Source organism: Crocuta crocuta, unplaced genomic scaffold (genome assembly GCF_008692635.1).
Source record: "Crocuta crocuta isolate KB4526 unplaced genomic scaffold, BGI_CrCroc_1.0 scaffold3, whole genome shotgun sequence".
Classification (NCBI taxonomy): domain Eukaryota; kingdom Metazoa; phylum Chordata; class Mammalia; order Carnivora; family Hyaenidae; genus Crocuta; species Crocuta crocuta.
Genome location: NW_027529934.1, coordinates 502,129 through 644,309, shown reverse-complemented (window position 1 = coordinate 644,309; position 142,181 = coordinate 502,129). Strand labels below are relative to the sequence as shown.

The window sequence follows — 142,181 nt, the reverse complement described above, 5'->3', positions numbered from 1 at the left end:
TGATATTTGAAACTTTTTCCATAAATCAGGAATGTTCCTAGTGGCATTTTAGAACGTTTTAATTCTAGGTTTTCAATTTACTTTGCCCAGATTCATCAGAAGAATCACTGTCTATGGCAGCTATAGCTTTATGAAATGTATTTCTTAAAAGCTTTTTAGAAAAAAGTGTATTTATTTGAGAGAGAGAGAGAGAAAGCATGTGTGTGTGAGTGTAGGGGAGTGGCAGAGAGAGAGGAAGACAGAATTCTAAGCAGACTCTGCACTGTCAGTACAGAACCCTACACAGGGCTCAAACTCACTATCTTTGAGATCATAAACTAACCTGAAATCAAGAGTCAGACACTTAACTGATGAAGCTACCTAGGCATCCCTGACATGTATTTCTTAAGTAATAGAAGTCAAAATTACTCCTTGATCCATGGGCTGCAGAATGGATGCTGTGTTAGAAGGCATGAAAACAACATTAATCTCATTGGATATCTCCAAAAGAGTCCTTGGGTGACTAGGTGCATTGTCAATGAACTGTAATACTTTGAAAAGTTTTTTTTTTCTCTGAACAGAAAATTTCATCAGTGGGCTTAAAATATTCTGTAAATGGATGTGCTGTCAGTCTTTTTTGTTCCATTGGTAGAGCACACGCAGAGTAGATTTAGCATTAATTCTCTAGGATTTTTGGAATGGTAAATGAGCATTGGCTTCAACTTAAAGTCACCAACTGCCTTAACCCCTTAACAAGAGTCAGTTTGTCCTTCGAAACTTTGAATCCATGCATTGACTTCTCCTCTTTAACAATGAAAGTCCTAGATGGCATCTTCTTCCAATAGGAGGCTGTTTAGTCTACATAGAAAATCTGTTGTTTNGCTGTCTCTCTCTCTCTCTCTCTCCTAGAAATAAATAAAACATTAAAAAAAAACATTTTTAAAAAAGAAAATCTGTTGTTTAATGTAGCCACCCTCATTAATTACCTTAGCTAGACCTTCTGGAGAACTTGCTGCAGCTTCTATATCAGTCCTGGCTGCTTCACCTTGCCATTTATGTTCTGGAGATGGCTTCTTTCCTTAAACTTTATGAACTAACCTCTACTCCTGCAGCTTCCTCATCTCTCAGCCTTCATACAATTGAAGAGAGTTAGGGCCTTGCTCTGGATTGGACTTTGGCTTAAGGGAAGGTTATGGCTATTCGATTTTCTATCCAGACCACTCAGACTTTTTTCATAACAGGAATAAGGCTGTTTTCCTTTCTTATCATTTGTGTGTTCACTGGAGCAGGATTTTTAATTTCCTACAAGAACTTTTCCCTTGTATTTACAACTGGGCTAACTGGCACAACAGTACTAGCTTCAAGCCTATCTTGGCTTTTGATGTGCCTTCTTCACTGAGGTTAATAATTTGTAGCTTTTGATTTAAAGTGAGAGATGTGTGCCTCTTCCTTTCCCTTGAACACCTAGAGGCCATTTTTGGGAGATTATTTGGCCTAAATTCAGTACTGTTGTGTCTGAGGGAATAGAGAGGCCTGACAGGAGGGAGGGAGATGAAGGAACAGCCAATTGGTGAGCTGTCAGAACACTATTTGTTGATTAAGTTTGGTGTCTAACATGGGTGCAATTTGTGGAGCCCCAAAACAATGACAATACTAACATCAAAGATCACTGATCACAGATCACCATAACAAATATAATAATGAAAAGGTTTGAAATATTGTGAGAATTATCAAAGTGTAACACAGAGACACAAAGTGAACAATGTCGCTGGTAGACTTGCTTGATCCTGGGTTGCTGCAAAACTTCAGTGAATAAAAAACTCAATATCTGCAAAATACAATAAAGCAAAATGCAATAAAATGACGTATGCCTACATGTGTTTTTTACTGCTGATATTGTTGTATTAGAAACTTAGACTGAGGAATGCCTGGCTGGCTCAGTCGATAAAAGCATGCAGTTGTTGATCTTGGGATTGTGAGTTCAAGCCCCTTGTTGGATATAGAGACTACTTAAAAAATTAAAAAATAAAAGAATAGAGGATTCTTTAAAAGAAATTGAGACTGAGAATTTTTAAAAATTTTTTATGTTTTATTTTATATTTGAGAGAGAGAGAGAGAGCATGTGCAGGGGAGAGGCAGAGAGGCGGAGACAGAGAGGCGGAGAGCTCAGTCTCTAGTCTCTGAGCTGTCAGCACAGAGCCTGATGCGGAGCTTGAACTCCTGAGCAGTGAGATTTTGACCTGAGGCAAAATCAGATACTTAACTGACTGAGGCACCCAGGCACCCCCAAGAATTTTTTTAAAAGTAAACTCTATGCCTAACATGGGGCTTGAGGTCACACCCTGAGATCAAGTGTTCCCCAAGACCAAGTGTTGCATACTGTACCCACCGAGGCAGCCAGGCACCCCAAGACTGAGAATTGTTTTTAAACTCAAGAATACATAAGCATACATTGTATTATCACACATCCTGTAGCCTCTAGAAAACTTGTGAAAGAATGAGAAAGAAAAAAGGCAAATAATGTCTTAATGTGATTATAACAATAGTAGACCTTTCAAACCCCCAAGAGGGTCTCAGGAATGCATTGATGCCACACTTTAACCACATTATATAATAAACATTGATCCACAGTATGTCAATATTTTCATGCCTGGTTCTCTCATCAGCTTTTAAGCTCCTGGAGGATGTGGAGTGTGCCTTTTTATCTTTGTCTCTCTCCATCTCCCCCTAGCCTGGCTCCAAAATAGGCATTCAGTAAACTTTGCTGTTTTAGTGTTTCTGACATGCTGCAACAATGAGAAAATTGATATCTCTCTGCAGCCTGATTTAATCTAGAGAAATCACTGATTCAGCATTCTGGTTAGAGCCTACCAGCCCCATTCCCTACTCCTCTTCTAATGTTTCTCAACAAAGTAAAAAAAGAAAAAAAAGGAAATATGACTGTTTCACCTAGCATTCATTTTGAGTCAAATTTTCACCAATCAAGTAAAGTTCTTTTCCCTGCCATGGCAACAAAGCTAGCTATCCACTCCAGTCCTTCAGCTGGCCCTCTTTTGTAATGCATCGACTAGGTACCGTTTAGAGCAGGCTTTCAGTGAAATATGTAAACACAACCTGGCAATTTTCAAAAACTCAGAGTGGGTCTGCTCAGCTGGAGGTGCATGTCCCAGCCCAGCCAGGAATTCTGATTTGATCATTCTCACCTGAATCAATGGGTCAACAATTAACGAGGAGAGAAGATCAGGGCATTGAATGGGAAAGGGACCAGGAGTGGTGGGCCAGATCTGGTAGAACTCAGAAGGGGGTGGCAAAAATTCCAAAGAGGAATTTCCATGCATTTGGTATCAAATGTGGATCATGAAAGGTACACCTGTCATTTCTGAGGCGGCAGCAGCAGCTGTGGGACTTTTCAGGCCTGTTTAGTAGTTTTGTTAAGTGGCCTCTTCTTTTTGAAAATGAATCCTACTGGGGGTAGAGTGGGAGGATCTTAGAGTAAATGGTGATTGAACCCTCTCATTTTGGAGATTCTCCCTTTTCTGGGAAAATACTGTTAACACATTGAGACAGGAAAGGACCTTAGCATAATATTAGAATATATAAGAGCCTCCCTTTCCCTTTATCCTCACCACCTGCCCCATTCCAGTTTCTCAGTTCTGATTTTTTAGAAACTCCTAAGTCTATCCCATGGCTGCCAAAATCTGTTCCTAGCTATGGAAACAACTATCATTTTATATCATTTTATCTAATAACATGGGTTCCTCCCCCCACTCCCTCCTTTCTTTTACCTCTCCTGTATATCTAATTAGGTGTGGGGGAGGAGTTCTTTGTCAACCTTCTGCATGGCCCCACTCCTAATGGACAGATTTTCTCTTTTTCTAACTAATGGAATCTCAAGATAGGGGAAAATAAACTAGAGATGGGATAAAGTGCCCTGTGTGTGCTGTCCCATCCTTACCTGTCACATGTAATCTGTGGCAGGGGGACTCTTGGGGCAGACTATCTGGAATCCATTTGTGTGGGAAAGTCAAGAGCCTCTTGGGAAAGAATAGGTACCTGATGAGACCCAGAGCGTGGTCTGATCCCTGCCCCTCAGTGGGGGTGGGGTGGAGACAATTCTAAACATGCTGCAGTTGCAGTTTTTCAGGTTTTTCTCTGGCCTAGCTCCCATGGATTTGCATCTGAGCATGGAATAGAGATAGGGCCCATCTACAATAACTGAAAAAGTTACTCCCTGGAAACTTTGGTAAAACACCCGTAGCATGAGGAGCAGTGGAAGAGTTCCACACAGCTGAAATGTCTGACTCCAGCAAAGCCACCACACAGCTCACACAGTTTTGGCCCATGTAGCAGTTTTTTTCTTGGTTGTTCAGCCCAGCTTTCAGGAAGCAATCAAGGTGGTATGGCAGCTTCACCTGGGTGAGTTTTTAGGGTGCCAGTGCCTTCAGCATTACACAGAAGCCACTTCCCTTTGGTGGGAAGGAGGGTTGCCAGATTAGCAAAGAGAAATACAGGGCACCAAGTTTAATTTGAATTGCAGAATACATTTTTTAGGCTATATGCAGTTAACAAATATATATGAACTATGGATATGTGTAAACAACAGATACATTTTTGGGCTATGAATAATCTCACCTATTGTGTTAGGAGGAAAAAATTTCCCTATACCCTTTAAGGTTCTTCTAGCTGGCCTAAGAATCAAATTGACATTAAGACCGGTTAGGTTAACAGGAGAAAGTCAAACAAAAGTTTAATAACATGTATGCCTCCTGTATACATGGGGAAAATCCAGGAAAACTAACTCCCTAAAGAGGAGAAGCTACACCTGAAATACTATTTCCAGCTAAAGACAAAATATGGGTGGGGAGTCAGCTATGGGAAGTTACTGGGAAAAGCACCATACTCAAGGGTAAGGTTGTTCTGCAGGTTTATATCCAAGCTTTCTCCATTGATAACCATTTCTAGAGAATTAGCATCACCCCCTTCTTCCTAGTACTGAGGCAGATACCCTTATAAATGGAGATTTCCCTTACACATGTAAATGTCTCTTACAAAAAGGTAACTTCTACTTGGTTTTTGGAGCTTCTCTTATGTCTGCAGTTTATTAAAAATAATCAACTTAGAATAATCAATGTGCCAAAAAGGCATATCTTGGGGTGGTAAAATTTGCTTCCTTACAATTGAATGGGATATACTAAAACTGTATTCATTGTTTATCTGAAATTCAGGTTTAACTGGGCATCTTGGGACTGAGAAACTGGGCCTTAAGTGTGGACAAAACATTCTTTTTTTTTTTAATGTTTTATTTATTTTTGAGAGAGAGATAGAGACAGCGTGAACAGGGGGGCATCAGAGAGAGAGGAAGATACAGAATCTGAAGACAGGCTCCAGGCTCTGAGCTGTCAGCACAGAGCCCGACGCAGGGCTTGAACCCACAAACTGTGAGATCATTACCTGGGCCGAAGTCGGACGCTTAACTGGCTAAGCCACCCAGGCGCCCCAACAAAACATTCTTGATCATTGCTACTGATAGCAGAGGTCAGACTACCTCACTGACCCTCACACAATGAAACCCAGCAGTCTGGCCACAAACAGCCTCCCAAAGAGCCCTAAGTAGGAAGGAGGAAAAGGGACATACATGCCACATGACAGCTGAGGGAGATTTTATCTACTAACATGTAATACTTACTATGGGTCAGGTCCTATGAATGAAAAGCAAATAAAATGCTTTCTAACTCCCAAAAGAAGACAGACATGGAAGTAAATGAAATGTATAAAGAGTTACCAATGATATGATAGAAATCTATGGTGGTGGTATGGAGGGTAGGAAGAACTTCTTCTGCTCTTCAAGGTTCTTCTAGCTGGACTAATCATCAAGTTAAGATGAGATGCATCAATGGGAGAAAATCAAGTTTAGTTTTGTATGTATGGGGAAACCACACAGACCTGGAATTCCAAAGATAGGGAACATGAGGCTTTATATGAGCTAAGGAGAGAGGTAGGGGTCTGAGGATACAAAGGGAAGGAAAAGCATTAGCAGGAGAGTGAACGATGTTTGGAAAACAAAGGTTGCCCTGTTATGCAATTAAGTTTCTTAGGTAAAGAGGAATCTAATTTATAGCTCTCTTCCTGATACAAGCAGGCAGTTGAGGGGGAGATAAAGAACTTTTCCTGGATTTTGAAATTTTTGACTGCTTTGAACTCAAAATAATGTTCATGCTAAAGTGGTCCATCTTGGGGCATTCTGCTCTTGGCCACTATAGTACCCTCCTCTGAAACTTCTCTGACATTTCACACATTAAAAGTTGAGCTGGTAGATTATCCTGGCTCACTGAACCAATGCTGGTAATAAGTCAGTTTAGTTAAACTTATTTCAGGAGGTGGTGATTCAGGTGTGTCCTCGAAGTTAGGCCTATGGTTCAAGCAATCAGGCATTAAATAAGAGGCATTTCTATGGAAACAAAAGAAAAACAATGGCTAATGTTTGGACCAAGTTATAAACCAGTTCCTGAGGGTGATTTTTTTTGTTTGTTTGTTTTTTGTTTTTTTTAGGGTAGAGAGTAGATTTCTAGATGTCAAGCTTGAAGCATCTTTAGATAGTGTGAGAGTATGATACCAGTGACAGATTTTCCTGGTTTGTACTTTGAATGTCTTTGGCGATATTTTTGCCCACAGAGCATGAAGATTGCCTATATATGAGCTGTTGTGATTTCCCTGACGTTTACATGAAATTATTCGTACTTAGTATGCAGGGCTTCAGGAAAAAGCCCTGAAATAAATGTATTTATTTTATTATTGTTTTTAAATGTTTTTTCATTTTTGAGAGACAGAGAGAGACAGAGCGCAAGTGGCAGAAAGGCAGAGAAGAGAGGCAGACGTAGAATCTAAAACAGGCTCCAGGCTCTGAGCTGTCAACACAGAATCCCATGTGGGGCTCAAACTCATGAACTGTGAGATCATGACCTGAGCCAAAGTCGGACGCCCAACTGACTGAGCCGCGTAGGTGCCCCCGAAAAGGACATTTTAGATCTCAAATGAATCCAACTCAGGAAGTGGGAGAAAAATTGAAAGCACTAATTTGGAAGTTGTAGCCAGGTACAGGAGGATGCTAGAAAAAATCAGGATCTCATCTAGTTTATAATGAACAGTTTTAGAACCTAATATTTACTCAGGTCTGTTATTGAAACCTATTTTCTCTCTATAATCACTCTCATTTCCATCAAAGATAGCCAAATTAGTAATTCTCAAAATAAGTCTAGTTTCAAAAACAAGCAAGTAAACAAACAAACAAAAAACCACTTGGCCTGATTATTTATGTAAGTGCAGCAAGAATAACAGTCGACCACATAGGCTTTTTAAAAACCTGCTTAGGGGCCCTTGGCTGGCTTGGCTGGAAGAGTATGTAACCCTTGATCTTGGAGTTGTGGATTTAAGCACCACATGGACTGTAGAGATTACTTAAATAAATACAACTTTAAAAAAATAAATAAAAATCTACTTTGCTTAAAGTTTTTGTAACAAGTATCTAGATCGAATGTTTAATAGTCTTTTGAGGTCAGAAGCCAAGCTAAATACTTGCCATCAGACTTTGCCTGCAATACCTGTGGATTTGGGTTAATTCTTCTCTTTTTGAGGTCCCCAAGTATCCTGAGTTTCCTGCATCTGCCAGAAAGTGAGTTTATTCACCTTGTAAGCTTCTGGGAACTCTGAGAAAGCAAGGTACCAAGCCGATATTTCCAAGGGGCTTTATTGACTCCGTAATGTCAACCACGGTTCCTTAAAGCTGTCTGGTCATAGATATCTGAGTCTATGCGTGTCTCTCTGAAATATGACTTTCCAGTCAAAGCCGTGGTATTATAACCAATGTTTCCAATTATATCTCATTATAAGGAGAACAGTTTCTTATTGAACTTATGCAAATAAATATATTGCCATGAAAATATAAGACTACTCACTGATAGGTTTTAAATTCTGGAGGGACTGGGTAGGGAGGAAAAGAGAAATGGTTCAATTCTGCTTACAAAGGTATAATTTATCAGATTGCTATAGGTCAGTTAGCTTAAGAGAAAAGGTTTCCTTAAACCTGGAAAAGCAAAATATTGAAAGTGTCAGCAATGTCTTAAACAAAAAGTGGTAAAAATTACAAGTATCTTCTTTATTCAGTCCAAAGTTATTCTTATTCTGTTTTAATCCGGTTTTTCTACTAGTTCTGGAAATTCTTACCTAGTTCAATTTTATGATCTTAAGGTTATCAGAAACGTGTACTCAAGATTTCTTTCTATGAGTCTCACAAAAGATGAAACATGTTTGCAATAGCATCGCAGTAAAACAGTAACTATAAATGACAAGACTTAAAAATAGTTAAAGATCTGATTAGACTTATCTACAACACAATTTGGTTATTTCTGTGACACAGAGCACTCCCAGATAATAACACACCAGGACATCAGATTTCTAGGGGTTTCATACAACTTTTTAGAACACTTAGTTTAACAAAAAATCTACAAAAAATCTATAAAAATATTACTTACTTGAACATTAATTCCCATGTAATTTAACATGCTAAATAAGCCTACTTAATTTAATTTCTCACAAAATCTCTGAAATGTTTCAGAAGTGCTCTGGAGCTCCTCAGTTAGATTGTGGTCAGAAGATTTCATTTTAGAATTTCATTTTGGGACATATGTCAAAAAGTATGAAAAGATTTGAACATTTGATTAGATAGGATTATAAATTATTATGGAACAATATTTAATTATCTATTTTTTATGTTTTATTTATTTCTGAGAGATAGAGAGAGATAGCATGAGCAGGGGAGGGTCAGAGAGAGAGGGAGATACAGAATCTGAAACATGCTCCAGACTCTGAGCTGGAAGTCAGCACAGAGCCCGATGCGGGGCTCGAACCTGTGAACTGTGAGATCATGACCTGAGCCGAAGTCGTACACTCAAACGACTGAGCCACCCAAGTGCCCCTTAATTATCTATTTAACTAAATTAACAATAAAAGACTTCAAAGGCAAATACAGAAGGTAAAATAGTTGTGAGCAAAATTTAGCTTTTTTTAACAGTAAGACTCAGTTTTCTTAAGTTATCAAAGTTGATAAATGTGAGAACTTATTTTGGCAAAACAGAGTGCTTGTTTTCCAGGCGGATAACTTTAAAGCTGAAGAAAAAATTCTGTTTACAACTTTTTATTAAGAGCAGACCAGGAGGGATGGGCATGGAGGAGGGCACCTGTGGGGATGAGCACTGAGTGTTATGTGGAAACTAATTTGACAATAAACTATTTGTAAAAAAAAAAAAAAAAAAGCAGACCAACAGCTCAAGAAAACTTTGTCCTTTTACCAAAGAGAAAGACAAAATTTTAATTGTGCTTCAGTGTATTTTTAATATTAAGACTCACTTACTTACTTAAATTGATTCTAACAGCCAGTACTAACCACACATGAAATTCCTTTCCAGATTTCTTTTTATAAACCCTACGCAACATTTAACATTTTAACAAAATGTTTATTTATTTTGGGAAAGAGAGAGACAGTGTGAGCAAGGGAGGGGCAGAGAGTGAGGAGACACAGAATCCTAAGCAGGTTCTAGACACTAAGCTGTCAGCAAAGAGCCTGATGTGGGGCTCGAACTCATGAGCTGTGAGATCATGACCTGAGACGGATGCTTAACTGACTGAGCCACCCAGGTGCCCTTGCAACATTTTATATTCAGATTTTGCCCTAAGTTCTCCCTCTTTAAATAACCAGTTTCACTTTAGGACAAAATTATTTTCTTTTCTGTTAACAAAAATGTATTCCCCTTTCTCATCCTTCTTTTTTTAGCCCTCAAACATACATTCTTACTTCCATGCCTACAAAGTTATTTCCTTTATTATTTTCAGTAGTCTTAATTATACATATTAAAAATTTTCTCTTGGAAACCTTTTTTTAAAATTTTTATTTATTTCTGAAAGAGAGAGACAGAGTGAGCAGGGGAGGGTCAGAGAATGAGGGAGACACAGAATCCGAAATAGGCTCCAGGCTCTGAGCTAGCTGTCAGCACAGAGCCTGACATGGAGCTTGAACCCACGCACGAACCATGAGATCATGACCTGAGCTGAAGTCAGACGCTTAACTGACTGAGCCACCCAGATGCCCCAGAAATCTTAACTTCTAATGAAAACTAGGTAGTAAGCAATGTGCAAACTGTTATATCAATATTCTTTAGATTGGCAAATTTATGAATACATTTTATAATTCCTAGAAATGTGTGGTTTTTCATAGTATGGTCTTTCAATAATGCACAAACTATGTTTACTAAACAGACCTGAATTTATTTTTAGTTTCTCTGTAATAGGACAAAAGTAGATAATTGTATGTTCAGTACTTAATGTTTTATTATTTTATCTTATTTGGAAATGATGTAGATATTTAACAAATTTAACAACTTATCATTTAATTTAGCAAAACTTTATAGTTTCAGGTTACAAAAGACTATGGAAGCTACTTAAAAGTTTACCTACAGACCTTCTTATCTGATTTACATCTATTCATTTATTTGTTCTTAACAATTTTGTTTAGATTACCCACAAAATGTTATGAGGCAATGATTATTTGAAGATTTTTTTCTTTTGACAAATTTTGCAACAGAGATACAACATGAACTTATTTGACTTTCAGTAAATATAGGTAGAATAAAGGTTTTACATGTAATGCTGATAACTTTAAAAACATGTCTATTTTAATTAAGCCAACAACTTTAAATAGCTTTTTAATACTGAATGTTTTCTCAGACCATATGAAGTTGAAAAACATTTGGGTTGGTTTCTCTTTAGGAGTTTTGGATTGTCCAGTTTTTATAAATGCTTGCCTTCAAACCAACTAAAAGAACTCTTTTGCAAATTAATTTTAGCAATACCACCTAGAGATAGAGAAAATATCTCATATTTACAACATATATGGACACATACTCAGATGTAAATAAAATCTTATAGCTTTTGTTTATGCTAAATTTGTGGAGAGGACATAAAGACCCATTTTTTAAAAATAGGTTTATTTATTTTGATAGAGAGAGCAAGCATGGGAGGGACAGAGAGAGAATGAGAGAGAGAGAGAGAGCAAGCATGGGAGGGACAGAGAGAGGAAGAGAGAGAGAGACAGAGAGAGAGAGAGAGAGAGAGAGAGAATCCCAAGCAGGCTCCAAGCTGTCAGCCTGGAGCCTGATGTGGGGGGTCAATCTCATAAACTGTGTGATCATGACCTGAGCAAAGTTAAGAGTCAGAGGTTTAACTGACTGAGCCACCCAGGTACCCCAAGACTCACTTTTCAAAATTGAACTCCCTCTTTCTTTCTTTTTTTTTTTTTTCTGATAAAAAATTCTCTGAAGTTTGATTTCAAAGAATGGCCCTTTCTTCCTAGGGAACTGAGGGTGAGGAAGGTTGGGGGTGGGGGTCGAAAATCTGCATCACAAAGGCGCAGAGTAAGTAGCCAAGTTTTCTCCAAGGTGGAGATCAGAGTCTAAGCGTCTATTATCAGAAGTGCTGGAGTCTGGGCCCAAGAGCCATTTTAGCAATTTTTATTTTGAAAAGGCCTCCCCCACCTTCCCTTTTTTCCTTCAGTCTCACGTGTTGATGGGCTGTATTTACCAAAGACATGGTAACATTTATAATTTTTAGGAAGAGAGAAAGAATGCAAAATGTTTTTCTTCCTCAAATTTCAGGGTAATTGTTATCAAAAATTTACTTTTTTTTTTTAAGTACAGGAGAATTTTGTTCCAATATTCTGTTTATAATATCTACAAACATTTTGAGAGGAACAGGCAAGGTTTGTAAAGATTCAAGAAGATGAGTGGGCTTTGACTTGTTTTGAGAGTTGCATTTCTGGTTTTGTAGAGATTTGTAAAACAAAGGCCGTTGTTTCTAATTCCCCAAAGAACTGGATTACAGCCTGAATATCAAGGGACTGGCCTGCCTTTTTAACTAAATTTGCTTCTTTATATCAGGGGGATTTTTAACTAAAACTGGGAATCAAAAGATTTGTGCCCTCGTAATGCTGTATAAAGTATTTTGGCTTCTATTAGTCCCTGATATTAGCCTTTTGAGATCATTTGTAGGAGGGTGTGGCGTAGGAGAAGTTTCTGGTCCTGTTTCCTCTGCGAAAGGGAGGTTGTGAATACTCATGAACCAATTTCTCTCTAAAGTTAGTAGGATTTTCTGGGGAAGAAAAAAAGCTTTATAATGTAAAAGATCTGTTGCTCTCCAGGGGCAAGAATTCTTCTGCAGTGGGGGACCTAGGGTGCCCCTGTAAAGGACAATGCCTAAAGCTGGTAGATCCTGATTATAGAGCCCTGGGAAGGAAGATCAAAGCTAGCCTTACTGCCAGTCTTGGGTGCTTTTGTTAAATTCATTTCCTGGCATTCAGGATTTACATGAGGAACCTGTATACTTTGAACCTAGAGAATAGGCTGGTGTGCTCTCTGTACATCTTGTAAGGAGAGAGAAGTTAAAACAGGGAGATTTTAGGGAAGTGCTCATTGGATGTGGACATTTATTTTTGTCTTAAAGTCTCATCTCTCCTTTCATCTTGTCAAAGGAGTCCTTAGGCCAGTTATTATACCAATAAGACAATTGAGAGCTCTCTATTAAGAATATTTTTCTTTTAAATATAGCCAATTTAGGGGTGCCTGGGTGGCTCAGTTGGTTAAGCACCTGACTCTTGATTTCACCTCAGGTCATGATCTCATGGTTTGTGAGTTTGAGCCCTGCATTGGGCTCTTTGTTGACAGCATGCAGCCTACTTAGGATTCTTTCTCTCTCTCTCTCTCTCTCTCTCNCCTCCACCCTCTCTCTCTCTCTCTCTCTCTCTCTCTCTCTCTCTCTCAAAATAAATACATAAACTTGAAAAAGTAAATATAGCCAATTTAAAGGATCCATCATTTGGCCATTGAGGAGTAAGATCCATGAATACAACTCAAACCAATAAGCCTTTTAAAGATACAAAGGCATTCAAAGAGGACATAGATGATGCAGTCCCCATGATCCAAAAATTCACTCCCAAGATTAGACTAAGAAAGCAAAGGTCTTCATTGCACAGGCAGTAAGGATAGTGTGCTGAAAATGGTGTCTCTGGTCTCCCACAAAATCACAGACCACTGATCTGTGATACCAGGGAGGTGCTACTGGAATGAGACTTTCCAGCATTAATAAGCAATGATGGTTAAGAGGACAGAGGTTCCTATGGGTTGGAACCTCTCATGACCAACACCACTGACAAGGCCTGGTGTGAAAGGTGGGGGAGAGAGAGAGAGAGAGAGAGTGTGTCAGAGTTAGATCCCCAGTCATTTCAACTGGCCACCAAGGTACACCCTGGTAAACGCACCCGCTGGATGATAGAGATCAAAGAGAATATTCTCACTTGTCACAAAGCCCAGCTGTTAGACACAGAACAAGACAAAAGGAAACATCTCATATGTACCTCAACAGTTTTAGCTGAAGCCTTGAGTCTGGAGCCACACTAATACCTAGGAGAGATATGCCATAGGGTTGGGGACTATGTGCTGTTTTACAGCGTACCTCATTGCAAGGAAGTTGCTGGGTGACCTAGTGTCAATCTTACTCATTCCATGATCAATCTGGGAATCTTCTTGAGGCAGCAAGCACTGTAACAACTTTTAGGTGTTCACCTGTGCCCACCAATTTTGTGGCTTTGGCTTCTAAGATGTCTCACATCAATAGCCATTAACTCACGTGCACATTAACCTATGATAAAATTTGTCTAAACAGTTGCTGATCTGGTGAGAACTGTGAACTCACCAGTCTATGAGGCTGGCTCCAACAGCAGACTCATAGGGCCCATGCCTACGTTCTGCCCTATGATAATTCCTTTTTATGACAAAGGACACAAAGGACACAGACAAAGAAAAACAAAGACCATCTCTGGAAGGAAATGGATAACTAACCAAAGCGTAGTCTACCAAATTTAACCAGAGTTGCTAGACCCAAGGAAAAGGGCTCACCACTCTCACTCCATCAGACTCTGCAGATAGAGGTTCTGGGGGACTGACATGGTAAGAAATCTTACCTCTGCCAGCTATATGTCAGATGTCCCAGGATCTCTGAGCAGCAGGAGTGTCTGGAGTGAGCAGTGTCCGAGGAATGAAAGTATCCTGCTGACTATGGCAGCTGTTGGGAAGGGAGAATTTTCTCTGCCCTTCAAGGTCCTTCTGATGGACTAAGAATCAAATTGACAGGATACAAAGTAACAGGAAAAAATAAAACTTAGTTTCAGGCATACGATGAATCTACACAGATACGGAATTCCAAAGACAGTCAGGCTTATATGAGCTAAGGAGAGGGGTAGGGGCCTGAGGGTACCAAAGGGAAAAAGACCAGGAAGGTAAAAGGAGATGTTTAGAAAACAAAGGTTGCCCTGTTATACAGATAAATTTCTTAGGTAAAAAGGAGTCTCATGTATATATAGCTCTCTTCCTGGTACAAGCAGGCAGTGGAAGGGGAGATAAAGAGCTTTTCCTGAATCTGCTGGGTTTTGATTGCTTGCATCTCAAAATAATGCTCATGCCAAAGTGGCCCATCTTGGGGTGGCCTATCCTTGGAGTCCCAAGGGCGTAAAGAAGGAAATATGCTGTTCCATGTGGGGGATGGGTAAGTAAGCGAGGCTTTAGAAGCAAGGTTAACCTTGATCCATACTGAAACAAGAGGAGGAATGCTCCAGGCAAATGAGGAAGGGTAAGCATGAACACTGAGTTGGGTTCCTGGAGTGTGTGTGGGAGAGGGGAGGGATGGTTTGCAGAACATTCCATCCAGAGGAAGCTGCGTGAGAAAATAGAAAGAGGTGTGAAAGAGAACGGCATGTTTGGGAAACTGCAAAGGAAAGGATTCCATATGGCAGGATCACTGAATTTAAGAGTTGTGGGGTTATGTGGTTAGAGATCTGCCTGGAGAAGTAAGCAGGGATCACATCTTTGAGGGCCTTGAATATCTACTACCGGAATCTGTAGTTGTGGCCATTTACTTCCTGACTTGGAACCTCTGTACCCTGGGGTCTCTTTGTCTCTATTCCAGAGCTCTGACTATTTACTGGCCTTTTGTATTCCCTCATTGCCTTATGTCAAAAATTCTGGGTCCCCTGTACTCTTCAGGCTCATCAATCTGGCCTCACTCCCTTCATCAACACATCACTCCTTCTGGATGTTATGCCTGATCCTCTGGAGGCTTTTGGCCTCTTGCACCTATGGCCAACAATGTTCTTGGGCTCCCCAACCCTGCTAGATTTTTCTACCATGACTTCTACTGGTTGGTTCTGTTAATATTTACCTGAGTTCTCAGTATCCTTCCTTCTCTGCCCCAAAACATCTTCCCTTGGATTCTATTCATTTATAATTCTCTGGGCTTCCTTCCTGCTTCTTTGACTCCTTCTTCTCAGTGTTCTCTATAAGCTTCCCTTCCCTTTTGGATTCCTTGAATGTTCAAGTTGGCCTTGATTCTTTTCTCACTCTTCCCTTTCCTAGGGGATTTCCCTCACTCCATTGGCTCCAATTACTAGCTTTATGTTGATGAATCTTAAAATTCTCTATTTCCTGTGCAGCACTGCCACCTAAGCTTCAGGTGGTATAACCAACTGTTTACTCAGCCTTGCCTTTTTATTTTTTATTTTTTTAATGTTTTACTTTATTTCTGAGAGAGAGAGAGAGACAGCGTGAGCAGGGGAGCGTCAGAAAGAGAGGGAGACACGGAATCTGAAACAGGCTCCAGGCTCTGAGCTGTCAGCACAGAGCCCAACGCGAGGCTCGAACCCACGAACCGTGAGATCATGACCTGAGCAGAAGTAGGCCACCCAGCTGACTGAACCAGCCAGGTGCCCCAAACTTGTCTTTTTAATTCCTCTTAAACACCTCAAACTCAATGTTACACATGAATTTAGCTTCAGTCCTTCNTGGCAGGTGGGGCTACATGACATTCCCCAGGTGCAAGAAAAGAAGAACAAACAAGTAAGAAGACAAGGGTTAATGGTCCCTGTTAATGGTTATTTACCACATGGCTGGCATACTCTGTCCTTGAGGTAATAACTATTTTATTGAAACCCCCCCATGCCCCTAAACCTTGCCTTCAGAATGACAAATGTTTCCTGCATACCAGGACAAAGGCCCTCTCCTTATCTCTTTGTAGCCCCCCTGCAATAATGCTCAATTCTGTTTCTGTACCTCTTGCTTGCTTCTGACTTGCTTGTTATAAAAAGCCCTAAATCCCTGGACTCGGGCCGCACATTTAGAGTTCTGTGTTAACTCTGTGCAGTCCTGGCCAGTAATAAAGACTCCCTTAATTCGACCTCAGTGGTCTCGGTTGTTCTCTGTGTCTCTCAGTATAACACTCAACATGCCAAAACTGATCTGAATTTTTTTAAACATCTTTTTTGAAGTATAATTTATATGCCAAATATTATCTTGTGGTAAATGTACAACTCAATAGTTTTTAATAAATTTTCCAAGTTGGGAAACCATCACCACAATAGAAATTCTAGGACATTTCCATTATCCCAGAAAGATCCCTCTTACCCATCTGCAATTACTCTCTGTTCCTATCCCCAGCCTCATGCAGCCAGTAATCCTTTCTGTCCTTCATATTGGCAGAATCACATGCTCTATGACAGACACAATGTCTGACTTCTTTGACTTTAGCATAATGTTTTTGTGTTTCACCCATATTGTAGCATGTATCATTACTGTGTTTCCTTTCATTGCCAAATCATATTTCATTATATGGGTATGCCACATTTTGTTCATCCATCCACATATACACAGATGTTTGGAATTTCCCACTTTTTGGCTATTATGAATAAGTGCTTCTGTAAACATTGGTGTGGAAATCTTTGTCTAGACATGTTTGTATTTTTCTTGGGTATATACCCTGAAAGGAGTGCATTGCTGGGTTATACGGAAGATTTATGTTTAACTTTAAGAAATCACTAAACTATTCTCCAATGACTTTGCTATTTTTATTTATCATATCCTAGGGATCTCTATTTCAGTGAATGACTGTACCATTCATCCAATGAATACTCCAGAACCTTGGAACTCCTTCTTTACTCCTCCTTCTCCATACCCCTAAATTCCATTTCTCATCAAGTCTACTCAATTCTACTTCCTAAGTATCTCTAGACTTATCTCCCAATCTTCACCCCCACTATGACCATCCTAACTCAGGCCACTGTGATTTTCTGCTTTAGGAATCTCCTCATTCTTCTATCTCACCTTCTCTAATCCATTTATTTAAAAAGAAAGGCTGTGAAACATTTGATATGCACAAAAAACACATGAACCATAAATAATTTATAAAGCATAATAATAGGGTGAAAGCCTTATGGGCCTACCATCCAACATAACCATTGCTAACACCGGACCATTGCCAACACTGTGGATGTTCCCTGTGGGCTCTGCTCCATCCAGTTCTTCTTCAGTGGCTCCCTATTGTTCTCGGGATAAAGTCCAAACTCACTATTTGATCTTTGTAAGTTCTTCATAAGTTTTGAAATCCTTTCCCAGGGGCCCCTTATGCCCCCCCCCCCCCAGTTCTTTTCCTTAAGATTCTACCCTTCAAAATCAGTGACTCCGTGCCCTCCCTTAGACCAGGTAAGGGGCTCCCCAAACACTGGGCATTTCTCTTACCATGGCTGCCATCACTTGGTATTCACAGGTGCTCATTTGCCTGTTTTGCCCAGCGCTTAGCTCTGGGACAGCAGAGGCCTGGTCTCTCTTGCCAGTGTAGCTCTAGTGTTTAGCATGGTGTTTGGCACACAGTAGCTACTCAGCATTTTTTAATGTTTAAAGGAAAGTGATTTCTATACATCCAGATAAAGATGGCTGGTAGGTATTTGGAGTTCAAGAGAAAGGTTTAGGCCAGAGATGTAGATTTGGGAGAATTAAATCTTTTAAGTTAAAACTGAAACCATAGGAGTAAATGAGACCATGAGGGAGAGGATAGGGAATACAAAGGGGGGGATAGTATATTTATGGGTTATGTAGAAGAGGAGAGCCAGTGAAGGAGGCGAGAAGAAGCAGAGGACAGGAGGACCTGAGAGAACAGGGACACAGGGCTTCAATGAGATGGAGAGGTCACAGCCTTGAAGCTTAAGGAGATCAAGGAAGATGAGAAGTGACAAGAATACCCTGGGTCTTACATATAAGAATCCCTGGAGACTGTGTCAGAGGGTTCTGAGGCGCTAAAGCCAGAATGCTATGGGTTGGAGAGCACAAAACATGACGAAACACCGTGTTTCTTGTGAACCTGGGGGTACTTTTGAGGAGCTTGAGAAGTATGCGGAGCTGAAGGAAGATTCTGATTGTTAGGATGGCAATGAGTTAAGCTGCCATTCCATTGCTTTCGAGCATTTTCCCTGTGCCAGACACTGTGTTAGGCTGAGCATATGTTCATCAGCTTAGGGGAAAGATACAGGAGTCCACAGACAGGTATGATTTACATAGCTCTGAAAAAAGGGGACTCAGGAAGTACAGTGAGGGTGGATGCTGAACCCCTGTCTTCCGCTTCCAAATTCAGTGAGCCCTTCGCCTAAGGTGTTCCTTCCTTTTGAATTTTGGGAGGCAGATGGATGTGGCATTCCCATTCGCCTATACCTCTTGGGGGAGGGGGAGGAAGAAGGTGGGAAGAAAAACTCCTTAAGGTCTCCGTTTCCTCAGGCTTAACCACAAATGCACCTCTCCCTCGCATTTCTTCCTCGTCCTGCTCTCTCCCGATCTTTATATATTCACACAAGTAAGACAAGAAAGTCTTTCCCAGGTTGGTTGAAATTTCCATTTTCTGTCTGACGGGAGGGTTCGTGAAGTATGAGGGCTTGGAAACCACCCCGGGGAAAATGACCTCATAAGAATGGAAGGGGTTTCTAGGTTGAGACTACTAAGCGTTTTAACAGGCTTCTGCCAGCAGAGGGAGCCCCAGGGTTGGGAGAGGAAGATCCGACAGCAGTGTTTAAAATGGGATGGGGCACTCCTTTCTGGCAATATTTTTTTAGCGGTTTGGAGGTATTTATGCATTAAAGTCACATAAAAGAGAATGAAAGCGGGAAGGAGCGAGGGAGAAAGACAGACTCATAACACACTGGCATATACACAGAAACAGTCACACAGACACACAATCACCATATAACCCCCACCCTCTTACCCTTCCCTATACGCACTCACAATTTGGGCTCCACTCCAGTGTAGTTCCTGAACCCTGCCACGCAACTGGATCAACTGGGGGAACTAAGGGCAGATTTCCAGGCCGCCTCAAGGCCGCTTCAATCAGAACTTGCAAGGGTGTGACCTAGGAATCTGTATTTTTACAAAGCTCCCCAGGCGATACTGAAGCAAATGTGGACAGACTGGTGAGCTGCTCATAGCAATTAGGTAAATACTTTAACTATAGCTTGTTCAGAGACTTTATTTAATGGCTCCAGGCATCAACATGTTGACTGCTAGATAGAATGTAATCCAGGGGAGAGGGCTGTTATGGCTGAGCCATTGTCTTTTTGAATAATTTTTATATTTATTAATATAATACATGAGTTGGGGGGGTTAAAAAGTCACATGGTATCAAATGGGTTATAATGAATAACAGAAGTCCTTGTTCTTTCCTTCCCTGTGCCCTAGTCTCATTCTAAGGCAATTACTGGTCTAAATCTCATTTTTTTCCCCCTCTGGGAATCAATTCCATATTTTTAAACAATATGCTTTTATTGTTATTTCTTGATTTTGCAATATTAGAAATTATTTATTTGATTTCCTACTAAAGGAATATTAGGATTTTGTTTTTCTTTTACAACATATGCAGACAGATACTCATTTCCTTCCTTCTAGATTCCTAACACCATTATATCACAATTTTTAAGTAAATCAATAGTGTTTATATTGTTATGACCAATTGTTTACAACACAGAAAAATAATGTACTGTAATTTCATCTCTTTGTTCTGATGAAGAGTTAATAATCACCTTCTCTCCTAAGAGTTAATAATCACCTCATTTTTGTTTGCTTACTTAGCTGCCCATGTTCTTGAAATCCTCCGACAAGAGCTGTAAAACTCAAATAAGTTGGTGAAATTCATTGGATAATTTATTTTTTTTCTTTGGAGACATCCCTCTTGGAGCCACAACTCATTCTATTCCAATCTGGACTAGGAGCTTGATAGACTGTTGTCTGGGACATTCCCTTTGCCATCCACCAGGAAACTCAGACTTTTTTTTCTCTTGGCTCACTTCCTTATGAATGGTAGGGAAATGTTCTTGAGACCTTGGATACAGGAGTGATATTTCACATTAAACATCTTTTTGTGGCATTCATCCATCAGACGTTGGCCACATAAACCCCAGTGTGACAGTTCTGTCTGCCTGTCTTTACATTCCCTTGATTCATTGTTTGTCTGGGTAAGAATTTCTAGATGGAAAGTTATTTTCTCTTGGAATGGGAAGACATTGCGGTATTGCCTTTTAGTTTCTAGCTTCCAGTGTTGATACTGAGAAGGCCGTAGCTCTCTGGATTCCTAATCCTTGGACTACAAACTAATTTTTCTTCTCTCTAGAATTTTTGGGATCCCTTTATTCCTGGGGCTCTAACATTTCTAAAAATCTACTTTGGGGAGAGGGTTTTCTTTTTTCTGTTCATTGTTTTGGGTACCCAATGGGATCCTTTCAATGTGGAAATCCAAATCTTTCATCACAGGAAATTTTGGAGAAATTATCCTCTTAAAATTTTTTTAATTAATTGATGTTTAAAGAAATTTTTATTTCTTTGAGAGAGAGAGTACATGAGGGAGGGGCAGAGAGAAAGAGGGAGACAGAAAGAATCCCAAGCAGGCTCCGAGCTGCCAGTACAGAACCCTTTATGGGGCTCAATCTCATGAACGGCAAGATCATGACCTGAGTCAATATCAAGAGTTGGATGCTTAACTGACTGAGCCACCCAGGCGCCCCTGGGGAAGTTATCTTTTTGATTAATGTATTCCCCTCCATTTTCTCCTGCTCTCTTTTTGGAATTCTTATTGGAAGATGTCAGAGCTCCTGGACTGAGCCTGTAGGCTTCTTATTGTTTTTGTCTTGTTTTTAATCTCTTTCCCTTTTTATCCTATTTCTGGGATTCTGTCAATTTTATCTTCCGGTGCTTTGTTTTAATTTTTCAATTTCTAGTTGTATTTTTATTTTAAAAATCTCTTTCTTGTTCTGTAGTATTTTTAAAAAACAGTGGCTTCCTGATCTTTATTCATGGATGCACTGTCTTCCCTTATCCCTGGGGAGATTTTAATGTTGCCATGGCTGTTGTTAACAATTTCTTCGGCTCTCTGGATTAGCTATGTTGGGGTCTCCATCTTCAATGCCAGAGGCTTTCATTCCAGGCTTGGTGATCCTTGGAGTCCATTCCTTGGCTGTTGGAAGTTTTGCGTGCAAAGGCAGGATTTGCCAAGCTGGATTCTATTATAAAATAATCCAGAGAGTGCTTGGCAGTTTCGTTGGTGGACCCCATTGTCAGTGTCTATAGTCTTCTCTCTTTGGCCAGGCACTTTGTACAAGGAGGAATCATGAATTCTTCTGCCTAGTGCGGGCTGGAGTAGGGTGAATGGAGACAGGGGTAAACTGCGCAGTTTGTGTTCTGGGAGCTGGGCCAGGATAAGGGGCTGGGGAATCTCATCTTTCAGTATTGAATCTTTCTGTAATCCTTCTGTTTCTAGCTCTGTGCCTAACCCCCTCCCTTTGCTCTGCCTGGTGTCCCTGAGCCTGGTGCCTCTTGGGCTACTTTCTCCAGGAAATAAGCTTTCTTTTTTCATTGGAGAGCAAGAGAGGGAATCTGGAGTGTCTCGATCCTTCCCCTCATCTCTCTGGTTGTGTACTGAGGTTCCCAGCGCCCTGATCCCTGAGACACTCATGTAGTCGGGGCCTCTTGTGGGCTTCCCATCATGGATACTTGGGCTTCAGCAATCACCACTTTGCTAAGTCACTTATCACTCATCCATCCACTTTTCATCTTCCAAAGTGTGTTGACATCTCTCATCTGCTGTTTCTATTCCAGTTCTCTTTGTCCTTGTGGTTGATAGGATGCAAATTCTTCTACCATGATCCGTGCATTTTGTCAGGAAGCAGAAATTAATGTTTGTTCAACTGCACATTTAACCCTAAACAGCTCTTTTGAGTAGCCTGTCAGGCTTGATGTGATGAGAAGCTTATAGCAGTGACATCTTCTATTTCCCCCTGAGTTACTCAAGAGTCAAAAGCATGTAAATGAGACTTTTATGAAATAATTTTAATGGAAGAAAATGGGGGGAAATATTTCATTTGTTCATTCATCCACTCGCCTCCCACCACAAAACATTTATTGAGCACTAATATATGCCCAGACTGTGCTAGGTGCCAGGGATATAAAAGCTGAGCAATGTTTGCTATCTTCCTTTGAGGAAATTATAGTTAAGTATAAGAAAGGTAGGCAAGTAAGTCAAAGTTCATAATAGCATAATAATATTCTATAATAGAGGTGTGCAAAGGGTCCTATGGGAATATAGAGGTAGGGTGTCCAGACCAGTCCAGGACAGTGAGAAAGTCTTCTGGCAGGAGGTGGCCCTGGAGCTAAGTGTTGAAGGATAAATACAAGTGACGGAGATGAAGAAGATGGGGGAAGGACATTCCAAGTAGAGGGAACTGTGTGTGTTCAGGCAAGGAGTCTAGAAATAGCATGACATGTCAGAGGAACCTCAAGTAGATTGAAATGGCCAGAGCAAGGGTCTACGTTGGGGAGTGGCTCAAGTAAGAGTCTAACGGTCACTGAACTATAAATATCTATGTTAGTCTGGAGCATGACCCTGGGCCTACCAATGAGAGATGCAGAAATAATAATATCCCATTCCCTCTGTGAATCTGAGCAAATTTTGAAAATGTCACTTGTAAAATGAGGCCACTATGAGATTATATAAAGATATAAAGCATGCAAAATGCTGGGTCATTGGTAGGAATTTAAAATATTCTGGTTGTCTTCTGACAAACCTGCCTTAAATCTTTCTACTCTCTCTCTAGTCCCCTAACAGTTATAAAACAGATTCTGGAAAAGCTTAACTGTTAGGAAAATCTTTTCCTTCTTTCCATTTCTGCCAGGCAAGGATTACATGAGCATCTTTTAACTGAATATTTTTTTAATCAGCAGATGCAGTGTTTATTAATTCTTGGGTGTCTGGGGACACCTTCCTGTAAAGTCTGGGTGGATTTTTTACAGGGCCCTGGGGCAGGACCAGGAGAAATGAGTTCTAGTCTCCTTTCCACCATGAACATATACGTGACCTTGGGCAAGGTCCTTTCCCCGTCTTGGCTTCAATTCCCTCACCTGGCAAACAAGAGGAATTAAATTAGATTACCTTTAAGATTTATTCCAGCTTAGAAATTGGATGCAGGGAGGTTTTAGCTGTACTGATACTACAAGGGAGGGAGGAGTTTTGGATTTTACTTTCGTATCATTTATTTTCATATCATATAATATTTTAATATATCATGAAGAGGGAAAGGCAATTCCTGTACAATCTTGGCAAGCAGCAGAAGTAAGATTCTTTCATCTCTCCTTACCTCTTCCATTCTTCTTTCAGCTTTGGGCTGATTTACTCACACAAACCCCAAAGAAAAATGCTGACACAAAAAACAAAACAAAACAAAACGAACCCCCCATCAAAAACTTCCAAATGTGTCCTTTGAACTGTTACGCACTGTTGGAAAGATTGGGGGAGTGTGGACTCTTAAAAGCCAACTGTTGTGAAAACACATCATCATTACCTATAGATGCTTTCCAAAACATGAGACCGTGAGTCCAGCTACATTAATCCCTCCAAGTGACTGGATTGGTCAACTACAACCTTTTGGATGGTACTGTCTGTTGATGGCAAGTGAGGGTTTGGGTAAACAGTGGGGGGTAGGGAATGGCATTTCCTGTTCCTGTCGGGTTTCTCTAACGACCTAAAAGAAGTGCCTTTGCCTTTGAATTCTCCCTGAACAGGCCTTTTTAAGGCTCGGAGTGTCAGGATCCTGAGCAGTCAGGCTGGACTGGGACTAAGGCATAGGTGAACAGCACGTGGAGAATTCTGATTGACAACTTTAGGCCTCCTTAGGTGCATTGAACAAGACTTCTTGTGACAAAATGAGCCTTCCTCAAGGCTCCCAGTTTCAATATTAATAATATTGAAAGAGCTGATGATCGGATGCAGAATGCAGATATCAGCTTTCTCAGCAACTCCCAAGATACAGCCTGGTGTTTGTGCTCTGTCATCGGTTGAAAGCCAGTTTTTTTTTTTTTTTGAATGCTTACGACCTGCAATTTTTGTATGATTTCAAAAGAACAGGCAGAGTTTTTAAAACTATTTTTGCAACTTTTTGTTCCAACTTAACTTTCTGTCCCAAAATGATCAGAATGCTCTCCGTGCCAGTAACAGACGCCTGATTCCATCTGCATCTTATCATATCTTCCCTCCTACACATTTCAAATCGCATCGGGCATTTTTTTTTTTTTTTTCACCAGCATTTGACATTGAAATCTCTCTTCAGCCTAGCCTCCAGTTTATTCTAATAGATGAATTACTTCAACAGCGTTTTTTCGAGGACCTAGTACGGACGAGGCCCTGATACAAATAGTGATGCTATTATATATAATGTGATTTTAAAAAGTCTTACCTTGAGGTTTCAACCAAGTTTGACTTCTTTTTATTGATCTCCTTTTTCCTTTTGCTTCTTTTCTCCCTTTCCCTCCTCCTCTGCTTTCCCTTCTGTTTCATCTCTCTCTTTCTCTGCGGTTTCCCACTCTTTGGGGAGGGGCAGGATTTCCTGCTCTGAAGTTGGTTGGTTTCTGGGAGGAGTCAGAAGACCTGATTCGGGACTGGAACCAGCTGGTCTGCCACCTGATACAAGAAGGTGAAACCCAGGCCAAGGAAGAAGGCTCTTATGCTGGGACAGAGCTTGTAGCCAGGAGGCGCTGGGAGTGGAGCCCCAAAGGGAAGCCAGAGCGGGTCAGTCCTTGCCAGGGCTCCCCAACAGACAGAGCAGCCCGGGGTGGGAAGGATTGAAAGTGGTCCTGGTTGCCCTGGAGACTTATCCATTACTATTGTTAGCTTTCCACATGCCAGAGGCACACTAGGCAGAACCCCTGTCCCACCCTTAGCAAAAGCTCACTCTCACATTCCTGGCTTTGCCTCAGAGGAAAGTACTGAAACAAGAACTGGGTTTGGGCCGATTTCCTTTCCCACCGGGAGAGCCTCTAAAATCAGTGTATTCTGTGAGACCTGTGTGTCTACACATTTCTCAATTATAAACTCCTTAGGAAGTCCTCTAAGTGACATAAACGGCTATGGTGATCACATCAGCAGGAGCAGAGTGTAGACAGTGGAGGGGAAGAGAGGAACCTGCAACAAGATCTCGATGGGGTCGAGATCCCACATATTTTTCCACATATCCCCATATTATTCCACAATAATTTCAGCCTGATTCATACCAATTAATGTTGAAGGATCATGCCCCAGTTTAGAAGTCTTGTTCTTTTGGAATAAACATGAACAACAGTGTGCTAATTAAAAACTTCACTTTCTTGGGGTGCCTGGGTGGCTCAGCTGGTTAAGCGTTGACTCCAGCTCAGGACATGGTCTCAAAGTTCATGGGTTCCAGCTCTGCATTGGGCTCTGTGCTGACAGCTCAGAGCCTGGAGCCTGCTTCTGATTCTGTTTCTCCCTCTTTCTCTGCCCCTCCCCACAATGCTCTGTCTCTGTCTCTGTCTCTCTTAAAAATAAATAAACATTAAAGTTTTTTTTTAAAGTTCACTTTCTTTATCCATTTATTTATTCACTATTCAACATATATTTAATGAGCACCTACCCTATGCCGGGCACTAGTGTAGGAGCTGGAACAGAGGGCTAGCCAAGCTAGACTCGCCCTGATGGAGAGTATTATTGGCACAGTCAAACAGTGGTGTCTCTGAGATTTGGGGGTATATACATTTAAAGGAATTTTGGATGCTAATAAAATTTGTTGGGTGCTAATGCCTCTCTTGGAGCAGCATCACTGTACAGATTTTGGATAGTCATCTTTCTGTTTCTTAGTCAAAATGGAACATTGGTTCTTTCAGCAATGGTTTTGCTTGCACTAACTTTAAGTATCCTTATCTATAGGCTCCTAGTTCTTTTTTTTTTTAATGCTTATTCATTTTGAGAGAGAGAGAGAGAGAGAAAGAATGTGAGCTTGAGCAGGGGGAGGGGCAGAGAAAGGGAGAGAGAGAATCCCAAACTGTCAGCTCAGGGTAAGGTCATGACCTGAGCCAAAATCAAGAGTCAGACGCTTAACCAACTGGGCCACCCAGGCACCCCTAGGTTCTCAATTCTTAAAAGATAGAAGGGTTCTTTGACTTGTTTTTTTTTCAGGAAACAGTGTTTTGTTTTTTAATCTAGCAAACCATACATTCTATTGATTTCTAGCTTATTTGCCCTCTAAGGCTCTCTGAAAATGTTTAGCCATATATTGGACATTTGGGATTATTTTCTATCTCTCATTAAATCCCCTAATTTATATTTGAGCCCTAAGAGAAAGAAAAAAGAACTGAAAAAGACATGTCTTCTTTACTTCCATTGTTGGGTCTACTCCAGAATACTCTGAAAATTTCTTGAAGTCTGTTTTCATTTTTATTTAACTTATAATTTTAAACTTTACTTTGCCCAATGTACCTTTAAAAGAAAGGCTTCTGGAATTGTCTTTTGTACTGTATTTTCTATTTTTTCTTGCTTTCTTAAGGCACTTTTTTCTTTCATTTTACATGGCTGAGTTATTTAAATTTTTCCTTTCTTTCCTACTGCTTTTAAATATTTTTCTACAGTTGAAGGACTAACAATTGATTGAACTACTTGGTACAGATCTGTAATCCAGAGCAATAAGTACCCAATAAGATCTTGAATTATTTAACAAATTTCTCCCTGACTAGGTTTAGGAAATTTTTAAATTATATCTCTTAATATGGTTCCAGATCAGGTTTTAAATTTAGCTCCTTTACAAAAAAAAATCAATGGGGTGCCTGGGTGGCTCAGTCAGTTAAGCATCAGACTTCGGCTCAGGTCATGATCTCATGGTTCGTGGGTTCGAGCCCCACGTCAGGCTCTGTGCCGACAGCTAGCTCAGAGCCTAGAGCCTGTTTCAGATTCTGTGTCTCCCTCTCTCTGGCCCTCCCCTGCTCATGCTATCTCTCTCTCTCAGAAATAAATAAAACATTAAAAAAATAATTTAAAAAATTTAAAAAATCAATTCATTTATTTTTTATTAAATTTTTATTTATTTATTTTTGAGAGAGAGAGGGCAGAGGCAGGCCAGAAACAGAGGCAGAGAGAGCATTCCAAGCAGGATCCACACTGTCAGCACAAAGCCAGATGTGGAGCTTGATCTTACAAACCATGAGACCAGGACCTGAGCCATAATCAAGATTCAAATGCTTAACGAACTGAGGGACCAGACACTTAATGAACTGAGGTACCCAGGTGTCCCCAAAATTCGATTTTTTAAATCAAAAAACAAAAGAAACAAATAACACAGCCCTTAAAACGGTTCACCCAACTTCTTTAGGACTGCCTAAAATTTAGCGATTTTACACATGATGGCTTTTTTTTCCCCCAGAGAAAAGCCTGATAAAAGGATGATTTATATAGAAGGTCAGATAAAGATGAGTAGAGAGAGAAATGAAATGAGAGTGGGTTTCAGAAGGTATCAGAGTCTTTGAGAGAGACCATGCTGGAGTTAGAATTTTGCTTTTTAGGCCTCAGCATACCAATTAAAAAGAAGTAAACTACTGACTCTTTAGATTTCTGGAGATCATCTTAAGTGTATTAATTTATTCTGGGATTCCTCTTAAATGAATTAATTTACTAATTTTGACATGTCAAAAGTTCCTTCATGATGGCCATTGTTATTCTAACTCAAAGTTTTTGTCCTTTATCAAAGGAAGCAGGAGAGTTAAGATCACAGTGTAGTTTTATATGCGAAGCAGGAGTTCTTTTAAGAGGAGGTTGCAATTTTGATGTAAAACAACCCAGGAAAGACAAAAGAGGCTGTTTAGTAACAGTGTGTGCCCCTAAATGATACCTTGGGTGCCCTTTCTAAGCAAAGGTTAGGAAAGGGCCAAGCAGTCAATGACCTGACAGTGTTTGACTCTGGAATACGGACTAAAAGTGACCTTCTTTCACTTGTTGACAGGACAGAGAGTGCCCTCGTGAAAGTTTTGTAGGGGACCCAAAGCTAAGTTTGGCCAATTGCCTTTTCCTGAATTAGGCATCCATCTAATGGGTCTCCAGCTGTTATCCCTTAGGCCAACTTGGACTGGATTGATGGCTTATTGAGCCATTCCCTATGAAACACTCCCTTATACGTATATCAGAAATAAGGTGTTCCAGAACAAAACAAAAACACCTAAGATGAGACTTTATGCCAGAGACAAACAAAAACAAAGGGAAAAGGAGCAGCAGGGGAATAAGCAGTTTAATGATAAAAATTGTTATCCAGTGGAATATCTCCCAAACCAAAGGTCTAATGACCTTATACAAAGGCCTAGATATAATTATTAACTAGCATGTATACCTGTAAACTAAAATATCAAATTATACAGACACTGTGGTCTAATGATTTTATATGAAGATCTACTTGGTTATAAACCATATAAGTGGTGAGAAGTCAGTGAAACCACTGGAGTTCAGATTATTTTTGGAACTGACTCAGCTGGCAGCAGACAGGAAGGACAGATAGAGTTTGGGTACAATGAACCCAGTAAGCCCATGTGTTGTCTTTTGGGAAACAAGAAATTCAGAGATTGGCTCACTTCCCCACATTTAAGTAGGCTGACATCATATATAGAAGTATATTTACTTGTTGACTGACCAGCACTCTGAAATGTATTTATGAGGTGAGTCAGTTACTGGTTGGTTGACCCTCAGAAGTTAGGGACTATCACTGACTGACTGGCTTTGTAAAAGAATGTTAACTGAGGTGGGTTGTCATTGATTGAGCCAATAGATTTAAAGATTCTGGATACCATGATTATAGGAACAATCAAACTTGTCCTAAGAATGTGGCAACATAAAATTTTTTTTAATGTTTATTTATTTTTGAGAGAGAGACAATGTGTGTGGTAGAGGGGTAGAGGGAGAGGGAGACACAGAATCTGAAGCAGGCTCCATCCAGGCTCAGAGCTGTCAGCAGAGAACCTAATGTGGGGCTTGAGCTCATGAACTGCGAGATCATGACCTAGCTGAAGTCAGAAGTTTAACCGACAGAGTCATCTAGGTGCCCTGCAACTTTTTTTTTTTAAGCTTATTCATTTATTTTGAGAGAGAGCCAGGGAGGCGCAGAGATAGGGGAGAGAATCCCAAGCAAGCCCCATGCTGTCAGCGCAGAGCCTGATGCAGTGTTTGGACTCACTAACCCACTAACTATGGGATCATGACCTGAGCCCCAAACCAAGAGTCAGATGCTTAACCGACTGAGCCACCCAGGTGCCCCTGTGGCAACTTTTTAATGTTCTCACAGTTGATACCAACTATTTGTTTTCACTAGAACATAATGTAAGTTGAAATTTGATGCGACATAAAATTACATATTTACTTATATTAATAGATCAGAGTTTTGTGGTGTTTTGTAAAGAGCAACATGACTAATAAGTGTTTCACTATGATGAAGTTTGAGAACCATGAGATTCAACCACTGGTTACGGTGTTTCCTAAGAAGCAAAAGCATTAGTTGGATAACTTAATCAAGAAATAGTTTATTTTTGGAATTAAATTCATTATTTTTAATAGTCACCCAGCAAGAAGGAAAATATTTGGCGACATGCTGAGAAAAAGGACACAGAGACACTGGAAACATAGAGACAGTGTGTGTGGTGTGGGGGAGGGATGGGTTCAGAGAAGCAGGCTGGAACAGGAAATACATCCTCTATTTTGTGATTGTACTAAACAGAATCCCAGGATCTTATAATTGGTTGGGACCTCAAAGGTCATAAGACTAATCTCCCTCCAAGTTCAGAAATCTCCTTTCCAGTTTATACCATCCCTCGCAGATGATTTCCAATCTCTGCTTGCATGCTTTAAGTAATGAGGTACATCACAAAGAAATTCATATTTTGGACAATTCTGATTTCTTAATGACCTAAGATCTGCTTCCTTGTACTTCTATTTGCTACTTTTAGCATTTTCAAGCCACATCAAATAAATCTATTTTACTGACTTTATTGGATAAATATGGCAGCCCTTTAAATATTTGGAGGCAATTGTTATGTGACACTATTGTATTGTAACTTCTCTAGTGGTCTATCCAATTGTTCTGTAGGTGACAAGGTTTCTGGATTTTTTATCCATAAGTCACTCTGGTCTAAGGTTTTTGTTTATCAAGGTGTCTCTTGAAATATAATAATAACTCTCATTGGCTGTAAGCTTACTGTAAGCCAGGTAGTGCTGTAAGCACTTTACATGCATTATCTCATTTAATTTGTGAAATTATCCCACAAGGAAGACACAATTGCATAGATGGGGAAGGAACTTAACTACCTTGAAGCAGAGAATTTTTAAGTAATTTGTTCAAGGTCTTAAAGCTAGCAAATGGAGGAGTCAGAATGCAAACCTAAGCAAATCCAGGCAATCTTATTTAAGTTCTTTGGTTTCCTGCCTGCCAGATTATAAAGTAAAACAAAACCTCTGTGTTCCCTTTTCATGACATTTCTCTGCTACTAATAAGATGGTAGGTTTTCCAGCAGGCCCTTGTTGGCTTATATTGAGCTCATATTGAGCTGGTAATTAGTGAAAACACCTAGGTCTTTTTCACATGATCTGCTGCTAGAATAAACCTTTACAATTCTGTGGCCATGCAACTGGATTTTTGGAATTAATTCTGTACTCTCTCTTCTTCCCTGTTCAGTTTCAATTGGTTAGCTTCAGTGCATGGTTCTAACTTTGTTGAGTCGTTTTGAATCCCGACTCCACTGTCTCAGCTCTGCATCAGCAACAGAATTGGTAAGTATACGTTCTGTCACTTCTCCTAGGTTGATGATAAAGTTGCCAATCAGGATAGGGCCAAGGACCATTTTTGTCCCTGTGTTGGGAGAGAGACTTATATTTGGTCACAACCATAGTTTTTTCGAGACCACCTCAAAATCTGGATTCTGGAACTATTAAGCAAACCATTTTTTCTTCCTTGCCTTTAACCAGGGGTTTCTCAACCTCAGCCCTATTGACATTTTGGACTGGAGAATTCTTTGTAGTGGGCAAGGGGGCCTGTGCATTATAAGATGTTTAGCAGCCCTAAACCATTAGATGCTAGTAGTCATGTCCTTCCTTCCCTACCAGACAACCATAAATGTCTCCTGGGCGGGGGAGGGGGGAGACAGGACAAAATTGCTTCTTGTTCCATTGAGTATCAGTGCTCTAACTTCATAAATAGATTACTTGAACAATCAAGTATTTATTAAGAACCTATGATTTGCTCAGGACTTGATAATTTCAACCAACACTAAAGAGGAAGAGGAAGATAAGGATCTTGATCACAAGATTATATTTTTTCCCTGGAGGAAGAGGACTCAGATAGGTGTTAACCAGTCTTTTCTCTTTCTAACCCAGAGCTTCTTACTATGATGTGAGTTGATAAGGAGGAAGGTTGGCTAATGTTAGAGACCCAGTTAGCCATTCTTGGGAACTTACTTTCCCTATCCCTACCAGCTAGGAAGCTGGGGCTTCATTCCCTTCCCTTTTATTATGATACAGTTAGAAGACGGGTGCCTGAGTGGCTCCATGGGCTAAGTGTCCAACTTCAGCTCAGGTCATGATCTTGGGGTTCCTGAGTTTGAGCCCTGCTTTGGGCTCTGTACTGATGGCTCAGAGCCTGGAGTCTGCTTCGGATTCTGTGTTTCCCTCTCTCGGAAACAAAACAAAACAAAACAAAAAAAACAAAAGACAAAACAAAACATTTTAAAAAATAGAAGAAAGTTATCAGTCATAGGAGCCTCTGGTCAGGTGTGAGGTGGCAAATAGCCTTTCTACCCTAGAGCTAATCTGTATCTATTAGTGTACTGTAGCTCAGAAGTTGATTTGTCTTCTGATCTTAAAATGCTAAGTCTGCTGCGAGGTACAAAAGTTTCTCTCCTGCCACCCCTAACGTGAAACTTAAATCCTCAGCACACCTACAAGCATGTAATATGAATATCAGGGTCCCTAACAGTGAAGGAAATGCTGCCTCACCTTCAAGGAGCTGCTGTCCCCACAGAGCTAACGCCCCTTCACCAGCTTGCTCACCCTCCTTGCTACCTGTGCACACAGGGAAACATGCTCAAGGAATCATATACTGAGATACAGTATAAAAAAGATTTTTATTTCAAAATGCAAAATGATGGTCACTGTAGTAGTAGTAGTAGTAATAATAATAATAATAATAATAATAATGGTATAAAAATCATTTCCCCTCCTTCCACCCTAGTGCAAATGGTGGGTGCACTCAGATAGCTCAAAGACACATAGTTTTCCACGTGTCCTCCTGCAATGCTGCACAGCAGCAAAACTCAATCCCAAACTCCTTTCGGTGGATCCGTGTGGTAGTTCAGTTCTAGAAGTCAGTGGCTTCTGAGATGCAAGTCCAAACAGCACAGGACTCCTGCTCTCTCGCACTTGGGCCTGACCCCACGCGCGCGCGCTCTTCTCACGCTCAGGCTATCTGTCCCCTCCCTCCGCCAGCTCCCAAGGGTCCTAGGAGGCGTGCAGCCGGTTGGAGAGCGCCCGGCTGCGGAGGGCGGCCTCTTGCTGCCTGCCTTTCTCTAGCAGGGCCCGGGTCTCCAGGACCTTCCGCTCCCGGGCGGCCTGCAGCTCGGCCACCGCGGCCTCCTCATCCCGCAGGCGGCTGGCGGCCGTGAAGGGGCTGCACACCGTCTCCACTAGGCCGATCACCACGCCGAAGAAGGCCAGCACGCTGCCCAGCACGTACAGCTTCACCAGCTTCCGATTGGGCCTCTGGGCCATCATCCCCCTGGCCAGCGGGATCAGCTCCTGCACGGTTTCCATCTCGGGCGCGGGGGTGACCTGCGGGAGGAGCGGCGCAGGGAAGGGGGCCGGTCAGCCACGTTAGGACGGCTCCAGCCTTCCCGAGCACCCCTCTCTCGCGTGTCCCGCAGCACGGGGGACCCGCCCGGGGCCCTGCCCAACCCCGCTCTGCCCCGCGGGGCTCACCTGGCAGGCGCGGCGAGAGCCGGAGGCANCCTGCCTCTGAGGCTCCGGGGGCCAGGGGCGGGGAGGGGGAGGGGCCGGGAAGGCCCGAGGGGAGGCGACCGCGAGCAGTGCAAGCCCGGGCGGTGTGAGTCGTGGGCGGGGGAGACCTTGGTGGGCGTGCGGGGTGGGGGACGGTCGGGAGGCAGGAGGTCTCACTCCGGGTACGCACAAGGGTGAGGACCCGGAACCCTGGGTATCGCGTCCATTTCCGACGTGACTCTTCCTTAAGTAGTGTGAGTGGGTGCACAGCTTCCCTTGTCTGGGGCGGCCCGAGAGGAACCCCTCGGAGGACATGGGTTGAGGTGGGGTGGGGTTTCTACCCAACCGGAAAATCTTTAGTTTTTATTCCTAAGGGTTATGTCTTCCCACAGGTGTGGGGATCGGAGGGGAGAAGGCTTGGGGAGGGATCCTGGTAAGGAACAGAACGGGTCTCCAAGTTCTGCGTGTGCTTGTGTTTCTTTCCGGCCTGACTGGTTTTATTCACGGGTGCTTGCATTGCTAAGTCGCTTGATAGATTAACTATGTATCGAGGGTGTCCTTTATTGCAGTTGATGTGTGATGCGTCTCTGTTTGTGTCAGAGAACTGCCATGGAACCCAGTGATCCCCACTCCTTCTCGAGAAGTGCAGTTTGGGGGCCAGGGGACGTCAAGGTGGAAGGGGCTGTTGGTAAATTTCCTCTGCTGGTCTGGAATGCACATAATAGTTTATGCTCTCAATAATTATTTGCCACTTCCCTGGGTCTGGGGGTGAAATACCACTGTGCCAGTTCAGCTTATGGAAATAGGGGCAGAAGGGTTAGAATAGATGGTTTGGGTAAGAGCTAAAGAGAGAATTCTTGCAGAGGGGGGGGCTGTCTAACTCAGTCAGAAGAGGGCGCAACTCTTACTCTCAGGGTCGTGAGTTTGAGCCAGACTTTAGGAGTAGAGATTACTTAAGTAAGACTTAGAGTGAGAGAGAGAGCACGCACTCTTGGAAGCAAGCGTGAGGAAATTAAGATACATTTTGGCTGCGGTGAAAACATCATCACCTTGGGGTAGAGGGTGTAAGGATAAAGCTTTGGTTATCCATTTACCAGAGTTAGCTAGCAAGAGGGGAAAAGCAGAGGCAAGTGGGCCAAAGGGCTGCAAGCAGTGAAGGGAGAGGTTAGGAGGAGGAGGGGGAAATCAGACTGGCCAGAAAACTGTAAAGGTCAGTGATGCAATCTTGCAACAGCCTGTCATAGGCGGAGTCCTGTGAGGAGGGACTGGGTAAAGGGAGGCTTCAGAGATCAAGTGTTTGAGGTCTTGCAAATTTTAACAGTAATCTTTTTTTTGGGCCAGGGGGAAGGACTGAGGCAATCTCCCAATTTGGTTAAAAAAGGCAACAATAACTACCCTTTGCCTTGGCTATTAGTATTTCAGGTAATAAGCTCTGCATGCAGATTGGACAAGGTTACTTAAATAGCTTTTGTAAAATTCTACGTTTTAGTCTGCACACAAGCAGTCAAGGTGACATGGGGCCAAATAGGGGTGTGTCCTGTGCTTATTGTTCTTTTAATGTTGCCAGTCAGGAAATTTCTGCAACAAGGGACCAATTTGAGATTAATATCAATCTTGGCATTTTCTATGAATCTTCCTTATAATTTTGGAGAAGTCTCTAATAATCTGGCAGAAATGATACATGAGCTTTCTTAAGATTTGTGAGTGTTCCAAACATTGTGGCCTCTGGAAGAGTGTATGATATGTACCTTAATATCAGAGCTTTCACCTGGTTTCTTCTCTGAAGGTGACTCAGCCCAGCTTTCGACCCAAAACTCCGAAATTGACTCAGTGGTAAGCAGTTCCGGTATTTCCGTAACTCAAAGACGAAAACCGCATGTCTTCCAAGGTCAGCAGACAATAATTTACCTACAGTTCCCCATTCTTGTGATTTGCTGTGGTAGAACACGTCACCATCTCAGATGAGTTCCTCTCTTCCCCTCTTTGATAATCTGACTTTAACCTCCAGACCCCACCTTTGATAATCTGAGTTTAACCCCCAGACTCCACCAGCTTGGCGGCCAGGTGGGGACAGACACAGCCGCAGGTGATATGGATTGGGGTTGCCAGTGCATTTGGTGCTTCTGGTTTAGGTGGTAGGTGGGCCTGAGTAGGAGACGGTGGGAACCAAAGGCTGAGGAATCCAGGGCCACCTCATGTTTAGGAATTTCTGACAGCTTCTCTGTCTAGTGGAGCAAGAGAACCCAACTTCTAGGGTATCGGGTTGGGTAGGGCTTGGGAAACTAAGCATGTGCTTTAACTGTGCTGATGTCACTTTAGAGATGTAAAGTCTGTGTTGCATCACGCAGGTCAGACACAGGTTATAGCTCCAAGAGCCAGACCAGCTACAGGGTGATCAATCATTTCAGTGTGCCTAGGGCTGGAGACTTTCCCTGAGTGCACGACTTAACAGGGTAGAAAGTGGGCAAGTACTGGGTAGACTGGAATAGCTGGTCACCCTACCCTTGAGACTATCCTCACATTTAATTCTGCCATTTCTAGGAAGGTTGGAAAAGCTAGTTTAAAATGTGTTTATTTTGGGGGTGCCTGGGTGGCTCAGTCAGTTAAGCATCTGACTCCTGATCTCAGCTCTAGTCATGATCTCATTGTTCTTGAGTTTGAGCCCCACGTAGCACTCTGTGTGGATGGCCTGGAACCTGCTTGGGATTCTGTCTTTCCTTCTCTCTGCCCCTCCCCACTCATTCTCTAAATGAATGAATGAATGAATGAATGAATGAATAAACTTAAACAATTTTTGTTTACAGGGGCGCCTGGGTGGGTCAGTCGGTTAAGCGTCCGACTTCAGCTCAGATTATGATGTCATGGTTCATAGGTTCAAGCCCCATGTCAGGCTCTGTGCTGATAGCTCAGAGCCTGGAGCCTGCTTTGGATTCTGTGTCTCTCTCTCTTCTCTGTCCCTCCCCCTCTTGCACCCCATCTCTCTCAAAAAATAAATAAACATTTAAAAAAAAGTTAAAAAATTTTTTTGTTTATTTTGCTTTCCAAATCCCATTCTCCCAAACATTAAAACACCCAGAGCCGGGACGCCTGGGTGGCTCAGTCGGTTAAGCATCTGACTTCAGCTCAGGTTGTGATCTCATGGTTTGTGAGTTCGAGCCCTGCATCGGGCTCTCTGCTGTCAGTGCAGAGCCTGGAGCCTGCTTTGGATTCTGTATCTCCCTCTTACTCTCTGCACCTTCCCCACTCATGCTTTGTCTCTCTTCCTCTCTCAAAAATAAATAAACATTAAAAAAAACAAAACACCCACAACCATCTGCAGAGGTAACAATCACAAAGGGACAACAGAGAGTCCTAGGGATAAGTGCAGAGGAGGGATAGAGCTGTACCAACAACTGTGCCTTGGACATTGAAGGAACCGTAGACCAAGGCTTTTGGATGATTGGTTGTATATGAGTCTCAATGATTAGTAGTATTATTTTGTTACCAGCTCCTTGCTGCCTACCAAAGTCACCGCCCACCCCTGGTATTCCAGAGGCAGGAGGGAGAGGATCATCCATTATAGAAGACAGAATAAAATCATTTGTAAATCTTACACTCAGTTGTTAGAGTTACTTTCATCTCAGGTACTCTGGTTTTAGAGAGGTTTCTCATCTCTCAAATACCAATGTATGATTTTTATTTTATTTTTTATTTATTATCTTATTTTTATATGTTTTTAGAATAACATATTTTATTTTATTTATTTATTTTTAAAAGTTTATTTATTTATTTTGAGAGACAGTGAGTGGGGCAGGGGCAGAATGAGAGAGGAAGAGACAGAAAACCCCAAGCAGGCTCTGCACCGGCCCTAATGCGGGGCTTGAACTCACAAACCTTGAGATCGTAACCTGAGTTGAAGTCAGACACTTAACCAGTGGATCCACCCAGGAGGCCCTTAATGGATGATTTTTAAATCTACATTCTAAACTTTATCTTTCTCTGTTTTTGTAGATTAGAGTTCTAGAGGCTAGACATTTCTGTGTGGATCTCCTGCTTTTATCACACTTTAAACAAGACTCCTGATAGTCTCTGCACTTTTACAAACGAAGTCACCTCGGTATCCTTGTGGCTAGCAGCGACATCTCCATTTTACCCATTTACATTCTCTGGGCCTGAAATCCTGTGCTGTTTTCTTAGAGAGGCCTTTCCTGACGGCTCTATCCCAGCATTTCCTACTTATTTTCTTCATACACTTAGTACCTGACTTTATATTGATGTAACTGTTGGTTTGCTTTTGTGTTGTCTTTCATGCTAAGCTTCAATGAGGGCTGGGACTTTGTTTTGCCTTTCACTGTGTCCCTAGAGCCTTGTATGATCCTTGACATAGAGCAGGACCTTAATAGGTAACTATGGGATTAATTAATGTCTTCTCCATTGACCTGGCAGGCAAGGGGCTATGTCTGTTAAGTTTGTATGCAGTCAGATGTTTAGTGGATGCTCAAAGAAGCATGGATGCTTGCTTGCTTGCTTGCTTGCTTGCTTGCTTTCTTCCTTTCTTCCTTTCTTCTTTCTTTCTTTGTTTCTTTCTTTGTTTCTTTCTTCCTTCCTTCCTTCCTTCCTTCCTTCCTTCCTTCCTTCCTTCCTTTCTTGTAGGCTCAATGCCCATCATGGGGCTTGAACTCACAGCCTTGAGATCAAGAGTTGCATGCTCTACCTACTGAACCAGCCAGGCACCCCATTGTTTTTGGGTTTTGACAGTTTTCTTTTCTCCTTCTTCTTCTCCTCCTCCTTCTCCTTTTTCTTCTTTGCCCTTAGTCTTCTCCTTGGTAATCCATTTCAAACACTACCACCAAATAAATCTTCCTAAAATTAGACTTTTATTCTTAATTGCCTGTTTCAATCCCAGATCATTTCTCATTGCCTACATGAACCTGGATTCTGCATATTGGATTTACTTGATTGGTATTCCTGGAATATGAGACTTCTATGATCCATCCTTCCCTATTCATCTAACTTTATATCCTATTCTTCTCCAACAAGGACCCTTTGCTCCACAGATGAGTTTCTCATAGCCCAGTCCATTCTCACTGCGGCTGCCTCACCTTTGCTCATAATCTTCTTCCTACCTGAAATGCTCTTCTTATTCTCTTCTGCCTTCCTTCCTTCAGTTCATGTGCTCCAAGAAGCCACCAGCACACCCTGATCTCTCCTTTCTGTGAATTTCAGCTGCCTTTGTGGCTCATTCTGCATGGGTTGGCACTGCATTGTGTACTGTTTTATACAGCTCTCTCATTGTTCCCTATGGGCTTGCTCTTTCTCTGTGGAAGACCAGATCTTTGTACCTTTCATGGTGCTAACATATAATAGGGGCTTAATCAATACTATTTAGGTTGTCCTGAAAGTCAGTATTGACACAGAGATTACAAAATTATTAAACTCTCTTGGGAAGTTATTTTAGGCACAGTGGCATGTCCTTGGCTCAGAGCCTTGGGGTTAAAATTGCCCAAGACCTGGCAACTTGGCTTGGTTCCTTCCACTCTGGCTTCCTCACCTTTCCCTTCTACTCCCAACATAGTGTCTGACATTGCAGCGACTGGTTTACTGTAGGGCACTCCTCCAGCCTGTTCCTGGGATCCCAGGATCTGGACAAATCAACACTGATGAACAGACCCTTGGTAGACATTTTGCTTTAGTCCCTCATGGCTTGTTGCCAAGCAAAGCCCCTATCTACTGGACCATGTAGGATGTGCTGGGAGCAGCAGCACCCTACTGCCCGAATACTGTGTCTGAATTACATTGTTCTACTTTGTAAAGTTGAATCAGCACAGAATTTTTCTCAAGCTCAAATCCCAGCTAGACTTAAGAGAATAGGGCTCTGGAGTCAAACAAACTTGGGTTCACTTAAGACCCGTCTCCTCTTACCAGGGTCTGACCTTGGACAAGTGACTTAACTTCTCTAGCCTCCATTTCCTCATCTGTAAAGTGGGGGTGATGATAACACCTATGAAATGAGGTGTGATGAAGACTGAATGAGCTAGAGCACTGGAAAGGGCTTAGCAGCCTGGCATAAATGAAGCAATCAATACATGTCATTGATTCAGTCATTATTCCGTTGTCTTTGCCCCCTGCTCATGTCAGCAATTCCTGTGGTCCTTTATCCCAGCCCAGGTCATTCACATTCCCTAGGTAACATATGGGCAGCAATAAGATCCAAAACCATTTCTTGAAGGGGCACCTCGGTGGCTCATTTGGCTAAGCATCTGACTGGTTTGGGGTNGAGATCATGACCTAAGCGAAAGTCGGACGCTTAACCGACTAAGCCACCCAGGCGCCCCCAACATTTTTTTTTAATATTTGAGAGAGAGAGAGCAAAGGAGAGGGGCAGGCAGAGAGAGGGGGAGAGAGTGTGTGGATCTCACCATCATGACCTGAGCTGAAATTAAGAATCAAACACTTAACCAACTGGGCCACCCAGGTGCCCCAGAATACAACATTGCTTTTGCCCTCATGAAGCTCATAGTAAAGCAGAAGACTCAGATATTAAATAAGTTACTATAATATCCTAGGATAAGCACAATAATAGAAATATATACCAGGTAAACAAATAGAGTAGAATGGGAAGTAAGTATATTGATTCAGTTTGGGGACGGAATGGTCCAAGAAGGCCCAAGAATGGATGATGCCTGAGCACTTGAGGGTATTAAAGGATGGATGACGTTCACCCGTGACTCTGGGAGTGGGGGTTCAGGGTTGGGGGAGGCCTGGAATGAGAGAGGACTGTAAATAGAAAGGGTAGAATGCATGAAAATGCATTTCATGGTCCAAGAGAAGTTAAGCAAAATTGGTGTCAGAGCATAAAGGATGGGTTTTGGAAAATGGCAGGAAATAAGGAGGAAGTAGTAGGCAGGAGCCATAATGGACAATTATACAAATTATCACCTACATATGTGATGTCTAGTAACTATGACCCCTCTTCTAGAAACACATTCTCCTTGGCTTCCATGTCATATTCTTCTAATTTTCCTCCTATTGACTCTGGACGCTCCTTTGTTCTTTTTCTCACTTTTGCCTTTTATACAACCTCTATATGACCTCTTTTTCTCACCTTTGCGTTTCTCAGGACTCAGTCTTGGAGCCTCTTTTTAAACTCTACACATTCTCTTTAGGAGATTTAGTTTACTTGCAAGGCTTCCATTATGCCTCTGTACAGATGATGTATACATCTGAGCCATAGACCTCTGTGTCTTTCTGCTTAGTCTACATCTTGACTTGGATGTCTTGCAGGTATCAAACTTTTCATATCTGAAGCCAAATTCAATATTTCCATCCCTGAAACTTGCACTGCCATCTTTCCCAGTCTATCTGGTAGCCCAGGTCCTAAGCCTGGGAGTTATCCTTTTCTCTTCTCTCTCTGTCACCTCTCATACACAATCTTATAGACTTGTCATTCTGGGGAGCCTGGGTGGCTCAGTTATTAAGCATCTGACTTCGACTCAGGTGATGACCTCACAGTTGGTGTGTTCAAGTCCTACATCAGGTGAGCAGGAGCCCTGCTTTGGGTGAGCACGCGCCTGGCTTTGGGTGAGCTACAGTCCCTCTTTGGGTAAAAATATGAGCCCCAAGCCCTCAGTCAGCCCCATTTCCCTCCCTTTCTCTCTCTCCCTCCTCTTCACCTTGCCCACTTGTCCTCCCCTCTTCCCCCTCCCTCTCTCTCTCTCTGTGTCCCTTGCTCACTTGAGCCCTCTCTCTCTCTAAAAAAATAAAAAAGAGTTGTCATTCTACCTCTTATATATCTCCTGACTTTGTTTTCTATCCCCCTTGCCACCTTCCTACTCTAAACCCTCATCATCTTACTTGCACTATTGCTATGGTCTCCTAACTGGTCTCTCTGCCTTGGCTAGGTCTTGACCTAGCCAATCCAGTCTAATTCAATCCAATCCAATCCAATCAAGTGTAATCTTAAAAAAAAAAAAAAAAAAAATGCAAACCCTATCATGTCATTCTTCTCTTTAGAACCTTTCAATGGCTCCCCGTCTTGCCCTTTGGATAATGCCCTGGATTCTTGGCATGGTGTATAAATTCACTTATGACTTTGTCCTTGTCTGTTTTTCCAGTTTCATTGTATATCCCTCAACCCTTGCTTTCTAGGTGCCAGCCCCACTGTTCTGTTCCTTCATAACTTCAGATCCTTCCTCATGTTGTTCTCTCCACTTGGAACACTCTCCTCATTTCCCTTGATCTGGTGAACCTTTACTCATCCTTCAAGTGTCACTATCCTCTCACTGTCTCAGAGAAGCCTTCCCCGCTGCTTAGATGAGGGAAGCTCCCTGTGCTGCATGGTTCCCACAGCCATTTCACTTTCCCCTTCACAACTCTGTTGTGTGTTTCTATTGCAGGACTGTCAGCTCTGTGAGGGCAGGGACTATCTCTTTCTTGTTCAGTACAATGTTCGCAGTGCAAGCACAATGCGAAGCACATTGAGTTATTTAATCATAGCTATCAATTTATCTTATATTGAATTGGTTATCCTATAGGCAGTCTGAGAAATTGATGGATTTCAGGCAGCAGAACAGCTCAACAAGGTTGGAATTTTAAGTAGCTCACTATTGGCAGAGTGAAGAATATATGAGTGGAGAAAGATGAGAGGCAGTGAGTGGGATGCTTTTAGAGTAATTCAGGTGGTGAGGGACTAGGCTGACATAAAGGTAATGGGGATAGAGGAAGACAGATTTGAGTGATGAAATAGGGAAAATAAGTTTTATAGGTAAAACGGGAAGACTTAGTGCTATAGAAGAGAAAAGGATTTAGAGGTAACTCCCAGGTTTGGAGAAGAAAGGAAGAACACATTTGAGGAGGAAGAGAATGAGTTCTATTTTGGTTATATTGAGTTTGGGCAGTTTATGAGACATGAAGGCAAAGATGATCATTAAGCGGCTGTACATGAATCATGAATCTGGAGCTCTAGATAGAGATTGGGTTGGGAGTTGATTTGAGAGGTTTCAGAGGGTTGGAGGTGGCTTAGATCTTGGGAATGGGGGGAAATCACCCCATGGGAGAACTGAGAGAAGAGAGAAAGGATGGGAATATGGGGACTGTGGAAATATTGATGCTTGCCTAAGGCTAGTGGTGAAGCAGAGCAATAAGTCTTATTTCCTAAGACTTATTTCCTCAGCTTGAGGAGTAGTTGTTCTAAGAGTATGTATCACCAAATCTTATTTTCTCCCTTCACATCTAGACTCTAGGCCAGGAGCCCTCTTGAAATAAAGGACTCATTTCTCTATTTCTTTATTTTTTTTTTAAATTAAAATTCAAGTTAGTTAACATATAGTGTAGTCTTGGTTTCAGGAGTAGAACCCAGTGATTCATCTCTTACATATGACATCTAGTGCTCATCCCAACAAGTGCCCTCCTTAATACCAATCACCCATTTAACCCATCCCACCCCCAACCCTTCAGCAACCCTCAGTTTATTCTCTATATTATAGAGTCTCTTATGGTTTGCCTCCCTCATTGTTTTTTGTCTTATTTTTCCTTCCCTTCCCATGTGTTCATCTGTTGATTTTCTCAAATTCCACATATGAATGAAATCATAATGATATCTGTCTTTCTCTGACTGACTTATTTTGCTTAGCATAATACCCTCCAGTTCCATCTACATTGTTGCAAATGGCAAGATTTCCTTCTTTTTCATCACTGAGTAGTACCTGTAGTATCACGCCTTCTTTATCCACTCATCAGTCAATGGACAGGCCTGTTAGAGTGACTAAAATGAACAATTCAGGAAACAACAGATGTTGGTGAGGATGTGGAGAAAGGGAAACACTTTTGCACTGTTGGTGGGAATGCACACTGGTACAGACACTCTGGAAAACAGTACAGTATGGAGGTTCCTCAAAAAATTAAAACTAGAACTACCCTATGACCCAGAAAAGGACTCATTTCTAATGAAGTAGGCAGAATTTTAAGATGGCCTCTGATGTATAAGCCCTATTAACCCCCCAGCACTTAATAATAGGATGGGATAGTACCCACACACACACCCCCTTGTGATTAGGTTATATTGTGTGGATGGCTGATTTAATAAAATTAAAAATTCAGGCTCACCTGGATGGCTCAGTTGGTTAAGTGTCCAAATCTTGATCTCAGCTTGGGTCTTAATCTTGGGGTTGTGAGTTCAAGCCCATGTTGGGCTCCATGCTGGGTGTGGAGCCTACTAAAAAAAAAAAAAATCAGTTCATCATTCACCTGAACTGCATTTCAAGCACTCAACAACCACAAGTAGCTAGTGGCTACCATATTGGACAGCACAAGTATAGAACATTTCCATCACTGCAGAAAGTTCTATAGACCCAGAGCACTGGGTCTTAATCCATGGAGCTGCAGGAAATCATCTGGGAAGTGGTTCTCAATTCTTTCTACAGATGCTGCCTGTATTCTTTGTTCCTCTTTATAACTAAAACTGTTTATTAACAGTTATCTACAATCACTGTATCTATTTCTTCATCAACTACTCTCTTTTTTGCCCACATCCATCTGGCTTCCATTACCACCACCCCACCAAAATCTAATGGGATATTTATTGAATGAACTGGATTTTATCATTCAACAGATAATAACTGTTTCTTCCTTCTAGAAATGCCTTTTCTCTTTGCTTCAGGGACACTGCACTCTCCTTTTCTTCATTGTTTCACCTTGGTTTCTTCTTCCCCGATTTCCTTCGTTACATCTTTCTCTTCTGTCAGTGGTTCTTAACTTTGAACATACTTTAGAATCACTGGGGAGCTTTTAAAGTTTCTGAAGATAAGGCTAGATCAATTAAATCAGAAGTCTTGCCAAGTAGGACCCAAAGATCAGTAAAGTTTAAAGCTCTAAAGGTGATTCCAGTGTGCAGCCAAATATGTACATTACTGCTCTTAATGCTGGGGATATTCCGGAGTCCTACCATGATTCTTCTTCTCTACCTATAATATTTCTCTAAGTCAGTGGTTTTCAGCCCTGGCTCCACTTTAGAATCATCCTGGGAGGTTTTATTTCTTTATTTTTAATTTTTTTAAACGTTTATTTTTATTTTGAGAGAGAAACAGAGCATGAGCAGGGTAGGGGCAGACAGAGAGGGAGACACAGAATCTGAAGCAGGCTCCAGGCTTTGAGCAGTCAGCACAGAGCCTGATGTGGGGCTTGAACCCGTGAGCGAGACCATGACCTAAGCTGAAGTCAGACACTCAACTGACTGAGCCACCCAGGTGCCCCATCTTGGGAGGCTTTAAAAGCCATCATTGCCTGGGAGTTCTCCAAGGTGGATCTACCTTAAATTCCTGCAGGCGATTCTAGTCTCTCCTGTGGCTAGAACAAGACTTTAGAGGTCCTAAGCCCTGAAAAGATTGAGTTTCCCACCTGCCCATGTAAATAAAAATAACATTAAATTTTAAAATATATATTGGGGATTTATAGCCTTCTAATTTTGCCCAAGGTGTTTACTTCCATATTTTTTAAAAATATTAGATACAAAAATTTTCAAAAGAAATGGTACCTCTACTTTGCTGGCACCTTAAATACATATTTAACCTCCCTTTGGGAGTCCAGTCCTAACTCTCATCCCAAAGATCGCCTCCTTGGAGAGACTAGTCTTATTTATTCTTTCTAAAGTGGCACTGCCAATATCCTGAGATCCTCATCTATTATATCATGCCATTAAAAATATTTCATAAAAAATGTTGAACTTTGTAATGGTCAGATTTAGCCTTTGGTTTACTTGTTTATTGTTTGCCTCTTGTCTGTCTTTTTTGCTGCTGTCTTGTTTGTCCTTATCTAGCATAATGCCTGGTATAAAATAAGTGTTCAAAAAATATGAACAGAATGAACGAATGAATGTGCGCTGATGTATGGCAAGGAACAGTGGGTAGATTAATACCAAGGCAGATGGGCCACCTTGGGTTGCTACCCTGCAAAAGGCTGGCTTTATGGGGTGGGATGGGAGAAGTGAGTTTCTGGAAAGGGAGGACTCTGACTGGTTACGAGGAGGGAGGAGCTTGGCTCCAGCAACATGGCCAAGGCTTAGAGCAGCAGGAGCATGCCATGATGTTTGGTGGATTCTGGGGGCGATGAAAACTAGTATTTATTTTTAGGTTGTAGTTTCCCTGTGTCACCTCCAAATTTTCATTACAATTTCTTAAACTCAACAGCTATGTTTTGTACTTTGGGGAATGGAAGAAAGACTGTGTTTGTGTTTGGGGGTCAAAATAGGTTGGAGAGATGGTTAAAAGAAAGCTAGGGGTATTTGAGGACAAACAGCAACTAGAATGAACTTGTATTATCTGCTAGCATCTCCCTAGAATTGTCAGCATTATGGTTATTTGGATAGTAGAGGAAAGGGTGATTTGGATGGCTAAGGAAGTTGAGATCACTCTGGTTACATAATTAATAAATTACTTGGTAATTATGTATTTAGCATCTGTGTCCCATGAGACAGTAGTTTCCCTCTGGATAGTGATTCTGTCTGACTTGTTTACTACCGATCACTGGGTGCCTGGCTCAGTGGATGCTCAGTAAATATTTGTTTTGTGAATGAACATTTCTAGATGTTTTTGTGTTTCTGGGTCAAAAGTCAGAAGCGTCTGATGACATGTGATGAGGAGAACTGGAAGAAAAGCCCAGGCTCTGAGGATGAGGAGCTGATAGAAGCTGGGGGTGGAGGGGTGTTATATACACAGACTGATTTGCTGGGAGCGTTCTGATCCAAGCCCAGGCCCCCAGGACAGCTGGAGAGACAACAGGACACTGTTGGTGCCTAGTCAATGGACTTCAAGAGACCCCATTGCATTGTGGGAAGGGGTTTCTTAGTGTCTTAGGCTTGGCACTCATTGGCTCAGGTTTGGAATAGGTCTACAGATACCAGTGGGATACATTATCTTTGGCAGAACAAAGACAAACAGGGACTGACAGACCTTAGGCTACATGTGTTCTCTGATTCTCTGAGAGTGACAAAGAATCCTTAAAACATATTGAGGAGTTCTTGCATGCTAACAACCTCTCTCCATTTATGCCCTCCTCTCCCCTGGACCCACATTTATTCCTTTCGTTGCCTCTGACTGTTCTAAAAGCTGGGTCTAATACGCCTTGAGTGGCCTGGTTCCATAGCCTGACCACAGATGTCTTTCAGTTTTCCAAACCAAAAATACTGCCATTTTGATTCCTGGCCTTTCTCTCCCCAAGTACCAGTCTTGGTGGATGGAATAGGAAGCCTGACCTTGGAGCTTGTTCATCAGCAGATCAGCTCATCATGAATTTTCCCAGATTCTAGTACTCAGGAGAAAAAAATTTTTTTTTCCCAGGATTATTTTCTCTCTATGTTGTCTTAAAAGGGAGTTATGTTGCAATGTTCACGGCAACATATTTTCCAACACTTTTGGTTAGGTTTTCCCTTGTCCTATGGATCCATACTAATAAATCAATGTCTGTTTTTGAGCACCTACTATGTGCAAACACTGGGCTATGCACTAATTAGGGGATAAAAAGAATGGTTAAGGGTCATTCATTCCTGTCCTCAAAGAGTTTAAAATTGAATTTTGGGGACAAATCACAAAATAACTAATAGTTGAATAACTGTAAATATATAAATTTGACATAGAAGGGATTTACAAACAGAACAGTTCTGATTGTTGCTTGAATTGTGTAAGTAAGGTCTGGTGCTGGAACTTGGGAGGGATTTATGAAGAATAGCAGAGAAGTCATCACTGATCTAGGAACCTGATCTGAGTTTTGGATTTAGAATTTATCCAAGAACACAAGAGGTGGAGATGGCCGTGCACACAGGCAGGGCTAGATGACTTGAGCATAAATATGGTCAAGGGAATGGAATGGCGTGGATCAGAGCACTTGCAGGAAGCTTGGCTGTGTGAGATAAGGTCAAATGTGCAGCTTTTTCAGCAGGACCCTGAAAGCCTGGCTGTGGACTTGGTATTTTGATCTAGAGATGATGGAAAGCGTACAGGTCAAAGTGCATACCAAATCCAGCTCAGCAAAGGGAGCACTATGTCAGTGCTAATGAGATGAAATGTACACTGGAAAAAGTGCAAAGGCATGTGTGTGTATCTACATCTGTGCATGTGTATGTATGTGCATGCTCCTCTTAAGAAGGGCACACATTCAAGATGCAGACCATGATCTTAACAGTCTTTGACTTGGCAAGATAGAGATGTTAATGTGTCTATAAGCTCTATATTGGTCCTTGGTGTGATTTGGCTGGGAAAAGCCTCCTGTACTTCAGGCTCCGGCAACAGGAGTAGAGTCTCCAGAATGAAAGTTGAACTGGCATACTATTCCTTCCCCAGGTCTTCGAAGAGGACTGCTTTGATAAGATGGCCAATATTCACACAGAAGCTTCATGAGTTCTTTCCTGTGGGAGGGTCTTATTCTAATGTGCTATTCCGATTAAGATTTTTCTATAATTCAGAGCCAACCTCACTTTCTCAGACCATTGCACATCTTCATGCAGAGTTTACTGAGCCTCCTGATGTGACACATTCAAAACTTGTCTGGGAGAAAAAGTATTGATGTACAACCAGATGAGCAAGCATTTGTCTGAAGCAAAAGAGTATTCTGAGACATAGAATTTCTAGGGCAAAAACAAGGAGAATCCTGGAAAACTACAATGGTTGATCACCCTACAACATATCAGAACTTTCCCTTGAAGATTCACCCCCACCCCCAGTGATTTTTCTCCTAGAACCTGCCTTAGAGCAACCTGCCTGTCCCATAGATATTTATCCTCTATCTCACTGGCTGTTTCTCAGGTTTTTGAAGGGGGTACTATTGTGATGCTTTAGGGTTTGCAAATCTAAAATATTCACCAAGGTCATTTTTTTCCCTATCAGTTTCCTTGTGGCGTTGTATTGCACAAACTATCCCATGTGACTTTTCCTTTTTGTCAAAAACAGATTCCCTTAATCTTGGGAGGACCAATATAGCAGTGGAAAGAATATGGATTTTTGGATGCTTAAAGATATGCTGATGGATTCTGGTTTCAACATATACTAGTTGTGGTAGACAGTGCTATGTATTCACCAGATCCTACTGCATTTTCCTTTCCTGGGCACAGAGGAAGATCACTTAGGTGCCCTCTGAGCACTTCTGGCCAATAAGTTGTAAGCCAACTGACTGTGTCACTTTAGAGCTGAAGCATGGAATACGGGAGAGCTTCTCCACGGTCCTCTATCCTTGCTGTCATGATTATTAAGGTCATGTGTCCAAGATGGCAGAAGTCCTTGAGTGGCTAAGAGGACTGAGGACCTCTCCTCTCACCATTGTCTCCTATTTTACTTTGTACCAGCAACAAATAAATGTTTGAGGTTTTGTGGTTAGTTTATTACTGCAGCATAACCTGATTAAAATGCTAGTTCTGTGTCTTCATCGCCTTGGGCTACTCAAAAAAATACCATGGATTGGGTGGCTGAAGCAACGGACTTTTATTTCTCTTAGTTCTAGGATGCCAGAAGGCCAAGGTGAAGGTGCCAGTAATTGGGCTCCTGGTGAGAGCTGGCTCCCTGGCTTCAGACAGGTGTCTCCTTACTGTGTTCTCACACAGTGGAGGCAGACCTCTGGTGTCTGTTCCTCTTCTTATAAGGTCTCTGATCTCATTATAGGGACTGTACCCACATGACCTCATCTAAACCTAATTACCTCCCAAAGGCCCCATCTCCTAATACCATCACATTGGGGTTAGTGTTTCAACATATGAATCTGGAGGGGCAGACATATTCAGTCTCTAACACCTCGTAAACTTGTCAAGTTACCTAATAATGCTGAGGCTATGAAAAAGGGAAATAATATCTCCTTTAAAGAGCCACCTTATAGGGCTTCTGGGATATGTAAATGAGATACTGTAGATGTGGTGTTTAGAATGGTTCCTTATACATAGCAAGAGTAGAAAAAATATTTTGTTCCCTTCTCTTTCAGGGAAATACAAAGCTGTTTCTTTCTGGAGTATTCTGTATTAACCAAAGGAATAAATGCAACCTCTAATGTCCAGGGAAGCATCCACAGAGTCTCCAGATGATGCAGATGTTTTAGTTCTCTATACTGTTGTTAATTCTTGGTCTTTGACCCAGAGAGGTCTTTGATCAAGGGACTCGTGCCCAGAGCATGCTGCCATGATGTCAGACATTGGACACCAGGACACCCATGTTCACTTCTAAGCATCGTCTCTTAAGATGATTGCCAACAAATGGAGGAACTTCCAGAGGAAGGTGAGCAGGTTAGGAAAAGTCTGGAAGCCATGAGTGAACAATCTACTCTGAGTAAGTTTGCTAGATTTAGCAAATAAAAATATGAGAAGCCCAGTAAAATGAGAATTTCAGATACATAATGGATCCTATTTTAGTATAAGTATGTCTCATGGAATCTTTGGGGTTCTACTTATAGTGACAAAGTGTCCCTTATTTATCTAAGATACAAATTTACCTGGGATCCCTGTATTTTATCTGGCAGTGCTAGCTACAAGGATCATTGGGGACGGTGCACACACATCAGATAAAGAGACGCAACATCACAGTTAGGAATACAAATGTGTATTTATGCTTGAGCACTGGGAGCTGCTGGGTATGCAAATTTTTGAGTGAGCAGTGGGGAAGTTCAGAATTAGGTATGTTATTCTGGGAGAATTGCATGGGAAAGGCAAATTTGGGTGAGGGTGGGAATTTTAGTTATCTTCACTTCCTCTTTTCCCTCAAAATATAGATAAACCAGAACTGACTCTTTCTTTCTTTTGACTTGTCCTAAGACATACAAGCAGGAAGATAATGTTCTGGAACTTGTCTGTTACTTGTTACATTGTCTGCCCTCCCTCTCTTTTTGTCGGTCCTTCCTTACACGTTTATTGGTACATACATTTATTGAGCAACTGTGCTAAGGGCTTTCTTGACATAAGAACTCTAACAGCCCCAAGAAACAATCTTTCCTAAGAAGGGGAAGCCATATCTTACAAAATCTACAATGATTTAGAAAATTTGTAGTGGCATGCTGTGGGTATAGTGGTTCAGGGCAGAGGAGAGAGCAAAGAGAGGGTGGATTAATAACTTGTAGATGAACAAAAATTACTGTCCTCACCCTGACACTTTTTACTTTATGTTTACTGATTATTCTAGTAAAATATGCTCATTATGGAAGACAAGGGCATGTAGAGAAGTAGAAAGAGACAGGAAGGGGAGCCTGGGTGGCTCAGTTGGTTAGGTGTCCCAATCTTGATTTCTGCTCAGATTGTGATCTCACAGTTGTGAGATTAAGCCCCGCACCTGGTTCTGCACTGGGTGTGGAGTCTGCTTGAGGTTCTCTCTCTCCCTCTCTCTGCCCCTCCCCTGATGGTCCCTCCCCTGCTCACACTCATTCTCTGAAAGAAAGAAAGAAAAAGAAAGAAAGAAAGAAAGAAAGAAAGAAAGAAAGAAAGAAAGAAAGAAAGCAAGCAAGCAAGCAAGCAAGCAAGCAAGCAAGCAAGCAAGCTTGTGTGGCTCAGTTAAGCGTTCGACTTTGGCTTAGGTCATGATCTCATGGTCTATGAGTTGGAGCCCTGAGTTGGGCTCTGTGATGACAGCTCAGACCCTGGAGCCTGCTTCAGATTCTGAATCTCTCTCTCCCTGCTCCTCCCCTGCTCACACTCTGTACCTCTCTCTCTCAAAAATAAATAAACAATAAATTTTTTTTTAAAAGAAAGGAAGAGAGAGACAGGAAATGTTGTAACATGGATAGTTTCTCCTTGTCTTCTCTCTGAATATTAGTTTTCTTTTTTTTTTAATGTTTTATTTATTTCTGAGAGAGACAGACAGTGTGAGCAGGGTGGGTCAGAGAGAGAGGGAGATACAGAATCTGAAACAGGCTCCAGGCTCTGAGCTGGCAGTCAGCCCAGAACCTGATGCAGGGCTCGAACCCACAAACTGTGAGATCATAACCTGAGCCGAAGTCGGACGCTTAACCAACTGAGCCACCCAGGTGCCCCTGAATATTAGTTTTCTTTAGAGTTAAGTAGATTTTATGTACGTTTATTTTCTAAGTTCTTCCTCCCCCACTTAACAGTATCCCATCAACTTTTCCCTCTTTATCAGTCTTAAATCTCTTATCAATATTTTAGATCAGAAGGGGGTCAGTTTTGACTCACATTTTCAGGGGAAGGAATGAGATTGGATAAAGAAAGACTCATCACCCTTGTCTGCTGGGATATTGCCCTGGCTTTGATCTGTGTAAAACAAAGTCCCCAGGAAAAGAAAGTGCCTTTTATCTATCACCCTCAGACTTGCTAGGCAGCAGCCCTGAGTTAAGAACAAAACATCTACCCAGACCAACTTTGACTCCTATCTTTATCAGGTGTTGGACTCTGGTTTTACTAAATCTTGATGGCCATAAAACAGTATGTCTGTTATCGTTACACTTGCTCCTCTGCCCTCTGCCCTCTGTTTGTAAACACCCCCACCCCTTCCCTCCCTTCTTCCCTGTGCAGGAATGCTAGGAGCATGGCCCTGGTCTTGGGAGCTTAGCTCTGTTGACCCCCAGAGTGTCTCCTCCTCCCTTCTGGTGCAGGTCATGGCTCCCGAGGAATTTGCAGCCCCTAAGGAACAGAGTGGAATGCACAAAGCACAGATTTTTGGGTTGGGCCCTGGGGCCTCCATGGATGGCCTGCTGCCCAGTAAGTGAGCTACGAAATATCTGGATGGGAGTGATATTTGCATTTTGATAAGAACAACTGCAGATTCTGCTGATCATCGTCCTTGACATCTGCATGTGATACACACATGGGTACAGACGTCTTTTATAGAGGACACACCTAGCTGGGGCACAAGTTTGCATTGTTTCCTTTAAACTTTAAGAGGATCCACCAGGCGGATGGCTAATATTCCCATTGCAGGCAAACTGTTTTGGTTGTGCAAACACACACAGCGAGGGGGTGGAGTGGGGTGCAGAGTCAAGACCTTCACCTTCACCTCGCTTACCCTGAGGTCCAGGCTTTAACTGCTGTCCACCCGAGAGCAGAACATTCTGGAGCTGGAGACAGCATCAGAGGAGATGCAGAAACATTGAATGCCCCAGCCACTCTGCAAGCCAATTACATTTTGGGGTGGGGCCTAGCTTAAGTCCTACAAGGAGTTCTGAGGGGTAGCCTGGATTGAGAACCAGTAAAATCCAACACCTTTATTCTCAAATGATGAATAGTTTACGCTTTAGCTGAGTAGCAGAGCTGGAGCTGGGTCCAGGATTTCCAATATGCTCCAGTCCCTACGTGGACCCTATGTGGCCACACACACCGCAGGGAGGTGCTGATTAAAAGCCTTTAATTGGGGCAGATTCCAGACGTGAAGTCATATACACCCATGCTCCCCTCCCCCTCAAACCGCAAAGTACTCATTTCTCCATACTCAGTCGACGAACGCCAATTTGAACATTTGGATGTTTAGTTTGTTGGCCTACTGGCCCTCTTGGGGGTCGTTTTTAGAATTTTAAAGCCCTGTTCTGCAGCCCTCTGCTAGCTCAGGGAGAAGATCTCCTGAGGCAAATGCCCACGTCTCTCTCAGCCATTCCTCTGTGGCTTCCTCAAATGCTTCTGACCTGGCACGTGGCTGTATGTTGCCCCCTTCAGGTGTCTGTCTCTCTCCTCTCAGGCTGGGCCATGGCCACATGGGCAGCTCCACGTGGGTGTCTCTGTAGCCAAAGGTCACAGTGATTGAATTTAGGTCTCAAAAACCTAATACCCCGAGGACAGTGACTGGACAGCAGAGGTAGAGTCGGTTGGGGTGAAGAATGCTTAGTCATGAGCTGGCTTGTCTGCTAGAGGAAGGTCAGGAACCTGGGAGGGCAGTACAGGTGGTAGAAATGCCAACATACTCTTCCCTCTTCTCTGGTAAGCCAGCCAACAATGGGTCAGCCATGGGCCAGCGTTCTATTCCAGCAAGCTACAGGCTACACTGGGCTGTACCCTTCAGTAGGGAAGGGTGGAGCATTTAGGGGTGTGCCCTGGGAGACAGAACAGAAGGAGCTGAGGTGACCCAGGGGCCTGACTCCAGGGGAGGGGATTCCCCCTTCCTGTGGTGAGGCGGAAGTTGTGTCATACTGTCATATACACTATGTTTAGGTCACTGTGATGTGTTTCCAGCTACCTTCTCTCTCTTTCCATTCCTTATAGGGTATTCACGTCCTCAGTCAGAGCAGCTCCCTGTCAGCATGGCGGGGAAACCCTGCCGGTATGTGCCTGAGCCTCTGAGATGGGGGATTTGGATGCCAGCCCCTTCCTCATCTCTGCCCACGCAAGAGAGGCTGTCACCGTGGAAAACAAATAGGAAGGCATTAATGGTGTCTGTTCTGGATGTTCCTATAGCATCAATGTCTTCTTAGGAGTCCCCAGCTAACACCAGTCCTCCGAGACTTGGAGCAATAGCTCAAAGAGGCATTTTCAGAGATGTTGGGTCTTGATTAGGTTTGGGAAACATGAAGTTCAAAGTCTGGTGAATTCTGGTCAATGATTAAGCAAAGGGAAAGACAGGGAATTTAGGTGGTGTTAGGCTGTAAGTGATGGTTAAGAATGTGAGTGTTGGAGCAAACTGGTCAGGGTTCAAATGATCACTTACTAGCTGGAACCAGGTTCCTGAAAAAGTGCCTCATTTTCTTCATCTGCAAAGTAAGAATGATGAAGTGTCTTACTCTATAGAAATGTAGTGAGTATTAAGTGACTTAATACATGTAAAGGGTTTAGAACAATGCTTGGGACACCCTGAGCACTAGGTAAAATGTTAGTGGTAGTTATTTTAATTTGACTGCCTCATTTCTCCCCAATGTCAGGCCCATACTAATGTGTGCCACTGTCCTTTGGGCAGACATTCAGTCTGAGGAGACGAGGGTGGGGGAGAAAGAAGGGCATGGAATAGAGTCAGCCCCTGACACACAGCCCAGGCTCCTGTTCCGTCCTCTGCCTGAGGCTGGTTCTTTTGTCTGTGCTCAGTAACATAACAGACTCTCTCTCTGGTTCTTGGAGAGACACACGGAAGAGTGACTGACGTCTGGGCCGCTGAGCTATTGTGCAGGTGTGGAGGGCCACGCCAGCTTGAGTCACGTGGCAAATCCCCAGGGCTGTTCCTGGAGCCCACCCTGTCCCACAGACGAAGACTCAGCTGTGACTCACTATATTCAGGTGGTGCCTGGGCCTTAGTCACCTGGTGCCTCTTCCTACCAGTACCTGAGTTCAGCACTCACAGCCCGCACCAGGCTCTTTTATCCACCGTAAACTCCTCTCCTTCCCTCTCTCCTTCCCTCCTCTCCTTCCCTCCTCTCCTTCCCTCCTCTCCTTCCCTCCTCTCCTTGCTCTCTACCCCTTGATCTCTCAGTGATAAGATCTTGGCTGATCTCCCTGACAATTTGGACGGGTTGAGCCTGACAGATGGATAATGGAGACTGGAGCTTCTAATGCCACCCCCACACCCTGTCAGAGACATTGCCAGGAATGACTGATAAGCACACAGGATGCTGCCTACATCAACATGGTGACATTTCTGTAGTCTGGGGGTAGGTGCCTCCAAAAAGATTCCCCTGTCTGCAGCTGACTGCCACAGGAATTTCCACTATAAGCCATCCATTCTGGTGACAAGAGGCCCAGACTGTCCCCTCTGAGAATGCAAATAGACCCACAGTGCATGGGGACTCCTTCAGCTGTATCACCTGCTTACACTTCGGTGTGAACCTGCTTGTTACACAAAGAGTGAGCGCCTGCTATGTGCAAAGCACTATTTCAAGGCACTTGGAAACAGTAGTGAACAAAAGGGACAAAAATCTCTGCCTTCTTCGACGTGTCATTCCGATGGAAGGAGTCAGAAAATGAACATGATTAACAGGTAAGTTATATAGTTGGTGGAAAGGTGGTAAGTGTTGCACACAACAACCAGAAAGGCCCAGCCCACCATTAATGTAGGGTAGGTGGGCTTGGGAGGGCTAGGGGCTCGGGCTGGGGCTGAGGCAGGGAGCTCGCTTGCATTTTAAATAGGGTGGTCAAAGTCATTGAGAAAGTAGCATTTGAACAAAGACTTGAGAGAGGTAGACCAGTTAGCCTTGCAGACACCCAGGGGAACAGTGTTCAGGGGGAGGGAGCACCCAGGGCAAGGCAGCAGAGCCCTAGGACGGAAGCAGCCCAGTGTTTTGGAGGCACAGCTAGGAGGCCATGCCCCTGGCGTGAAAGGAGTGAGGGGCAGCAGTAGCAGAGACAGAAGAGTTATGGGGGTGTTTTGATCACGTAGGGCCTCATAGACTCTCTCTAAGGGCTTTGGCTTTGACCTTGACCATAATGGGGAGCTAGTGCAGGGTTCTGAACAAAGGAGGGTCTACTACAGACCAGTTAGGAGGAAGAAGCGGAACGTTCTAGGATTTGCAGAAGTCTGAGGAAGAGAGGCTCGGGCCAAGAGGGTGGATGTGATTGGTTCTAGTTGCCTTTGGAAGGGGAGCTAACAGCATTTCCTGATAGGATGATGTGGGTGCAAGAGAAACAGGAGTCAAGGTTAACCTGAGTGGCCATTTTCCTGAGCTCAAGTTCTAATGAGCCAGGGCTGGTGGGAGGGGTGGTGGTGGTGAGGGCTCCAGAACAGGATGAAAGGAAGCAGGGAGAGAGGGAAGAGTACAGAGGAGGGAGGCTGGGGCATGGTAGTGATGCCCCCACCTGCTTTTAGCCCTGGCCAGGNCTCTCCTTCCCTCCTCTCCTTCCCTCCTCTCCTTCCCTCCTCTCCTTCCCTCCTCTCCTTGCTCTCTACCCCTTGATCTCTCAGTGATAAGATCTTGGCTGATCTCCCTGACAATTTGGACGGGTTGAGCCTGACAGATGGATAATGGAGACTGGAGCTTCTAATGCCACCCCCACACCCTGTCAGAGACATTGCCAGGAATGACTGATAAGCACACAGGATGCTGCCTACATCAACATGGTGACATTTCTGTAGTCTGGGGGTAGGTGCCTCCAAAAAGATTCCCCTGTCTGCAGCTGACTGCCACAGGAATTTCCACTATAAGCCATCCATTCTGGTGACAAGAGGCCCAGACTGTCCCCTCTGAGAATGCAAATAGACCCACAGTGCATGGGGACTCCTTCAGCTGTATCACCTGCTTACACTTCGGTGTGAACCTGCTTGTTACACAAAGAGTGAGCGCCTGCTATGTGCAAAGCACTATTTCAAGGCACTTGGAAACAGTAGTGAACAAAAGGGACAAAAATCTCTGCCTTCTTCGACGTGTCATTCCGATGGAAGGAGTCAGAAAATGAACATGATTAACAGGTAAGTTATATAGTTGGTGGAAAGGTGGTAAGTGTTGCACACAACAACCAGAAAGGCCCAGCCCACCATTAATGTAGGGTAGGTGGGCTTGGGAGGGCTAGGGGCTCGGGCTGGGGCTGAGGCAGGGAGCTCGCTTGCATTTTAAATAGGGTGGTCAAAGTCATTGAGAAAGTAGCATTTGAACAAAGACTTGAGAGAGGTAGACCAGTTAGCCTTGCAGACACCCAGGGGAACAGTGTTCAGGGGGAGGGAGCACCCAGGGCAAGGCAGCAGAGCCCTAGGACGGAAGCAGCCCAGTGTTTTGGAGGCACAGCTAGGAGGCCATGCCCCTGGCGTGAAAGGAGTGAGGGGCAGCAGTAGCAGAGACAGAAGAGTTATGGGGGTGTTTTGATCACGTAGGGCCTCATAGACTCTCTCTAAGGGCTTTGGCTTTGACCTTGACCATAATGGGGAGCTAGTGCAGGGTTCTGAACAAAGGAGGGTCTACTACAGACCAGTTAGGAGGAAGAAGCGGAACGTTCTAGGATTTGCAGAAGTCTGAGGAAGAGAGGCTCGGGCCAAGAGGGTGGATGTGATTGGTTCTAGTTGCCTTTGGAAGGGGAGCTAACAGCATTTCCTGATAGGATGATGTGGGTGCAAGAGAAACAGGAGTCAAGGTTAACCTGAGTGGCCATTTTCCTGAGCTCAAGTTCTAATGAGCCAGGGCTGGTGGGAGGGGTGGTGGTGGTGAGGGCTCCAGAACAGGATGAAAGGAAGCAGGGAGAGAGGGAAGAGTACAGAGGAGGGAGGCTGGGGCATGGTAGTGATGCCCCCACCTGCTTTTAGCCCTGGCCAGGTCCTAACCCAGCTTCTGGCTCTAGTTTAGACTTCTTGTCTCTGAACAAATCGAGTTCTAAAAGTTCAAAGCCTGTGCCCAGGGGTCTGCCATCCTGAGGGTTCTAGATCCCTACTGAGGAGTGCTCAGTATCCCTGAGGAGTGAGGCTGATGGGGCTACTCTGGGCATCTGCAGAAACACTGTCCTGGATTTGGCCCAGAGTGTGTGGGGGGTCCAAAGAGAGCAATTGCCATTTCCCTCTGTGAAGCCAAACCACTGCTGGGGCCTGCCCCAGCCTGTGAAGTCTGAAATGCTAAAGGCTTATTTATCCAGGCTCCTGGCCTCATAAGGGAGGAGAAGGAGGGGGATTTGAAGGGCCCCAGCCACTCAGTGTGCGGCCCACCACACACCTGCCCCGCCTCGTCTGGGAGTCTGGAATTGCCACACCTGCTCCTTCTGCTGGTTAACTATTAATGAGTTCTTTGTCACATCCTCTTTCCTGGTGGTGGGCAGGGGATGGGGCAGTTCCAGGAGTGGGGAGGCTTCCTGGAAGCCTGGAGTTCAGGGAGCTGGAGCAGCAGGGAGATACAGATCAGGCCAGTGGACTCAAAGCCTCAGGGGGTGGGGTGGGCATCAGCAGGGATCTTTCTCTGGAGGGTGTGATGGGGATCTCTCTGTGTTCTTATTGCAGAGGCTGACCCAAGAAGGGACTTGTACAGTACAGCCAGCTTGTGCTGACTCTGGCTTGTTGATTAAGCCAGATTTCACTGGCAGGGATCAAGACACTAACATTTATTGGAGTGTCTGTTATGTGAATAAATAACTTAATGTGCATTTGCTAATTACAGTACTTCCCCTGCCACCTAAGCTTATTGGACCAAATTAGAACCTAAGGGGTAGAAATGCCAAGTTTAATCCACAAAATCCTACATTTTCCCCTTAAGGGTTCTCAAACCAATTTCTTGGAATTAACCCTCAAACTATAGAGAACTTCTTGCTTAGGAGACACTGACAGACTGGACTGGATAGTTAAGAGTCTTCTTTAAATAGAAACTTTGAGGCAACAGTGTTCCAAGACAATGCCAGAGCAGCAGTGCCAAGATATGGACTGGGTGACCTTCCAGATCTCTCTAAAAGCCCTCTCTGACCCTAACCCAGGGGATGAGTATCCTCTGAGACCAACCTCTCTGTCTAGGCCTATTACTGCCATTTACAGTGGCCCTCAGCCCAGGGGCCCTAAGGCAGGGGTACACCCAGAATCCCACAAAGGAAGCTGTGTTCTCAGGCCTGGTGCGGGGAGCGGGGGCAGGGGAAGTGGGTCTAGCTGTGCTTAGCCTTTCCTTTTACCACTTGTGGTCAGGTGTGTTTCCTGGCCCTGCAGGCTGGCATTCCTGCCCTCGGAGGGTGGAGCCAGGAGACCTGCCGTTGCTGAGCTGGGGGCAGTGACTCACAGGTAGTTACTTGTCCTGGGGCTCCCTGCCAGCCTGCAGAGGGAGCCAGAGGGGAGGCATTTAGAGTTTATTCCTGTTTATTCCCCTTAATCTTTCCGTGGGCTTTGACCCCTTGCTGATGAACCTAAAGGGCCTGTAAATTCCCCAAGAAGCAGGGATTTTCCACTTTTTTTTTCCCCCTTGGGAGGGGGTCTGGTGCTTTCCAGGGTCCTGGATGTTTAGTTCTTCTCCCCTTGTAGCCCAGTGACAGGTCTGGGCAATTATACCCTATATACCGGCCCTGACCTTTGTGTCCTCTGCTTGGTCTTCTGTCAGGGTGGTCCAGGACACAAGAGGAAGCTGACCCCTATAGCCTTGGGGGCCAAGTGCACTGTGAGGGCCATTCCCTGCCTCCCTGGAGTCACTGACATTTGCCTGGTGCTTTCTGTTTGCAGTGGCTCCCTTCACCCACCCCCCACCCCCACCTCGGACACCCATGGGCAGCCAGGGACTGATGAGCTCGCTGTGAGGCCTCTGAGACCAACCCACTTGCCCAGTCCTGTCCTAGGGGGTGGGGGTGCCGTGACGGCGATGGGCGTGCCAGCCGCCAGATTCCTGAGGCCCGCCCTGCAGTGGGCTACGCCCAGCCAGGGAGTCTCCAGAGGTGAGGCTGTTCTTTAAAAACTGGGAGCCAGGAGACGAGACCCCCACATTCAAGGGGTGCTTTTAGAGGCCATCTGGAGAAAGAAGAGCAGCAGCACGGAGCCAGGTATGTTACCTGCCTTCACCTGCCCAGTGGGAACCAGACGTGGGGGAAGGGCTGTCTGTGTCACAGGGTGTCTGGGGCCTGGCTGCAGGGCCTGATTCAGTCCTTCCTGGGAGCTCACCCAAGCAAGCAAGCTCACCTCTAAAGGCTAGGTTAAATGTCTGCCATTGTTTGGGCTGCTTTTTCACATCTGATAGGTATCTCCGTGACACCTTAAAAAGCAGCTTCAGATCGGGGCTGAGCACAAAGAGTAGTGCAAAGTGCGGGCTGGCCCAGCTAGAGCTCTTCCAAGGGCCACACCGATGCCTAGTTGTGGGGGATTCCAGCGGGGGGTGGAAGGGCAGAGATAGCACTGGATGAAAACCGAAAAACAGGTCTCCCTTCTAGGCCATGATTAGCTATGCAACCTCAGGCCACCCATCTCCTCCTGGGGCCCCTGAATCTTCTAGCAGAGGATTGGAAAGCATGATTTTGAGTCATTAGGATGTGTGATTTAAAGATCACAGGAGGGTCCCCAGGTCCCTCTGTGGCCATACCTTGCCCCGCACCCCCTCCTTCTTCCACCCCAGCCAAAGGAGTTTGTGGCTGTCATTGGAGCAGGGCATGCATCCAAACCAGGGCAGAGTTGAGCACTGCCTGAGCCGAGGTGGGACTTGCCTCGGCAAGGTAGGCCTGCCTGTCCCCCGGAGGGACCCTTTGAGTCCAGCCTCAGCCTCCAGAATCCTCACTCTGGGGCCTCTCTCCTGCACAGCCTCCTGGGGGCCAAAATGGGAGACATTTTGAGTTGCTTCCAGTTTATATGAAATCATCACTCACTTTTAAAATTCTGCCAGGCTCCCCTTTCTCCCCATCACATCCTGGCTACCTGCTTAGCCCAGAATTGTGACCATCACAGTCCCAACCTTAGGGTGGCCTGGGTGGTATTGGAGACCATAGCAGTGGCAGAGAGAACTTGCTTCCAGGCCCTCAGCCACTTTGACCCACTCACTTTTGGACCTGGATGTTGGGCCAAGCCCTGAGAAAGGCCAATTCTGTTTCTTGGGGTAGAAACAAGGCCTCTATAGCTCCTCTTCTGCAAAGGGCCCAGCCCTTTTCTGCTCTGCACATTGTCCTTATGATTGTGCAGGCAGGGAAGAGCCAACCCTCTTTCCCTTCTGTCTCAGAGAGGGAAGATGAAGTCTGGAATGCGACAGCATTTTCCCAGAGTGTGCTGTGAGACACATACCAGCTCGGACATGGGTCCAGGGCTCTGACATTTTCCAAGCTTTTGGCTACAAATATACCTGCTGCTCAGAAGTATCCTAGGTCAAGACCCTAGGTAAAGGGAGCTAGTGTGCCTCAGGGATTTTATTGTTTTATCCAAGCTGCTTTGCTCTGTCCCAGGTGAGGTCCTCTGTGGGGATTCCCCCCATTGGCTGAAAATGAGGCCACTCCTACTCCTGTGTTTTGGTAAGTATCCATTCCCATCCTTCTAGGCCCTGTTATATCGCGGGAGGTGACAGCCATGGCCTGTCTACTGGGGCACCCATGAGGTTTCCCTGCTCGTTTGGGCCTTTGGGGAAGATGAGAGGTCCCTAAGTGTCTTCTTATTCCTACCTGAGGGTGGCTCATGGTTCCCCAAGCACAGCTAATTTCCCAGCCTTTCACTCTCTAGCTGGTTCTAGAGCCATCATGGCTTGATTTTACAGTGGATTGTAGCTGGACACTCACTAAGTGTGGCTGGGTCAACTTTGCAGATAAAGGAGCAGAAAGAATGTGGGCATCTCCTGGTGTTGCACAAATGGCCAGCAGCCAGCACTGCCCTGGTTGCTGACAGAGGCCAGGCTCCAAGTGAAGAGATTGAGGAGTGTGTCCCGGTGGCTGAGTATGTGCCTACAATTTGATTCTAAAAGCCACATATGGATGCCATATTTCAGGATCATCCAGGGTGTTGGTTGCCAGTGTTTTCCCTCCTTTCCTTTTTAAGTTATGGGTTATAGAACATGAACTCAGAGGTGTTTTTTTTCCCCTCACTGCCACCACTGAGTGGGAGCATGCATGAGGAAAAAGGTCTAGTCTTGCAGATTTATGCTTCCCTGGGGGATACTGGGTGGCCTGGCAGACCCTCCTCTCTCTATGCTACATCCCAAAACCGTTGTGATTTCAGTCTTGCCCAACCTCCTGTGTGCCCAGCAAGTCTGTTCCCGCGGGGCCTGCTATCCACCTGTTGGGGACCTGCTCATTGGGAGGACCCGGTTTCTCCGTGCTTCATCCACCTGTGGACTGACCAAGCCTGAGACCTACTGTACCCACTATGGCGAGGTAGGCCCTACCACCATGGCCTCCAGGGCTGGAAAAGGCCAGATGGGGGTGTGTGTATGAGTCTTCCATTTGTTCACAGACTGCCTGGAGTGTACTTGAGATAGCCCCAGCCCCATGCCCTGTGGAGAGTGTAAGAAACATATAAGGCCAGATCGCTGCCTCTAAAGAATTTTCTCCTTCATTGGGCAAGAGAAAATGTACTCAAAATTAGCGGAATGGTTCTTTTCTCTCTTCTGCTTGATAAAGTTGAAGTCTCTCCCCAGTCCTTGGGCATGGGCAGGACAGGTTTTCAGGTCTTGGGACCAGATAATTGGATGAGTATTGATCCTGTAGTATGTAGAGTTTAACCTGTTGTCTGTGGTGGATGAAGTCAAGGCTGATGGAGCATAGGTGGTGGGATGTGTGCACTGGGTTGTGTTCTTGCCAAGGGATGAAATAAGTTGTTCCATGGTCACTCGTTTGCCACCATCTCTTTGGCCAGCATTGGGATATGAGTGTGAACAGAGCTAGCAGGACAATATATGATTGTAAACTGGAGTTTACCTTCTGTGTTTTGCAACTGTCATGTATGAAGAGCCAACTTACCTCTCAGCCTTGTTGCTGCAGTCAGGCAAAATGAGAAATATCCCAGCTGCTCTTGGAGGACATAAGTCAGCAGGATAGACCAAGGAGTGATAAGGCTGGAAAGGAGGCTTGGAGGCTCAGCTGATAAGTCAGAATACAAGCTGAACAAATCCAAAGCTCAAACTATAGGACCTATATGTCAATTAACATCGCCTGATTAGGCAACTGAGTTTTCCAAAGAGTTGTGATTTTTTCCTTCTACGTGCCTGTGGACCTTTTTTGTAGAAACTTTGGCTTTCTTTTCTTTTTATTTTTTTTTAAATGTTTATTTTTGAGAGACAGAGCATGAGCATGAGCAGGGGAGGGGCAGACAGAGAGGGAGACACAGAATCTGAAGAAGGCTCTAGGTTCTGAGCTGTTAGCACAGAGCCCAATGCAGGGCTTGAACTCATGAACAGTGAGATCATAACCTGAGCTGAAGTCAGACGCTTAACTGACTCAGCCACGCAGGTGCCCCTCTTTTCTTTTATCTTTAATAAAGTGGGGAACATTCTTGATGCCTCATCACTTAACATTTTCTTGTTTCCCAGCTGCATGTCTCATTTGGCCATTTTTCTGCCCCAAAGACAAAGGTTTGGACAAAGGAGTGGGTGAGAAAGTGGTTTTCCCTGAGTCTCTAGTCTTTTCAGAAAAGGAGAGAAAGAGAGAAACACACAGAGAAGGGGAGTTAGAGAGATTGATTGCCATGAAGGAGACTTGGGTTCACAAAGAACCTGTGGTTTCCTCTTTCCAAACTGTCCTCGTCCTTGGGATGATGGAGGTGGCATCTGATACCACCTGTGAGCCTCACCGGCCTTCTTGTCTCCAGTGTTCTCTTTTAATGACAGATGGTACTGGGTAGTGGCTTTGGAGGTGCTGAGCAGAGATGACTGTGGTTTCTGCTGCTCACCCAGTTGGATATAGGAACAGTGTTTGACAGTGTTGGGTAAGATGGCCGGCATAAGACAAGTACTCCCTGTGGGCCCAGATTACTCCACAGGCATCAGGAGGTCTGGCAACATTGAGCTTTCTAGGCAACAGAATGGTTTTAGCCACCCCATTCCTACACACCCTCAAAATCTTGTGCCACTAGGGCATGTCCAAAAATTTCAGGGAGACTTCTGCTGACCTCCTTCCTCGAGCTGGCCTGCCTTCTGTAAGGGGAAGCAAGGAGAAATCAGAGCCCCCGTCCTGGCACGTCCCCTCAACCCCAGTCCTGTCTGGACAGCCTATGTCCCCAAAGCCTTGGGCTTTTGGCTTCACCTTGGCCTGACCTCTGCCTCTCTCAGATGCCCCCCAGGAGCCAACTCCCTTCCCCGCTCTTAAGCATTCCCCCGAGAGCAAAGTGGTGCTTGCAAAAGAGAAGTCTAGACTTTTGCAACCCTGGGGATGGATAAATCTCAGCTATTTTGCTGCTGTGAAAGTTGAGAAGCATTGGCTTTCCCCCCTCCTTTTCTATAAGGGGGGATAAAGCCATGCAACCTCTTTTCAAGACTAGAGGATAGGGCATCTTGAATGCAGTGGGTAGTCCCAGGTCTGCTACTAACTTGTGGTGTGATCTTGGTTGAGATATTACCCCTTTCTAAGACTTACTTCCTCTTCCAGGATTGAGTGTTAGATGAAAGGGTCTTCAGGTTTGCTCCTGGCCCCAATTTTGTCTGGGAATGAGTTGACTGCTGAAAACCAGCTTCTCATCCCCCTACCTTCCACTCCTCTCTTGTTTCATTTCACATTTCATCTCTCTAACCTATCTCACCTCCTAGAGGCTCTTGGGTGACAACTGTGAAGATGCACACTAAAAACACACACTGGGGGGTGCCTGGGTGTCTCAGTTGGTTGAGCATCCGACTTCAGCTCAGGTCATGATCTCACTATTCATGGGTTCAAGCCCCGTGTCACTCTATGCTGGCAGCTCAGAGCCTGGAGCCTGCTTCGGATTCTGTGTCTCCCTCTCTCTCTGACCTTCCCCTGCTCACCCTGTCTCTCTCTCTCTCAAAAATAAAAATAAAACATTAAAAAAATAATTTAAAAAACCACACTGGGTGCAGTGGTGGCTATGTGATTACAATTAAGAATCAGTATTTTAACTGCTGAGTTCCAATTCTAGTTTTTAAGTTTAATTTATTCTATTATCAAATGGTATATTTAGCAGCTGTAATTTATTAGGCACATATTATGTGGCCCAGAAATCATACTAAGAGTTTTATATAATCTATCTCAATTCATTTTCATGATACTTCATGTGGTGGTGCTTGTTATCTCTGTGAGCTATTGGGAGGGTTTGGGTGTGTGCTGAGATCCCAAATTTATGATGGAAATACACAGGTGCCAAGTTTTCTGAGTAGTTAGAGATGGGGGTGTACTGGCCAGCCCTGGCTGGAGACGAGACATGATGTAGAGCTGCATTCCTAGTGCCTGCCCCCTCCCTTTCCCCCCTCACCCATTTCTGCCAGCTCCTGCCCTGATATACACACCTGCCTTAAGTCGAAGCTTCTGGTTAGTGCCTCTGTTCTATTTCTGTGACATGGCAAGCCCTGAGCCAATTACAGCCTCACCCAGCACCTGCTGCCTGCCCATTGATGTGGCATGAATGCAAGCGCATTGGAGATTTATGCCTCTTGGACATTCTGCGCTGCTCATTCCCCTGCTGTCCACCCTGGGGTGGGGATTGCTCAGTGGAATAGGAGCCGCAGGAGGAGTGGGGATTCCTTCCAGTTCCAAAATTGTCTCTCCCAGCTCCCGGTCTCAGAGTCTAGTTCTTTTTTTGTGGGCCAGTCTTTGCCTGTTGGCATCCTACCTCCTCTGGCCTGATTTGGTCTCAGTGGTTAAATCCCATCAGCCTCAAGAGCTTGCTTCTGAGATGTTGGGGTCCATATGACATCCCTTTCAATGGACATAGGAATTGGCCAGCTTTGCCTTATGACACCCCACACCCAACTTTGCCCCTCTGGGCCTGCCTTCCTTAACTGCCCTTTAACTATCCAGGCTTGGGCCCAGGCTGTTCCTTACCAGAATGGCCCTGTCTCCTTTCTCTCCTTCTTCTAGCTCCTAGCTAACCTCTGGGTAAACTCACTGTTCCCTAAAGCTCAGCATACGTCCGTGTTGCCCCCTTATCCTTGTTTGCTTCTGTGCTTTACGTGAGCACAGTTCCTTGTTGGAAAAATGAGAGTAATGACAGCACCAATTCCAATAAGTTGTTGTGAGGATTGTATAAAGGAGTGAGCAAAGTGACTGTGGCTGGTGTCTGCAAGATGCTAAATGTTCCATCCCCTCTCCCCTTACACACCTGCCTCCTGGCACCTGTGTCTGTGTGCAAAGGCTGTCTCATCTGTGAATCATACTCTTGAGCATTTCTTCCCTGATTAGGACACACACTCACATATTTATCAAAATCAAGCCATCCTTGGGCTGGCCCACTCAGTTTTCAAGGTGGCCACTGCCAATCTGATTTGCAGGGGACTGTTGGAGAATCTGGAGACAATTATGGTCAGTGAAGTCACCCTGACTGGTAGTGAGGACTCTCTGGTTCTTATCCTGGCTGTGACACTTAGATTAGGGTTGGAACCTTGTTAACCCATGGGTTCCCTCTAGACCACCATTCCTCCATTTATGAGATAAAGGAGTTGGGTTAATTGGCCTTTATGTTTTTTTAGCTTTAGCATCTCTGCCTTCTCAGAGATGGCTGGGCTGTGTGTGACCCTTTGGGTTCATCATGGTCTCTCTCAGGCAAGTACTTGCAGGGGCTGAGTCATACCCTGTGGTCATCTCTGAGCTGGTGCAGGCTCCCCAGAAACCAGTGGGTTTTGTCTGGAAGCTTCCCAGCCCTGATTTCTGCTTCTGACAATGTTTCCTCCAATGTTGTGTCTGCTCCCCTAAATGCTTTATTTATCTCCCACTCCCTCTCTTCCTGGGGAAAACTTAATTACTCAGCTGCCTTAATAACAGTTTTACACAGTCCATGCCTCAGGTTAATTAGCTGTGTAAACCAAACAGCTGTCATTTTTATCTCTCGGAAACAAGCTGAAGAGCAGTAGCCAGTTCACATCCCCTCCTCCCCAACACACACACACATACAGGCACACACTTGCACATATGCATGAAAGTGCACCCACACCCACATGCACACACCCCAACAAACACTGCCTTTCTTTGACAATTGTCTGTTTCCTTGACCTTTGGCATAGCTAATGTGTAGGTAAAGGATGTCTTCATATATATTCTGAGATCCTTATCCTCTTCCCATAGAAGACTTTGAGACTGTCTCTAACCAAAATGTCTGCCTTCCTGTTTCCCAGAAGCTCTCAGACATTCTGAAACTTCCAAAGCTCCTGCCATTGGGGAATCACTCTTTTGGTTGAAGCATTGTTGAATTCCTTGTTTAAAAGATAAACACTCTTGGGAAAGGCACCATATCATCAACCATTTGTATCTCAGGAAGGCCTTGCCTATCAGAAAATTGGCTGTGGCTAACCCTTGAAAAGGGTTCCAAGAACGTAAAACCCAGGATGGGTAAGTTTTGAGCGCTAGAAGGAAATGAATAGGGACACTGGGGGACAGTGCTGCTAACAGAAGGGAGAAAAACTTGGGTTGGTAGAATGTGAGATTCTGGGTTCCAGGTTGTTATGGGCTGGGAAGTAAATCTTGCAGGCTAAACAGACAGAAGAGGAGGGAAAGATATGATGGGAAGGCGTGGACAAACCAGGGTGGCCTCAGACTTTGCTGACCTGGCCTCTCACCCAATTGCTTTTGGGGTTCCAGTTGCTAGAAATCTCTGGGCCACATTTTGCAGGCCTACTTTGTTTCTTTGTCCTTGGGGAATATAGGAACCATTGTTATTGGCAGAGCCTGCAGAGGTCCAGGCAGGCAAAGGAATTCTCTGAACGCAGGCCTAGGGAAATATCTCTTTTTCTGGAAAGATCCAGGCTGGGCTGAGGCTGTCCTTCCCAGGGAAGAAAGGAGAGAGCATCCTGACAACCAACTCTGGTTCCAGGCAGTGGTTGCCAAGTCATGACTATGCCCCTTGAATCAGAACAGAGATAGAAAGTTTAAAGGCAGATACTCTGGGACAGAAATCCCTGCTTCATCTCTTCCCAGTTTTATGGACTTGGACACATTTCCTAACTCTAAGATTTGCTTCCCTATCTGTCAAATGAGTATACCTATCATTTAATGTAAAATGCCTACCTCAGAGATTTTGGAAGGATGAAAGGGGATAATGTATGCACAGTGCTCAGGAGAGAGCCTGGTGCAGTGTAATTTCTGGGTGTATGGTACACATCATCTTTAATCAGCTCTAGAAAGTCAGCCTACTGAACTTACTTTGGATGGTGATAAGGGCAATGCTTAAGGCTTTGGTGAAGATGTTATTTCATGATAAGAGAAGATGAAGTTGAAAGTGCCTTATAGAACTAGAGCTTTCCTCCCACTCAGCACCACAGGGGAATTCAAGTTTTGACCTTTACCAGCAATATCCATTAACATAGAAAGGCTGAGGCTTGTGGATCCCAGTGGGGTCTAATGGAGGCCTTGCTGACCAAGGGGCTTAAGGGCTTCTTCTGCGCACTTAGCTGAGAAGAGTAGTGCTCCAGTACGGCATCTGGTCAGTACCTTTTTTTTTTCTTCTTCTTATTCCTTCCTTTGCATTCTTGGTTGGAGTGTTTTAAACTTCTGAGCAGATAAGCTGGAGTAGAGAAGAATTCTAATAGCATGTTAGAGCAAGAAGGAACTTCATTATCTCATTCCACCCCTGCATATTAACAATGAGGAAGCTGAAGTGGAGAGAATGTCTTTTCTTTCAGGCAGCTGGATTTTTTTTTTTTTTTTTTTTGGTCTCAGCTTCCTTTCTTTAGGCCCTGGCTGGCAGCCATGACCCTGATGATATCTCCTTAGATAGACACAGGCAGCCCCTGGCCTGCCCATGGGAGGGAGCTGGGCCATGAAAACCAGAGGCTGTTTTCCTATTTCCCCCTAGAGTTAGCTCTGTGTTCTACAAAGGCACAGAGCTTCGCTGTGCATTTACCTTCCTTTTCCCACCCATTTCCACTGTGATCCAGGTTCCTGCTAGCTCTTGCTCTCTCCTTTGCCCTCCCCCTAGCTCTCTGGGAGGGTTTGTCTTCCCGTCAGACTGCTGAGCTTCTAGAAAGCTCTAGGATGAGGGAAGAGGCCCAGCCTTTCCAGATGGAGAGTAAGTAGGAGCCAAACTGGCTGGAAGCCTGACAGGCTGAACTGATAATAATGTTGCGTCTCTAAGAGAGTGCAGCCAGGAGAACGCTGGCTAGTTGACCCCGGAGGGAGGCTGCCGCAGCTGAGAGCTTCCACCTCTGGGAGAGATGGAAGCGCCCAACACACATGAAGGGAAGAACCTCGCATTGATCATCACACACACAGATGTTTATACACATACTCGTATAGGCATGCAAGAATAGATAGAAATGGAAACTGAGGCACAGAGGAAAGGAGAAAGCAGCTCATCTTCACGTGGGCTTCTGCCATAAGCTGCTCTATTTCAGGTCTCCATCCAGCTCCATCCAACTCGCTAGTTGACAAGCAGAGCTACTTAAAATACCTGGCCCAAGCCTGTTGGCTTAGCCTGTCTCTAAGGATTGTAATAAATCCCTCCTTTAGCTATGTTCCTATGAGAAGCAGCACGTAGGTTTTAAGTCCACGAGGGTATCTGATCTTCCATCAGTTTCTGCACACGTGGAAGGGAAGTGGAGCGGGCACCGGCTACCCCCAGCTGACTCTGAAGACTGGGCCAGGAGGCAGAGTAAAATGCCCATACTGAACACCCTGGAGATTTTATAATAATTAATAATTTATTTAATTTTATAATAATGTCTATTTTCCTGGGCATACAAGTGAATATATATCCAACGTGCTAAAGTTTAAAATTATTAAAGAATAACATATAAGGAAAAGAGTTCCCTGTTATCCTATTACGCAGATATATTACGTAAGCTGCATGTGGTTGCCATTTTTGTAGGTCAGATTGGCTGAAGTCATTTCATCTGGTTCAACCTAATCTGTTGGTATATGTCCTCCCAAACACTTTCTATTCCTTTAAATATAGATATTTATTCCTTTTATATTATATGTATTTATATTTATATTATATTCCTTTAAATATCTGTATATATTTCATATATATTTGATCATGACCTATACACATTTATGCCCAACTGTCTTTCTTCACAAAACATTATAAGGCAAGCATTTTACCCATGTCATTGAAAACTTCCTGTGACCACTCTTTTTAATAGTTACATAATATTTCATCCTTTGGGACCATGAAGGTCATTTCCGCAGTTCCAGGTTGAGCTGTTCTAGCCCCTGTGCCCCGGGCCCGAGGAAAGAAAGAGCCTTGTTTCTGGTGCTCATTTGGCCAGGGAACAGCCTGGGATCGGGTCCCAGCAGAGCTGAGGAGAGAGCTCTGGTGACAGGCAGCGGAAGGCAGCTGGCCCTTGTCTCTCTGCGGGACATGTGCTGAGTGCAGACGGAGGATGGGGAGTGGAAAAGTTTGCCCCTGAGAGGCTGTGCAGAGTGGGGAGAAGGGCATGCTCACTGCCAGGGACCAAAATAGGATTCTGGAGGAGAGTCAGATTCCAGCAAGAGGCTTCTCTTGCCCAGAAAGGATTATTTTAAGTGCTCAGGTATTTATTTCAGCCACTGACACATCTACAGTTTCTGTGTTAACTGAGCTGGGTCAGCCTGAGAAACCAGCTTTCTTCCCAAAGCGCTTTCTCCACCTTACGCTCCCCCATGGTCAGCTGCAGGGTCAGGCCAAGCCCTTTGAGTGAGACAGAGATTGTCACCTTTTACCATGCTTCCATGATGTCTGTGGACCCACCTGGTTTCCTAGCAGAAGCGAGACGGTAACATTGATGGAGGAAGGGAGAGAGAAAGGGGGAGAGAGGGAAAGAGGGAGAGGAGGGGGAGTTGGTAAGGGACCCTCTCTGGTGTTGGTGCTGGGTCCCACATTGGCCATCAGTCAAGCAGAAAACTCAGTAGCCTTTTTGAGCCTCATCTTTCACATATGTAAAATGGGAATAATACTCCTTATTGCCTGGGTACAGTGCCTAGCCCATGGCGGGCTCTCTGTCACATAATATTGATGTTCTATTACCTCCTCTCTTCCCCACCCTCCTTTTAAACTCCCTGACTGCAGGAAGGGAATGTTTAGTAATAATTAAAATGTTAGCAGTCATTGAATATTTGCTATTCATTAAGTATTAAAGGCCTACTATGTGCTGGGCACTTTTCTAAGTACTGGGGATACAGGAAAGGAAGCCCTCAGGAGTATACATGTTTCGCAGAAGGAGGCAGATGGTACACAAACAATATAAGCAAATAAATAGACAATAAAAACCCAACATTTCAAGTGGAGATATGTACCCTGAAGAAAAATGTAGCTGGGCAAGGAATGGATGGGGCACTGAGTGTTCCATATGGGGCACACGGCCAGCCATTATTTAAACATTAAATACCAAAAAATTATAGTTTAATAAAACACATTTGATCATGATGAGGAAACCTCCGAGCATCAGGATGGGTGACGATTCTCTCATATGGAGGTGAGAGTTGGAAAGTGGGGTGGGAAGTAGAGTTTTCAAGAGCCAGGACTCCTGGCTCCCTTTCTCCTTCTGCACTGTCCCAAACTTTGTCAGCCATGGGGAGGGAATATGGGTGTTGGGCAAAGAGTTCCCATAATCCCAGGCACAGGCTCAGCATACTAACTCAATCCCTTTGGGACTAACCTGTCAGGTTAATCAGTCCAAGTAGACACTACCCGTTCTAAGACATCACATCAGCCTTATTGGCTTATCACCTTCCCTGGGCAGGGCATAAGTTCAGGAGCGGGAAGACCTTGGATAAGCCAGAGCTTCCCCCTGGTTCTGGTGAGTGGAGGCCTTAGGGGAAAGCAGAGGCATGGGTGTTTGGAGATACGGTTGTCCCCACCCAGAAGGAGGCTCTTGTCCAAGCCTTGCTTCTACTTGTGGATGAATATGGAGCCCTTTGAATAGTGTTCTCTACTCTGAGCACAAGATTTGGTACCATGGTTACTCAGAGAAAAAAAAGTTGATTTGTGTTCCATCAGGGAGCTGGGACAAGGTTGTGCTGTCTCTGGGGGGGTATGTGTGCATGCACACAGGCACACACGTGCGCGTGCACACACACACACACAAACTTAAAGAACAAGGGCCATGTTCTATGGCTCTCTTCTTTTGCTTGGTGATCCCCACCTGCTATGGAACCCACGGGGTTCAGTTCTGTCTCTTGTATTACTCCAGAGCATGGGCGGGCCAAAGAAGGTGTGATTTTGGGGGGAAGCTCCCCAGTGAGGCTGTTTCCTTTTTGGCTGCCTTGATCTTCATGCGAGAACTCTTGCCCTCAGCCCCAAGGCCGCAACATTCCTGGCCTTGGGACCCTACCTACAAAGCTCCATTGAGTTGGGTGCCCTTGGATTCTCTCCTATGGGTAGGGAATGCCAAATCTGTGAAGCGTCCTCAAGTCTCAGATGTCAGTGCTGGAAGGCCTTTGAGATCATCCAAATGTTATTAGAATGTTGGCTCTCTGAGGGCAGAGTCTTCATTTTGTTCACTAAACAGGGCCCAGAGCAGGGTCTAGCACATAGTACACACTCAACAAGTATTGTCTGAATGATTGAATGACTCTATTCCAACCTCCGCTCAATCTGCAGAGGAGAAAACCGAGCCTAGAAAATGGGGTAACAGAGCTAGGGCTGAAACTCCAAATTCCCTTGTCCTTTTTTGCTGTGTCCCCTCTCCCTGATGCTTAGAAACCCAGTTTTCTCTAGTCTTCCAGGATTAGGTCAGATGAGATCTAAAACTCTCTAGCCTGTACCTAGCACACAGAAGATGCTAAATTAAAATGAGTCTCTCATCTTTTCTTCTTTCGCTCCTGGTACTCTTTTCAAATTTTTCTTTGAGGCAATGTTCTGTACCAGAGTTTGCTGCCACCTCGCATCTCTTTCCTGGCAGAAATGCCTATTTAGTATTCACTTCTCTATGTGTTAGAAGGGAGATGAAAGAATTAAGTTCAAAGATGACCAATAGCCTTGTTTTAAGAGGCTAATCCTTCCAAAGGTATAAATGAAATCAGTGAATCCCTGGAGGTGGGGTTTCACAGAGGAAATGTTCTAGGCTCTCAGGACATAGGGAAGAGTCTTCCCTGGACCCCACCCACAAGGCTCTGTTGTCTCCCTATCCCTCAGTGGCGGATGAAATGCTGCAAATGTGACTCCAGGTTGCCTCACAATTACAATGGTCACCGAGTGGAGAATGTGGTTTCATCCTCGGGCCCCATGCGCTGGTGGCAATCCCAGAATGGTAAGCACTAGCCACCTATAGGGGCCTAAACTGGTGGAGGCTCCCACAGCATGGGGGTGGCTGGAGGGTGTCTGGGAACCCTTGGGGGTGTCCCAGGCATTTCTTATGGAGGTGGGACATGTGTGGTGGACAGGCAGCACCCACTCCCTCTGTATTTGAGATCTTTTGAATGCTGTAGATAGAAGAATTTACTGGAAGTCAAGAAATGGATAAGAAGAGTGAGAGAGAAATGCCTTTATTTCACCCCACTTAGTTACAATGAGCTCATTGAAGGAATGGGGCTTGTAGAACAGACAAGTTGAAATCCTTTAGTGTATTAGGGTCATCAAGAGATGATGGGAAGGAAATTTGGCCAAGGATAGATAGGATCTTGAATAGGAAATATAAGTTAAAGTAAGCTGGTACCATTCCTCTCCAAGAGGAGAATTGAAGGATTGAGGTTTCTGACTTCCTAGAGCTAGTAGAGTCCAGGGCCTTCTTCAGAGCTGGGAAGATAGAATCTCTCTGGTCTAAACTTTCTGCTTTTTGTCCTTCCAGACGTGAACCCTGTCTCTCTGCAGTTGGATCTGGACAGGAGGTTCCAGCTTCAAGACATCATGATGGATTTTAAGGTGTGCTTCCTAAGCATGGCGGTGGATGGGAGAGGGGGACCATGGGCCTTGTGGGCTTGGGCATATGGGAAGCACAGTGTCCTTGTCTCCCTTGGCTTAGTGTGATGGCATCATATGGTGGGTAGGCTCCACTTCCATAGGCTGAGGTGACACTTACCCTGAGTCTGTACCATGGTGACAGCAGAAGTCCACTCCTGGGAGCAGAGTGGCACCTCCAGGCCCTCCTGTCCTGGCCCTGCAGTGGTTATATATCCACTTCCTTTTCTGCGTCCCTCATCCTCATCCCGTCTAATTAATTTGGCTCTGCCAAGTCCCAATTCCATTTGGCCTGGTCAGTTATTATACAGTTGTGTATTCTTGGTGTGTTTAATAATTTTGCTGATGAGATTGAGTTTAACAAATAGCCAATAAGTGGCCCATCCTCATGAAACATGTGCTCTTGAAACAGGCCTCTTGCTGGACAATCTACTCATTCACTATTACTTCCCAGAATACTTTGGATTCTGCTTGTAGACTAGCATCCTGAGATACTCCTTTTGGAGGGAACATTTTTGTTCATTTGTCACAGGGCATTTTTTTTTCCCAGTGAAGATTCAGTTTTATCCTTTCTATAGAAATAGTCAAAAATTTAAAGATCAGGCTTGGTTAATAAGATTAGATCAGGAAGGGTGAAATCATTTTCAGAAGTTAAAATGAGCTGCGAATAAGAAGCAATAGGATCTAATTTCTAACTTGACTCAGAAGGTTAACTCTGAGATCCTCTCCTCAAGAAAAGGTCAAAAGTATTTTGAGAAATGGCAGTATCACTTGAATAAATGCCCAGTCTCTAAAGGTGACAGCGTTGAAGGGCAACATTCATTTGGATGGATATAGTTAGTCACATTGCTTTTACATTGCTCTCTCATTCATTTGTCCATTCTTGCTACGCACATATTGAACACTGGTTGGTTATACGTAAGGTCTGCTGCCAGATGTTAGGGATAAAAAGATGAATAAAGCTAAATCATGGTTGTTACATTGCTTTAGTGTATGTTGGGGAGACAAAAGACCAACAATGAGAAGACATGATATGTACTGTGATTAGGAAGAGGTGCTGGGGAGCACAGAGTGAGGCATCCAATTTGGTCTGTCTTTGGAGGGGTGAGTCACAGAATGTACCCAGGAAAGATGAACCTTTGTAAGCCACTGATAACCAGGTAAAGGACATAGTTCCTTCTGGAAAAGAAAACCATAAAGTGCAAAGACCTGGAGGCAAGAGGCAAGAAGGTATGTAATTGGGGAGGGGGCAAGGGAATGCACATAGAGTCTAGAGGAGAAAATATGTATAAGGTGATAAGAAGGAAGGATGTGGAAGGCTACAAGCTGGTGAGAGATGAGTTTACAGACATAAATGGGAGGGGGTAAGTAGATTAAAGATTCATCCATTCATTCAACAAATGACTAAATGCCTCCTGTGTGCTAGATATTAAGGGTACAACTGTGCATGAGACAGACAGTGAGGCCTATGGTTTATTGTAGTGGTTCTCAACTGGGGGGGTATTTGGCAATTTCTGGAGACGTTTTTTGTTGTTACAGCTATGGGTGTGACTTACACATCAATTGACATCTCGTGAGTAGAGGTCAGGGATGCTACTAACCATCCAACAGTGATCAGGATAGCCCACGCAAGGATTTATCACACTCCAAATACGAACAGTGTCAAGGCTGGGAAACCTGGGCCCCTGGAGTGGAAGAAAATGCAGGAAGCTAACAAATAAATTATTGGAAATTGTGGTGATATTTATGAAGGAAACAAAGAAAATGCTGGAATGAGGCAGAGTGGGCAGAGTGTGGGCAGAAGAATGCATGCTAGATAGGTATAAAAAAATCTTGTGGGGAAGTGACATTTAAGCTGAGAACAAAAAGTGAGAAGGAACCCACTGGGGAAAAAACATTCCAGGCAGAAGAAACAACCTGAACAAAGGCCTCTGAGGAGGAAATGAATGTGGTATGACCCACGGCTTGAAGAGATGGAGGTGCACAGGACATGAGATGAGGTGAGGAGACAGGACCTCTTCACCCTTGGTCAGGGGTTTGGAATTATTCAGGAAGAGCAGGCAAAGGACTTGAGTAGACATTTATCCCAAGAAGACATACAGATGGCCAGCAGGCAAATGAAAGGATGCTCGACATCATTAATCTTCAGAAAAATGCAAATCAAAACCACACTGATATATCACCTCATGCTTGTTAGAACGGCTAGTATCAAAAAGACAAGATGTACATGTTGGCGAAGATGTGGAGAAAAAGGAACCCTTATGCACCATTGGTGGGAATGCGAATTAGTGCAGCCGCTAATGAAAATAATATGGAGGGTCCTCGAAAGACTAAAAATAGAACTACCATATGATCCAGCAATTCCACCCGGGTCTATATCGGAAGGAAATGAAGTCACTCTCTCGAGGAGATATCTGTATCCGTATGTTCACTGTAGCATTATTCACAATAGCCGAGACATGGAAACAAGCCAAGTGTCCATCAGTAGATGAATGGACAAGGAAAATGTAATCTCTAGCTATATATCTATACACAAGGGGATATTCAGCTATAAAAACAGAAGGAAATCTTGCCTTTTGTGATAACATAGGTGGACTTTGAGGGCATTCTGCTAAGTGAAATAAGTCAGACAAAGAGACAAACACTGTGTGTTTTCACTGACATGTGGAATCTAAAGGGGCCCGGGGGTGGGGGAAATGGGGAGGGGTTGGTCAAAGGTTACAAACTTCCAACTACAAGATGAGTAAGTTCTGGAAAACTAATATACAGCATGGTGACTGTACTTAACAACACTATTGTATACCTGAAAGTGGTTAAGAGTATAAAGCTTAACTGTTATCACCACACACACAAAATGGTAATTATGTGAGGGGATGGGCGCATTAGTTATTGCAGTCATCATTTTGCAGTTTGTACATTTGTCAAAAACCACCCCATTGGACATCTTAAACTTACATATATTATGTGTCAATAAGATCTCAGTAAGCTGGAAAAAAAGAATAGTGGGAAGCTATTCTAGGCTTTTTAGCAGAGGAGTGACACAGTCCATTTTATGCTTTAAAAAGGACATTCTGTCTGTATGGCGGGGCGGGGAGTGGAGGTGAAAGTGAACAGGGAAATCAGGTGGCACCGACTTGGGACATCAGAGGGCTGTGTGCCAAAGCTGGAGACAGGGCCTGATGTGGGTCCGTTTGGAGGAAATGGTCCAGGCTGGGAGCCGTCAGCATGAAGGCAGCATTGAAAGTCACGAGAAATGGGGAGGAAGATCACAATGTGTTATACTGAGAAGCTCGCATTTCTCTCTAGCTCTTGCACATCCATTGAGGGGCCTCGAGCAGGAGTGACAGGGTCAGGGAGTCATCTAGGAAGACGTCTCCAGTGACGTGGGGAGAGAGGTTTGGAGGGCCCAGAAAGCTGGCTGTGGGAAGCACAGTGGGAGGATTTTCTGGCCCCACCACCTGCATGGTGGGCTGAGCTAGGGATCATGGGTCACCTTTCTCCCGCTTTCCACGGTTCCCCTGGAGAAAATCCGATGGGGCTTTCCAGTGTTGGCCAGGATGTCTGCCATTGGACCTGGATGCCTGAAGCCCACTTGCTCCTTCTCGCCCCGTTCTCCCTCCCTCGCTGTGATTCTCAGGGACCGCCAGTGCATCTTTAGGAGCCGTTTTCCGCGATGGTGTCTCTCCAGTGGTCCTGTCTCTTCACTAAGGCCCCCACTGTGACTGTGTCTCTGCAGGGGCCCTTGCCGGCCGGGATGCTGATTGAGCGCTCCGCGGACTTTGGTAACACCTGGCAGGTGTATCAGTACCTGGCTGCCGACTGTGCCTCCGTCTTCCCCCGGGTCCGCCAGGGCCAGCCTCAGAGCTGGCAGGATGTTCGGTGTCAGTCCCTGCCCCAGAGGCCTAACGGGCACCTGGATGGGGGGAAGGTAGGTAGAGGGGACTCAGAAAAATAGGCACAGGTTGTTGGGGAAGGGGAGGTCCCTGATCTCACATTTGCTCACACGGTCACCCAGCCCCTGGAGAAGAGGTCAGGGCACCTTGCTGTCTTTTCTGCTCCCTCCAATAATGACCTCTCTGGCCACTGTCAGAATATCTGCTGTTTGTCCCCTTTGCTACTCAGGAGGAATATTTCAAAACCACATCGAGGGCCCTGCATAGTCCAACCCTGCACTCTTGCCCTCTTCCGTAGCCACCGCTCCCAGCTCGTTGGCACATCCCCACGGTGGAGAGGGCAAAATGCACTCTGCTTCAGTGCAAGGACTTTGAGATGGTTGTTAGATTCAAGTGTGCAAAGTACACACATTTAATTTGACCCTTGGGAAAATTCAGGTAAAAGCCATAGCTCTGGGTCACTGGAACTTAAACCCGGAGATAGAACGGAGAAACTGCTTCTAGAAACAGCTCAGAACTTTCTCCCCAACTCTACGCCTCTCACTTGGGGTCAGATTCTTGGATTTCTTTTCTGCCTTTCCCCTCACCGCCCAGCAGCTGCCGCTGGAGGGCGTCTGTGTTCTCCATCCTTCCTTCTCTGGTTCAGGCTGCAGCAGCCTTCAGAGCTGTTTTCCAGGGCACCCAGTGCTCAGAGCGCTGCCCTCCCTGTGGGTGATGCCTCTTTCCTTCCCCAGAGCAAGTCCTCCTGGGTCACAGCGGAACCTGCATGCGTGTTAACCACACTCCCTAGACTCCAGATCTGAACACAGGACTTTTTCCTGATCCATGGAAGGTTGACATGAAAACTCTGGAATATGCAGATGAAGTCCCATACAATGAATGGGATTTTTTGTTTTTGTTTTTTTCGTGTTTTTTTTTTTTTAGACACACACACACACACACACACACACACACGTGGGGGGGGTGCAGAGGGAGGGAAAGAACCTTAAGCAGGCTCAATGATCAGCGTGGAGCCTGACCCAGGGCTTGATCTCAGGAACCTCAACATCATAACCTGAGCTGAAATTGAGTCTGACGCTCAACTGCCTGAGACACCCAGGTGCCCCTGAATGGTTTTTATTAAAAAGGAAAAGCATAGTTGAAAATGGGGTTGTCTAGAGGGTAGTCACCACATCCATGAATCTTTGGGCCCTNTTTTTGTTTTTTTTTTTTTTGTGTTTTTTTTTTTTTAGACACACACACACACACACACGTGGGGGGGGGTGCAGAGGGAGGGAAAGAACCTTAAGCAGGCTCAGTGATCAGCGTGGAGCCTGACCCAGGGCTTGATCTCAGGAACCTCAACATCATAACCTGAGCTGAAATTGAGTCTGACGCTCAACTGCCTGAGACACCCAGGTGCCCCTGAATGGTTTTTATTAAAAAGGAAAAGCGTAGTTGAAAATGGGGTTGTCTAGAGGGTAGTCACCACATCCATGAATCTTTGGGCCCTGGACCTTCTTGTTCATTCTAGGTGTTTGGAAAATTAGCATTACCTAAACCCTCATGTGTACATTGTATATCTTACCATTATTTTTGACCCAAGGAAATCAGGAAATTCTTGGGATATCTGTATTTTTAAATGGAGAAGCTCGGTTGTCTACACACACACAAACGCGCACCCGCACGCATACACACACACCCACACACACACACACACACACACACAGGGCCCAGTGATCACCTCACTCCCTCAGTGCTGTTGGCAGGCCTCACATCCATGGTCTACTCAGGTTCAAGGTGAGAAGGGCCTCAGAGCAGTCTGACAGGGATGGAGTATTGGTGGAAAGGGGCGCTGGGCATCCCATTTACCTCTTCTGCAGGCCTTCCCTTTCCTTGTCTCTGTAGGTTCAACTTAACATTATGGATTTAGCATCTGGGATTCCAGCAACTCAAAGTAAAAAAATTCAAGGTCAGTGTGGTAACTTCCCTTGTTTGTGGCAGAACTGTGGGTGGGGAACAAAACTTGGATCTTGGGACTTGCCATGGTTGGTTGGTTGGAACTTGGGGCATAGATATTGCCTGGTCCTTCCTATTTCTGTCAATATGGTTGGATTTAATACTCACCCTGCTTATTCCATCAGTCTGTGTGGTAGACTCAGGAGGCCTGGGTTGAATTCAGGGGTCTTTCCTGCTGGGTTGAGGGCTGAGGAGGATGGCCCCTGATATAACCAACCTTATGGAGGCTGGGAAGACTAGATGGTGAGATCAGAATTCCTTTCCTTATCCGTCCTGCCCTCGGAGACTCTATTTGCCTCTAACTTCCTTTCTTCCTTTTCCCTTCCCCAACCCCATCCCTCCTTGTTGTTTGCCCCCTCTCAGAGCTGGGAGAAATCACAAACTTGAGGATCAACTTCACCAGGCTGGCCCCCGTGTCCCAGAGAGGTTATCACGCCCCCAGTGCCTACTACGCAGTGTCCCAGCTGCGTCTACAAGGGAGCTGCTTCTGTCACGGCCACGCTGACCGCTGTGCCCCTAAGCCTGGAGCCTCTGCTGGACCTTCCACCACCGTGCAGGTGACAGCCCCGGGTGGGAAGGGCTGAGGGGAGAGAGCAAGACCAAAGCACACTAAGGATGTTCTTGGGGTTCTTATAAAACAACGAGGGCACTAAATTTAAGATCTGGGGTATTTAACATTTTAGGAACAGTTGAAAAATAGTCTAATTATTATTTCAAAGATCAGAATTTTGTAGCACTTCTTTACGCCTGCCTTATGGTTTTTTAGTAATGGTTTGTAATGGTTTGATTTTCAGTTACACGTAAGCAAATCTGTGGGTCTTGCCTGGCGCTTATGGAGATGCTGCTTAGTGCTGGCTACATAGAATTTCCTGGGGAGCTAAAACAAAAAAAAAAAAAAGAATGTGTCCAGATGTCCATCCTCAAATACTCCAAGTTTATTATTGGTTTTTAAAGCTCCCAGGTGGTTCTCAGCACCGCCAGGGTGGAGAGCCACTGGTTTGGGGACTCTAGAGTCCCATCTAGTGGTGAACATGGGGCAAGGTGAGAGAGAACAGATAAGGTGGATGCTGAGTGTACCCCAGATCATCTGACTACTGAGTCAGATGCATCAGGGATGGGAGAGGGAAGCTCCAGCTTCACCAGCAACCCTGGGGGTTTTTCTGTGAAACCAAACACAGGAAATGTCAGCAGAGGAGAGAAAACTTTGCCCCAGAAGCAGAAAAAGCTGTCATTTCTGTTCTTTGGAGCTTCAGTTCTTGTATTAACACATGGGAGCTCATTCACCCTAGTGATGGAGAGTCATGAGGAAATCATGTAAAAGGGCCTAGAGGGAAATACAGGTGAAGTGAACTCTGGTCAGCCACATCCTTCCCACTTCTGGGCCAGCCCCTACCCAGGGCTGCAGCGTCGGCCAGAGGGAGACCAGCTCTGGGAATGTGTCATCTATTAGGGCCTGGAGACAAATGAGTAGAACCGAGGCAGAACCTGATTGCTGATGGATGACCAGTACAGTGTGCTGTGGGATGTAGGGGAGGGGCGGGGCACACCAGGGGCTCCCAAATCTGGCTGCACAGTGGAATCACCACTTTGAAAAGCACCCATGCTTGGGCCTTGTCCCAAAGATTTGGATCGAGTTGGACCTGGCAGTGGTAGTTGTAAAAAAGCTCCCCACATGATTCTGGAGTTGCGCCCAGGGCTGAGATCCACAGAATTAGTGGAACCAGGGAGGCCTGGTGAAGAAGGCGCCATTCTAGTGGGCCGGGTTGTACTGGTGACTAGAGAAAGAAGGGAATTCCAAGCAGGAAGAAAATCCTCAGTAACAGCTGAGAGGTGGGGGAAAGCAGGGCTTATACAGGATGCGGCTGGAGGTGCCGCTTGGCCGTGCTGTCCGAGTGGGAAATGAAGATGAGGCAAACATGATACGAGTCTTTAACACCAGGCTGAGGGTGTGGGGCTCCATTTGGAAGACAATGAGCACACAATTGCTATTCTAGTTTTATATCTTAATAAGTCTGGTAACAATTCATCACAGCAGTCCCATTAGCCAAACAGCCGTAGTCAAAGATTGCTGCAATATAAATCTCCAGAGGGCCCACAAGCTTCTAGAAACTTAGTTTACCAGTAAGGGTGTCTGGGCACCTCCCAGGTGCGGACTTGGACGGGGCATCATGGAGATGTCCAAGGGCAAAGAATGAGCTTTTTAAAAACCTAGTTAGAACAGGAGGGCAGGTACACGTATCTGAGCCTGTGTGTGCGCGCGCACACACACACAAGCAGGCAGCTGAAAGGGTCCCTGGAGTCAAGTGAAGTCTGGAAGAGGTGGGGTCTGAACTGGATCCTGAGTTGTGGGTAGGAGGATTAGAGGGGAGAGGGCAGGTCCATCACTGGCACATTCCTCTGATGATTATTCCTGATGGCTGGTGGCTCCTTTTCCAGGTCCACGATATCTGCGTCTGCCAACACAACACCGCCGGCCCCAACTGTGAACGCTGTGCGCCCTTCTACAACAATCGGCCCTGGAGACCTGCAGATGACCAGGACCCCCATGAATGCCAGCGTATGGTCCCAAACTCATCTCCTCCCCTGTGGTGACTGGGTGGGGTGCTGGCCCCTCTGGGCCTCAATGGTCTCACCTGGGATATTATTTAAATCTAATCTTAATCGCACCCCTACAGTGTAAGCTCTCCCTGCTCTGTGGAGATGGAGAGAGTTTAGGTTGCAACTGCCCTCTGCCTAACCAGGCTTTCTCTTCAGCCAGGCCTGAAGGGACCAAGGCTGGTCCTTCCTTCTCATGCCATATGGCTTCCTGGTAACCTCAGGTCCTCTATCTTCTGTCCCCTCCACTGGTCTTGTCCTGTGTAGGACTTAATCTGGTTCCCTGCTTCACAGGACCCCCTATAGTCAGGGCCTTTCTCCGCGGAAGGGAGGGAGACAAGGGTCCCCAGCCCAGAGAGAGGCAGCAGCCCAGGAGGAGATCCATGGTGGCAGTCAGGGAGGGTTGGGGTGAACTATTCAATGGGCTCTCTCTTTGGCCCAACACAGACATGATTTTTGGGTGGGTCTCCACATTGAGAGTTAGGAGGCCTGCGTTCTTACGCTATTCTGCCTTCTTACTGGCCATATAACCTTAAATAAGTCACACAAGCCTCTCCGGGCCTCAGTTTCCTCGTTTCCTAGACCTGAACATGCTGCAGAGTTGCAAGAGATGCTAGTGCGATAGCGTGGAGTGCACTTTGTGGATGGCGGTGGTGCTGGTCCACAGTCAGCCCTGGAAATGTCCTTTTTCAGCGTGCGACTGCAATGGGCACTCTGAGACCTGTCACTTCGACCCAGCTGTGTTTGCCGCTAGCCAGGGGGCACACGGAGGTGTGTGTGACGACTGCCGGGACCACACCGAGGGCAAGAACTGTGAGCGGTGTCAGCTGCATTATTTCCGCAACCGGCGTCCTGGCGCTCCTATTCAAGAGACCTGTATCCGTAAGTAGGGGCTCTGGGGACCCAGGGTATCGTCCGCCCATTACTCCCCATCCTCTCTGGGCATGACAGAGCATGTGGCCCTGGGGACACACAGCCCTCAGGAAGCACGAAGACTTGGTTGTTTGCCAGGGCTTGTGGGCAATTGTTTTTTTTTTTGTTTTTTTTTTTTAATTTTTAATGTTTTATTTATTTCTGAGAGAGAGAGAGAGAGAGTAAGAGCAGGGGAGGGTCAGAGAAAGAGGGAGACACAGAATCTGAAGCAGGCTCCAGGCTCTGAGCTGTCAGCACAGAGACCAACGGGGCTGGAACCCACGAACCATGAGATTGTGACCTGAGCCCAAGTTGGACACTTAACCGACTGAGCCACCCAGGTGCCCCACAATTATATTAACTTAGCTGGGCATTTCTAAGTAAATCACTTCACTTCTCTGGATCATCAATCAGTCAGTTAATCATTATGTAGCACTTGTTTTGTGTGCTTTTTTTAAGTAAAATAATTTTTTATGTTCATTTTTGAGAGAGAGAGGGACAGAGCGTGAGCAGGGCAGGGGCAGAGAGAGAGAGGGAGACAGAATCTGAGGCAGGTTCCAGTCTCTGAGCTGTCAGCACAGAGACCGACGTGGGGCTCAAACCCACGAACTCTGACATCATGACCTGAGCCAAAGGCAGATGTTTACCCAACTGAGCCACCCACATGCCCCTGTGTAGCCCTTATTCTAGACACAGGAGGGACAAAAGTAAATATAAGACATAATTCCTGCTGTCAAGAAACATACACACTGTTTCAATCACTGGAAAAGGCAGACTAAGTACTTGGTCCATATATATATGTTATTGTCTTTACCATGTTATATTGTGGCCTGCTCCGTAGTTTTCTATTTCCCCCAATATTGAGAACTATTCCACAGCGGAGATCATGTCTCATACGTGCAACGGCAGGCACGTGGCTCAGGAGATGTTTAGTGAACGAACACATGCACCGAACACCCGGGAGTGACTTAGCATGTCCTCTGGGGCCAGTGAGTTTGTACATGAGAGAGCAAAATGGACTAAAGCAATCTGAATCAGGCAGGGTTAATCATGATAGACTTCAGAGGCAGGAAGAATCTGCATTCTGAAAAGCTTGCCAGAGGTCTAGGTGTGGGAGTTGGAGAAGCTGGCTTACTTCCTGTTGATATTATTTGTTTATGGGAAGAGTTGACTTCTGTTTCCCACAGTGACTTGCTGTGTGACCTTCAGTGTGCTCCCATCTCTCAGGGTTATTCTGAGGACTCCATAGGGCAACATGCATGGGTACACAGTCAGCACTTGGCATATAGCAGTCATTCGGTAAATAATGACAACAGAAACTTCTATAGTACTTAACATGCGCCAAGCGCTGTTCCACCTGCATCTCATTCACTCATTTGTTTCTCACAGGAAACCTGTGCGAGTTGTATAATGATCCTTATTTTACAGATGAGGAAACTGAGGCACAGAGGGCTCAAGTTACTTGACTAAGGTTGTAAGGTTGTAAGCCAGTACGTGGTGGGATAAAGATGTGAACCAGGCAGTCTAGCTTCTACAGCCTGCTCTTAACGTTATGCCTTTTTCTTTCTTCTTCTTGTGGTGGCTGCTCTGTGTGTCAGCCTGCGAGTGTGATCCTGATGGGGCAGTGCCGGGGGTTCCCTGCGACCCAGTGACTGGGCAGTGCGTGTGCAAGGAGCACGTGCAGGGGGAGCGCTGTGACCTGTGCAAGCCGGGATTCACAGGACTCACCTATGCCAACCCGCAGGGCTGCCACCGTGAGTAGGGGGACCCAGTCAGGGATTTCACCGGGAAGATTGCACCCGCCACCACAGTGCTGACAGGCCTCACCGCGGTGTGAGCCAGATGCTGTGCCACGGGCCTCCAGCAGGTGGCAGCACAGGCCCGGGGTTAGAAGGTGGGACTGAGTCGGCCAGTGGGCGGGGGGTGGAGGGTGGGTGGCCAAGCTGCCAGGTGCCAGGGAGGAAAGCGCAGTGACCTCGTGAGTCAGGCAGGTTATCTGGAAAGAATGACCGTGCCTGGTTCTTTACTCGGGCTGGGTCCTCTTCCTGATGGGTGTCCCCTAGGGGCGCGTTTCGGTTGCCTTGTGAGCTCAGAACCCTCCCTCCTGCAGGCTGTGACTGCAACATCCTGGGGTCTCGTCGGGACATGCCGTGTGATGAGGAGAGTGGGCGCTGCCTGTGTCTGCCGCACGTGGTGGGCCCCAAATGTGACCAGTGCGCTCCCTACCACTGGAAGCTGGCCAGCGGCCGGGGCTGTGAGCCATGTGCCTGTGACCCTCACAACTCCCTCAGCCCCCAGTGCAACCAGGTACAAGGAGGAAAGGGGCCCTGCCCACCAGCCTCTGTCTCCCCCCAGCACTGCCCTTCTGGGTCTTTCCGAAGTCGCACTTGTCTGATCTCCCTCCCTCTGTGGCTCTGAGCCTTCTGCAACGCCCCATTCGTCGTACCTGCGGGGCCATTCGGGGTTTTGCCTTCAGAGCTTGTCTTTGAATGGGAGCCATTGTTTTGGGGGCACACTCGATCAGTGTGCTGACCCGGGATCTGGGACACAGTCGCCAATACCAGGGCAAGGCCAGGCCTGCCTGGGAGGCTCCCTCACGGTGCTCTCCCTCACAGTTCACAGGCCAGTGCCCCTGTCGAGAAGGGTTTGGCGGCCTGACCTGCGGCGCTGCAGCCCTCCGCCAGTGTCCCGACCGGACCTATGGAGACACAGGCACGGGATGCCGAGGTGGGTGCTTCCTGAGTGGGGCGGTGCTGAGGCANCAGGTACTGGGACAGGTGGTGTAGGTCCCGGCAGCTCCGTGAGAGCGCAAGTTCCCCACAGCTGCTCCAGCCAGCCAGCCCGCTTAGCCTCCCAACCCCAGAGCCTGCTGGCGTCAGGCCACCCCCCTGTCCCCATGACAGGAGGGTTGCTTTTCTCCCCACTTGCCCGAGACAGCATTTCCCAGAAGCCCTCTCCAGGGCAGNCAAGCAGCCACACGAGCGAGCGAGCGTGGAACTTAGAGCCTGCAGACCCAGCTCTGCTCTCAGCGTGGCCTCTGTCCTACGGAGCCACTTGGAGCGGGTGGTTTCTGCCAAGACCTCGGTTTCCTGACAGCACAGTGCACTTAATAGCTCTGTGCCTGTTGCTTCATCTATACAAGCGGGAAAATAAGGGAGGTTAACTCTGTCACAGAGTGGCTGCGAAGTTAAAGCGAGTTCAAGGGTGAGTCAGTGAGTGTCTGACTTAGAGCAGTGCCGGGCGCGTAGTAGTTGCTAAGTGAGGGCTTGCTTTCTTGGCTGGCATTGCCCTGACTTTATTCTGGCCTTGACGGTCTATTATTCTAAGCCACATAGACTGAGCCTGAAGCTAGGCCTCTGCTTCAGGCTCTCCCCACAAGGTGCCTTTATTTTCTTGACACCCAACCCTGACCGTCATTTTTTCCCCGCCTTAGCCTGTGACTGTGACTTCCGGGGAACAGAGGGCCCAGGCTGTGACAAGGCCACAGGCCGCTGCCTCTGCCGTCCCGGTTTGACCGGACCCCGCTGTGACCAATGCCAACGAGGTTACTGTGACCGCTTCCCTGTGTGTGTGGCCTGCCACCCTTGCTTCCAGAGCTATGAGGCTGACCTCCGGGGGCAGGCCGTGCGCCTCGGCGGCTTGCGCAATACCACTGCCAGCCTGCGGCCCGGGCTGCGTCTGGAGGATCCTGGCATGACTGCTCGGATCATGGATGCAAAGAGGAAGATGGAACAGATCCACGCAATTCTCGGCAGTGCCTCAGTCACCGAGCGGGAGGTGTCCCAGGTGGCCAATGCCATCTTCTCCATCAGGTGATTTCCCTTCCCCTGCCAAGCACTTTGAATTACATCACATGGGTTCACCTAAGTGGCCCACACTGGTCCTTCTTTCCACTGGTACAGTCCTGTACAACTGACAGTGCATTTCCACATATGCTCTTTCTTTGAACGATCCCAACAGTCCTATGAGGCTGGTGTGGTGAGTGTTATTACTTGCATTTTGTGGATGGGGAGACAGGCACAGATAGGTGATGTGACAGAGTCATGCAGCCACTGAGGGGCGGAGCTGAGAGTGCAGGCAGGAGCCCCAGTGTTCTTTCAAGTGCCCGGTGCTGCCTGTGGGAGAGTCAGCTCTGGATTAGTCACCCTGGTGCAGGGCATTGGAGAGGCAGGGGCTCTAAAAATAACTTGTATTTGCCTTTGGAATGGGAGCGGTCCCACCCACACCTCCTTCCTACCAGCAGGGGTGCCTTCTTATAAGGTTTGGTTCTGGAAGTTTCTATAATTAGTTTGCATTCCCCGAGCACTAGTTGACTTTCTCAGTGCCCAGAGCCATCCAGGAGTGCAGTTGACCTAAGTATCAAAATTGAGTAGTGAGTCCATACATATTTGGTAGACTGGAAAGGCAGGCATGGAAGGGTGTTCCGTGGAAAGATGTTCTATGCCAGAGCAAAGCCTATAGGGAAAGAATGCAAAGCTTGTGGGAGTTAGTGGCTGGTAGACCAGCAAAGGGGTTTGGGAGAGAGGAATCTCTGAAAGCTCAATGGTTGTGGGCCAGGGCTGGTGGATCCTGACCCCTTTTCGGTGGAGATGACCAGTGGGTCGCAACTATGGCTGCTCGTGGGGAGGGTGGGCTGCAGAGGAGAGACTTGGGAGCCCCGCAAGCAGGTAATGCAGGTGGCCGAGCTGGGGAGGAACAGGTTGAGGTGATGCTCCTCAGGGGGGAAGCCAACTGTGGGAGGTGGAGCAGGCCGGGGAATGTAAAGGCACACGAGTCAAGGAAGGAGAGGTTCTTGTGATCTGCTGCTGCGGGATGAGGGGTTGGGGGGTTGTGCTTCTCTCCTGCAGAATCCTCCTCAGCCTGTAGGGTCTGCATTCTGTTGCCTTCTTCCTGACTCAGAGAGGTTTCTCCGAGGGGCTGGCCTGGCTCTGGGGAGGTAGCCCCTCTCCCATATCTTAGCGAAAGCTCTTCTCCCGTCCCAGGCGGACTCTCCAGGGCCTGAAGCCTGATCTGGCCTTACCGGACGAGACCTTGACCCTCTTGGGAGACCTGGAGAATCTGGACAGAAGCCTCAATCGCCTCCTCATTATGTATCAGAGCAAGAAGGAACAGTTTGAAAGGATAAGCAGTGCAGATCCTTCAGGTGAGGAGGGCGCCGCCGCCACACCACACCACCCCGGGCTCTGCTCTGGATCGCCCTCTGCGTCTAGGCCTCCAGGACGAGCCAGCGGCTCCTCAGTTCTCCCCTGGCCTTCCCACAGGGGCCTTCCGGGTGCTGACCGCTGCCTACCAGCGCTCCTCCCAGGCCGCGCAGCGGGTCTCTGAGGGCTCCCACCTGCTCCACCAGCTCCAGGACATCCGGAGAGAGGCGGAGAGGCTGGAGCGGCAGGTGGGAGGAGGAGCGGGAGCCAGAGATCCCCAGCTCACCGCCTTGAGCCGGAGGATGGCTTCCTTGCCTGATCTGATGCCCACCATCAACAAGGTGACTCGTGGCAATGGAGCCCCACTTCCCAGGTCCCTCTGCTCCAGCTTGTCATGCCCCAGCTGCTGCCATACATTTCCTACAAGGGCAGTGTGCCCCTGCCCTACTCCCCCGACCCACCCTGATCTTTGGCCCCTCACGGTGTGCTCCGCGGTTGCCAAGGAAACAAGTTTCTGGTGCCTGGTTGCCATGGAGATGTCTGGCAGTTTGTTCCTTGGGTGTGGGACAGGAGTGGTTGCTGAAGAGCCTTGGGTACCCTCTTTGACGTCTCCTTCTCTCCACAGCTCTGTGGGGGCGCCAGGCAGACGGCCTGTACCCCAGGAGCATGCCCTGGAGAGCTGTGTCCCCGAGACAACGGCACGGCATGTGGCTCTCACTGCAGAGGGGCCCTCCCCAGAGCTGGGGGGGCCTTCCGGACGGCGGGCCAGGTGGCCAGGCAGCTGCAGGGTTTCAACACCCAGCTCCAGCAGACCAGGCAGATGGTGGGTGCAGCCAAGGTGGGGTGGGCACACGTGGGGAAAGGCTAAGGAGATAGAGTCCCTAGGGCAAGGCAGTTTTTATTTTGCAGCCAGGAGACAAAAGCCCAGAGATGTTAGGTGACCTGAGGCCCCACAGCAAGGGAGAGGTAGAGTTTGGGGCCAATGTTTTGTATCGTTTTGTTTTTTTACCTGACCTGACATCATTCTTTCCAGAGCCAAACCAGGTTAGCGACAGATGTTTCCCTGGTGGATCTTGGGTAGTGGGTGTCCACAGAATCCCTGAGGGCTGCTGAGAGGCTCTCGTTGGGCCTTGATAGCTGCTGACCCATAGTGTGTGTTGGCAGATCAGGGCTGCCGAGGAGGCCGCCTCGAAGGTGCAGTCAGACGCTCAGCGCCTGGAGACCCAGGTGAGCACCAGCCGCTCCCAGATGGAGGAAGATGTCAGGCGCATGAGGCTCCTCATCCAGCAAGTCCGGGACTTCCTGTCAGGTGAGCCTGGCTCTTCCTCTTCTGTGGCCTGATATGGCCTCCATTCCCTGTGCCCGATGCAGTGTATCAGCTGGCCGCCTCCTTCCCTGGCCTCCAGGCCACCTGGGCCAGGTGCCCACCGCTCACCTGGATGGCCGCCACAGCCCTTCCGTTGTTCTCCCTCCCCCACCCCTGCTCCCTTACAGTTCACGCTCAACAGAACAACCTAAAACATCTTTGAAAAATGCTTCAAATCCCTCACTGGCTTCCCCTCATTCTCAGAGTTACTGTGGCCTCTGCTCACCTCCTGGGTGTGGCCTTGCATGTGCCCTGCTTTGCTCACTGCCTGTCCTTGAACAGGCTGACTCTTATCCACCTCAGAGACTTGAACTTGCTCGTTCTCTGCCCAGAATGCTCTTTCTGAGGCTGCCAATTCTATCCCTCATGGTCTCAATTTAAATATCAGAGGCACCTTTTCTGACCACCCCATCTGGTCCCCACCCCACTTGCTGCCCGCTGCATCTGACCTTCATCACTCTGCTCCGAGCCTGTGGTTGCTGAATTCATTTGTCTAGGGGCACAAGGTCTGTCTCTCCACTGGACTCTAAACTACAGGAGGGCAGGGACAGCTGCTGGCCTTATTCAGTGTCACTGCACAGAAAGGCCAGACACAGAAAAAGACCCCCTGTTGGTTGAATGAATAAATGAACCAGATCCCCTCTTTGGCGCCCCGGGAGTGGAGAGATTCCTGGATAGGACCCAGGAAACCTGTGACTTTGAGCAGGTCGCTTTTCTCTTTGCCTCACCTTTCACTTCTGCAAACTGGGATCGTAGATGCACTACTGGGGATCTAGTCACTGATGTAAAATGTGTTTTGAAAAATTAAAGTTGCCTCAGGAATACGAGTTGATATTGTTAGCTTTCTGGTCCCTGCCAGGGAATTTGCTTGGCTGGGAGCCCAGCTAATAGGAGCTGAGGGCTTGGTGTTACAACAGGCCACTTCTTGCTACTATTGCAGTGCCTTTCCTCCAGACAGGCAGGTGGGAGAGAGACAGGGAGGATGTGTTGGGAGCCATGGTGCCTGAGGCCAGGCTGAGGTCAGACTCCCAGGGAACCTCAGAATGGGGAGGGATGGATGTAGGGAAATGGTGCTCAAGAAACATGGACAGGGGCGCTGGGTGGCTCAGTAGGTTAAGCCTCTGACTTCAGCTCAGGTCATGATCTCATGGTTCATGAGTTTTGAGCCCTGCATCTGGCTCTCTGCTCTCAGCACAGAACCTGCTTCAGATCCTCTGTCTTCCTTTCTTTCTGCCCCTCCCCTGCTCACACACACACACACACTCTCTCTCTCTCTCTCAAATAAAATTAAGAAAGAAAAGAGAGAGAGAGAGAGAGAGAGAGATGAACATGCATAAAGGGGCAGGCCAAAGTTTGGAGCTCAGACTCACAGATAAGGAAATCTTCCCCCCAGCAGATCCCACTGAGGCTGAATGATGTCAGCCCCGGCTAGGGGGTAGGGAGGCGAGTACGACTTTTCTCTTTGGGGTGCATCCCAGGCTCCCATGAACAGGCAGGGAGTCACTGGGCCGCGGCGACCCTTTTGTTTTCTATGTTATACGTGTGCTTCAGGTCAAGTGTTTTGACTTTGACAGGACCAGGGGCAAGCAGAAGGCACAGGGCGTGGGAGAGGCCTGCCCCTGCAAAGGGCCCCGGATGGTTCCCACAGTGCCTGCAGGAATGGGTTTGGTCTCTAGAGCACTGTGTGGGAGGCTCAGGTACCAGTGTTGTGCACAGGGTCGGTGCGTGGGATGCGTGGAAGGTCTGTGGAGGAAGGGGGACACGTGGTCTTTCCCAGGTTTTCAAATGGAATTAACAAAAATAGCTCTGGCTTATTGAGTTCTTACTAAGTGCCTGGCACTGGTCTAAGTGCCTCACAGGTATTAGGTTATTTAATCATGACTGCCTACCACTTTGCAGCAGAGGACTCCAAGTACAGGGTGGTTAAGTAACCTGCCTAAGGGCGTCCAGCTTGGAGGGGATGCAGGTGGGATTCTTCTCACTGTTGTCCACACTGTAGATTATTGAACTGCTAAACACACGCACACATGCACGCACATGCACATGCACACACACACTGTTTTCTTAATGTTTTACTTCTTCCTGGATTGCTCACCTGCCCCACCTCTCCTGACCTGGCTCATCTCTACTCCCCCTATGAGAATCCTCTAGATGGCCCACTCTCCAGGAACCCCCCTGATCCCCCCTCTCCTCGGGCCCATCAGACAGGGTTAGGTGCTCCTCCAGGGGCTGTCTGAGCACCCTATGCTCACCCTCATCTCTCAGGCTGGCCCTCCTTGTTATGTGTTTGTCTGTCCCACTAGGTTTTGAGCTCTGTAAGGACAGGGACTGAGTCTGATTTGATTTGCAGTCTCAGTTCCGCACATGCTGGCCCCAGGTCCCAGGACAAAGTGTCTGCGTGGGCAGGTGCTCCCTCTCCTCCCACGTCAATACCTGGAATCTGTAAAACTGAATGGGACCGATAGGGAGGAGATGGTACCTCTACTTCTGACCTTATTCCCTGACCCAGAGTTGGTTTGTAAGACCCTTGCTGATTGTTTCGTTTCATACCTTCAGGTTGGGGATCATTATTTCTATTTCACAGATCTAGAAACTGAGCTTAGAGAAGCCATTTGACTTGTCCCAGTTTGCTTGAATAGTATAGGGGAGGCCTGGGTCCGGAGGTCTTTCAGCAATTCATTCACTCTGTAAACACCAAGTGCGTCCAGGGGCCAGGTGCCGTGGCGGGGGCGGGGATACAGACAACACCCAGCCCCCGCCATCATGGAGCTTCGAGCAGGGTAACACATAGAAAACCAGAGACATGAGTTAAGGGTTCGGCACGTCGGAAATGATAGATGCTAAGGAGAAAGATAAGGCAGAGAAGGAGGATAAGGGGCGTCGGCATAGGGTGAAGGTGGTGACACTAGATTGGATGGCCAGGGTTGGCCTCTCCAAGAAGGTGACGTTTGAGCAAGGACCTGGCAATATTTCTCTGCCTTTGTGAAAATGAGCGCTTTGGCCCGAGGAGGGGCCCGTGGAAGGGGCCTTACTGCCAAGGAAGCAGTTCTGGCTGCTGGATGCTCTCCCCAGTTCGGGGCTGATGATATCTGTGCTCCAGGCATTGTGCAGCACCAGCTGGCCAGCACCGCCTCCTTCCCGCCAGTCTGCAGTTTCCTGTGGCACCAGACACGTAGCTGCCACAGCTGTGTCCACAGTCATCCGCCCACAGCGTTTCCCGAAACTCTGAGAACGGCCACCTGAGTGTGCCTGAGAGGGCACGGCGGCTGGGTGGGCAGCCAGGGCCCAGAGGTCACCGTGGTGCTTCCCAAGGCACTGCTCGGCCTGGAGAAACCCCTGATCGTTGGGAGGCTAGGCCCCCACCAGTCTGATGGACGGCTTGTCTTCCAGACCCCGACACCGATGCAGCCACCATCCAGGAGGTCAGCGAGGCCGTGCTGGCCCTGTGGCTGCCCACAGACTCCGCCACAGTCCTGCGGAAGATGAATGAGATCCAGGCCATCGCGGCCAGGCTACCCAATGTGGACCTGGTGCTGTCTCAGACCAAGCAGGACATTGCTCGTGCTCGCAGGCTCCAGGCTGAGGCTGAGCAGGCCAGGTACGGCCCTGGGCCCCGAGCTTCTCCCTGCTCAGGGTTGGCCTGGTAATGTGCTCCCCAGCTCCTTTGTTTGCTGGTAGAGGGAAGAGAATCTGTACATGTTGAGGGGTGCAGAGGGCTGGGGGACAGGTGGGGTGCTTGCTGTGGTGGGGGGGGGATGGTGAGGTGATAAACAGCATCCACAGTAAACATTACTCACATGACGCTGTCTTCCATACTGGAAGCTGCCCGAAGGGTATCTCAGACATAACACTCACGTTCATGCTATGTCTGCTCAGTGGGGCCCTGGGATGGACAAGCTACTGGGTCAATCTTCCCTCATTCCTCTTGGCTGGGAAGGATGTTCTCTTGAACCGCTGCAAGTTGAGCCACACACCTGTTCATTTGCTGGAGCTCACTCATTCTCTCTCCTCCACTCCTCGGTCCCCAGGAGCCGAGCCCACGTGGTGGAGGGCCAGGTGGAGGACGTGGTGGGGAACTTGCGCCAGGGCACGCTGGCACTGCAGGAGGCTCAGGACACCATGCAGGGCACCAGCCGCTCCCTTCGGCTTATCCAGGAAAGAGTTGCTGAGGTGAGGGGGTGTGGCTTTCTTCCCCAGTATTTGGGAATGAAGAGACATAAGGCATAAGGCATACAAAGTGCCAGAAAGTGACATGGATGGGGAGCTAGAGAGGGAGGACTATGGGCTCTGGGCTTTGAGCCCTTGGTTTCCTGGTCCTATGGCTGGGTGCAGATGGCCAGGGGTGGGCTCTGGGCTGCAGTGACGGCAGGGGGCAGCTGAGCTGGAGGGGGGGGGCCCCAGGGGGCAGATAGGGAATCAGCAGGGGGACAGTACAGCATCCTGGTTGGAGAGAGTTATCCCTGCCTGACGAGCTGGGCAGGGGGAGCACGAGGCCCCGGCTTGTGAGACCCACCACAACCCTTTCCCCACAAAGGTTCAGCAGGTGCTGGGGCCAGCGGAAAGACTGGTGGCCGGCATGACGGCGCAGCTGGGTGACTTCCGAGCACGGCTGGAGGGGCTCCGCCTCCAGGCCAGGCAGCAGCGGGCACAGGCCGCTCAGGCCCAGCAGCTCGCAGAAGGCGCGGAACAGCAGGCGCTGAGCGCCCAGGAGGTATGAGCAGACACACTTCATCCCAGGCAGCCCAGCCAGGGTGAGGGTCCAGAGCAGGAGAGGACTCTGTACGCTTTGTGAGACCCTGTGCTCGAAAGCAATTCCAACATGTCATTCTAGAATCATCAGGAAGGGCTTCAGGACTTTACCTCCGGCCACCTTTCAGAAGCTGGTTTGGGGGTGTTGCGAATGATCTATCCAGTCCCTCCCCATTTACAGATGGAGGGGTAACTTTGTCCAGGCCCACAGCTCACCCACAAAGCAGGTCCATTGATACCCATTCCAGAACTTGTCCCCCTGTCGTGGCTACCCAGCCCAGAGAGGCAGTCTTGACTTAACCTAAGCCGGGCCCCATCATTGTCGGGATTATGTCAGAGAGGTGATCAGAGAGCCCCTGGTCTGGATCTCCAGTGTACCAGGAACTTTGGTTCTCATGGTCCCAGGACCAAGTATACTGCTACGTGGCGCCTAAGTGCCCGGCACCGTGTGGGAAGTTAGGCAGGAAGTGACAGGAGCTGCAGCTGGAGGGAGGGAAATACAGAAGAAATTTAAGACATGGTTCATGGCCTAGGGGTTTTCCTGGTCAAAAGTAACCCTCTGGGGAGTATCAGGAGGTGCCTCGTGCCTGTGTGTTGATCTGGATGGTATCAAGTGCGTTAGCCAAAGATCTTTAGGACTTTGGATGATGGTGATGGTGACACTGAGACTGTTTGACTTTTTTCAGGGATTTGAGAGAATAAAGCAAAAATACGCTGAGTTGAAGGACCAGTTGGGTCGGAGCCCCACGCTGGGGGAGCAGGGCAGCCGGATCCTGAGTGTCAAGATGGAGGCAGAGGAGCTGTTTGGGGAGACCATGGAGATGATGGACAGGATGAAAGGTGAGGGGTTGGTCCTGGGGCTCCGACTCCTGGGCATCCCAGGTGGCTGGTCCCAACCCCTGGCTTCTGAGGCCCACCCTTGTCAGAGTGAGCAGTGATGAGAGGGCGAGACCAGAAGGCACTTCCTGAGCACCTAGGACTATGAGGACTATGAGGCACGGTGATGGGGCCTGGGGAATGCAGATGCTCACAAGACGTGTCCTGCCCTGTAGAGGTGGGTCACGCATCTACCAACCAGGAAAGGTTGTAGTGATGGAGCAAGCATTTACCTGTCTGCAGGAATTCACTTTTTTTTTTTTTTTAACATTTATTCATTTTTGAGAGACAGAGAGAGACAGAGTGAGTGGGGAAGGGGCAGAGAGAGGGAGACACAGAATCCCAAGCAGGCTCCAGGCTCTAGCTGTCAGCACAGAGCCCGACATGGGGCTCAAACCTACAAACCATGAGATCATGACCTGAGCTGAAGTCAGTTGTTGAGTGACTGAACCACCCAGGCACCCCAGGAATTTACTTTTAATTGTAGGATTTGGGGGAAGATCATGCATAGTGGCCTCCACTGGGGGAGAAGACCAGGGAACACAATTCCTACGGGAATATTTGATCAATCCATAGGTCCATATGGGTGCCCACTGACTGAATGTCAGCCCAGTAATGGCCCTGTTTCACTCTGCTGGTGCAATCTCACCTGGTGGATGGTGTTCAGTGGTGGCTTCTATAGCCTCAGAAAAGATATTGACAAGCCTGCACATATCAGAGGAAGAGTGACCAGAGTTGGGGGTTACAGAAGGCTCCATAATCATATCAGATGAAGAATGGGTGAAGGAACTAGGGAGATTTAATCTGAGAAGATGTGGCCTCACACATTTGAAGGACTTCCATGTGGGAGACAGAGCAGATACATTCCCATAGCCCTAGGAGACAGACCTGAGACTACTGGGTGGGAGCAAGAAGTGGTCAGATTCCAGCTTCATGAGAAGACTATTTTAACAGCTAGAGCTGCCTGAGGTTGGAGCCCTGTGAGGCAATGTGCTCCCTCCCTATTCCTAGAGAAGTTCAGGTTGAGGCTGGGTGCCAGCTCTCAGGAGTGTGGTAGAGGGGCCTCTTGCCTGGGGTGACAGGAGGGACAGGCTGTCTTCCACATCCTCTGCATGATCCGGTGGCAGTGTGCAGAACAGACCTGGGTGGGGAGCAGGACAAGGTTTATTGGGGGTGGTATGTCGGGGAGGGAAGGTGTGGAGAAATTCTGGTCCCCCAGCCGGGTGTCCACTTGAGGACCATCGGTGGGATGGTAGTGTCTGAGTCCAGTAGTAGTAGGTTGGTAATCTTCATGCCAGTGAGGTCATGCCAGTGACCTCCCTCATGAGTCTGGGACAACTGCTCTGCCGAGAGCAGAGGGGGAGGCTAGGGGCTTCCTGGGTCTGGTTTCTCTAAAGTGGGATGGGGGCGTGGGGGCGGGGAGAGCCAGGAGGCTGGAGATAACTTGCCTTAGTGATGAGGCTCCCCCACAGGTGACTTCTCCTGTGGGCTCTGCCTCCAAGTGGGTGGGAGAAGGGCTGGGCGTCTTTTGGCATCTCACCAGTGCCTCCTCTCCCCTTGCTGTCCCGTCTGCCCTCAGACATGGAGCTGGAGCTGCTTCGGGGGAGCCAGGCCATTGAGCTCCGCTCGGCAGACCTGACGGGGCTGGAGAAGCACGTGGAACAGATCCGAGACCACATCAATGGGCGTGTGCTCTATTATGCCACCTGTAAGTGACGTGCCAGCTCCCAGTCCCTGGCCCTGCTCGTCTGCCCTCTTTACTTTTGGAGGACAGACTGGGTTGGAATACTTTCCAGCTCCAAGAGACTTTTATACAGTTGAAAGCACAGCATGGACCACCCCTGGGGTGCAGCTGTTAAGACTGTTCTGGGCTGCAGCTGAGCTTGAGCTGATGGGAAACTACATTTGAGAGACAGAGAGGCTGGAGGTGGCCATGCCTTTGTGATGAGGAACGGAGCTCTCACATGCAGGGAGCTTGGCTGGGCAGCGCCCATGCCCTTCATCCTCCACTGAGGCTGAGTCCTGGTTGGACACAAAAACTTAACAAAAAATGATGTACAAATGAAAAGTCCAATAAAAATCTTTGGAAAGAAGTCTGCAGGTTGAAAGAGTTTCATAAAACGGTCTGTCTCCCCATCTAGTAAAGCTTTGTCACTTGTCTCTGTCTCTCACGTGGGGCTCCTGGGTGCCCCTGTGCTCATGCCCAGGGTGTAGGAAGCATGGGCTGCCTGCTTTGCTCAGGACAGCTTGCTCGTCACCCAAACTCAGGTTTGCCCCAGGACCCAGTGGATACCATCCTTGAGAGACCTGACCAACTGTTTTCATCTTTGAGTAGCAATCCCATTCCTCATCTACAGATGAGGAAATAGAAATCCGGAGAAGGGAAGTATTGTTTCCAAATTCACCCAGCTGCAGAGGCAGAATCTGTCTCTTGGGATCTCAAAGAGAAGTTGCAAATGGATGTGTAACTGTGTGTCTGTGTATGTGTGTGTGTGGTACATATGGAAATGGCATGAACCGTTGGTGTGCTATCCACGGCTTGTGCAATGTGTTAGGCATTTTACCTACATTAACTTTTTATTAATCACAGTAATTATTTATTGGGCACCGTGCTAGAAACATCGGCTGCATTATCTCACGATGTGGGTGATGCTGCCATTAACATTTGACAAATGAGGAAACCAAGGCACAAAAGGCTGTGTCACTCCCCCAAGGCCACAGATGAGGCAGAGGGCAGGGCTGAGCTGGGCTTTCAGTTTATGATCATTACTACAGTCATTAGGAGAATGAATGGCTGGAGCCGGACCACAGAGCCTACCCCGAGGGTTGTTCTGAGGAGTAAGTGAGTTAGTACGCAAAACTCATGTCACTAAGTACATGGCACACTTTATGCCCCCCGTCTGCCCCAGCCACCACCCTGCCAGACCCCAGGCCCTCCACCCAGCATGGGTTCAGAAGTCCTGGAGCCACTGCTGACTTTGAGAAGAACCAAATGAAGGCTCATAGAGAAAAATATGTTCATTTTATTGAGCACAACACCGAGCATGAAGCTGGAGGGGGCGGGGTCCAAGAAAACTAGGGAGGGACAAGAATAATGTCCCCAATTTCCAGGGAGAGAAAGAAGAGCAGAAGCAGGGAGAGAATTAACCACCTGAAATGAAAACAGTCAACTTCCAATTTGTACTTCATTGGGTGCAGATGGGGCATCGTGGTCAGGGAAAGGATTGCTTGCACTACCTAATCATTGATTTCTTTCTTTTTCACCTTAGAGGCCGTGGGGCTGCTTTTGGCCTGGGGCAGGGAGGGAGGTGGTTCAGAAGTGTGCCAGGGCAGGCTGGCTGGGTCTCAGCCCAGTTGGAGCTAATCCTAGAGTCAAGGATGGGAACTGGAGAGCTTGCAGGCGGCCCACAGAGCTGCCTGTCATTCATGCAGATGGGCAAGCAACTACATTAATGAGCCCATTCTGGCCCTGAGGACAAAGGCCTGGGAGGCAGGGGCGAGTATGTGCTGAGTGGGAGTCTGGGTTGATGTTCCATATGGCTTTGCTTGGAGAAGGCGACACAGCCTGGCCAGCCCATGGAGCTTTTCATCACAAACAACACAGACCCAGGCGAGGGCTACCTAGTACACTGCACGGAGCCACAGCACGTGGGTGTGGGGGCGCAGAGCAGGCAGGTCAGGGAGACCTGGGGACGGGTGGGTGCCGCCCTCCTGCCCACAGCTTCAACGGGGCCTCCGTGTCTTGGGGCTCAGTGCTGGGCCTTCCGTGAGGGTCTGCCCCGGGCGGTGGCGGCATGCTGCTTATGACCGTGACCATAAACCACTCCTGCCAGGCCCTGCTCCACGTGCTCCGCCTTCCTCCCGCTGCAAGGTGGGCTCCGGGTTTGGAAGGATAGAGAAGAGATGACCATCTCTCCTGCGGATGAAAGGGGTTCGGGGTAGGGGTGGGCCTGCGGCTTCTGGTGCCCCTTGGATCCCTTCGTTCAGACTCTGTGATGGGGCTCTCCTTCCGGGCCAGACACTCCCTGAGCCCCCTGCCCCAGCCCTCCCGCCTCTGGTCGTCTCACCTGAAAACTGACACAGGTGTGGACTCTAGGGATCACATGATGAGACAGACTCCAGTCTGCCCCGCCCGGCAGTGGGAACTGCCGCTGGCTTTGACTGGCACCATGACCTCTGATTTACAGTTCCTGGAAAGCAAAGGAGGCAGCAGGCTGTGAAGCATTTGAGGAAGAAGAGCTAGGCAGTTCTCCATGACTGCGGCTTCTACTCGGGCCTCCCTTTGTCGGGTTTGGAAAGTATAAGCCCTTGCAGAAAGGACCAGGATGACAACGAAGCCCCACTCCCCTCTCCCCCACAACATAGTGGTTCTGGAAAGTCAAGGAATCTAGTGCCTGTCACTCACATGTGCCCAGTTTTCTGCAGGCATTTAGCATTCCAGTTGCTTCACTAAACTTTTAAGGACCTTTGGAGGCAGGCTGAGCAGGTGGGTAGGATTTTACAGATGAGCGAGCCAGAAACAGACCCTGCCTGGTCTGTCCATAGGCACACAGCTAGTGGGAGGGACAGGACCGGAGGCCTTTCCCTTGACCCCTGACCCAGAGCTCGTCCCACCCTGCAGAGCCACTTCCCTGGTCTTTCAGCCCCTTTGCCTGAGCAGGGCTAGGCCTCTGTCTTTGGCTGAAAATACGTACTGTTTTTTGTTGGCTTTTTTGAGGAGTGTGGGTTCAGAGCAGTAGGAGGACTTCCCTTTGCCCCCGATGCTCAGGCAACTAGAGCAGCAGCCGCAGGGCCCAGCAGCCAAGGGCCCCTGCTGCATGGGCACCAGGCTGCTGCTGATGCGGAGCGAGCCGTTGACCAGGCAGTTGAGGGACCTGCCACCGGGCGCTGCAGTCCGGGGGCCGTGCTGGCAGGGCAGCTGGGGCAGGGCCGGAAGTGGGCCACTCTGGTCCAGGGCAGGCGCCTCGGTGATGGTGATCTCAGAGGAGCTGGGCCTGGAGGCTTCTGAGGCTTGAGTGACAGGTGGCCTGTTCTCCACCTCTGGGTGGATGCCTGGGCTGTGCAAGTTCATGTGCAGCTTCCTCATGTGATGCACCACAGCGGCTGCATTGAAGGCTTGCTAAGGACACACAAGAGCAGCCTCTGGCCACCTCTGTTTCCAGAGGGCCACGGGGCTCAAGGTTTCCCTTTGCCCTGTGGCTCCTTGAAGCTAATGTGCCCACTTGTTTCAGAGAGGGCCCAGGGTGCTCCAGTGTCTGCTGGGAAGCCCCAAGGACAGCCCCTCCACTAGCTCAGCCTCTGCCCCAGAGCTGAGTCCTGCCCCAGCTCAGCCTCCAGGGGCCCTGAAGAGCCTGCCTGCCTGCCTCCCAGAAAGGGCGACTTACCCTCCACTTGCTCTTGGCAAAGTTCTTCTGGATCTGGAGACTGACTGATGGGTAGATGTCTCGGTGGAGGGCTGTGTTTCCATTGATCCTGTAGATGTAGAAGGGACACCTGGCTAGTGGGCGGCTGTGGGAACTCAGCCAGGAGTTGGGCAGGGAGCTGTGCATGCAGGTCCTCGTTAAGCCGAGTGAACTCAGAAGAAGGGTGACCCACCCTAGGAATGGGCTGGAGCCTTGGTTCCTCTGTCCCCCTGGGCAGGTCGCTAGGGGGCCTGTGCTCTGGCAAAACCAAAATCTTGTTTTCTAGCAGGGTCGGCAAACTATGGCCTGTGGGCCAAATCTACCCATTGTCCAGTTTTGTAAATAGGTCTCACTAGGCCACAGACCTGCCCGTTCATTCAGGTATGAACTATGGCTGCTTCTGTGCAATAAGGGCAGACTGAGTTGTTGCCATAGAGATGATACAGTCAGAAGATACTTCCTAGCCCGCTTTTCACAAAAAGGCTTACCAGCCCTTGTCAAAGAGTGCTTGGGGTGTCCCTCTCCATCAGCTCAAAACCCATCTCCTCCTGGAAGCCTTCCTGAAGGAGGCCACCCCATACAGGCTGCCATTTTCCTCGTCATCCATCCCTAAGTGTTACTTAGACACGTGCACAGTACTTTCTAGGTACTAGGGACTCAGAGAAGTAACAGATGTCGCCCTGATCCCTGGGGCTTTCAAGGTTAGGTGTGGAGCCTTGTTCCGTGCCACAAACTAGAGCGATTCACAGAAGCTGTGTGACTGATAAAGAGAAGTGAGGAGGGGTACGTGGCCTGCAGGGGCCAGGACATGAGGGAAGGGCAGAAACTGCTCCGGATCCTGAAGGATGCTGCATACAAGGCAAGAGGTGGTGAAAATGGTATGACCCAAGGTGTAGGTTGGAAAGAGCTTGGTATTTGGGGGAGGGGAGAGCAGGAAGAGAAATGCAGCTCTTAGGCCTTTCTGGAACAGAGAGGGTGTGTCGGGAATTTGGGGAAATAAAGTCGGAGGTAAAGGGTCAGGCCAGAATGGGGAAAACCTGGGGAGGCAAAGGAAGCTAGGCTTGCTGTAGTAGGAAGTGGGGAGCTACTGAGAATCTTGAGCAGGGCTGTCGCACGACAAAAAGTCAAGCATTTCAAGACTTAATTTATGGGTTTACTGGTTGGCTGCTTTGTGATTCATCACAAATCGCCTCGCTCGTACCCATGCTCTTAAGGACAGGGTGGAACTGCCTGTGGCCGGTGCCTCTGGCACGGCTGGTACTAAGGGTTGCATCCTAGTCCTGATGACAGTGCCTGGCTGCGTGTGTCTCCTGCTCTTGACTAGATGATGCAGCTGCCACGCTTGGGTCAGAACCCACTTCACTAAATGCTGTTTGCATTTCTAGCTGGACCAGGTAGACACGTCTATGCTCCTTGGATGCTGCAAGAGTATAGAGCTCAGGGCAAGCAGACTCTCGGGAAACACCACGTGAATGAGTCATCATGGTATCTGGGGAAGCAAAAGGCTAGGGTCCAGCGCCCACCCCATCCTCACTCACCAGGGGTGCCTCAAGGCCTTCTCACAGGTGTACCGTTCATTCGGGTCCTTCTCCAGCAAGTGGCAAATAAAATCCTTGGCTAAGGGGAGCAATCAAAGACACAACTAAGGGCCAGATTTCGTGACTGATGGAAATTCACTTCCGGGCTGGTGGGTGGCAATGAATGCATCTTTAGCTAATCTTCCGAAGAGGTAATTTTAAGAGTCTTAAAAGAGAAAAAAAAAAATCCAAGCCACCTAACAACAACCCACCATAAACCACGAAAGAGAGGCTCTACGTAGCCTCGCCCACACAGCACCGCAGATACATCTCTTGTCACGAGGCACCAAAGTGCCTGCATGCCACGAGTGTGTTCGTTTGCACCATTCAGGGGCTGGCACCCGCACGTGGGCACACATGTGAATGCTGCCTCGTTCCAGCATCGCCACTTAATGGGCCCCACAACATGTGATGATTGCCTTTTCTCACACATACAGACATTGCATACTCTCAGTCTTGATATCTGAAAGGAAAAACTTGGCCTTGGTTTTGCCACTCCTGGAACATTGTCCTGTGCCTGGCTCTGCCCTCCTGGCCCCTCATCTAAACTAGCCTCCCTCTTTTACCAGGTATGCTGTGGTTCTGCCTCCAGAAAACAAAAACCTAAACCTTAGATGCGAATCATTTATTTGGCCTTTGAGCCAAATGATGATTTCTCCACTTTCCCTGGCAGCTTGTTCTAGAAGTTTCCCCAGGGACTTTCAAGAGCGAGGACTGTCATCTTTTGTTAAGCTTTTTTCTCTTGGCACCCTTTGCCTTGAGCCTGTTATCTTGTCCTTCACACCTGCTAGCCTTACCTGACTCAGAAATGTCATCCCAGAATGGAGATTCAAATTCATAGTAGCCCTCCTTGATCTTCTCGAAAAGCTTAGACTCGGTTTCTTCATAGAAGGGGGGATACCCACACAACCTGCAGTGAAACACGGAAGGAGGTATGCTGCTAACTAACCCCAGTCTCCATGAACCAGCCTCTCACTTCTGCCTGGCTGCCCATGTAGACACAGGCAGGAGCTAAGGATCTCCAACCAGCAGTATGAACAGGACACGGATCTGCCTCTGATTCTAGAGTGACGCAGGTCCCATCAGGTGTTTAGGCAGGAGCCAAAGCTTGGAACAGGTTGCCCTAGAAGGCCCCTTTGTCCATTATTCCCCCAACCCCCTTACCACCTCTCCTTTACCTCCCCTGACACTTAGATGATATATATATATAAATCTTTAAGAGGGATGATAGAATGTCTGCTTGAATGTATGTTTCATGAGGGTTTATTTAGGCTATTAGCACAGAATAGACAGTCAATGAATATTTAAGTAAATGAATGATGATAGTAGTTATTCAACATAAGCTTAGGAAATAGAGAACTGAATCCACACTAAGGGGTAAATGACAGGTAATATTCCTAAGAGTGGAGTCTGTCTGCTGTAGATGAGGAATGGTGGGGAATGGCTGATGAGAAGTTAGTAAAGAAGAGCCCAAGAATATGTGGAGAGGAACAGGTTCATTTGGGCCATCACTTTGCCTTGGGCTGACTTGCCAGGAGAGAAATCCAAGATGTGAACATTGTACCCACTTGGCTTCCAAGCTTGGCTTGGCCTCTCCTTTTTCATTGCTCATTCCATAGAGCGGGACTCAACACATTTATATAGAGTAAATGGGGGTGGGGGTGCAGGAACAGAGAGTACCATATGGCTCAACAGTGGGTTCACACTGAGCTCTGTTTTTATAATCTGGTGGAGACCAGGACAGAAACGTTTTGAGCTGTGTGCATGAGTGTGTGTGTGTGTGTGTGTGTGTGTGTGTGTGTGTGTGTGTTTGTGTGCGTGCGTGCGTGTGCACGCACGTGCACGCACATATGTACATACACATGCGTCAGAGGTGGATGTTGCTTGAGGAGCTAAGATAGGGATGGAGAGAAAAAGGATGAGCAGATTATGAGAGTTCCCAGGAACTGAGCCAATGACAGCTTCTACTCACAATATGTAAGTGATGACGCCAATGGACCAGCAATCCACAGCCTTGCTATAGGGCTTCTGTGCCAACACTTCCGGAGCTACAGCAAACCAAAGGCAGAGTCAGAGTTGGTACAAGAAGAGAGGGCTGAGGGGTGAGGGGTGAGGGGTGAGGGCCAAAGGTCAGGAAGAGGCTTAGGGAAGGCCCTGGAATGGCAATGTTTCTGTGTCACTGCAAACTTTCCTAGGGCAAGGACTGTGTCTCTCCCATCAGACTGCATCTTCCTCCCTCAGCCCAGAAGATCCCCAAGACAAGGCCTATGACTCTTACATCAGACTGGGAATATCCACGGCTACATCGCCCCCAGCAGATGTAGGTCTATGTCTCCCCACACAGATGGGGTATCCTAGGGCTGGGGTTGTGTGTCTGTGTTCAGATGGGGGCTTCTGTCAAGTAGGGACACTCTCTCTCCCACTAGACTGGAATCTCCCTGAGGGCAGAAACTGAGTCTTCCCTCTTAAATGAGGAACTTTTAGAGCGCAGATGATAACTGTCCCACCTGTCTCATACCTGGGCAAGACTTAGTCATCCGTATCAGATTGAGAGCTCCATGAAAAAAATGAGCCATGGCTTCTTCTGACTGGGAGCAGTAGAGGGCTACCTTCTGTATTTATTCCAATACCAGAGATTTGTAGTCGGTGGGACTCAAACCTACTAACTGACCTCTCTTTGGGGGTGAGAGCAGATTTCCTCTTAAGTTAGAGTTCTCCTTCTGACTACCATCCTCAAGCAGGTGATGAGTGGTGAAGAGGGAAGGGGCAGGACTGGACACTGAGTTTTGGGTTTCTCCCAATAACTTGCCTGCTCTTACTTTTTGGGGGGCCTTGAAAGCCTGTTGTTTAGACAGGAGGTCCCCCTTCTGCCAGTTTCTTAGGATGTTTCCTTGGGGATATACTTGGGGGACATTCCTAGGTTCTTCACCTTCAAACTCAACACTATGTCTATAGAATACCACCAACTGGGGTGGGGGGTTGTAATCTGTGGATGTGGGAAAAAGGAAAAGGGGTGGCTAGTGGTCAACCTCTTGGCAATCTAATGACGTCTGGGTTTGTGATCTTGTCTCTGCCCCTGGTTTAGCTTGAAAGACAAAGACAAGAAGTCTGCTTACAAAAATGAGAGCCAAATATAGGCAGGGGCTATTGGAAGGGCCCAGGGGTAGGGTGTCTTTAAAGATGTAGCGTTTAGGAGCAGCAGAGGCAGTTCCAGAGATACATGGATTTACCGTAAGCCTCATAATGAATGCTCTACTTGGATAGCCCCTGAAGTTGAACCCTGTCTTCCTATAACCACCCATCTCTGTTAAATAATATCCATGAGGTTGAACACAGCCAACTGGTCAACCTTCCTCCTGCTCCCAGACTCACCCACGTAGCCTGGGGTCCCACAGGCAGTGGACATGACTCCACTCTGTTCCATCTTGGACAAACCAAAGTCTGTGATCATGATCTTAGAATTCTCCTCAGGAGTTAGGTACAGCAAGTTTTCAGGCTGTGGGAGAGGAGCAATATCATGCAGTGTAAGATATAATTATCTGAAATAGATATTTCTTTTCCTCCCCCGATATAGAATTTCTCAGGAAGCTTCTCTCTGGGTTCCTGACTTCAAGGTCAGGCTCATCTCCCCCAATTCTTCCCTCCTTCCTCCTACCTGCAGCTCCCCACCCCATATCAAGCACCCTGTAATTTGCTTATGCCCCTCATGTTCCTCATCTTTGTAGCCATTAAAGAACTACTCTCTCCCTCCCCTCGGCCACAACGACCCCAAGACTGTTTTCTGAGGCAATCAAACCATAGTTATTGTCTCTGATCTTTCTGAAGTCTAGTGCGTGCCTGATGCAATGCTGACCTCTAATTAGTATTTATTACATTTGATTTTGAGTGTGGCTAGGTTTAAGAAACACATGCATTATCTTGGTATCCTAATCGGGTGAGGCCTAGTGCAAAGTTCAGGAAGAGGCGGAGATGAAAATTAATAATGATTGTTCAGTCATTCAAGATTTGTTTAAGGGATCTGAAAGCAAAAGGGGCCTCAGCAGTGTACTGGTCCAACCCTCTCATTTTACACAGCTTAGGCTGCCCATGACCCATGCAGCTTCCTGAAGGGCCATCCTCTGTTTCCCATCGAGGACTCCCACTTTGGCACCTTCAAGTCTCTGTGGACGATGCCATTCTCGTGGAGGTATTTCACTGCTGACAAGACCTGCTGGATCACCAGGCTGGCATCCTTCTCTGTGTAGACACCCCGCTCCAGGATCCGGTCAAAGAGTTCCCCGCCAGAAACACTGTGGGCATAGGGGCAAGCGCAGGAATCCAGGTCTTATTCCAGGTCAAAGGGACATAAGTGTGTTTGCTCTGTAGCCATGAAGACACAGCTGTGGCAGAACGGGCAGGGGTGCCCATGGCCTGGGTAGGGAGGTCTACTTTAGTCTGGGACTACCTCCTTCGGGTGCTGGAATGATATCACGAGGGAGTCATTTCTTTGGGCCAACCATTTGCCTCTCCCTAGACACTTCCTTAAAGTGCATAATGCCCCTGGTTAGAGTCAAGCAAGAAGCCAATAATCCCTTAGTGGACACATTCTTGGCTGCCTACTTTCCTGGCCGAGGACACAGGGACCGCAATGAAAGAAGAGGTGAGATTGAAATCAGGCAGAAGAGGAAAGAGGTGTACACATGACACAAATGGTGCTCGTGTCCGGATTTCTGTCCTCACTGTGGAAAACTGGGCTACCGCTGCCGGAATTGTGGGTGGAGCTGTAGTGCTGCTTGGAGAGCCCAATGGTGTGGTATCATAGGATTCAGGGAGCTTCAGATCCACTCTTCCCCTCTCCCCCCATCTCTTGAATGCCAGCTACACTACTTTGCCAAGAAGTTTCTTAGTCTACCCTGGGACACCTCTGAGGCAGAAAACTCACTACCCCCTAAGACAGACTGCTTTATCTTTCACCACCTTCTTAATATTTCTATAGATTATGATAAAACCCACTCCCTGTAGCCTCTGCCAGTAGAGAGCCCTTCCACCACTGGGGCCACGCGGAGCAAGAATACCATGCATTCACGTGGATCTCTTCAAGAATGTGAAGACAGTGAAATGGTCACCTGAGGCCTTCCCTGGCATAAACATTTCATGAGCCAGGATTTCCAACTCTCTTATAGTCCTTGTCCCCCTCGTCACTGTTCCATGACACTGGATGGGGACATGCACACGTCATAGGACCATGTGGTGAGGAGGAAGGAGAATTTCTGGGCTCTGCTATAGGAGCTCGAGGCCCATGAGAAGGACAGTCTCTATGCACAACTAGGAATTCCTGACACAGGGTGGCCTGGGTCCTAGAGCTGACACTCTTGTAGGCTTTACAACTCTTCAGTGATATCTAAATCTGCCCACTTCCCTGCCTCTCCTTAGCTGTCTAAATGTGTGCTAATCCCGTTGAATTGGCCTCATTAAGATGCCACATGATCCCTGCTCATGTGTTAATGCTTCTGCACCCCCATCCCCAACCTCACTCCCTCGACTACCTGCTCCCTCTAGTCACTGGGCCGCAGGTGAGCCTTGGAGTTGATAGGCTGCTTAGGCCTGAAGTAACTCATTAAAGTTTCTGAGGAATCAGCCCGTCAGTCAAAAATACTGCATCTGGCCACAGAGGTAGCAGAGTGGAGTCCATGTGCATGCATGTGTGTGTGTGTGTGTGTGTGTGTGTGTGTGTGTGTGTATACTTTATAAATAGAAGTTTCTCTGAGTCCAAGACTGAGCACTTCTAGGAGCACCGACCAACTCCTACAGCATTCACTCTCAGGCGGAACTATTTATATATGACAATGATGTGGAGACCTTTCTAAGGAGACACCATTTCGGTCCCACAGATGGACACACACAGTCACAGCCTGTTTTTAACTTTGGATGAATCTCTTTTGAGAAAGTCCTTTTTTTTCAAATATCAAATTGAAATCTGTGTCGTGTGGTTTATAATCCCACAGTAATTTTACCCTAGAGTGGCATTAAAGCATTTAATGTTAGTTAGATGGACTGACTGGTCAAAATGAACACAAGCCATGGCACCAGAGAAGGGTTCTGGTGGGTCCCCTGCTAGGCCAGCCATTCTCCCTTCAACTGTAACATTGTGGAAAGGTCCAGAAAGTCTGAGGGGAGTGGCTGGGGTGCAGGGGGGGGAGGATGGATGGGTTGGAGTCACAGCTACTGGAGTCACTTAGCTGACTTGTAGAAAGTATTTTAAGGGCACCTGGGTGGCTCAGGCGGTTGAGCATCCGACTTCAGCTCAGGTCATGATCTCATGGTTCATGGCTTCAAGCCTTGCACTGGGCTCTTTGCTCACAGCTCAGAGCCTGGAACCTCTTTCAGATTCTGTGTTTCCTTCTCTTTCTGCTCATGCCCTGCTCGCGCTCTGTCTCTCTGTCTCTGTCTCTCTCAAAAATAAATAAACATTAAAAAAAAAAAAAGAAACTATTTTAACAACAGGTGAGGCGATGCTGGTATGGACCATCTCAATAATCAGTCCTAGTTCTACCCTTCAGTCCACACAGAACATGTTCCTGACCAGAGGCATACGTAACTTGAGAGAAATCTTAGCATCTGAGAGCTTCTTGAGCTAATTCTTAATCTTATCTTTTAAATCACCATACTGCCCTCACCACCAAGCAGCTTTCTCTAGATCTCCCAGGCCCCCAGAGACATCTGTAGAGGAAGTGGGTCACCTTCACTTACAGCTGCATGACCAGGTAGTAGTGAGTGGTGCTCTCATAGATGTCCTCCAGGGTCACGATGTTTTCATGCTTGATCCTGGGGAAAAGGAAGGGTCATGGTGAATGGTTTGTGGTTTAGGTGTCCAGACAAAGAATGGACATCCAGCCCACTGGACCTTTTTATTTCTGTTAGAGACTTTTCATGACAATGTTTAGGAAGAGTGCATCCTTATGAAGCCTTCCTAATAAACAGGTGGTCACAAAGAAATCCTAGAGAAAAGATCCCAGAGTGGCGTTCAAGCCATAGTTTTGAATGGATAATTGATCATCCTGCCTTCAGGGAACCAATATTTTATTGCTACTCCAGTAATCTCTTTAAACTCTGCCAAAAGAGAAACTTAAAATAACTGAAGAAGGCCAAGGGACCACACCAAATTAGATTATTGTACAAAATGGGTATCCGGAAACATCCTTGAAGAAAGTAGAGTGCAGCGGAAGAGAATCAGGTTAGTTAAGCCTCCTCATTGGTAACCATGGAAGTGGTGTTGCGAAATTATTATTCCAGAACATTGTGAGAGGCAGAGAAGACGCTAATTTCTGGGGCCAGTTCTGTGGGATGTCTATATTACTGATAGTACTTCTCAACCAGGGACTCTTTTGTCCCTGGGGAAATATTTGACAATAACTAGAGACATTTTTGATTGTTGTGCCTGGGGAGGGGGGAAGGGCTGTTGCCATCTAATGGGTAGAGGCAGGAATGCGCTAACTATCCTATAATGCACAGCGCCCCACCCCACCCCAAATGGTCTAAAATGTCAATAACACTGTGTTTAGGAAAACTTGCTCTAGATTTGCTCTGCCTGGAATTACTTAAGGGCCAAGGCAAGCAGAATTACCACATTGGCTGTGGGGCTTGGCTTCGTAGGCAGCAATTCTGTGCATGCCTGTCTAGGAGGAACATTTCTAGGAAGTTTGACTCATGGCCATGCAGCATCGGGGTTAAGAATTTGGACTCTGAGTCAATTGAGTTTGAATTCAGATCTGGATGAGATACTTATGAAATGGGTGACTTTGTCTGGCTTTCTTAGATCTTCTAAGCCCCACATTTTGGTTTGTAAAGTACATCTCTCTCATAGGGTTATATCAGGATTAAAAGAGATAATGCATGTAAAATGCTTAGTACATTTTGTACTAAATGCCTGGGGAATAGTAAACAAGTAATAAGCAGTATCTATCATCTTTAAATTTAATCTCTAAAGACATAGACCTCCTACAGTGGTTACCTGATGCATTCAACTACACTTACAAGTTGACAATGCTAACATTAATATTTCAATGGCTCATTTACTGAACAAATATTTACTGAGCATCTATGCTGTTAGGGACTGATCATACAATACAATGGTAAGAAAGACTGCCATAGTCCTTGCTCTCATGAGTCCACAGTCCTTCTCTGTTCTAATCTCTCTGGAGCCCAAACTGCTATCTCCAGCACCCTCCACGTAGAGATTGGAGGATACACATGTTCATTATGTAGAACAAACTTCTTTCTATTTCCTTCAAGCCTCCACATCCTTTTTGTTCTCTATCTAAGCAATGATATTACTATCCACCAAATGGCTCAATCTCAGCATCATTTTTAGTACTTTTCTCTTTTATACTCTTACCAGCCAATCTCAAACCCAATCACTTCTCTCTCTTTAATCCAATCTTCTTGCTGCCACATGATCCTATTACCTTTGCTTGTATCCTTATTTGTCACCTAGATTATTGAAAAAAGTCTTAAATCCATCTTCCACCATGTTTAAGAGGAATAGCTCTAAAATAGGAGTCTGATCATGTGATTTCTTACTTAAAATCCTTCGATGACTTTTCTTTGCCCATGGAATAAAGTCAACATTCTTTATCATGGTATCCAAGATCCTTTATAATCATATCTCATTTGATTTCATCTCCTGTCCCTTGATGATCCTTATTCTAACTTCAGGGGCTTCTAATACCGACTCTTTCCTAACATCCTTCGCACTTACACAATTCAGTTTTTGTTATTCTCTGCCTGAATTCCCTTTCTGCATTGCTTCTCCTGTCTCCATCAAATTCTACTCATCTATCAAGGTGACTCTTCTTGAAAAATGTACCCAACATCCCGTACTCATAAGAATACACATATAGGCAAAATGAATCTTTGTATTCTTCAAACCTTGCCTTCTGCTACTACTGGTTCATGTCCAGTGGGATTAGAGTCTTATAGGAACCTGTCTCTGCCCAGAAACTGTGAGCTTCTGAGGATCAGGAATTTTGTTGGCTTTATTCTTGTTTTCCTGATGCCTAATACACTTTCGGCATATCATGGGGTTTCCACAAGGCTTTTTGGCTTGAGTCTTGCTGTAAACAGTTAGATGGTTTGTTAGCGTGGCCTCTATCATGACGGTTGGAGTTCTGAGCCTACATTTGCTTTGGTACAAAGTCAAACCAATTCCCAAATCTTTTTCTGCTTCTTTAATCACTGATTATTCCTGCTATTGGCCCTCAAATGATTTTTGTTTCGTTGAGCTAATTATTCTCTAGTCTACGTGCACAAACCAGGTCTGCTACCAGTTGGTTTGCTAGTCAATTTGCTGCCCCCACCCCACCCCCTAATCAGCCAAAGCACCTGTCTGGCTTAATTTAGCGGATTGATCAACTGGACACATCAATGTAATCAAAGGGAGTGATGCCTCTGGGTGTGGAAATCCAGTTTCAGTCCTACTCAGAGGTAATTTGTGAAGGAAATGTTATGATCTCACAGTTGCACCCGACCAACCCTAAGACCCACTCACTTTTTCAACACGGCAATCTCATTCTCCAGACTGCTGTCCCGGAAGGCAGGTGACTTCTTGATGCACTTCAGGGCAAAGAGCTTCCCAGTCATCCTCTGCTTCACCAGGAAAACTTCTGAAAAAGCTCCTCTAAGAAGAAGACACCAAGAGATAAAAATTAGTACTGGCTGGCTAGAGAACATTGTTGGAGGCAAAACCAAAGGGCAGATGAAGGAAGGTGCGGTTGGTAATTCGTCTCCACTGTCACTGTGGGTACCTGAGGAGCTGTACTGAGGGTAGAGCCTATATGACATCAATCCCTGTGTCCTTTCTCTTGGGAAAAAAAAGATTCTACTACAGAATCCAGGACTAGCTGGGTACTAGTTCCTGATTCCATAATTTGGGAAGGACACCCAGGGACTCTGCTTTGGTTATGGAGAGATTTCTCCATTTGGCCAACCCAGTAAAGAGAGACCACTGCAGAGCCAATGTACTTGCCTTCTTCCAGCATCCTGAAGTGTGGCACACTGGAATGGCAGTTGGAGGCAGCACTGGGGACAGGGCTCAGGCAGTGATGGGAAAAAAAAACCTTCCCCTCTCAGTTTTAGATGGTGATAATTATCTTGAGCTAATTACCAGAGGCTTAGGAGGCTGAGAACCCTCTCATTCAGTAGGATCTATGAGAATGAAAGACAGAACCCAGCCAGTCTGGGAAGGTTTTCTGAAGGAGAGGATAGAACCCACTGGAAACACAGGGTAGGATTCCAAATTATAGTCTTCTCGTTTTGACAGGGGTCCTCTGGAGACCAGGCTATTGGAACAGCAGTTAGCTAGCAGTGGATGTTGGAGCCCAAGTGCCCAGGTGAGAACCTCAGCTTTTTGGGTGACAAGTCACTTAACTACCCAGTTTCTTTATCGGAAAAGTGGGAGTGTCAATAGCATCTGATTCATAGGGCTGTTTAGAAGATTAAATGAATTAACATATGTAAAGTGCTTAAAAGCATTCCTGACATCTGTTAAACTACATGTGTCAGACACTATTATTGTTATTACTATTATTTGAATACCATTAGGGAGAACACCTGGTAGTAACAAGAGGCAATGGAGTTTACGCGAGGAAACAGCTGAGCCATGCTCTCCCTGCCATCTGGGGATTTTAGAATCGAGGCCCCATAGCAGTCAGGCTTGTGTAAGGCTTTGAGGATCTGCATTAGAAAATACTTGGTGTGGGGCGCTTGGCTGGCTCAATGTGTTCGGCGTCCAACTCAGGTCGTGATCTCATAGTTCAATTCATGAGTTTGAGCCTGTATAGGGCTCCGCACTGACAACACGGAGCCTGCTTGGGATTCTGTCTCTGTTCGTCCCCCACTCAGCTTTCTCATGTTTTCTTCCTCTCTCTCAAAATAAATAGTATTTTAAAAAAGAAAGAAAGAAAGAAAGAAAGAAAGAAAGAAAGAAAGAAAGAAAATACAGGGTGTTTCCTGGGTCTGAGTTTCCTGTTTCCCCCAGCTGCACTTGGAATTGAGTTAATCAGAGCCTTCAGAACTTACTCTATTCATTCAATCACTCACTCACTCATTCATTCATTCATTCACTCATCCCTTCAATCAAAATTTATTGAGCACCTACTGAGTCAGACACTGGAGATAAAAAAGGTAAGTGTTTCTGTTCTTAGGAAGCCTGTAGACCAGTGAGGAACACAGACAAATGAGCAATTAACACTAGATTTGAAAGATGTTATTAGACATTCAATGCATGCTTGATTATCAGACAGAACAGATCATCTGAGTGTTAGTTAGGCACTCGGATTAGTATCAGTCTAGCTTAGAGTCTGGTGTGAGAGATGGACACACACAAATAGGCTGGGGTATCACGAGACCGCTGGCAGTGAACATTTAAGGCAGGGCCGCTGGCTGGCTGGTCACGTTGCAGAGTACACAACTCCAGCACATGCCACTCACCTCGGAACCGCTGTACATTTTCATACAATAATTATTACCGCACTTTCCCCCCAGCAGCTAGCTGGCTAGAAAAAAGGGCACTTTTGTCTAACGTGTACAAAGCGATTGCTTGGAGTAGCTAAGGAGACATAATCCACGGCTCTCTGACTTAAGAACACCCTGAACTCAGTTTGTAGGGATGAATGAGAGTTAGCCCAGTGAAATGTTGGAAGTGATGTCTCAGGAGGGGGTGAGAAAGAGGTATAAGAAACGGCCTGGAGGCACATGACAGCAGGTAGGATAGGGCTGCCAGGCTCCAGCACCATCGGTGAGTATGACACAGGGAATAAGGGGCCATGAATGTGCATGGGTACCAGGTCCTATACCTAGTTATGTACGGAAAATGCTCAATAAATGTGTGATGGATGGATGGGTGGAAGGGTGGAAGGAGGGGTGAGAGGTTTGGACTGGGATTATCTGTGCATTCTACTCATCTTTAGATCCCACTTTCCCTATTGTAAAATGACAACCTTGAACCATATGGCCTTCAAGATCCCTTCCAGCTGTGACCTTCCAGGACCCAATTCCAGAGTTCTCCCTCTCCGCCTGTACATGTGGGTGGTCCCCTGATTTCAAAGCTGATCTCCACTCTGGGTCCTCTTGTGGAATGGGGTTAAATTCAGCCTCCCTGGGGGTGCCATTTACATTGCAGTGTATGCAAATGGCGCTTCCGAGGCTTGTGCGGTGTTGTGGCAATTTGAGACTCTTCTGCCTCAGGTTGCTTCTTACGGTGTGTCTCCCCTCTTGCTGGAAGACTGGTTGATGGGGGAGGTGGGGGAGGACCAAGGAGAAAAGTCCCTTCCTGGGCATTGAAAGAAGGAGGACCGGGGCCTGGGTGACATCATGCTACGGACCAGCTTTGCCCAGTGTCCGTATGGCTACTCTAGGGCCCTGGCATTGTGGGTGACCTCTGGGAAGAATTTAGCAAAAGCCTTTCTCCCTGTGGGTTGTTCCAGAAGAGCTGAGGGCTTGAGACAAGAGGCTTTTGTCGTGAGATTCTGGTACCTCCCTCTCAGAGAAGTCTGCTCTGCCCATACCTCCCTTCCCGTCAGCCCCTCACCTTGGTAACTAAGTGAGGTCTGCAGCTTGGGGCTGCCTGTCCCCCTTCTGGAACAAAAGCTTCTCTTTAGCTTTTGTTCAGCCCCACCTGCTGCAACAGCTATGACTTGCCCCCTGTCTGGTCCCCGGAGTTGCCCAGACCAGGGCGGGGCTGGATGTGTTAGAGCCACCAGAAGCACTTAAAATACAGAGTCCTGGCTGCCCAGCCCTCCCTCGGCAAATCCCAGTGTAGTAGGTCGGGACCAGGAGTCTGTATTTTTCAAAAATTACTGGGGAACCTGGGTGGCTCAGTCGGTTAAGCATCTGACTTCGGCTCAGGTCATGATCTCATGGTTTGTGGCTTCGAGCCCTGTGTCGGGCTCTGTGCTGACAGCTAGTTCAGAGCCTGGAGCCTGCTTCGGATTCTGTGTCTCCCTCTCTCTCTGACCCTCCCCTGCTCATGCTGTGTGTGTGTGTGTCTCTCTCTCAGAAATAAATAAAAAACATTAAAAAATTACCTGAGCTAAAATGATCATAGGAAGTTATTATTAATTTTCTTGAGTGTGGCAATGCTATTGTGGATATAGAAGAAAAGCCCTTTCTTTTTAGGAGATACAGACAGAAGGATTCAAAGGTGACATGTCCTGAAGTTTGCAACTGCTTACAAATTGTTCAGGGAAATCAGTGTGTGTGTGTGTGTGTGTGTGTGTGTGTGTGTGTGTGTGTTATGTAAGTGTATAAAACAAATATAGTGAGATGTTAACAACTGTTGCACTGAGGCAGTGGGTATATTGGTTGTTCACTGTATTATTATTCCACTTTTTAAAAAATTTAGATATTTTCACAGTTAAAAGCTAGATGAATAAGGGGCACTTGGGTGGCTCAGCTGAGTGACCGACTCTTGATTTCGGCTCAGCTCATGATCGCACTATTTGTGATACAAGCCCTGTGTTGGGCTCTGTGCTGAGTGTGGAGCCTGCTTGCGATTCTCTCCCTCTCTCTCTAGCACCTACTCTCTCTCAAAATAAATAAATTAATTTAAAAAAATAGTTAACAAAAAAGTTAGTGGGCTAAGCTCCGCTGGTGACTCCACAGTCACCTTAGGTTTAGCACCACGATGACAGACTTCACTGAGCTCCCTGAGCGAGTGTGTGTCTGTCTTCTAACAGACCTGCAGCCCAAGTCTGAGCGAACAGTGAATAAGCTCTTGCCAACCTGGGCATCTTTCTCCCTCCTTCTGATTTCTGGGATGGTTGGCAAATCATTTCTGATTCATGCATGAGTCTTGTCCCTCTCTCCTGCCAAAAACCCCCTCTGGAGCCACCCCCGTCTTGGCAAAGGTCCTTGATGGAAGGCCAAGGCTCTGATGACCAGCACCACCGCCGAGATCCTCCTGCGAGCACAGAGCCCCATGCTGGTCTGGGCAGCGAGAGCTCGGGGGCCAACTGCCCAGGCCAGGCCTGTCTCCTCTCCGTCTACAGTGAGAGTGTGGGCAGCTGTCATTGCACGAGGTCACTGCCTCCTAGCTGGGCGGAGGGAGCTAAACTTAGCCCAAGTTGGCTAAAGGAAAAGCTTGCTTGAATGGACAGCCTACTAACTGCCCCTCACTTCCTGAGGCCCAATTAGCCCAGACTAATTAGCAGGCCGGCTGGGGTCCTGGGGCTACGGAGCCGATGGCCCGAGCCCTTGGCAGCCTGCGTCACAGCCTGCACCTCACCAGGGGAGAGGTGGGACGAGCGGAGAGTCAGCTCCAGACAGACTGTCTCTGTGTCTCCAGCCGCGTAACCGTTGTCGAAGGGAGGGCACAGACACTCCAGAGGCTGGTAGGAGTTTGGGCTTCACTGGAACTTTATTTTTCTAACATGGCACTTAAGTACTGTGTGGGGACAATGGTGCTGGGGAGCTGACTCCGGTGTGTGTGCCCGTCTGCTCTCTGGGGCCGAGAAGCCCCTTCTCCTCTGTCTACAGCACACAGTGAGGTTGGTTGACTGTTCACTGCTGGAGGAAATGAAGAAGCTGGATGAGGGGGCCCAGGAACATTCTAGGGTCACTGACTTTCTGGAAATGCTCCAGAATCCCACTCTCGGGGATCTAAAAGTAGGACACAGAGGGGCGGGGGAGGGGGGNAGGACATGGAACCTAGGTAAAGGGCTGGTATTCCCTGCGGGCCCCAGTGCACGAAACTGTCCTCCATTCTCCCCCACGGTCCCTTGCCTTACCCCACCTCCTCCCTGCGAGCTGCTGGGCTGATTTCCCAGCGGCCTCAGTCCCAGCTTGTCAGCCGCAGCTGGCCCAGAACAACTCTTTTTCTGGGTCCCCCCCCAGCGCGCAGCCCTGCCATCCCACCGGCCCTCAGCCCCCACACTCACGATCCCAGCACTTCCATGAAGATGAAGGTTTTCCGGATGTTGGTGGTCTGTTTCTTCCAGGAGCTGGAGTCTTCTTCCTTTCGACCCATCGCCTCCAGAGTTGAAGCTTTCAGGGATGCTTTGAGGAAGGGGAGAAAGGCTCTGATCATCTACAATTTCTTAACGGGATGAGAACAAGTTGCAAAAAGAATCAAAAACACATCTTTCACATAATAGCTAGAAAGAAGGATGAGGAGCAAAACCTGGCAAAAGGTTTTGCAAAACCTTGTAATTGGCAGAAATAAGACCATTCTCTCCACTTGCTTTTTAAAATGGCTCCCACAAATGCGTTGCATGTCTACTGCACACCCATTGTACTTGCTACATGTCCAAGGAGTGGAGAGTCTAGGAGTGCAAAGTCCACTTTGTCCACGTGTATTTAAGGGCAGTAACACACACATGTGTGGATTAACACGTGCATATCCACCTTGGGTGGATCTGAGCTGTGCAGAAGGGTTTCCTATGTTTCCTGGTGATGGCCAAGGTGTTTACTGAAACCAGAGTCAGCCCCATTCCCTGTTATCACACGTTGTATCAGGTCTGCCACCTCTCCAAGTCATTCTGACTCCCACCTCTCTCCTACCTGTTCTGGGCTAAATGAATGTTGGATGAAGGAACGTTGTTTCTTCCCAAACACCCACAACATCAGTACTGTGCTGGGAAGATTGTTATTTACTAAAACCTGAATTAAATCTTGTCCTAACCTTGTATCGGGGTTCCAGAGTTACCACATCCATTCACCTGAGTCAGCACCTATGACGCGCCAGGTGCTGGGTCCATACAGACGGTGGCTCTGTCCTCTGGGGACCCACAGGCCAGAGGAGGCATACAATGAGCTGGGAGGGCACCACGTACATGGTGACAAAGTGTGGGAAAGCCGTGAAAGAATAAACCTCAGGCTTGCAAGAGGGAAAAACAGGGACAGTCATCTTTAGATAATGTCAGGGGAAGGCCTATGTAGCAGGGCACATTTAAGCTGAGATCGGAAGTTTGTGAAGGAGCTGCCAAGCACAGGGTGTTTATATGAAGGAGCATTTCAGCAGAAGGAATCAAATACAGGAGCCCAAGATGGGGGCAGGGTGGGAACAGCCTGAAGGGATGGAAGGGACCAGGTGTCTGGAGCAAGGGGATCTTCGGATGACATGGGTGATTGAGTGGGCAGGGGCACAGCATGTATAAAGGCTTATAGATCCTGCTAAAGATACTGGATGTTTCTTCTAAGTGAGACCACAAGACACTGAAGGATTTTTAGCAGGGAGTTAAGTTGCACATTGATTTTAGAGCTCACTCAGTCAGGCTGCTCTGTGGAGAATGGGGTGGAGGAAGTAAAAGTTGATGTATGGAAAATGGGTGGGGGTCAGAAGTCCAGGACAGAAGTGATGGTGGCTTGGATCACAGTGGTTATGAGGGAGAGAAGGGGTGGACTTGGAATACATTTTGGGGTTCCAATTATGTGCAATACCAGGTGATGTGCCTACAGAGCACTGAGAGTCTAGACTGGCTGCCATGCTTTTGCTAGCAGTATCGGGGTGACAGTGCCCTTAGTGAGGCAGGGAATACTAGAGAGGAGCATGTTCTTGGGGTGGTTGGGAGGGATCTCTGTTCCTTTGGGCACTCTACCCTAGTTGCTCTATTATAGGAGGCTATGAGCGTCTGGAGTGGTGGGTGAATACCATTTCTGCCAACGAACGCCCTTTCCCATACTCCTTGGGCCGAAGAAGTAGGAAAATATGTCTAACGGTTGCATCTCTTAGGCAACGCCCCTCCTTCCCCATTTAAACTCCATAGCCTCAGAACAAAGAGGAAAGTTGGTGCCTCCCCATCTGAACATCAGGTAAAGAGCAGAGGTTTGGAGGTCAACCTGAGTTCAAATTCTACTGCTGCTAGTTACTACTTAAATGGCCTTAGACAAGCTACTAACCTCTTTGAGTCTATTAATACATTTGTAAAATGGGGACAAAGCCCATTACGTTATGGTGAAGGTTAAATGGAATAGTGTGCACAGAGACTTAACACATTTTCTCACATATACTAAACAGTTGGAATAGAGATAGTATTTGGGGGATGCTAAATCGATGTCTTTTCATTCCTGGTAATCCCCATCTGGAGGACTCCTCTCCTAAAATAGGTTCTAGAGTATAGAGGGAAACCACTTCTGCCATTCAGACACAAATGTGAGGCTTAAGCCCCTGTGGATAGGAGGAATATGACATAAGAGAAGGCCTTGCGAGAGAGGAAGAGGTGTGGAAATGACTGAGAGTTTTGGCCTGAGTGGATCCAGGGAACGAGATGGGGGGAGATGGGTGTAGTTGCCTGAAGTGCACATCTGTGCTTTCACCTTCATGGAGTAGAACCCCCATCCAGGCCTGGGGGAGATGGGTGACACAGATGGGTGGGCTTCCCAGGACCCTGCTGGTGGGAAGCTATAAGTGTAGGAGGAATTTTCCTCCCACATTTAACAGGGTAGGAAGTAATCATGGGGCAGGCCTAGAGGGAAAAGGTGAGTGAGACAGGGTGGCCTGACCTGCCAGGATTCCAGAAGTTCCCCAGAGCCTTTGGGGGGCTGGAGCCAGCTTGTTCCAAATCACGACAGCCAACTGTGTGTGCCTCCCTGGCTCTGTGTTTAGTGATCTCATATTTTTAGCTTGAAATTAGCCACAGCGGGAGTACTTACACCTGGACACAGGCAAGTGCTACAATCAGGGCTTCTCCCCTACTCATCCCCTACCTTCTAGAACCAGCCCTTAAACAGATATCTCATCTCACTTCTGCCCATGGCCCTGGTGAAAGGACACAGAGCTGCTAGAGGGCTTGTCACCTGGAGCCCAGAAGAAACAAGTTTAATCAGGGCTTCTCAGGTGGAAGCAAATGGCTGGGAGCTGGGCCTTTAGCAGAGGGTGTCAGCCTGGTGCCTGGAGGCCCCTTTGGGACAAGTCACACTTCAGAGGTCAACAGTCATCTTATGGTGAGATCCCAGAGACCTAGGATCTGAGGTCCCTGATGAGTCTGAGGCCCCCTTCTCCTACCTACAAGCAAGTCAAATAAACACCTTAAAATACAAAATGCCCCTTGAGCAGAGCAAGAGAAGACGAAGCCAACTCAAGGCTGCTCAAGGCTGTGTGTTTCCCTGGAAGAAACTGAGTTAGCCCAATGAGACTCTGTCGAACCTGAGATGCTATAGTGAACAAATTCGAATTTAAAGTTCCCCATTTCCCTTTTATTGCTGCCTGGTGAGAGTGGGAGTTCACGAGAAGGATTTTATAGGAAATAAAGACGTTACATTTTCTTTGTACACTTCAGTATTGCATGCAGACTTGCAACCTGGCTGTATCTGAGTTGGTGGCTGTTATTATGAAAATGCCTGTGAGAAATGTTATGAATTCCTCAGCCTTTGGAAATTCCAGTGTGGATCTGGTGGTTTGTGCTGGTATCTTCAGGCCCGTTTGCAGCCTTGCTTCTCTTGGGATGGGGGCAGCCCAGAGGGATCACAGCAGTTCCGGGCCTGGGCACTAGCCGAAAGAAGCCTGGCCATCAGTGCAGGGTGGCCTGACCCTTGATTTGGAGGGCATGGTCCGCAATGCAGAGACAAATGAATCCTGACTGGCAGACTGCTTTGGGGAAGACGAAATATTAGAATAGAGGGCTATCTTTAGCCAGATACCATGCTGCAGATTCTTAGCCCCAAATCTGGCAGCTTCCACATATCAGAGTGGTTGGCATCTGGGGTCGGACCAAGTACTTATTGTATACACAGCAGCTGGGAAGTCTTGAAGAATGTAAGGGGTGAGGGCAAAGGGGTGGACGTTAAAAGGACCCAAATTGACAGGGTCAGTCTGTGTGTCTCCCTCTCCATCTCTCTCCCCTCTCCACAGACCAGCAGGGCTGGGGGGGTGCTGCTTTTCCGGGTAAGAATCCAATCAGGAATCTTCNTATGGAAACCAACTTGACAATAAACTATTAAAAAAAAATCTTTCCAGCTTGGGGACCCTCCGCTGGGCATTCATGGCTCCCCCTGCTGGAGCCCCGTGGAACGACGGCTCTCTCTCAGGGAGGCTCTACCACCTCACTAGCAGATCTGTACTCCCTGTTCCTTCTCTCCTGGTCTCTCTTAAATAGCTTAAAAACATAGTATTCTTAGCTAAGTCAGGCTATAAGAAAACATCTTTCCCGCCCACCCCTCCTCCCATACACTCAATCCCAACAATTTAGTTCCATCTTCAGAGCAACATGGAAACCTCAGGGGCCCGGTTCTGAAACCCCGGGTTGTTCCCGCCGCTCCCAGACCTCAGAGAAATCCCCAGGCCCCGTGCCCCGCGCGGTGGAGGTCTAACCTTGGGCTCCTAGAGGGGCAGCCCACATAGTTTCCGCATCCTGCTTCTTTCCGTGGAAGTCCTCCCCCTTCTCCCCTGACTCCTGTAATCTAGGTTGTTTCAGAGGAAAAGAAAACACATGCTGAGAAGGTTGAAGCCCCAATATTACTGTTATTTGTTCCCAACACCTCTCTCTTTTGGGCCACGACTTCCACTTGGCTTCAAAGATCAGGAACAGCCACCGCAGAGTTACAACAGATTTCACAAGTGTTCAGGAGATGCCATGGGGTTGGCATCCGTGACCCCCACTCCTCAACAGGGCAAGACCCTCAAGGATATTTTGCCAAAAATGATTCCGGGCAAAGGAAACAACCTTACTCATGGGGCCATCTTTGAATTCGGGAGGTTACACGTCTTCAATCAACAAGCGTTTATGGCATACCTCCTGTGGACCCACGCCACTAAACACGGACATTTCTATGATAGGAAGCTACGTTTAAAAGTTCTTCTAATCAAGATGGAAAGACCAAGCATAAGCATATAAATAAACAACTAAAAACACAGACTAGTCAAAGGGAACTGGCAAATGAATGCACACATTGCTCGTTTCCCAGAGCCAAAGCGGTTCAGAGGTCAGCGGTAGATTGACCGCAGACGTGTGAGTGTCCCTCGCCAGACTGCGAGTGCTTCAAGGGCAGGGGCCAGGTGTTCCTCAGCTGGAATCCCTAGTGCCTAGTACTGAGCCTGGCATACACCAAAGGTCCAGCCTGTGTTTGTTAAATGATTCAGGGAGGAGGAGAGCCCAGGGGCAGGGGTGGGTTGATCAGGGAGTTGGGCTTAAAATGGGTAGTGCAGGGTGGGAAGATGGATTCCTTACCTTACTTTAGAGACAGACCTGCAGGAAGAAGACCTGTACTTGGGGAAGTAAAGAGGGTAGGGCCTCTCTCTAACGTTCTCTCAGCGAGGCTCCTTTTAGGGCATTGCAGCAAGACCTATGACAATCTGAAATTCTTCTGTTTATTTGTGTGAAGTCACATCCTAGCTAGAAAGTAATTCCATGTGGACCAGACCTTGCCCATCTCCTTGTCTTCCCTGGGCCTAGTGCAGTGCCTGGCTCCTAGGTCGTGCTCCCTCAGTTTTTGAGATGGTCTTCCTGGTCTGTTGGGGGACACAACTGGGAAGGAGATTGTAGAGGGAACAGTTCTTCCTAAAGGGCAGCCCTGGGCTGGATGCTGCCTCTGAATGCAGCCCTTTCTGGTGCTACTGGGGACAGGCTGTGTGATCCCTGGTGGCAGCCAGCCTGACTATTTATGAGGTGCTGCTGAGAGATGCTTGGGCTGTGAGCCCAGGAGGCAGGTGCCCTTCTGCTTCTTTCATGGAGCATCCCTGCCCTTCTCTCCTTCCTATGCTCCATTTGGTCACAGGAACAATGCCAGCACCAGACAGAACTCTAAGGCAGATGAGGCGATGACCTCCTCATTGCCATCACCATAGCCCAAGATGCCAGGCATTCCATTCCATTCCATTCCATTCCATTCCGTTCCGTGTGTGTTTCCCAAAGCCACAGCAAGGTTCCTAAACTGGACAGGAGCAGCCCAGAGGAGATGGGGACAGGGAAGGAGGGGATCTCAGAACAGCAAGTCTGCAACCTTCAACCCACAAATAATGGCTCTCAGCTCTACCTAGGGGAAGAGCCACTGTGCCTTTGCTTATGCTCTCACTTGGGGCTTCTGAGAAAGCAGGTATAAGTCACTCTGGGGCATGGTGAGCCCACCTCAGAGCCTTCCTAAGGGACCACGTGTGGCTTTTCCACTGACCTCAGTGCAATCAGGCCACACTAAAACCACTTTATGGTCTGCTTACAGGGTTTTCCATTTCTTGGGAGCATGGCTCAGAAAAGCCTGCAGGTCTTGGGAGGGAGGTTATCAGTTGGATCATCTTTAATAAGAATGTGCTCTCTGCCTCCAGGCTGGGGCACATGGAGTCATGGCAATATATAAACTGTGTGGTTATAAGGGGCTAAAACGCTAAAGCTGGCAAGTTTTCTTGCCCTGACCTCCCACTCCCACCTCCTGTCTCCTGGCCTCTGGCCTATATTGGACTTTGTATCATCCTTTGGATTGAGAGGGACATTAGAAAGAGCTCAAGTTCTGCTTCCAGTTTTGATTTGGTACTGAGAAGCTGTGCAGCCCCAGGGAGGTCACGGTATATCTCTGGGCTTCCACATTTCTCCTTAGTGAAAAGAGATTGGAATAGATTAAGGTTCCCTGAAATTTGTGTTTATAATATTAGTCCCGGAAGACTCTGTGTGCAAAGTGGGTTTGCTGCTCCTCCGTTAGAGATTCATGCCCCATAGTAGCTTACGAAAGGCTCTGAGGACTATTAAACACACTTGGTTAATGCTATTTAACCTGTCATCCCCCAAACTTACCAGATTGTGAAACTCTTCCCTTTTGTGACATCTACTAGCATCCAGGGGCTCCAGGGTTGCCCAAAGCTCACTTTGGAAATCAGGGACACTGGCTATTTCTGATACTTAGTCATTATCCATTTGGTTTAGCAACGTAAGAAATTTCTGTCAGCCTGCTGCCCTCAGTCATACCACTTCATGATGTCACACACATGTAGCTGTGCCTGGGTGGCCGTCAGTTTTCCAGAGCCCACGCTCCAGACCGTAAAGCCTCGTGGAGACTTCTGGTAGAGCAGAACCTGGGAGGAATACAGACTCCACCTTTACGTTTAACCAAATCCGTCCTGCTGCAGTGACAAGCCAGAATTCACATGTTGCTTAAGGTTTATTGTGTGCCTCTTATAAAATAAATGAAGGACATCCTCTAGGGCTTCACTTAGTGGCTGAGAGGTCAACACACAGGAGTCACTGGAGAGAGGAGAGTGTGCTACCGGTTCCTGATGGGCTCCTACCCACGGGGGCCTCAGTTTCCTCATCCACTGAACAGGAATAAGGATCCCTACTCTACCTCTCAGCACTCCTGTGGCATCAGTGGGCACAGAATCACTCTGCAGCTTCAACAATGCCATGCAGCGGGGCCACATTATAGGCACACGAATTAAACACCATGCATTGGGTGAGGGGTATGGAGAGGGAAACAAGCAACGCTTTAAATAGAGGTGAACACGCAAGAGGAGACGTGAATCCGCTGCCCCCTAACTGGTCTCAGCTCTCAAGTGTGTCTCACAGTGTGGGCATCTCATCTCACTGTGATTTTAAAGTGTTTTAAAATATCTAATTTTTCATACATCACGGTCTTGAAATGCAAACCAACTACTTCATCTGGTACCAAACCAACAGAAGAGAGCTCTGAGGCCACACTGGGAAGTTGCCCGGGAAGGGTTTATGCTGGTCTCACTGGGGCACCTCTCTAAGGAGTTTCCAGGGCTGATGGTGGTGACTGGGTGTCTGCCACACGCTGCCCTTAAGCCAGACCCGTGCAAGAGGTGCCCCCTCTGTGCAGACGCAGGGCTCCTTCCTCGAAGCGTCTGCCAGATGCTTTCCGCCCCAGAAGGGGTGCAGAGGGCGAGTTGTGGCAGGATGCTCTGCCGGACCTGCCTTGGGCTTGATCGGTGTGCACAGCAGCGCTCGTGGGGGCACCTGCCGCTGGGCCCCAGACCCCAGGAGGTGACCGCGGGAACGCGCCTGAGGTTGTAGCGCTGCTCGAGGCGTGCAGCAGCCTCTCATTCATGCTGCAGCTCATTCTCAGGGCGGGCTTGCAGGGGAGCGGAGGTCGCACACAGCACCGCACGCGCTGGGAGCGCTGGGAGCGAGGGACAGGGAGGGAAGGAGGCACTCTCAGCTTCCCAGGGTGGGTATATTTCCTGTCTCAGCCCCCCCCCACCCCAGGGCTCCCCTCCCCTCGCTCCCCGGCTGAATGCTGGGAGCTGCAGCGTGCAGGCATCTCCCCTGCCTCCCCTCCCTCGGGCCTCACTGCCACCTTTAGGGTAGGTGTCTTGAAGCCAGTTTGATAGCTGCGGTGCTGATGGGTGGAAAGGTTGAGAAGAGCACCCCAAATCAGACAGTATATGACAGAGCTGGCCTGGGAGCCGCCAGTCCATCAGAGCCACCACCAAACCTGTTGCCTCTCTCCTGGGGGTGATTATCTGATGTCACTTACCGTGCTTCATCCTTGGGATGCTTTCATGCAGTCCCAGCACCTGACAGAGTCCCCTGGGGAACACGTGACTTGGATGATCTGAGAAACGCACTGAGGCCGGGCCATCTACTGCCTCTCCTGGCTCCAGCTCAAACCTTCTGTCACTCAGACCTCAGGCTTCTTTCCCAAAGTTTTGTCCCATCTTTCTCAAGAGTGCTCTTAATACACACCCACATCCACACCTCTCCCCCCCTCCCTTACCCCATAACTATCTGTAGTATCATGGAAAGGTCACTGGTGATGTCAGAAGTCCTGGGTTCAAATGCTACTGTCATTAACTAGACACCACCAACACCCAGCTTTGCAACCCTAGGCAAGCCTCTTTGAGTCTCATCCATATTAACGAAGAAACACTACTTGCCCCATCAGCTCCATGGGCTCGTCCTATAAAGCACATTATAAACTGTAAAGCGCAGTCCCCAGACCGGGAATTACTAAGCACTTTGTATTATGGCCGTATTGGAGCTCCTCTTTGGCCTCGGTTTAAGCTTGGGTCAAAAGAACTGCCTGGGGCCGGGCTGTTTCCGGTTTCTGATCTGGGAAAGATCATCTCCTTACCCAGGAGAAACCTGCTTGACTCTGTGCCCTTCCTCAGAGATTTTCTTCATGATCAATTAATTAATCGGGCTCCCGACCAGCGGCTGGCCAGCCACACACTGCCGCCAGACCAGCGCGGGCCCGGGCAGCTGCCTCTGGGAACGTCGGGGTTAATGTTCGTGCGTCAAAGTTACGTGGAGAGAAGGGGCCACGGTGCGGATGGGGGTGGTGGAGGCATCAGACCTTCTTGTAACATCTTTAGCTGCCAGCCCAGCTGGGGAAGTTTAAAGACGGAAGGCAGAGAGACGCGCCCCTGGGGAAGGGGAAGGAGCAGTCTTGTGACTGACAGCAGTGAGTTCTGCATCCCTGCGCCGCCCCGGCGGGACGAGGAGCTGGAGCCTGGCCCTGGCCCCCGCCAGGAGGGGCTGGTGCGCCCCTGGGGTGTGCAGAGCCACAGGCTGTTTACCAACTGCCTTGTCTGCCCATTGGCTCTCTCAATCCTCACGACAACCCAGACAGGTAGGCAGCGCGCATTGCTCCTTGGCAGATGGGGTCAGAGAGGTTAAGAGATGAAGGTTGAGCAGGAGGCAGGGCTGCAAGCTCGCCGGGAGCCCCCGCCGCCCCCGCAGACGGACAGCCCCTCCCAGCCACGGAGCCCCGAGCATTGTGCCTAGAATGCAGCCTGCAGGCAGGCATTGCAGGAGGGACAGATACAGATATTTTGCTGCCCTCTCCCTGCCCAGAAGTGCAAAAGGTTCCGCCTCAAGCCAACCCTGAAGTGGTGGTAGCCGGCTCTGCGTGGAGGTTCTACCTGGGCCCCCGGTCACACTTATTTTCCAAGGCAGCTACAACTTACCCTCGATGCCACAAGAGTCAGGCAAGACTGGAAATGGGGCAGAAATGAATAAAATACCCAAGTTGCTTGCAAAGGTGGCTCTTCAGATACATCTCTAGGTGCCACATGCCTCCCCTTAAGGAAGGAAACCTCCTAAGACCAAGAAAAGACTCAGGTTCCTCTTACCTGGAGACTCGGAAGGAAGGGTGCTCCCGGTGCTGCTACTCCAGCTCTTACAGGTCTGTGAGGATTAGCTGCTCCAGCGCTTTAACAATAAACCAAATTAAAGGGGAGGAATGCAGGGGTTTTCTTTCCCAGGACCGTAACCAGGCAGCCTTAAAGGGGAGGAAAAGTAGCTAAGGTGGCTTGCGTCTCTCCTGCCTTTCCTCTGCTTTGCTTTCCCTCCCTCCAAGCAGCACTGAGTCTGATGAAGAAAAATGCTTTTGCAAAGGGCCCTTTTATGCCTCTGTGTGTGTGTGTGTGTGTGTAATTGTGTTTGCATTGATGTGTGCAATGGAGAGGGAGCAAGAGGAAAAAGCAAAAACAAAACCACAAATTACTGATTTCCATGGGCCTGGATGGGGTGGTAACAGAAAATTAGAGAACCTTTCTAGGACTGCCTGCCTCAGTTTCCCTTTAACCACTCAGTTGCTGGGGTGTTGTCTAAAAACACCTTCCCGACCAATAGGATATCTACTTTGACTGAAATGTAGGGCTGAAGATCCCTCTGTATCCAGTTGTCTCTGACAGAATGGGAAGAGAAGCAGGGGGTCCTGTGTGGTCCTACTGCAACTCTGATCTGTCTTCTCTCCCCTGTTTCTAGAAGCATAGCCTCCTGATCCCAAAACCTACTATCCTCTTTTCAGTCCTAACCCATTAGACCTTAGGAGATCCTTCCCCTTCCTCTGGAAACTCTTGCTGACTCTGCTCCCCGGTACTCACCTCTCCATCCCGCTCTTGACCACCTCAGCCTCCTTTGGGCTGTTCCTTCAGTGAAGTTTCCTTGAACTTCTGTCCTTTGCCCCTTGCTTTCTCTTTCTCTACTCTTCCCTTAATCTCAACATCCTCTCACAGAGTCTGTTACCAACATCATGTGAATGTCCCAAATCAACACCCCCATCTGGGTTGTCGACCTTAACCTGAACATCCAGATGTCTACTTCCATCCACAAATAGTCCTGAACGTGTAATAGCTTTCTTCAAACCACTCTCCTCCTCTCCCCCTGTCCCCCCAGCCAGGCTGTGGAGCTACCATCTTCCCAAACACTCGAGTTAGGGTCTGATCACTTTCTTTGATTGTGTTGTCTCTTTCATTGCCTTCCAAACCCAATCAGCTGTTATGCACTTTTAATTGTTCCTTTGAATTTAAACAGCTTTTAAATTGTGCCTTTTCCATTTTTAAAAATCATTTGTATTTTTTAAACAAATAACACATTCATATGGGTCAGAAATCAATTATATTAAAAGACATATTAAAAATAAAAATAAATAAAAGATATACATCAAGGTGTTTCACCTCACTCCACTTCCCATCCACCCTTTCCCCGCCCCCACCCTGCCCTCTATAGGTGACCACTCTTATTAGTTTCTTGTGTATCACTCCAGTATTTCGTGTGGATGCAAGTAAAAGAGTATAGAATATATTCTATAGAATAACGAATATAGATATAGCTATCGATAGAGAGATAGATATAGATATTCCCTGCCATCCTTTTTCACACAAAAAGTAAGTAAATTCTCCCTCTTTCATATTTTCATCTCTACAATTTTAATTCAGGCCCTCCTCCTCTCTCTGGTACTATTGTGATAGGTTAGGCTCTAACTGGTCCCTCGGTGTGGTGGTCCATTGAGATACCTAAAAGTGGCTCTGGAGAAGTCTACTAGGTTAGACTCCTGGGTTGTCCATTGACAGGATATGTGGCCTTGGACAAGTGACCTAGCCTCTCTGTGCCTCAGTTTTCCCACCTGTGAAATGGGATAATTCATGAATTTATTCATATACTGGTAGGGTGGAGTGAGTCACTGTTCCTTGGAACAGTGCCTAGCATATGATAAGCACTCAATAAATGTGGACTGTTACTGTTTTCCCTTCATTCCAACTTTAATTCTTGCTGGAAATATCTCAATAAAATGTATTGCTTCCACCTCAAAAAAAAAAAAAAAAAAAGATCTATTACTTACAGGATAAAGTCCAGACACCTTAGCCCATCACTGAAGGCATTCCGGGATTTGGCACAAAACTATCCCCTCTCCCTTGAGTCTGACACTCTAGCCTTCATACAAGACACTGATTTCCAACACACCACTTTACCAAAAGCTCCCGACCTTCGCTTTTGCTGGTCTATCAATATAGAATGCCCTTTCCTCATTCTCTGCCTGTGGAAATGCTATAGATTTATAAAATCCTGATCAAATACTATCTCATCCACCATGATTTCCTGCCTTCCCTGCAACTAGCCACTCCTTCCTCTGTGCTATTCCCAAAACTCTTTGTCTACAGCTCTTTGTGGTCCTTAATCTTTTTTCTGCCTTGAATTTTAGGCTGTGTTTCCACGCTTAGATTCCCTGGGTACAGCGTCCCTTCCTGGAGCTGTCTTCCTCCTGTTGAACACTGGACCTGCGGAGTTTATCACAGCCTGAGACAGTCAAGTAATGCCCCTGGGCATCAACATGTGTTAGAAAGTTTATCTCCATGGGGAACTGGATGCTGCCTCTCTGGAGTCTTCTTCAGTACAGGTGTACATGCTCTCATTCCTTAAATATTTATCAACACTGGCCATGTACTTGGTACTGGAGACACAAAACCAGACCCACACTCTGCACTCATAGAACTGCTGTCCAAGCCCATGAATCAGCCAAGTCTGTGCTATGTAGTGTGCTCTGATACAAGTCTGAGTTGGACAAGGCACTGCCGGTCAGCACTGGCTCCCTGGGACGGACCCTCTCTCTTCTTCCCCTTTCCTTCCCTCCACCTTCACACTGCTGGCCTTGGTGAGCTGTGGACCCAGAGATAAATTCTCAGCTGTGGTAGCAGAAATAGGTTCCATGTTGGGTGCCATGGGATAAAGCGTTAGCTCTTTATGCTGAGTTCCAAAGGTAGGTGTCCCCACAGGTACTGATAAGGCCATATGCTGGACAGCAGAGGCCAAGAGCAAGGACAGAAGATCCATTGCTGGCATCGTAGCACGGGTGGCTAGAGAACTGGAGAGGCGTTCATTCAGGAATGTGTTCCAGGGAGGTGGAAGACAGATTCTGGCATGAGAACACATGTGTACTTGGGCGTATATACACACATGTGCACACACACACATGCTTGCCATTTTGCCTGGTTCAGATCCTTTTAATGGCCTTATCTCTATGGTTTCTCCACCAAGCAATTCAACCGAGTATTTATTCAACATCAACTCTGTGCCCAGGAGAGGAGGCAAGGCCTAGAACACAACTGGAGTTGAATCAACAACTGAATCAGGTACTGTCATGAGAGATGGGGCCACGGTGGGAGAGCTGTGGCTTGGAGGCATTAAGAAAGGGTTCATGGAAAAGTGTCATGGAAGCCAGCCTGGGTCTTAAGGGTGACGAGGACTGGATGTGGGAGATGTGGTGGTTGGGGTGGGATTAGGGGAAATAGAGGCCGGAATATGTAAAATGCATGCTGGAAATAACAGGGTGGCCCCGGAGGGCGTTTGAGCAGCCTGACTGAGGTGTTGGAGTTGGCTGTGAAGGCAGTGGAGGCACTGTAGATTTTTTTTTAAGTTTATTCACTTTTGAGAGAGAGCACGCGCGCTTGCACGAGCATGAGTGGGGGAGGGGCAGAGAGTGGGAGACACAGAATCCAAAGCAGGCTTCAAGCTCTGAGCTGTCAGCACAGAGCCCAATGTAGGGCTCAAACTCATGAACTATGAGATCATGACCTGAGCTGGAGTCAGATGCTTAATGGACTGAGCCACCCAGGTGCCCCATCTGCACCGTAGATTCTTAAGCAAAGATTTTTGCAGCATACCAATGTCAGGGTGCCTGAAGTTGGGAGAAATTGGAGGCTAGAAAGTCAGCAGGGAGGCTCTGCTGTCACGGAGACCTGACGGGATGAGGGTCTGAACTAAGCAGGAAGAGGAGAGGAGAAAGAGCCCATGCCCACCAGGAAGCATCCTTCTCTCACCTAAAATGACCTCTGGCTCTAAGTTTGTCACATGATGTCAGCAAACAGAGAAGTGACCAAGTATACTCACTGGGTGCTCACCTCCACGTCTCCCATGTGGTCATGCTTACCCCACAACTGAACAAAGTAAAGGGTCCTCTTATGGTTTGGGGTAAGGAGGAGACAGGGGAGATGTGCTCATGAGAACAGAACAATGTTCTTTTTCTTTCAAAGAGCACTGGTNTAGCTCTTTATGCTGAGTTCCAAAGGTAGGTGTCCCCACAGGTACTGATAAGGCCATATGCTGGACAGCAGAGGCCAAGAGCAAGGACAGAAGATCCATTGCTGGCATCGTAGCACGGGTGGCTAGAGAACTGGAGAGGCGTTCATTCAGGAATGTGTTCCAGGGAGGTGGAAGACAGATTCTGGCATGAGAACACATGTGTACTTGGGCGTATATACACACATGTGCACACACACACATGCTTGCCATTTTGCCTGGTTCAGATCCTTTTAATGGCCTTATCTCTATGGTTTCTCCACCAAGCAATTCAACCGAGTATTTATTCAACATCAACTCTGTGCCCAGGAGAGGAGGCAAGGCCTAGAACACAACTGGAGTTGAATCAACAACTGAATCAGGTACTGTCATGAGAGATGGGGCCACGGTGGGAGAGCTGTGGCTTGGAGGCATTAAGAAAGGGTTCATGGAAAAGTGTCATGGAAGCCAGCCTGGGTCTTAAGGGTGACGAGGACTGGATGTGGGAGATGTGGTGGTTGGGGTGGGATTAGGGGAAATAGAGGCCGGAATATGTAAAATGCATGCTGGAAATAACAGGGTGGCCCCGGAGGGCGTTTGAGCAGCCTGACTGAGGTGTTGGAGTTGGCTGTGAAGGCAGTGGAGGCACTGTAGATTTTTTTTTAAGTTTATTCACTTTTGAGAGAGAGCACGCGCGCTTGCACGAGCATGAGTGGGGGAGGGGCAGAGAGTGGGAGACACAGAATCCAAAGCAGGCTTCAAGCTCTGAGCTGTCAGCACAGAGCCCAATGTAGGGCTCAAACTCATGAACTATGAGATCATGACCTGAGCTGGAGTCAGATGCTTAATGGACTGAGCCACCCAGGTGCCCCATCTGCACCGTAGATTCTTAAGCAAAGATTTTTGCAGCATACCAATGTCAGGGTGCCTGAAGTTGGGAGAAATTGGAGGCTAGAAAGTCAGCAGGGAGGCTCTGCTGTCACGGAGACCTGACGGGATGAGGGTCTGAACTAAGCAGGAAGAGGAGAGGAGAAAGAGCCCATGCCCACCAGGAAGCATCCTTCTCTCACCTAAAATGACCTCTGGCTCTAAGTTTGTCACATGATGTCAGCAAACAGAGAAGTGACCAAGTATACTCACTGGGTGCTCACCTCCACGTCTCCCATGTGGTCATGCTTACCCCACAACTGAACAAAGTAAAGGGTCCTCTTATGGTTTGGGGTAAGGAGGAGACAGGGGAGATGTGCTCATGAGAACAGAACAATGTTCTTTTTCTTTCAAAGAGCACTGGTTTGCACTCTTTTTTATGTTTGATTAGACCTCCAGATTGAGCTTTTTGGATAATCAAATGACGACAAGACCTAAGGAGATATCAGGGTAGAGAAGGGAAGGGAAAGCAATCTCCATCCATCGATCCTTCCTTCCATCTGTCCATCCATCCATCCATCCATCCATCTGTCCATCCATCCTTCCATTCATTCCTGCAACAAATATTTATTAAGCATCTACTCTATTTTGGGCAATATTTTGGGCTCTGAACATATAGTAATAAATAAGAGAAGCACAGTTTCTTCCCTAATGAGTCTTGCTTTCTAGCAGTGGAGTCAGATTTTGAACAAATAAAGATAATTACAATGTGATAAGTACTATGAATAGTTTAGGGCATTGCGAACATATGTGTTAAGGGACCTTACCAAGCCCTGAGAAAGTGACTTTCAAACAGGACTCAGAAGGAAGAAGAACTAACTACATGAACAGTTAAACAAAAGAACAGCTTGTGGAAAGGCCCTGGAGTAGAAAGGAGCCATACCTATTGGAGAGACAGAGAGAAGTGCATTGTCACTGGGCAGTAAGAGCAAGAGGGAAAGAAACCCCAAATATAACTGGTGAAGCAGGAAAAGAAACATTGTCCAAGGCCTTGAATGTATGATAGGCAGAGTAACAAGAGGGGAGAGGAGCCATCAAAGAACAAACACCACTCATTTCATAATGCATTTCCAATTTGAAGTTGGATAAGAGAGAGTGGAATGGGCACAGAAAGTGGGGGCGAGAAGGAGGAAATGGAAATTATAGGATGGTAGAGACAGGCTGGCATGCAGGCATGAATCAATGCAATACTTGCTACTTTAGTGTTTATTTGTTTTAAAAATAAGACACCAGATTTCTAGTACTTCCAGGAATAGACACTGCTACGGCTTCGTCTACATTGTTCCCACAGCCTGTGATGTGCTCATCTTTTTGTTTGAGCTGGACCTTTAAGAAGTCTCCTTCCTTGATCACTCTGCTCTGGGGCCACAGGCTGACTCTGTTCTCTCAGAGGTCATCTCTGAGACAGCTTGCACCCTGCTCCACTGGGTGGAAACTGGTCTGCCACATGTTAGGGTTACCCATTAGTGACGAGCCCTCTAAGCATAGAAAACATGCCTCAGTGACCTCCGTACTATCATATCACCTGGTGGAACGTATGTTTCACAAAGGGTCCGAAAAATCAAAGGTCAGAATAAGACCTAAAAGAAGGGTTTTCTGGTGTGTCCCGAGTCTGACACTATTAACAGTGGAAGGAGGAGGGGTTTGGTGCATTCGTAATGGGTTTACCATGCACTGCCCCTACACACATGCAGAATCCAAAAAAAATATATTAAAACAGCTATTCCTTCTGGTTTGTGCCGCAGCTTCCTATTTCTTTAGAGGATGCAGAGAGTTGAGTGTCGAGGTGGGCTGCTCAGTCAGGATCTCTGGGTACTTCCACGTGGCCCCTCCACCTAGGGAGGAATGTGTCAGCTCATTCCATCTGAACTTTCTTTTTCTTCTCCTCCTTCCCATAACTCTTTCACTTCATGTGCCCTGTCCTTAGATCTTTCTATCTTTCTCCTCCACCCCTGTTGAGGTTCAGCAAACATTCAGCTATCTCTCTCTAGCCTGGGTGGGCAGCACATTGGTTCTTGCAGGTGGGATGTCTATAAGGTGAGTAGATTTTCACCTGATCCCCTCCTCACGTGTTAGCTGTGTGCCTCTGTGCTAAAAGGATCTACTGTCTCCATTGCCTTGAGTCACATTCCCAAATGAGCCCAATCTTGGTATATGCCATGTTCCAAGAATAAGTGGGGTACACGACAAAGCCTACCAGCCTGGCTTCAGATTTTTGGCTGATGACCCAGTCAGTTCCCATGTGAGAACCTGCTTCTGGTCTCCAGCAGAGATTGTAGAAAATTTCTCCTCTGTACCCAACGTTATCTGCATGAATTTCTCTATCCACGGCTGGAGGAATCAGTCACAACTCTCCATGGTCACCAGCATGTGACCTTGAAAAACAGTGGGGATGGGAGGGGGTGAAGTGCAATGAGTGGGTGGTCATGAGTATCGCTTGGCGGGAAGTATGTTCCAAACTTTTATCAAGGCTACTGACAAAGTACCTGATTGTCCTCTTTGATTTTAATTTCCTTTTTCTGTCTCTTCCTAAGCCTCCAGGAATGAACAAATAACAAAGGAAATGGCCGACAAAGGGAAAATTATGATGTGAGAATTTCAGTGAAGAATTTAGCCCACTTCACTCCGTTCACAAAAGCCCTGGAATTGGTCCCAAACTGGGGTTTAGGGAATGTAGCATTTGTTCCCACAGTGTCCTTATTAGCCAGGCAACCTGGCCAGAGTCTAAACCTCAAGGATCTTCCTGTTCTCATCTGTCAAATTGGGCTAATGATGTCAATCCACCCCACGAGTCTACCTACTGTCAGGGTCACAGGTAAGGAAAGAATTGTATGAGTCATGGAAAGTAAGGTCACGCTTAGTCCCTGCTGAAAATCACATGTTCACCTCCAGGTCCTGCCCCGCATTGGGCAGTTAGAATGCAGCAGGATTGGGGCGCCTGGGCGGCTTAGTCGGTTAAGCGTCCGACTTTCGCTTAGGTCATGATCTCGCGGTTCGTGGGTTCGAGCCCCGCGTCGGGCTCTGTGCTGACTGCCAGCTCAGAGCCTGGAGCCTGTTTCGGAGTCTGTGACTCCCTCTCTCTCTGACCCTCCCCTGCTCACGCTGTCTCTCTCTCTCTCTCTCCTAGAAATAAATAAAAAATTAAAAAAAAAAAAAAAAAAAAGAATGCAGCAGGATTGTTCTGGGCTTCTTGAGAGCGAAGGGAATCAGGGCACCTTCACTCCCAAGAGCAAGCTGCCACTGCCCTCTAGTGACAGCATTCTGTCCAGACCTGGTGCCTATGTCCATCCCTCTGACTAATGGGGGAAACTGGGTCTTTTTCTTGACAGGACTTTTTCTGACTAACCTTTTCTCAAAAAAAGCCTTGCCTCAAAATTCTCCATAGTCTTGATTTGTGTGGCGATTGCTGCTCTTTTGTATAATATTCTAAGAACGAACGAGTATTTTCCAGGTGTCTACTATGGGGGAGTGGGCGATATGCCAGGCATTGAGGTGACATTCCTCCCCTCCTCCAATCTCCCTCTGCTGCCCAGTGTCCCTTGGGAGGGGGACATCTCACACCAGTCATCCTCAGGATGTCAGCCTTCTGGAAACTCTCCAGAGATGATGACTGAGCCTCCTTCTCCCTCTTCCATGTGGAAAGGACCCAACGGGACTAAGGACACTACCTGCCAATCTCTGTCCTCATGGTGCCCAGCGCAGAGCAGGCATTCTGGAAGGATTGGCCTGTTGAAGACTTTGTCTACTGAATGAATGGCTGACCTTCAGAAGTGACTCCTGGATAGACCCTGGAATTCTATAGTATGTAAACATCTTTGAGAGCCACCGTGAAGAGCCTGAGTCAGACACGAGAGCAGACTCGGGATTGAATTTTGGGTGCTTTATTACTAGCAGTGTGATCCTAGGCAAGTTCCTTAACATTTCTGCACCCATTTCTCATGCATCAAATGGGCATAAGGAATACTTTGCTTAAGAAGAGGACCGTGAGAATTAAATGAGAGCATGTAGATGGAGTGGTTGGAAGATGATAAGCACTCAGGAAGAGGACCTTTTGGGCACATGACTCAGTTTGAGACGCTGCAGAGTAAGGCAGCTCAGGAGAGCAGGGTGGAGGCGGAACACGGAGCCCAGAAAGAGGCAGTGTCTGCATCGATGGGCAAGTATGCGTGCATGTCCCAGGTGTCCGGGACAGAGGGTTTCCGTGTCCAGTGAGGTCTCACCTTAAGAGCCTATGGTGTACAGGTGACAGGTCCTCTTCCCTCTTGGGGTAATTGTCTTTGCCAGGAGGAGAGGTGGTCCTGAGCAATCTAGCACCCAGGAGAGTCCAACGAATGTACTAGTTATGGACTTAGTCATAAGTGGGGAGGTAGTGAAAGACAAAACCTTTCCTTAATAATGGGAAGGTGACATCCAGGACTCTTGGACAACTGGGATGCTAGGACCTGGGAGCTAGACAGCATTTTTGGAGGCATAGTCACCCCCAGTGTCTCTGGGGAAAATAGCAACCAGAAAATCCTCCTTTTCCCTCCTCTCCCTAGACACCTACCCAGGACAGATGAACCCCTTTCCTGTCTCCTCCCAGCCCCTGCCCTGTTCCAGGCTTGCACGTGGAAGAGGGCTCCCGAGGCTGCCAGCAACATCACTACCTAGACGTTCTCATCTGCTGTTGTTCCTGAGATGGAACATTTAAATAATAGAACTGATGATAAGTAAAATTTAGCAGAAACGATTTGCTCCCGAGGAAGGAAAAATCGCTTGATTTAGACACCAGATCTCTTGTTTGTTCTCAGTGCTATGGTTCAAATTCGACCTTCGGAGATGGATTGACAGAACCTAGCAGAAGGAGAGAATGCAGGCACGATGTCTCCAGGGCAAGGTCTGTGGGCTGAGAACAATGGCCTGGCTCTGGCTCAGCATAGTGCTGTGAGAACAGACACAATAGACTTCAAATTCAAGGCTAGTTCCTGCACTTCTACTGGAGGTGGGTCCACAGCACGGGGTGGGGAGCAGGCTCTTGTTGACACTGAGTGTAATGGATCATTTTGATCTTAGCTTTCAGCATTTCGGCCTCCCCCTAGCTGGTGGGAAGAAGCGGGGAGAAAATGGTCTGCCTAGGATTTCCAAACCTTGGAGAAAACAAGCACACTAAAGAATCACAGAGAAGACAAGGGCTTAGGTTGTTGCAGTGGTGGCAAGGCCAGTGTACTTGGTAGCACTAAAAATTATTGATTGATCCTGGGGTCTGGAGGACCTGAATTAGCCTGCTCAAAGGGTCATGTTTGGGGGCCAGGCCTGCAGGCTGGTGTGCTGGAGAAAGAAGAGGAAGACATTTCTCCCATTGTTCTAGACTAGCGCGTTGTAGACTCCAAAGATAGAAGAAAAGATCAGCATTAAAGGCAGACACCATTCTTTTTACAACCCTAGAACGCTTTGGAAGTAGCGGCCTTTGAAACAAGCTGAGCAAGCCAAGCCATTCATTTTGTACATTTCTCTGTAAGGTGAGGTTGACCTTATCATAACCTGGAAGCCAGCTGAGAATGGAAGGGATATGGGCCAGATTGGGCTTGGTATCTAGAGAGGGCAGTGATGAGCAATAGCTGGGATGTCAGCAAGTTGTCACATCCCAATGTTCCCACAAGAGGTCATGGGGACATCACAAGTGTGATGCAGGGAACAGCAGTGGGGCGTCCAGGAGAAGCCAGTGTTCTGAGATTGTCACACCACATGCGTTTGCATGGGCTCCTTCCTCTGCTTGGGATGCACTCTTGTTTTCTGCTTAGTAGATTACTAGCCATGCTTCCAGAACAGCTCACACTCTACCTCCTCTATGAAATCCTTCATGCCAAAATTGCTCAGTCTTTTCACAGTATTTTGACAATACCTTATTCATTCTTCCATTATATTCAAAGTTTTAATTATTAAACTAATTTATTTCAATAAATTTGGGGCCCTTAGAGTAGATACTGTCTTTATTTTCCTAGCATATAGCAGCTACACATTTATTAATTCATTCAACACATATAAATTAGGATTCAGGAAAGCAGGCTGAAAGATAGCATGGGGTGAGATTTGGTGAGAGATACCTGGGTGAGACTCTAGACCCAAGATAGGGGTGGTGGACACAAAAGCAAGAAAGTCCCCCTATCCCAGAGGAATTGGGCACTGGGAATAGTTTTAATGCACAGATCCCAGCACAGGAATTCAGGTTGGAAATGGGGTTCAGGGAGGAGCATTTGTTGCATGAATATTTGGCAAATCAGTCAAAGAGTTTAGCATTAGCCCTGAGAAGGGTTGGATGCTGAATCTCATGAATCCTGTCTCCTTATGGAAGACAATTCTGACTTCTGAGCCTGGCATGGGGCTGTGGCTGTGGATGTGGCATTGCATTCAAGAGGCCTCAATTGCAGCTAGAGAACTGGGGGTATCATGAGTCCACAAGTCAACAAGCCAGACTCCTGGACCATTGCCTAGTGGATGGCTCCTGTGGGGTCTACCCAGAATTCTATCCCCTTTCTGGGTTCACACCTCCACCCTTTTTCTGCTGGGGAATGTTCATTTTCTTGTTACTTGACTCCAGTGTGAGCCATCATGTCTTTGCAGAATCTACTCCTGGCCACAGTTGATTAAGTGGTTAAGGGTTGGGTTAAGTGGTGAGCTGAAGCCAATTTCGTTTAGTTTTGCTATCAAATAAACTTACTTCAAGTGTACGTAATAAAAATTCTTTTCAGATATACCGGACTTTTTGGATTTTGGAATTGTAGACAATGGATTGTGGGATTGTAGATAGTTGAGTCTAGGCAAATTTGGATCCTACATGTCTTTTTTCTTTATCAGAATGTGAATTCTTCAAGGACAGGAATAAACACCTCCCCCAGGGGTCCTAGGGTCCCCTCGCATTCAGCATGTGTAAAACTGTACCTAAGAGGGTAGTAATAAATGCAAAGGGTTAGGGGTGGAGTGGAGCTATAAAATCTAGGCTGACATCTCCCCACACCTGTTCTTCCATCTGAATCCTGTGCTATCCTTGTAGTCAGAGAATCTGGAAGCCCAAGTCCCTTGACACTCCCCACCCTCCCCCCCCTTCAACAGACAGCAAATCTCCATGCCTCGCTGATTTAACTTCCTAAATATTTCTTGATTTTGCCCCTGCTCCATTCCTCCATGTTTTAACTTTATCATCTTATGCCTTGATTATAGCAAGAGTTCTGAATTGGTCTTATTTTCCATAGTTTGGTCTTATTTCCGTAGTTTCGTTCTCCTCCCATCCCCAATCTTCTTCCCAGTCACTCCCTGCTGGAGTAATTGATCTGTAATGCAAATCTAAACATGTCACTCTTATCTAAAAATCTGCCCATGGCTCCTCATTGCTTGCAAGATCAAATCCAAGCTCTGTGGCACAGTGCAGATCTAGCTCAAATTCCTGCGCACACTTTGCTATTTTTTATTCTTCATGAGCTTTTTTGTGTTGGCGCTCTTATTTTGCTTAGAAATACCCATCCCACATTTATTCACCTTTAAAACTCATCTCAGTCTTCAACTCCTTAAGAAGACTTGCTTGGAAAAGACAAGAAGGATCCCATACCATCCTATTTCTCCACTGATGTGCCTCTGTCACTCAATATATGATTATCGTGTCGAAAATATCTTCTTGATGACTTATTTCCCAGTTAGAGTCTTTGAGAACACGTACCATATTATATTCATATTAAATTTTTTATGTTTATTTATTTTTAAGAGAGAGAAAGACAGAGTGTAAGCAGGGGAGGGGCAGAGAGAGAGGGAGACACAGAATCCAAAGCAGCTCCAGGCTCTGAGCTGTCAGCACAGAGCCCGATGTGGGGCTTGAAATCAGGAACCATGAGATGATGACCTGAACCGAAGTTGGATATTTAACCGGCTGAGTGACCCAGGTGCCCCTCATATTCATCTTTAGAGTCTTAGTTCTTAGTATACAATTAGAACTTAGTAGATGCTTAAGAAATGCTGAATGTGATAAAGACATATCTGGGGTCATCTGGGAAACTGGTGAGGTGGAGTTGCCAGAAGTCTGTTTGCATGGAGGTTGAGTAGACCCCGAGAAAGAACTCAATGTAAGCTCACCGATGGGGTTCAGAAATAACAGACTACGTCTTGGTAAACCAGAAGGATTATTCTATAGGAGTCAACATGCAGGGGAGCCAAGGAGCCAGTCATCCTTAGGCATAATGCACTTGATCCTGGGGAAGACATTTTTGATTAGATGGGAGGAGCATGGCCTAGAGAAGGTTACCTGAAGTCACCCTGTGTACCGGACAGGGCTGCGGTAAGGAGGCATTAGGGCCAGCCAGCCTCCCTTGCACATGAGCTGGGATGGGAGCTATAGACCCCAAGTCTGCCTTTGCTGCCCTCTCAGGATGCAGATTTGCTGACAGCGTGAAACCCTCCATCCTGTTTTTGCATTCTCAGTGTGGAGTCAGAGCCCAGGGGTTGCCCTCCAGGAGCTGTGTATGCAACATGCTTTACATGTCAGGATTAGCTGGGAAGTGAGTTGTTGTTGCCTGTTTCTCAACGCACAGTTCCCACTGCTGGTCCATTTGACAGGTACTCTTGCAAGAGAGGAAAGATACATTTCCATGCCTTTAACCACCCGGTGACTCGGTCAGAAAGAATTGCGTCAGTCACTACTTGATAGAGCTATGCCTTGGTAATGCTAAGCACACCCCTGAACAGGTTGCAGACCCTTCAGTACAGAATACAGTACAGAATAACTTACTTGAGCACTCGGCTAATTCCCAGTCGTCCGTCTCCTCAGTCACATCCCTGGCTGCAGACATAGGTTTGAGTTGTGAACAGAAATTTTGAATGTTGAGGGAATGGTTTTGTGTGTGTGTGTGTGTGTGTGTGTGTGTGTGTGAGAGAGAGAGAGAGAGAGACAGAGACAGAGAGACAGAGAGAGAGAGAGAGAGAGAGAGAGATGGATGGATGGAATAACTGACCATGAATCTTTGATAGCTGTCTAAACAAAATAGCCAGTATTTTCAGACCGCCTTTAAAACTGTTGTTTTAAAATCACTGCCAAGAAGTTTTTGAACTTTTATTCAGAAAAACAGGAAATGAGAGGATTGTAAACCCCCAAGCAAGAAATCTGATATTTTGAGGCCAAAGACCGACTCTCTTTGAAGCACTAAGTATCCTGTGTTTTGCAATAACAGATCCCTCTTGATGACCTAACGTTCCCCCAGAAATATGGAATGATCAAGAGGGGCCAAGTGGGAGCTCAGGAATTGAAACTCNCCATCCTTTTTATCCATAAGGAAAAAACCAAACTCAATGAATCCAGGGTGTCCGCGTAAGATCTTTCTCTTTCCATTTCTAACTGTATCTATTTTTTTTAGCTCCTCTTTTCCCAGTTTCTTGTGGAGTGGGGTCGGGGGGCGTCTTTGGTAATACAGAATAAAGAAAACAGTTTTTATTAGCCTAATCCCTGGAAGTTTTGAAAGCCTATCACTATCAGTGGCAGAAAGACTTATATGTCATGTAGATGCTCAAACCTGAAAGATTTAGTCCTTAATCACTGGGGCTGCACCTCAGTCACACTAAGACTTAAAGCCTCTTTGTATGATACTGTCAAGTGAGAGGCCGTCCCTCACCCACAAGGGTACAGTGACAAGAGATGCCCAGATGTTGGGGTGAGGACACCACAGCTTGAAGTGGCTCTCCCCATAGAGCAGGGCTAAGGGGAGGTTTTGGGGATAAAGAGGAAAAAAAGAGAGAGTAAGGCAATTCCTGGGTCCCATTTAAGGAGGAGCTGTATGATCTGGGAGGCAATCCTAAGAGAAAAGTGGAGAAATGTCTTGTCCCATCCTCCCGATCTCTGGTCAGCTACTGGGAAGATTATGTTCCTTTAGGGGACCAGACACAACCTGCTTGGTCTCCTAGCCAGTGTGGGGCATCAGTGCGGGCTTTAAAAGACCCTCTTTTGGAACTGGACCCCATTTTCACTTATTTGGCTTGAGCCAACTCCTTCGTATATCAGTAGAGCTATTTGTGTGGGGATGGTCTCTCTGCAGACCTCTTTATATTTAGAATATTCAGGTCTGGACTTATCCAGAAACCAGGTCTTCGCAGTATAGTCTCCCCTACTCTCTCCTAAAAATAAAATGAACCGGGG

At 46.9% G+C, this 142,181-nt stretch overlaps 3 protein-coding genes and 1 long non-coding RNA gene across 5 annotated transcripts; 2 read left to right on the top strand and 2 right to left on the bottom strand.

Annotated features, from left to right (window-relative positions):
* Positions 1–32,341: 32,341 nt before the first annotated feature.
* On the bottom strand, positions 32,342–33,234 carry G0S2 (G0/G1 switch 2). Its single transcript, XM_077763147.1, has 2 exons — positions 33,211–33,234; positions 32,342–33,063 (listed from the first exon to the last, which is right to left on the bottom strand). Exon 2 carries the CDS (start codon positions 33,043–33,045, stop codon positions 32,734–32,736), a length of 312 nt encoding a protein of 103 aa, XP_077619273.1. The 5' UTR covers positions 33,046–33,063; positions 33,211–33,234; the 3' UTR covers positions 32,342–32,733.
* A 64-nt stretch (positions 33,235–33,298) lies between these two features.
* Positions 33,299–55,061, top strand: LOC144230830 (uncharacterized). The gene is made up of 3 exons (XR_013334893.1): positions 33,299–33,334; positions 49,162–49,451; positions 54,564–55,061. It is a non-coding gene; the product is annotated as an uncharacterized LOC144230830 (long non-coding RNA).
* A 910-nt stretch (positions 55,062–55,971) lies between these two features.
* On the top strand, positions 55,972–97,023 carry LAMB3 (laminin subunit beta 3). Its single transcript, XM_077763144.1, has 24 exons — positions 55,972–56,492; positions 59,193–59,506; positions 60,887–60,952; positions 61,650–61,804; positions 72,639–72,753; positions 73,291–73,364; positions 77,137–77,328; positions 79,181–79,244; positions 79,655–79,848; positions 81,728–81,848; positions 82,580–82,768; positions 84,397–84,552; positions 84,909–85,105; positions 85,414–85,525; positions 86,232–86,610; positions 87,781–87,941; positions 88,060–88,280; positions 88,565–88,762; positions 89,104–89,248; positions 92,696–92,903; positions 93,334–93,475; positions 93,840–94,016; positions 94,741–94,894; positions 96,510–97,023. Exons 3-24 carry the CDS (start codon positions 60,925–60,927, stop codon positions 96,644–96,646), a joined length of 3,519 nt encoding a protein of 1,172 aa, XP_077619270.1. The 5' UTR covers positions 55,972–56,492; positions 59,193–59,506; positions 60,887–60,924; the 3' UTR covers positions 96,647–97,023.
* A 910-nt stretch (positions 97,024–97,933) lies between these two features.
* Positions 97,934–126,954, bottom strand: CAMK1G (calcium/calmodulin dependent protein kinase IG). Of its 2 annotated transcripts, none has more exons than XM_077763146.1 (13): positions 126,898–126,954; positions 116,822–116,939; positions 111,436–111,564; positions 108,639–108,713; positions 106,060–106,198; positions 105,282–105,405; positions 103,882–103,957; positions 102,707–102,819; positions 101,871–101,949; positions 100,315–100,402; positions 99,625–100,049; positions 98,998–99,120; positions 97,934–98,846 (listed from the first exon to the last, which is right to left on the bottom strand). In XM_077763146.1, the coding sequence occupies exons 2-12, from the start codon at positions 116,908–116,910 to the stop codon at positions 99,030–99,032; spliced, it is 1,428 nt and encodes a 475-aa protein (XP_077619272.1). In that variant the 5' UTR covers positions 116,911–116,939; positions 126,898–126,954; the 3' UTR covers positions 97,934–98,846; positions 98,998–99,029. The 2 variants fall into 2 exon arrangements, with proteins under 2 accessions (XP_077619272.1, XP_077619271.1); XM_077763145.1 differs by lacking the exon at positions 126,898–126,954 and adding an exon at positions 125,301–125,426.
* Between the last annotated feature and the right edge of the window lie 15,227 nt (positions 126,955–142,181).

What these genes read in the sequence shown, in the direction of transcription:
- G0S2 (XM_077763147.1), bottom strand. Translation starts at nt 33,045, where the DNA reads ATGGAAACCGTGCAGGAGCTGATCCCGCTGGCCAGGGGGATGATGGCC.
- LAMB3 (XM_077763144.1), top strand. Translation starts at nt 60,925, where the DNA reads ATGAGGCCACTCCTACTCCTGTGTTTTG. An exon ending in CACAGGCACGGGATGCCGAG is followed by an intron (nt 85,526 to 86,231) that starts GTGGGTGCTTCC and finishes TCCCCGCCTTAG; the next exon opens with CCTGTGACTGTGACTTCCGG. An exon ending in AGGCGCTGAGCGCCCAGGAG is followed by an intron (nt 94,017 to 94,740) that starts GTATGAGCAGAC and finishes GACTTTTTTCAG; the next exon opens with GGATTTGAGAGAATAAAGCA.
- CAMK1G (XM_077763145.1), bottom strand. An exon ending in GGCGTCATCACTTACATATT is followed by an intron (nt 102,820 to 103,881) that starts GTGAGTAGAAGC and finishes GTTTCACTGCAG; the next exon opens with GTTGTGTGGGTATCCCCCCT. An exon ending in GGATGACATTTCTGAGTCAG is followed by an intron (nt 101,950 to 102,706) that starts GTAAGGCTAGCA and finishes TGCTCCCCTTAG; the next exon opens with CCAAGGATTTTATTTGCCAC.